Here is a 113,510-nt window from a genome sequence, read left to right as displayed (position 1 = left end):
AATGAAGCTATTGAATGCAGAATGAAGCCCAAAAAGATTATGTATGTTTAAAATAAATGACAAGACAATAGTGGAATAGAGTCTGCAGGTCACAGAACAAAGCCATAGTTGATGAGCATTGTATGTTCTCCAAAGGAAGTGATACCAGGAAAAGGCAACAGAGAGAAATGGAAAGTCATGGTGCCAAGGTTCAAAGCCTATAAGAGAAACCTTGCCATGGGAATTAGCATACAGGGTCAGGGGTGGAAAATAAGACAGGACCACTGTCCCAGAATACCTGGGATACTAGACAAGGAAACAAGAAAGAAATTGGACACAGGGCACAAGACAGTATTCCACATGCTGGAACTTTGGTACGAGGGAGAGGCTTTGCTATAAAAAAGAAAACAAAGTCCTAGAAGTATAAATCCTTCCCCTCAACAATCACATTGCTCAACAGTTGTGTTATTCCCCTACTGCCATACCAAGAAAACTATTTTAAAGCCATTAATATAGAAGAAAAAATTGGGCCAAGCCAAAAGATGCTTAAAATCAATTTGCTCAGTTGGTCTGAGCGTTCAACTCTTGATTTCAGCTCTGGATCATGAAATCAAGCCCCGCATCAGGATCCGTGCCGAGCATGGAGCCTGCTTGGGATTCTCTCTCTCCCTTTCCATCTACCCCTTCCACTCACATGCTCTCTTTCTCAAAAAAAAAAAAAAAAAATCAATTTACAAACAATTGATTCTGTTAGGTAAAAGTATATTTTCATTGTTACAGTAATTTAGTCATTTATTAGAAAAATTTACCTTTTATTAAGGATAGTATATCTAAACCTTGAAACTTTTATTATAAAGGTACATTTTAGAGCACAGAATAACTAAAAACAAAGAAAAAAACCATCATTTTTAATGATGGTTATAATGTTTTATATATTATCTTTACATTCTCTGGAGTTAATGACTATAAATGCTGCCAGTAGACATAATGTAACCTTGATGCAGGTAAGACACTAGCCTATAATGTGAGGTTGGATTGGACTTTGTGTAGGTCTTACTTCATAGAGATAAGACTCCACACTGAAACATAGGGTCATGTGGCGCCAGGCTGAATTTTACTCAATGTTTGCCCAAAGCAGCTGAAAACTCTGTAGCCTTAAAAGAGATGTAGACAAGTTAAGGATCTAAGTTGAAGAGGAAATGCTAAGCCCAGGCAAGAAGGGCCAAGCAAAGCCATATAGGAAAAATAATCATGAAGACAAAAGTTAGGAGAATCTGATTGGAAGAATTGGGCAAGATTCATTCAACAAATTTTATTGAATACCTCTATGTACCTAGCAACTGTGCTGGGCACTAGAGTCAGATGATGGAGTCCAACATGTTTTAAATACACAAACTCTATCCTTATATGAACTTGCTGTCTACTCAGGGAGAGAGATTAGTGAAAGAATTATATATGATGTTAAGACAACATTTAATAGGGCAGTATTTTTTTAATAAATTTATTTTTTATTGGTGTTTCAATTTGCCAACTATAGAATAACACCCAGTGCTCATCCCATCAAGTGCCCCCTCAGTGCCCGTCACCCAGTCACCTCCACCCCCTACCCACCTCCCCTTCCACCACCCCTAGTTCGTTTCCCAGAGTTAGGAGTCTCTCATGTTCTGTCTCCCTTTCTGATATTTCCCACTCATTTTTTCTCCTTTCCCCTTTATTCCCTTTCACTATTTTTTATATTCCCCAAATGAATGAGACCGTATAATGTTTGTCCTTCTCCAATTGACTTATTCACTCAGCATAATACCCTCCAGTTCCATCCACGTTGAAGCAAATGGTGGGTATTTGTCATTCTAACGGCTGAGGAATATTCCATTGTATATATAAACCACATCTTCTTTATCCATTCATCTTTCGATGGACACCGAGGCTCCTTCCACAGTTTGGCTATTGTGGACATTGCTGCTAGAAACATCGGGGTGCAGGTGTCCCGGCGTTTCATTGCATCTGTATCTTTGGGGTAAATCCCCAGCAGTGCAATTGCTGGGTCGTAGGGCAGATCTATTTTTAACTCTTTGAGGAACCTCCACACAGTTTTCCAGAGTGGCTGCACCAATTCACATTCCCAACAGTGCAAGAGGGTTCCCCTTTCTCCACATCCTCTCCAACATTTGTGGTTTCCTGCCTTGTTAATTTTCCCCATTCTCACTGGTGTGAGGTGGTATCTCATTATGGTTTTGATTTGTATTTCCCTGATGGCAAGTGATGCAGAGCATTTTCTCATGTGCTTGTTGGCCATGTCTATGTCTTCCTCTGTGAGATTTCTGTTCATGTCTTTTGCCCAATCCATGATTGGATTGTTTGTTTCTTTGCTGCTGAGTTTAATAAGTTCTTTACAGATCTTGGAAACTAGCCCTTTATCTGATATGTCATTTGCAAATATCTTCTCCCATTCTGTAGGTTGTCTTTTAGTTTTGTTAACGGTATCTTTTGCTGTGCAAAAGCTTCTTATCTTGATGAAGTCCTAGCCTCAGCAATCAGACAACAAAAAGAAATAAAAGGCATTCAAATTGGGAAAGAAGAAGTCAAACTCTCCCTCTTCACCGATGACATGATACTCTACAGAGAAAACCCAAAAGGCTCCAACCCAAGATTGCTAGAACTCATACAGCAATTTGGCAGTGTGGCAGGATACAAAATCAATGCCCAGAAGTCAGTGGCATTTCTATACACTAACAATGAGACTGAAGAAAGAGAAATTAAAGAGTCAATCCCATTTACAATTGCACCCAAAAGCATAAGATACCTAGGAATAAACCTAACCAAAGAGATAAAGGATCTATACCCTAAAAACTACAGAACCCTTCTGAAAGAAATTGAGGAAGACACAAAGAGATGGAAAAATATTCCATGCTCGTGAATTGGAAGAATTAATATTGTGAAAATGTCAATGTTATCCAGGGCAATTTACACGTTTAATGCAATCCCTACCAAAATAGCATGGACTTTCTTCAGAGAGTTGGAACAAATTATTTTAAGATTTGTGTGGAATCAGAAAAGACCCTGAATAGCCAGGGGGAAAAAGAAAACCATAGCTAGGGTCATCACAGTGCCAGATTTTAGGTTGTACTACAAAGCTGTGGTCATCAAGACAGTGTGGGACTGGCACAAAAACAGACACATAGATCAATGGAACAGAATAGAGAATCCCAGAAGTGGACCCTCAACTTTATGGTCAACTAATATTAGACAAAGGAGGAAAGACTATCCACTGGAAAAAAGACAGTCTCTTCAATAAATGGTGCTGGGAAAATTGGACATCCACATGCAGAAGAATGAAACTAGACCACTCTCTTGCACCATACACAAAGATAAACTCAAAATCGATGAAAGATCTAAAAGTGAGACAAGATTCCATCAAAATCCTAGAGGAGAACACAGGCAACACCCTTTTTGAACTTGGCCACAGTAACTTCTTGCAAGATACAACCACGAAGGCAAGAGAAACAAAAGCAAAAATGAACTATTGGGATTTCATCAAGATAATAGGGCAGTATTGATCCAATCAAGGGAACAGGAAGGATTTCTGCAAAGACAAGCTGAGATTTGAAGGAGAAATGGGCATAGGCCAGAAGAAGGGGTGGAGGGAGCAATGGGAGAGCATTCCAGACAGCAGAGGCAGCTCTGCAAAGATCCTATGCTTCAAAATCCAAATCCAAAATCCATTTCAGAAGCTGAATGATCAGTGAGGTAATGCAAAGTTTAGGCCATGGTAAGAACAATGAGAAGCCACTGAAGGGTCTGACACTGGGGATTGATAATACCAGATTTGTTTGCAAAAGTCAGGATACTAAAATATAGAGAATAGTTTCCACTGAAATATGTATGATGGAGCAAAGAATGGATCAAAAGTGGCCAGAGCAGAAGAGGGCAAACCAGAGTGGAGGACATTGCAATCACCCCGCTGGGAGGTGATGGTAAGATTGATTAATTAGAAAAGAGGAGGTGAGTGAGTATTAGGAAGTACAATAGCTAAGTCTTCAATTATACATTGGATATGAAAAGTAAGGCCAAGCAAGCTATCAAAGGTAACTCATAGTACTCTGGATTATACAACAGGTGCCATTCTCTGACACAAGGGATAGACAGAGGTCAGGTGTTACACTGGTATTTTGTTTTGTTGGAGAGGGGCGGGGTTAAAAATTCAGTTGAGACTTAACCAGTTTGAGACTTTAACCAATTCAGTGCCTTTGAGATGAGCAGGTGGAGTTGTTGGATAGGCCTGAAACTCAGGGAAGGACCAGGGATGAGATTTGGGAGTTAACCCCTACACCTTCCTTCCTATAGCCTAATGGGCAGGACAGGAAAGACACACTGGAAATAGGAGGTCAGTGCTATTAATCCATTCATCTTATCTAAATATATATCGATATGATGGAAATCCTGAAGACTCAGTAATTTGTTTGTGGAGGACAAGCCTTGGTAATTATCTCAGAGTGAATCATCAATAATATATCATTCAATCACATATACTCTATTGAATTTTGAAATGCAATGTTCTTTCAGGCTCCTGTTTTTCTCAACATTAAAATTCAAATCTCACAGCCTTTTAAAAAATAAGTGCCTTAATCAATTTTTAAAAATCACTTCTTTTACTTTCATGCATTTATTTTGTGTGAAGATTTTAAAATAAGGGCTACACTTTTCTGGTACTTATTATTGGTTTCCATTAAAATATGTGTAGCAGAACTAAGAAAAAATATGTAGCAGAACCAAGAAAAAAATCTATTTTTTTATTCTTCACAATGGATAAGTTAATATTTTATTGAAACCTACATTTAAGAAAAATTGTATTGACTCTCTCTTATGTAATGACTGATATGTTTTCCTCATTTTAGCAAGCTGTCATTTTTAAATGAAAATTATATATGTCAGGGCTATGGGACTTAAGCCAGGATCAAGCAATTTCCAGGAGGTATGAAAGGTGCTGAGATACGCATCTTTGCCCTTCTAGTCAGCATTCTCCTCCAGCTAATAACCCTCTGACATCTTCCATCCACTCTCATAGATTACTGCTCTTAGGTTTATCTTCTGAAATTCCTCTGGAGAAAGCCTTTTCACTGATTATTCGGGCTGTCTTTCAAGGTATATAGTAGATCATTCGAGATCCAGGAGTTCTGTATCTTACTATATGGTAGGTATAATTTACTATATGGAAATTGTAGCATCTACAAATCAGATTTCAACTAACAGGCACAGGGAATGATAGTAAAGCTATAGAGTAAATTCAAAGTGGAGGCATTATCAAAATCAGCAAGCTAGCAGGTAGATACCGCCTTTTGGAATCAAGCCCAGATGTGAGACTTTTTACTGCCAATGCATTGTTTTACCTAAAGTCAATGAGAATTCTTACTTTCCTCAAGTTAGCACTTGTAACGTGGAAGAGAAAGAGAACCTACTGAGGATGACATTTGTAGAGTAAGAGCTGAAATTCCCTACTGCTCATATTGGACTCCTAATCATGGGTCTAGAATTAAAACTTAAATTTAGGAGCCTCAAGGAAAAAAGTCAGATAATGTTCTTAACCTCTGTTAAACCACAGAGCCTTGGCTCTGTCTAAATGATATTCTAAATTTGGAATGTAATTCCCATTGAATAGTTAACTTTTAATCAAAAAATCCTATCATAAATATTTATATTAAATAAGATCTTAGAAAGCTCATCAGTTTAAAAGTACTACTATTGGGATGCCTGCATGGCTCAGTCAGTTAAGTGTCCAACTCTTGGTCTCTGCTTACATCTTGATTTTAGAGTCTTGAGTTCAAGCCCTGTGTTGGGCTCCAGGCTGGGCATGGAGCCTACCTAAAAAAATAAAAGGTACTACTGTGATTCAACTATTCTTTATCCTTTAATATACTTTTTGCAAAGTGCTACATGATACCATTAAATAAACTTTGATCAAAGCTGACCTCAAGCTAGATTAGAACCCTACTCTCTATTACCATAGCACTCATTTTCTACTTAGAATATAAATTTTTCTGAGAGTAGACACTATTCTTGTCTTAGTCACCATGGTTAATCCTAATTATTCTTCATTTTCAAAATGAAGACTGAATGAAGTAACCATTTATCACTCTGTGTGTGTGTGTGCACGCATGCATGTGCACATGCACGAGTGTGTGTTTATTCCAAAATCTCTAGGATGTGTTCAAAGGGATCTAGCAGAAGAACATAGGATATGGAGTACAGAGGCAGAGACACAGGCAGAGGGAGAGACAGGCTCCCTGCAGGAAGCCCGATGCAGAACTTGATCCCAGGACCCTGGGATCATTACCTAAGCCAAAGGCAGAGGCTCAATGGCTGAGCCACCCAGGTGCCCCCACATATGCTATTTCTGATGAATGTTTCACTCAACAAATTTCAGTCATAATCCAAAGAAGAAATGTATTTTTCACATGAGAACCAGGTCTTGAGAAGAAAGGACCTTTCTTTTAAAGTCTAGTGTTTATTAAGAGTTTCTTTTATATAACTGAAGATTAACTAAGGAGAAAGCTTATAATACACTGGAGAATTTGTGGGCAGAGGAATTTGCACTACATACTCAAGGGCAAATAATCTCTTGGGTATCCCTCCTCATTTCACCCTTTCTTCCACCCAACTCTATCCACCAGCTCGTCCATAGGCCAGAAGTGGAGGCATCAGTACCCTCCACAGCTGTGCACAGAGGGTACGCAATCTATCCTTCTCCTCTTTTTCCTACTCTTCCACATTTTGAAAACATTAGAAGGAAAGTTTTCTCTAATAATAATAATAGCTACCATTTATTAAATATCTACCAAATACCATGCAGAATGTTAAGAAGTGTTTGCATGATCTTTAATTTTCACAACAACTTTCCTTAGAAATGAGATATCCAAGGCTCAGAAAGTAGTTCTTGGATTTACTTGGATCATAAACCTCTAACCTGTGGATTAGTGATTACAGTTGGAGGGAAGAAAGGAGAAACCAGGAGGGATAGTGAAGGTATTAATTTGCCATTAATCGTACAGCAGAATTGAGATTCAAACCCAAATGTTTGGCTCCATAATCTGTGTGGCCACCCAAGTCATTTGGCCCTAAAAAAACAAAAAGAACTAAGAATCCTTGATGTGACACTAAAATTCATTAACCATCTACGCGATATTAAATTTTTATATTATCATAGCCTAATTTCCTGGAATCAATTTTTATTCCATAATTGATTTTTTTCAAGAATAGTATATAAATAATATAAATTTTTTAAAAGATTTTATTTATTCATGCGAGACACAGTGAGAGAGAGAGAGAGAGAGAAGCAGAGACACAGGCAGAGGGAGAAGCAGGCTCCATGCAGGGAGCCCAACGTAGGACTCAATCCCCGGTCTCCAGGATCATGCCCTGGGCTGAAGGTGGCACTAAACCACTGAGCCACCTGGGCTGCCCTAAATAATATAAATTAAATGTATAAATATATAAGAAAATATTATGTTAAAATATTAAAATTCTGATCTCCCTATATTATTATTTTAAGAATTAATAAATTTTATTACTAAAACCCCTTGTAAATATAATATTCCATTAATGGCCATAATCAAAACACTGTGATTAGAAATGGTTATTCTTTTGTTGTTATAAAAATTTTTTAAAGATTTTATTTATTTATTTATTCATGAGAGACACAGAGAAAGAGAGGCAGAGACACAGGCAGAGGCTCCATGCAGGGAGCCTGATAATGGGACTCAATTCCAGGACCCCAGGATCATGCCCTAAGTTGAAGGCAGACATTCAACTGCTGAGCCACCCAGGTATCCCTGTTGTTATAAAATTAACAAGTAAATCATTTATCCCTACTAACAAGGTAAATTGTAAGGATTTTTTCTTATCACTGAATTTATTTAGTTATCAAAGCAGAGATTTATTAGAATAGTTGGCAGTGTTTTTGTTCTGGTGACAGAACAAAACTGCCTACAGAAGTTTTCTTATTCATTCCCAGGAAACATGTCCAGGAAGCAGAAATCAAATCATATTTGAAAGCTTTGTTTCTGGTGCATTATAAAACTGGTTTGGTACTAAAAGCCATTATAATAAAAAAGGACCTAAAGTCAAAAGAAAAAAATGCATTTTTTTAACATAAAATCTGTTTATTTTTTACCAAGAAAAAAAGGGCCAGAGGACAAGGTGAGCAGGGGTCGGGGATGATGCTAGGAGCCACAGACTGAGTCAGGTTCTAGAGGTTCCCCAGCCATCTGCTCTTTACCCCACTCTAAAATTAAAAAAAAGTCTATAATTGGAGCCCTTGGTCAGGTTACACATGCCAGGAGAACTCACTCTACACCATGATGCTGGTGCCTCAGTGCTGGCTAAACTCCAGAGTCAGTGACTGTTCTGACTCTCCTACCGTGAATAAGCGTTTGGTCTGCACCAATCATAGAATAGATGCATCTCTCTCTTCAAGACAAATGAATTTTTAATTTTAATAGTATTTTAGATCTTGTAACTAAATATGTGTCTATTTGTATATTAGAAGTGTTACAACAATATAATTTGCCTGTGGCTACCCAGGCTTAGGTGTGCTTTACACACAAAATAATCACATAGTTTTGGGGGTTTTTTTAGGATTTTTTTAGGGTTTTAAGATATATCCATTGTTTAATTTCACTACCTAAAACATTTTTCTTTTTTCTTTTTTTTTATTTTTTAGGCTAATAATTGTGTGTATTAGTGCAATGATATCATTCAGACATTATGCCACAATCAGTTCAACAAAAATTCATTGACTATCATCTGCAAGGCTCTGCTAAGCCCTAAGGAAGGATAAAATGATGAATAGACTCTGAAAGAGTCATGGTAGCAATTATGAGATAAAACAAGGAAAGTAAGAGCAATACCTAAAAGGTATAAAGTGCTATGGAATCACAGTATGGGAGCAGTTAATTCCCACTAAGTACATGTGTAATGGAAAAGCTAGAAAGGACACCAACTCTGAATCCCTATGTTGAAAACATCCGAAGTCCTTATCCACAGACATTATTTTATTCAGTCCCTGGCAAGTAAACAAGTATGAAATTTAGCTTGGTATTTACAAGTACCCTGGATTATTTCTCTTTCAATAGCAGTGGTATACAAGACCTAAAATTCAAGTAAAAGGTAGAAATCCTGTCCCAAAATAAAAACGTCATAGACTTATAAAAGGCAAGATTCATAGGACATGAACAAAATGATACAAAGCCAAGGCATAGGTGCACCTGCCCCAGCTGCTGATTGCTCCTGCCCTGTATGGGCTCTCCCTCTCAAGTGTCTCTGTGGAGCACACCCAAGATCAGTAGCTTCTCCTGCAGGCATCCGGGCGGAGGACTCCTCCTGAGAAACCACTTAGCGATGCAGCTGCCTCCAAGGCTCTGTACGCGCTCTTTCTGCTGCCTCAAAGTCTTGTATCACCATCCTGTCTCTATTGCTCCTCTGGTGATTACCATTTGTAGGAACAAGCTTGTCTTCTCTGGGACATCTTTCTCCCCGTAGATACATACTCACCCTGGTCTGAATTAAGGGTCTCTCTTCAGGTCTTGGATTACATCCTATACCATCTGCATTGTAGCACATTTGAAACCATTCTCTGTAATGACCTTGCAGGCAGGAATTGTGTTGTACAGCCCCTAGCACAGAAATGTTACATCAGAAGTACTCCTTATGGTTTGGAATGTGTCTCCCCTTTAAAACAATACCTTAAAGTCCTCATCCCCAAGACCTCAGAATGTCTCCTTATTTGGAAATAGAGTCGCTATAGATGGAACTAGTTAAGGTAAGTTATTGCTGGAGGAGGGTGGGGTGTCCTTCTAAGACAGCCACGAAAAGACAGAGACACACAGAGAGAAAGGAATGTGCCTATGCAGGCAGAGTTTGGAGTTACACAGCTGCCAGCAAGGGATGCCACAGATTGCCAGCAACCACCAGAGGCAAAGGAGGGCTCCCCTACACATCTACACATCTCAGTGGGGACCATGGCCCTGCCAACACCTTGATTTTGGACTTCAAGCATCCAGAACTGTGAGACAATACATACCTGTTGTCTTAAGTCAGCCAGTTTATGGTACTTTGTTAGGGCAGCCCCAGGAAAATAGCGTAGTACTTAGTAAACTTGAATGGACGGATGACTTCGAATTTTTACCTGGCTACAACAAATCTGTATCTATGCTCAGTTATCTCTTTCTTCTAGCCTGAGTCTAAACAGAGCTCCTTTCATTTTATTTGGCCACTTGAAGGTACATATTTTATTTGTCTGATTCTCAGGTTTTTCTTTTGTCCTCAAATACTGCAGATGCAATTTTCCTTTTTTTTTAAGGTTTTATTTATTTATTCATGAGAGACACAGAGAGAGAGAGGCAGAGACACAGGCAGAGACAGAAGCAGGCTCCATGCAGGGAGCCTGATGCGGGACTCGATCCCAGGACTCCGGGATCACACCCTGGGCAGACGGCAGACGCTCAACTGCTGAGCCACCCAGGCGTCCCCAGATGTGATTTTCTGCCTGGCTTTCCAAAACTGAAAATAACCAGATTTTATGAAAGAATTTTTGGACCTATTTTTGTCTCTTTTTTTATAGTCTATATCTTGAGATACAGATTTATCAATCTTCATGCCTGCAGTAAATTAGTTTTTTACACTTAGGAAAACTTAACTGAGAGTGTCCATGTCTCAATATCGAAGGCAAGAGAGATGAGAGAATGAGAGTACATGCGTAAGCTATTCAGAGTCGTCCCGTCACGGGTTTGGGTTGTGGCACGCTGTTTGAGTTTGCTGATCTTACCATTTAATGGCAATTTAGTGGGGTGGACAATAGCTGGGGCTTTGTTGTCAAACAGAGCTGGGATCAACGCCAGTTCTGTCATTTCATGGCTTGGGTAAGTTACTTAACCTAGTTACCTCCTTTGTAAAGTGGGGTAATAGTGGTATAATAACTTCTGAGTTATTAAAAGAAAATAATGGCATAATGTACATTAAGTTCTTAGCATGGTTCATGTAGTAATAAAGTCTTAATAAAAGTTTTTATTAGATTTTGGATGGGCACAAGAAAACACCCTTCCACTGAGTATCAAAACCACATTATTTTGTAAACCAGGATTCTCTGGAATACACTGGAAAAGTATGAATCTATCATGGAAAACAAATATTTTTAAATTCTACCAAAGAATACCAGAAGGAAATGCAAAAAAAAAAAAAAATCTACTCTTTACAGACAAAATCTTTATTACTGAGTCAAGAAACTCACCCACTTTTTTTCCCCTTTAAACAGGCTAAAAGGAGAGATGAGATTCTACAACTCTTAAGAAAACAAAGAGAAGAAAGGATCTTGGTAAGACTGAGGAGGCATCCAAATAAATCTATCATTGAGGAGGGAGGGAACTATGGCAAATCCTCAGAGGTTTTATGGATTGTCCCCATAAATCTAAATACTCATGGTCCAGAGCCATCTATCCACTGGTGTGGGGGTAGACATCAGGCACTTTGGTCATCCCTAAGAAATCAAATCTCCAGAGTATGCAGCTCTGCTAGGATAGAAACGAGGTGATGCCAGCAGGTTTGGTGTCCTGTTTGATAAAAACTGTCAGATACTCACATGGGCCACTGCAGTGCTAATCTTTGTTTTACAATGATTGATCTTGTTTACACCATACAAAAACAAATGCTGAATGAAGAGAAACATAATAAAATAGTAAAACAAGAATAGCACCCTATAAACATACAGGTGTACAAACACCTGCTCCCCTGAATGAACCCCAAAAATCTTAATCTGGAATATTTCTAATCCCAGGGTTTCCAGATTTAAGAAGATAGTCTGTGTAAACACTGTGATAATTATACCTCAGTTTTTTTTTTAAGTAAGAAATGTCAGTCCATGCAAGTAAAAATTTTCCTCTTTTGAGTTTTGTTTTATTTTGTTTTTAGAAAGAACTGGTTTCCCTTCCTTATAAGCCAAAAGCCAAAGTACACAAAGCAAAGTAAGTTTATTTTTGTCAAAAATATTCTTACCTTTCAAGATCCCCCCATAGAGAAGCACTTTTTCTCCTATTTCCTTTGCCCCCTCCCCTCAAATCTTCTAAAAACCCACCCACTGTATTTACAGATTTCTTGCCTTGAATAAAACTCCTCATCCACATTAAAGCTTTTGTGCCCACTTGCATAACTGTGCAATAGGCCAGCATAAAATGGTCAAACAGGACAGCAGATGAAGCCTAAATATTTTTTTAAGATTTTATTTATTTATTCATGAGAGACACAGAGAGAAAGGCAGAGACATAGGCAGAGGGAGAAGCAGACTCCCTTCTAAGAGGCTGATGCAGGACTCTACCCCAGGACCTCAGGATCACGACCTGAGCCAAAGGCAGACGCTCAACCTCTGAGCCACCCAGGTGCTCCAAGCCTGAATCTTTGTACACATTCCCTTCCCCTTCTTTCCCATTCTGGGCTACACATTCACCTGCCAGCGTGGTCTCTCAGCCTCCACTCTCCCCACACTCAGTCCCTCACCTGTTGCAATTTAGCAGGCCTTTTAGATTACCAGCTCCAATACCACTAAAGGCATCCCTAAGGTCACTAAATCTAGGTTCATGTAGCAAGAACTTTAGCATCACAGTGAGGGGTTAATTGCCTTATCCCTGGAATAGCACTGGAGCTGGAGGAGGCACTTGGTCCAGAAGAGTTTAAAGGAAACCCGCTATCACAACTTCATCATTAAAGAAGCCCTAATAAAAATCTCTCCATTTTTATTTTTTTAATCTCTCCATTTTTGTATTATGACTGAAAACCAATGTAGCTAACAACCTTAATTTGACAAATAAATATGTGCATGCTGTATTCAGGGAAAAACAGAGAGTAATAGAATTTTTATTCCTATCTCACTGGGTATTGAGGCTGACTCCAGTTAATGTTATCAAAGTAATACTCTTAAAAAACAAATGTGTCCACACAAATTTTAAAAAGTTTTGTAAAGGGCACCTATGTGGCTCAGTCAGTTAAGCTTCCTTCCTTTTATTTAGCTCAGGTCATGATCCCATGATCCCAGGGTCCCAGGAGCCCACGTCAGGCTCCTTGCTCTGAGGGGAGTTTTCTTCTCCCTCTCCCTCTGCCTGCCACTCCTGCTGCTTGTGCTGTCTCTCTCTTTCTCAATCTGTCGAATAAATAAATAAAATCTTTTTAAAAAATAAAAAATAAGTTTTGGAGGAAGTGAAAAGATCATTTAATCACCTGGCTGTGTTGTCTATGTAATTCTCAGCAGTTTAATTTCTTGCTTTTCAGCCAGATGATTTGAATAAGCTTCTAAGGGTAGAGCAAAACTAGTCAATGGAAAGATGCACTTATCTGATTCAAATAATGGGTCAAGATTGGAACTTACATAGCATCAGCGATAAGTCTGGGCACCTTAGGTTTCTGGGCATATTTTTACAGGAATGCTCAGAACATTCCTGCTACCACCCCTGTTGATTCACCTAAGAGTAAAACATTATTTCACAGCTTGACGGATAATTCTTTACATGCTTGTCTTTTGTAATTCCTTTTGTATATTAACTTGCCCATTTTCCCTCCTTTGCCAGGAAGCCTTAGATTTCATTCCATTTCACTGGGACATCTTTCTCCCTTGAGCTTCTTATACCATCTGTACCATTTCTTCAACAAATAATGACACCGGACTTTGCAGCCATATTCTATAATTACCTACTCATTAACTCTTACATTATATTTTTTTGAGAAAGAGAGAGTGGGGGGCCGGCAGAGAGAGAGAGAGCGAGAGAGAAGGAGAGAGAATATTAAGGAGGCTCCATGTTTAGCACAGAGCCTCACCACCCTGAGATCACAACCTGAGCCAAAATCAAGATGAGACACTTAGCCAACTGAGCCACTGAGGCACCCCTCATATATTTTTTACTTGTCTCTCAACTATTTTGCAAGCTCAATGAGAAATTGGGTCACCCAAAGTGCCTAACACACTGACTACATGCAGGAATTCAAAAAATATTGGTAACAAAAAATTTTCATTCAAAAATATCATGTAATTCAGTATTAGCTAATTTAGAAGGTGATGCTTTTATACTGTACATTATAAACATTTTTAAATTTTTGAAATATTTTAGACACAATTATAAAATAATTCAATTTTCCCTCTTTTTCCTCCCTCCATCCTTTGTTCACCCAACACCCCCTATACACAGAGATATACCTTTACCATCCTCCTCTAACAGATCTTCTTAGGATAATCCAGGTCTCCTTTAGTCAGAACTAGAAATAGAAAGTATGTTCATAGTAAGGTTTTAGTATCAATATGTTTAGTGCCCACCACAGGAATACTTGCATTTTAAAGGCAGTGTAACTAGAAGGAACAATGGGTATCCAAAGAAATCAATTATCAGTGATAATCAGAAGTGTGAGCAAAATATATTTAGGGTCCCAAACCCTCAAAACACACTTCCCATCATAATGGCCATTCCTCCCACCTGTAAGTTCATACTTGGTGGCAAAATATAATGCATAGTCAGAATCCAAGACAGTAAATCTTTGCTGGGGAGACTTTCCAAAGTTGTTTCCATGCTATATTGTGTTCACAACTACCAAGTTCCGTGTAGTAAAACTGATTCATGTTACTGCCAACAGGAAAGTGATATTAAAGTCAGATAAGGAAGACCAAGAGGAGGTCAAAGCCTTGGACTAACACGCTTGGCACATGGCAGAGGATGGCTCATGTACATCTTTACTTTTGAAACAACCTTCTCTTATGTCAGGATCACTGGGATCACTTTGTTAAAACTGACAAATAAAGTTCAATATGCAGACTTCTAGGAATCTTACCAATTATTGAACATGCATCTATTTTACTTGATGGATATACTGTATTTGATACGACACAATCATCTCTCACATCTTAAACTCTCAAACTCCTGTTTATCTTTTTTTTCCAAGATTTTATTTATTTATTCATGAGAGACAGAGAGAGGCAGAGACATAGGCATAGAGAGAAGCAGGCTCTCTGAGGGGCCCGATGTGGGAGTCAATCCTGGACCCTGGGATCACACCCTGAGTCAAAGGCAGACACTCAACCACTGAGCCACCCAGGTGTCCCAACTCCTGTTTATCTTGTTTTCATCAGAAGGAGGTGTCCAGAACTGCTAAATTGGATCTCTGTTATAAATATCAGATAAACAGGAAACAGGGGCTATTATGTGCCCCAACTTTACAAAGTCCTGAAAACTTTAAAGCCTTCTTGCTGTGAAAAAATTTATATATATATAATTATATATATAATTATATATATATACTTATTTATATATTTTTATTAATTTTACTATAAATATTTATACTATATTATATATATTTAATATTTCTATATATAGAAATGGATCCATTTTAAAATCCATTATATATATATATGAAATCCACTTTCCAAAATTTGGTTTATTCCATTTCTGGATCATGTCTCTGAAGCCATAAATTATTTCTAGTTCTGTTAATAGCTGGCTTAACATTCCTATATCTTACACACATATGCATAATCTCATTGCCAGCCTACCTCATTTTCAACAGTCATTCCCTTTGGAAAGAGAAGGTGAAGTATTTGTGCCTTCTGTGCTGTGTAACTGGCAGTCTTCCTCAGGGTTGTGCTCTGTTCCAGTGCTCTGCTGAGGCTCCCAGCTCTCTGGAGGACCACCATTCACTTCGCTCTCAGCCCCCATCTGCCACTTCTGGACATAACCCCCATCTGATGCAGCTCCCACCCCACAGCACCCACAGAGGAGTGGGTGAGCCACTGGTCAGAACTTAATCACAGGGACAAACCAAACTGCAAGGGAGGCTGGCAAATAGTCTTTAAATGGAAGATCATCTGCTAGTTAACATTCAGGACTCTTACTAAAAGAAGTGGACAGGGACGCCTGGGTGGCTCAGCAGTTGAGCATTTGCCTTTGGCTCAGGGTGTGATCTCAGATTCCCAGGTTAAAGTCCCACATTGGGCTCCTTGCATGGAGCCTGCCTCTGTGTGTGTGTGTGTGTCATGAATAAAATCTTTAAAAAATAACACAATTTGTTAGAGTCCTTTTTACTTAGCCCCTTTAGAAGAATTGCAAAGTTACACAGGTAAAGGGTGTGAATACAGGACCTGCTCAGAACTGGAGTTGGTATTATAATCTAGCACAATTAAGTTGACCACATACCTTAACAAAGGCACTGTGGGCCAGAGTATCAAAGGGAGAACTCAGGGCACAATTTAATTATTTGGGCCAAGGCAACAGCTTCCCTAAGCTGTAATATGTATTGTGATACTGGAAATACATCATTTTCAAGTGACACTAGGTTACCAGCTATCTGCACACTTACATGTGTATTTGCCCCATCAAACCAGCGCAAAACTCTTCAGGTAACATCAAGAGTTAATTGAAACTCAGACTCAGGAATTGCCAAAGGCTACATAGACTTTAAGTGAAGAAAAGCAGAATATCAGATGCCAACTCAAGTGCTTCCCTTACCATGGCAGTCCTCTCTTTGTTTTGAGAACCAGGAGTTTCTAGAAAGAATGCATGTTGGATATGAGATACTCCAACTCAGACATAAGGACGAACTGTAAATCAGCTTGCCATAAAGGTCAGGCCTCATCCTGCTGATGCTGCTTTATTTCGTGGTTTCAGTAGCAGGACTTGTCTATATTATCAGCTGATACTGAAATCGACTCTCCACCCCCCCCCCTCCCCGCCCCAGCCCTCTTCCTCTAGAAGTGCAGTGGCTCCAGCTGAGACCAAAGCCCAGGAGTCAGAGGCCCCGACCAGGCTTCGGCAGTGCTTCACGGAAGCATGGTGGGGGGAAGAGGCAAGGAAATCAGACCCACCTTCTTCCACTTAATGCTTTAGTTTTGGGGCGGGAGGCTCACTTTATTATTTGAGTATATTTTAAAACATTGTGTTTACCGCAAGAAGCAAATAGCGGTGACCGTCTAGAAGAGGGAACACACCTTGAGGGCTAAGTTGGTGAGGAAGGGATCATTCTTCCCTCGGGAGGCTCCCCTCCCTGCTGCCCGCGGGTCCAGGGCTGGACAATCACCCCCACCTCCCAACAGGTCCCCTGAGAAGAGCAGGATTCTTCCCTTGCCGAGTTCAGAGATGCCCTGTGGCTTCGGCTGGAGCTACTCTCTTGTCAGCCCGAACTCCAACTTAGCCACCTCTCTGGACGCTCGCCACACTGTCCGGTACCCGTCCGGCCAGTGGCACACCGCTCGCTTGAGCATCTCTTCTCGGCATCCACCACTGCCCTCTCAGGGGTGGCCCTGAGCACCTGGCCTGCAGCCTGCCGAGCCCCACGGAGTGTCGGCGCCCGCCACCCCCACGGACCCTGCAGAGCCTAGGGTCCCGGGTGAATTTGGCCATTTCGGCGAGGAGTGGGGTGGAGATGTGGCCCCGGGTTTAGCTGCAGTGCTCTCTTCATCAGATTTCAGAGAAGTCAGACCGGGATGTTCCTACTCGGCCCGCGCCCTGGACAAACCTCAGGATCCCTGTGGAAAGCGCGTGGAGGGGGTGGGGCAGGCCGGGGCGCGCCGGGAACCGGCTCCCCTCCCCGGCTCGCTGCCCGGGCTGGCCGGGTCGGTCGCGCCGGGCGCGCTGGAGGAGGCGGTCGCTGGCGGGCCAGGGCCGGGGCTGCCCTGCCCTCCGTGACGTCCCAGGGGGCGGGGGGCGGTGCGCTGGCTCCGCGCCCTCCCCGCCTCCTCCGGACGCCGGGTCCGGGGCTTCTCGGGAGATGCTGCCGCCGCCTTTGCAGTCGCCGCGCACGCCGCCCCGGGTCGGTCCGCTCCAGCGCCGTGGCGCCGCGCTGTCCGCGGTGTTCGAGGGCGCACCCGAGCCGGGCCATGCAGCCGGGAGCCGCGCTGCAGGCCGTGCTGCTGGCCGCGCTGCTGGCGGGGCCCCGGGGCGCCACCGGCCGCCTGCTGAGCGGTGAGTGAGCGCGCAGGGGCGAGGGCTGGGGCGGGGCCGGTCCCCGGAGGGCCCCGCAGACGCGCCCGCCGCTCCCCAGCCGCTGCGGGCCGCCTTCGAGCCCGCAGCACCGCTTCTCCGGCCCCCTGCAGAGGCGAGGGGCGTCCCCCGCTCCGCTAGTGGACCCAGCCCCCACTCCCCTCCCGCGCGCCTGCTGGTGGGGGAGCGGTCGCCCCGCGGCTGGCTGAGACCGGCGCGGATCCTTGCGGATCCTGGAACCCTCAAAGTCCGCTCCCCGTCCGGAGTTCCGGGCGTTAGGGCACATAGGCCAGGTGCGGCAGTGGGCACACTGTCCCAGGAGGCGTCCCCCGGGCCCGCCCCACCGCGCGTGGCGCAACAGTTGCCGGCACCCCCGCGCGGGGACAGGCTCACCGACCCTCCTCCCGCCCACCCGGGAGGTCTCCTGTTCCGGGAGGAGGCGGGGACGGTGGGGATTCTGGATCGGCTGTGCGGTGGGAGCCCAGCCTGTTGCTCCTGGTCTCTTCTGTGGGGGGAGGATGGCGGGATCCAGCTCTGGAGCAGAGCGCTTAGAGATCCAGAAAGAAGCCGGGTTAGCGCGGGACAAGCCCCGCCTGACTCAGGGGAATGACTCTCTTGCTTCCTTCCTCCTGTCGTGTCAATGCAGCCTCGGACTTGGACCTCAGAGGAGGTACAGTGCTTTGGCTTCTTGCCTCTTCTATTTGTTCTGCATGTCGGGGGGAGGATGTCCGTGCCTCTTTCTCAGGTCTTCGGGGCGAGGACAGACCGCCCACAGAGGATGGAGAATGACAGCCTCCACTCCGTTATCCGTGCTTGCAGAGCTGATAGAAAGGATCTAAAGTGTGTTTCGGAATGGGGGTGGGCTGCGAGGCGGCAGAAGGGGGGGTGCGTCTGAACTAAGCTGCCTAGGTTAGGGCTGCATGGGCTTTGTCCTAGGTCGTGGGGAACAGAAGCCCCCGCCCTTCCCCTTCCTGCAAATGAGAAGAGAAAGACACTTCCTGAAGGCTGGGGAACCAGATGCGCCTCAGGCATCCTTCCAGCTCTGGCTCTCTCTGGCACTCACCGGCTGACTTGCAGAGTGTGGTCAGGCTGGACCATACAGGAAACCCGTTTAAGGTGTTATGTTTTCCCTTGATAAACCAAAGGTAGAAAACTGGGGACTGCCAGTAAATTCAGCTCCACCTTATGTTATGCCCGTGTACCAGGTTGGAGGTACCTGAGGTTCATTTTCACTGGCTGCCCCATTTGGAGCCACCTTGAGGGAATCACAATAGCTGGGCTGGCTGGGTCTTCTCCCTAGGCAGTGTGCCAGCCACAGCCTCTCTGGCCAGGGGCACCCATTCTCTCTGGAACACCCTCTTAGTGAAAATGTCGCACTTTTGAGGCCTCTTCATTTGCTGATGAGCCAGTCCTGTTAGAGTTCTAGCAAGAGCAGATGAATAATAGAGAGAAGATGCAAAACTCTTATAACTTGTTGCTTATTGAGAATTTCCTTACAAAAGTGATAAAAGAAGCAGTAGAAACAAGACTTCTTGGGAGTTTCCTGGATTATCTACATGTGCTGTTCCCCTTCAGCACTGAAAATGCAGTCAACTGTCTGCAGCCTTTGCCCCATATACTGGTCAGTATAGGGATGAATGCTATCTGATTCCCCACAAGGCTGCAAAACAAATTAGGAAAATGAGAACATTCCTTGAGGGCTGGGAAGAGATTCCCAAACCAAAACCCTTCATCCCTTTCTCACACCCACAGCCCACAATCTGGCTCTTACATTGCAAGGGACTTCCTTTGTTGAAATTTAGTTTTCACTTGTACATTTGGGTCCAGGGGCATGTGTTTCTGCAGGCTAGGAACTGGCCTTTGTTTCTTTTATATATATATATATATATATGATTTAATTTATTCATTCATCAGAGACACAGAGGGAAAGGCCGAGACACAGGCAGAGGGAGAAGTAGGCTCCCTGTGGGGAGCCTGATACAGGACTGAATCCTGGGATCCCTGGATCATGCCCTGAGCTGAAGGCAGACACTCAATCACTGAGCCACCCAGGTGTCCCTGGCCTTTGTTTCTATAGTCCCAGCATCTAGCACCGTGCCAGCCACAGAGCCTACACTCAATACACATTGATGGAACGAAGTTTGCTCACAGCAAGGTTTTGCCCAGATGCAAGCTAGGGGCGCATGTACCGGTGAACAATTTGCTCCTCCTCAGTAGAATCCCATCCGTCGGAGATGGTTTTCAGCCTTCCAGGTATCAGTTGGATAAGGCACATTACATAGGCTCCCAATGCAGCCTGAAACTGCAGCAGAGTGGCAACTGGGCAGCACGGTTCAACAGTTACAGGTTTGACTTTGTAATCAGAACCTCGTTCTGACTCTGATATTGCTACCAGTAGCTATGTGACCTTAGCCAAATTACTTACTTTCTCTGAGCCTCAGTTTTCTCCTCTGTAAAATGGGGCATAAGCAATATCTACATCAGGGGATTACTATGAGGTTCAATGAGATAAAGTATAGATGTAAATGTAAAAGCCCTTAGCATAGTTCATGCCATGTGGTAAGAGTTCAGTAAACCTTAACTATGTCTTTCGGTGAGATCATTCAGAGCAGAAAACCCCATCGACTGGATGCTCTTAGCTTCTGCTTACAGGACAGCATGGGCGAAATCTTGGTCCTACTACACAGGCAGAGGGTTCCAGGATAGAGGAGCCCACAGCCAACTTCAGAATACCTCTCTTACCTAAGGAAGCACCAGAGATAACTCACTCTAAACAATACTGTCCCCTGAGACTTCCTGATGACGTGAAAGTGCTATATGTGTGTGACCTTAAGTGAAACCATAAGTCTTCAGCTACCTCTCTTTTATTTTTTTATTTTTTATTTTTTTTAGCTACCTCTCTTTTAAAGCATAGTCAAAAATGTCTGCTCTTGAAGAATCTGTAATGGAGCAAACAAAACATGGAGTCCCTACACAATACAGGCATCAGAGTTGAAATTACTGCATCTCGATGCAGGGAGGGATATTAATTTGCTCTCAAGCACTAAATGACATTATACAGTCCACAGATGAGTAATCAGAATTCCTGCCCAGGGGTAGCTTCATTCACTTGCCCCCGAGCATCCCTGCCCTGGTATACTTTTGGGAGTACTAAAATAGCTTGGCTTCTTTTTTCTCTAGGACAGCCAGTCTGCCGGGAAGGGACACAAAGGCCTTGTTATAAAGTCATTTACTTCCATGATGCTTCTCGAAGACTGAACTTTGAGGAAGCCAATGCAGCCTGCAGGACAGATGGGGGCCAGCTCCTTAGCATCGAGTCTCAGGATGAGCAGAGATTGATAGAAAAGTTCATTGAAAACCTCCTGGCGTCTGATGGTGATTTCTGGATTGGGCTCCGGAGGCGGGAGGAGAGACAAAGCAACAGCACAGCCTGCCAGGACCTTTATGCTTGGACAGATGGCAGCACGTCAGCATTCAGGTAAGTGTGTAGAAACCCACAGAGCTAACTCACTTGACATAACTCAAAAAGGAGGCAGGCTGAATCCACAATGCCTGGTCAGTGGGGAAGAGGTGAAGGTCCAGCCAGGCAGAGCCCTTAGAGGATGGCACTGGCCAAAGCAGTGTGGTGAGGGTGGTGAATCAGCCCGGATCTGTGCCCAACTCATGTCCCAAGAGCTCTGTCCAGGGAGATGTGGCCCAGAAGCATTGTTTTAATAGCACATGATGCTTGAAGTCAGTGGTTCTGGCTGTCCAGCCTTTTGGATTAGAACCCCAATGAGAGATTGAAGATCTGTGGGGCTGAGACTTACTGTAGGGCTCCATACCACAGGGGTGGGCCTGGTTGGGCCAAAAGGGAACTCAAGGAAGCCTGCGTTTTGGAGGATCCTCCTAAACCCACAGCATCAGGACCCACTCATTTCACACCCCACCCTGATACCATGGCCTTGCCATTGTTCCTCCCTAAGAAATGCAGTGACATGGACAAACATCAAAAGGTATCAGAGTGAAAAGGCAGACATAAGACTGGATAAATGAAAAAAGAAAAAAAAAAAGACTGGATAAATGTAACAAATTACAGAGTAAATATCTTTTTTATGATAAAGCGTTTATGTAAGTCATTAAGACACTAAAAATTTATGTAAGTCAATAAACCCCAAAAGATAAAGAGGCAAAAAACCTAAGCAATTGAAAAATAGAAAATCTAACTGGTCAATGATCACATGGGAAAAAAAAGTTTGAATCATTGTCAATCAAAAGAATGCAGATTAAAATATATGTTTTTTACCTGTTATCTTGAAGACAACAGGTCAGCGTCTATCAGAGTCCATCCATTATGCTAATCAGATCCACATGTTCCATCTGGGTGCCACAGGTAGCCCCTCCAGGTTCTCACAGGCCTCTCTTCCTGGAAGAAACTTTAAAAAGGGAAATTTGTGGGGCGCCTGAGGGGCTCAGTTGGCTAAGTATCCCATTCTTAATTTCTCAGGATTGTGAGATCGAGCCCTGTGTCAGGCTCCATGCTGGCCGTGGAGCCTGCTTAGGATTCTCTCCCTCTCCCTCTCCCTCCCCTCTCCCTCTCCTTCTGCACCCCCCCTCTCTAATTAAAACAAAGGGGGAAAAAAGGAAAGTTATTAGTATGACGAACTACACTCCTCACCACAGGAGCTAGTCCCAGGGCCACAGCTGATACTCATTGACCTCCCTCCTCTACCATCCAGTCTAGATTCCCCTCACTCTCTGCTCAGGGAGCCTCAGTGGCTTACCTTGTGGCAGGACCCAGACCCTCAGCCCTGAGGAACGTTAGGCCCCAGTCATCTTGCACTTCTCAGGCTGGAGTCATTTAACACTTCCATTTACCATCGAAATTAGGTATGTGAGTACCCACAGGAATTCAGGTAGATAACCTGGATACCAAATATATTTCTCCCTCCCCAGAATGGGTGACAGGATGGCTACCTCCTCCTGGGATTAGGACCAGTTACCTCCTGCAAAGATAATCATTGTTCTTCTTGGCCTGCTGGTCTCAAGACATAAGGATCCCAGAGCACCCAAGTGGCAGCCATCACTCATAGTTTAATAAGACTTTTCCTGTATCTTCTGGTGGAAGTATTTCACCTTTGGGTACTGGGCCATCTAAAACCTATAGAGCCCAGCACTGCAGAGACAGGAAGCACAAATTCCCCAAGTGGGTCACTACTAGTGGTAGTAAGCAAGGCTACTCCTGTTTCTGCCCACTGGTTCTCACACCCATGTAGTCTTACTCTTGGGGACATGGGATGATATACAGAGGACATTTATTTAAAGTGTGCACTGAGTCTTGGGAGATAATGCTCCCTCCTTGCAAAGTGTTCCCTCTAAGCCAGTGCTTCATCTGTGTTGTCAACAAATTCTTCCACCATTCTGTCCAGCTAGCAACTTCCAGATGGTGCAGGATATGATGTGACCGGTAAATCCCCAGGCGACAAGCCTACTCCCACACCTCCTTTGCTATAAAATAGTTCCCTTGGTCTGATGAGGTGTTATTTGGAATCTCATGTTGGTTGATCAAATATTGCATACTGGTGCTGATTGAGGCCCTGAGGCAGGAAAGGCAAACTCATACCCAGACTGTACATCTATTCCCAACAAAATGAATCATTGCCCCTCTCAGGATGGAAAGAGTCCAACATAGTCAACTTGCTACCAGATGCCAGGTTGGTGTCCTAGGGTTGGTCTTCCTTTAGGGATTTAGCTTTGGCCTCTGCTGCTGGAAGGTTAGATGTTTACAGTAGCTAGATCAGCCTTGGTGAGTGGAAATGGACATGTTGATCCCATGCATGGCCTTCATCCCTGCCACATGGCTAGTAGAGTATGTATCTATTGTGCCAGCAATGGGGTGGCTGATTATAAGCTAGCTGCCATCAACTAACTGAGTCATTTTGTCTCCCTGGCTGTTTAGTGCCTCTTCTATGCTAAGTGCTTTCTGATGGGTTTTAACATGTGATAGATCCTTATACTTTATGCCTATTCCCCTATGTATATTCATATCATGTCATTCTATCTAAGAGTTCCTCATCTCCAATCTTCTCTTCCTCCTTTTCGACTCCTGATCATCTGGCCAAGCTCTTGCCTTACTCCTGAGTCCTTATATATTCTAACCTCCAGTAATGTCTCTGCCCATGCAAGGTAGTTAACTAAGTGCTCCATCTAAGCTGAAGACATTGGGAGGATGTCCCCTTACCACTTGACCTTTCAAGGCCAACTCTGAGTGGTGTCATAGTACAGCTGCTGTCCAGTGGAATCATACTCCCGTATTTGGCTGACCTATCCATGAACCAAACTCAGGCAGCCTCTGAAGCAAGTCATAAAGGATTCCTTTATGCAGGTATAGGTGTAAGCTGAGAGGGGCTTTGGAATGACAGTGGTAGATGCCATGGCAGGTTGCTCTGCCTGCTTATACAGTGAGTGCTCTTTGGTTCTGGATATACCTCTTCCATCTTAGAATGGATTGCTTCTTGGCCTGCCCAGCCCAGGACTAGTTGTGTCTGACAGCACCTCATTCATCATGGGCAGGTTGGACTGCACAGTCTCTTGGTGCTCCTTGCCCAGTAGCCAAGCCAGGAGTTGTTTTCCAAAAGGTGATTGTTTCTCAGCTACAGATGACATGCCCTTGCTATCAAATCTTAGCGATCTACACTGTTATTCTCTCATTGGAGCTTTTCACAAATTCTATACAGCATTATATTTCCCATCACTGATACCTCTACTAATAGAATCTCCTAGATTATATGGCCCAATGGGAAAATATGCTTGCACCACAGCCTAGACCTGCTTCAGGGTCCTTTTTGGCTTCAGACCTCACTCAAAGCTGGCTGTCCTTCATGTTGGCTGGTACATGGGCCAGAGCAATATTCCCAAATGTGGAATATGTTACCTCTAGAACCCAGAGAGGCCAACTAGGTGCTATGCTTCCTCCTTTACATTATTGAAAGATGCTTCAAGATGCAATATTTGTCCTTTAATATGAAAGGGATGTTCAGGCATTCCCTAAATCACTAGAAACCTACACATTTTCATGAAGTGGCAGGCTCTTAAATCTTCATAGAGTTTATCTCTAACCTTCTAGACATATGAGTGTCTTACTAAGTTTATCTGGTTCAGTAGCATGATGTCAGAGATATAGTAGACTACTGTGATTTTCTGCAAAGTCTCCTTATACCAAAGTCTCCTATGGCAGAGGGTGAGAAAATTAACATAGGCCTGAAGTAAGACCATAAATATATGCTGTTGTCTATTCCAAATGAATGCAAACTGTTTCTGATTCTCTTTCTGATGGAAAATATTATGTTCACCGGATCTGCATGCTAAGTACCCTGCATGCATGTTAACCTGCTCTAGCAAAGATACCACATATGGCACAGCAGCTGTAATTGAGACTTCTACTTAGTTGTGTTTATGCTACTCTGGTATCATCCTTTGGGATCTGCCTGGTTTTTGCAGGGTCCAGACTAGTGAACTAACTAGAGATATGATGGAGACTACCCTCCACTCCCACCCCCCACCCCACTGCATTCTCTAGATCTTCAAGGGAAGTACTACTTTCTGTCATCTTCTCCTGGATAAAATATTGATTTTTTTTATTTACTGCTTTGGAGAGGGTGTGGAAGAGTGCAATTTCAGAAGCTTCTGCTTGACCTAGTCCACTATTATAGCTCTTACTTTGTAGGCTAAAGAACCAATGTAGAACTATACCAACTACCAAATACGGCTGTTCAAGTCATATAGGAAATGCCCACTTTATGGGTCCCCCCATGAGCTGGTCCTAGGCCAGAACTCCATTTCATACCTGACCTCAATATGTTCCTGGTAGCCTTGATGACATTTCAAGTCTTCAAATATCAATGTCACTTGCATCCTGTGCCCAACAGTTCTTATAACGTTTGGATATTCCCCTTCCCCAATGCATGGATAACTCTACGAAATAGCCATAGTCCCTTTGGGAGAACAAGAAAAATGATTACCATGTATGCCAACTGTGGCATTGCAGGGTCCCTCCTCCTGAAGAACCTGGCCTCCTCTTCTATCAGTGAGTTCCCAGCCTGAGAGCTGGCTTGAGTCCACAACCTAGGTGCCTGGCATAATATTCCATCTATTCCATCAGCTGTGAAATGAAATAACATAAAGCCATAATGCCAGTGGGAAAAAGAACAGGGTAAGTCAAGGTAAAAGATCTACCAAGTGGGTTAGAATATGGTCTGGTCATTATAACTACTGGGTCAGAGCCCAGCCCAAGTCAGGGCCCCCAGCTGTCCAGATGCAGCATCCAAGCAGTGCTTCAAGTTCAGTTATTATCTAGGCAAATCAACCCAGTGGGTGCAGCAGAGGATCTTCCCTTTGGTGGATAGTAACATAGCACTCAAACAGAGGCATACCTAGGTGCTACAAGGAGACCTATCTCTCAGCTGCCTCCAAGGAGAGGCTCTCAAGATCTATGCAGAGCAGCAGGACTCAGCTAAATAATCTGAGCATCAGGGCAAGACCTGGGCCTTGGAAGGAGGCAAGACAGGTGGATGACCATGCAGACTACAAAGCCCAGCCCTGAGTCAATGCATACAGCGGGTGCTCACAGCATTTAGATTCTCTGTAGAATCCAAGGCCTTAACCTGGCACCCAATATCCAACTGGGTGGCAGCACCATTTAATTCCAAGTAACACTGGGTAGTGAAGCGCAGGCTGCTAATGCACCCCATTCAAGAGGTAGGAAGACAAAGACAAGAAATCTGGCAGCAGAGGCAGAGGGAGGGGCTCGTCTGCCTGATGACGTGGAAACAACTTAAAAACTGAAAAAGACTATGTGGGCCGTCTCCTCTTACCGCCACCCCCTCACCTGCTTTGACAGCCTCTACATTTTGGAAAGTCTTGCTCAGATGCTTGAATTTTCCATTTACATCCCAGGGCTAGAAAGGCAGTTATGACTGTCTATGACTGTCAAAAAGCAGAGAGATGTGAGCAGGTCAAGCTCTGGCTGAGATAAACCATGCCTCTTCTCGATGCATCTGATTTCTAAAACAAGGAGAAACAAAAGCCAGTTAGCAAAGAGCAAGAAAGAAACAAGATCATCCAGATTGGCCCTGCTAACTGCTTTTGCTCATAATTACTTTGCAGATATCATATGGTAATATATTCCTCCCTACAAAGAGGTTGTGGTAAATGTCAGAGGATTGATGGTGATGTCTGTATTAGAAAGCACGTGGTTCTGCTCATTGGCAGCACTTCAATTCCTGCCTCTCTCTCTATTGTCTTCCGAAGTAGAATCCTAAATTCGTGTCTCAACGGCACTTGATGGCAAAACAAAGGTTTTTAAAGTCTTGGAGTTTCCTTCTCCAATGGTGTCCATCGTTGACCTCTTTCCTACAGGAACTGGTATGTGGATGAGCCTTCATGCGGCAGTGAGGTCTGCGTGGTCATGTACCATCAACCATCGGCTCCTGCTGGTGTCGGGGGCCTCTACATGTTCCAGTGGAATGATGACCGATGCAACATGAAGAACAATTTCATTTGCAAATATTCCGATGGTAATGAATCTTTTCCCAAGTTACATGGCTGAATTCTCAGTGTCCTCTCTTAACTTTGTAAGCAGCTGCTATCTCAGAATTGTTACATGGTCTCTGAGACAGCTTGTTGCAAATGCCAGGGGAGTGGAGTGACAATTCCTCATTGAGGGCTATTCTCAGCAGAGGAGAAGAGTAGCTGATGCTAAGGGAAGGGATGAAGGAAAGAAAGGGTTTTGTTTATGTACGACAAATCGAGAATGGTGAGAAGTTCAGGAAGCAAAAAGCCCTCCAAGTGGACAATCACAAATTCTCATTCTTTCCACATGTGAGCTTGGCTGTAGAGAATTTGGGAAAAAGAAAAAATGTGAAAGGAAGCTGGCCACTGTTCCTGCAAGTCTTCTAAGAGCCACATGGCATTATTTTCTGGGGCTTTAAGGAAACAGAATAATGACCAGAGCAAGTAGATGATGGAGTACACTAATTTCACTGGCATTGGACAGATGGCAGTCTCCGTGAGGAGCAGGCTTAAACCACCCTCTCTGCATGCCTTTGCAAATCCAACTGGCCTTTGCCTCTGGATCTGTTGAGTGTTTTGAATTGGCTACAAGCCTGCAGTCTCACTCTGCTGGGGTTTCCCAGACTCCTCCCTCATAACCCACTTAGATCTAGACTTCAAGTGATTTTGATCTGTCCTGAAGTTTCTCAGCTCCCTGAAGCCAACTACCCAGTGACCATCCTGCACCATTTCCTGCCTCGCCAGAACAGAATGGCTTGTTAGTTGCATCTAGTTGAAGACTAAGTAATCCTAAAATTGTTTGAATTTAGGCTTTTGCTGTGATTTTTGCTGCTAAAAGGTGTTTTTTTTCTCCCTCCTTCCCCATCCTTCCCCTGTGAGCTCTGTGAGGTGCATCCCACTCTCCTATGCACTCTGTGAGGTGCCCCCCACTTCCCCATGTGCTCTGTGAGGTGCCCCTCACTCCCCTCTGAGCTCTGTGAAGTTGCCCCAGAGCTCTTAACTGCTGTTCCCGGTACTTGGAACACTCTTACCCTTTCCCAGCAACTCTTTCTCACTTGGGTTCACATTCAACATCATTTTCTCTTATAACAATTAAGTGTAACAGGTGATTGTGGATTGGAACCTGGGTGATGATGATGGTTTTCTATAAAAGGCAGGATTAGGACAATTGGCAGAATTTGAGTAAGGTCTATTAGGCAATAGACTATCAATGTTGATTTCTTGGTTCTGATCACGTTACTGTGGTTACATAAGAGCCTGCCCCCCCCCCCATCTTTTTAAATACATATTGAATTAATTAGAATAAAGAGTAACCATGTCTGCAACTTATTCTCAGTAAAAAAGTTACACATGTATGTCTGTATGTGTTTTTCATACATATGTGGATGTATCGAGACATAAATAAAAATATAGACAAATATAACAGAATAAATAAACAAAATGTGATAAAATCGTAACATTTGGGTAAAGGATATATGGGCATTCTTTGTACTATTTTAGCAAATTTTCATAAATCCAAAATTTTTCAAAATAAGAAATTGAAAAAATTTCCTTTAGGAAACCTTCCAAGGGCCCCTCAAAACCAAGTTTGGTTTTCCTCCTAGGAGGATTTTGGCATCTCACACATACAATGCTTTGCCTATTTATAAGTTTGTCCCCTTCACTACATGGTTGGCATGAGGTCTAGAAATATACCTATTTAACAAGTTAATCCCTGCATTTGATGGGCTAGGGGAAGGTCATCCAGTGCAGTTCCAAGGGATGCACATGATCTATATGCCATGATCTATATGCCAGAGTGGCAAGGGAAGGGCTGAATAATATCTAAAACTGAACTTGACAACATGACCATGTAGAGTAGGGGCACACTAGCCAGATCTGAACCCTCACTTACTTCTGGGGTCTGCTAATACACCTATGTGTATTCAGTGAAAATCAGAGACAAATCAGCTGAGGCAGCACATTGCAGATGCATCGTAAGGATTAATGGAAATGCTGCATTAATCTGCCATGTTTAATACACTTTTGCACACTGGATTGAACCATGGAGGGACAAACAAAATGAATAGGTCATGTAATGTTATTGAATATACTATGTATTATAATGTAATATCACAAAATTAATATTTGTTAATATTATCCTGTGTTTCCATATGTTATGGCCATCCTATAGAGTGTACGAGCCAGAGAAGGTTGGAACTATTCTCATTTGCTATTTTATCTCCACTACCTACCACAGTTTGTCTCCTTGCAATTTTAATTTTTACTTGAATTTATTTGGTTCAAATTCCAGTTCAGCTACTCACTCACTGTGAGATTTAGACAAGTTATTCCTGTACCTTGGATACATGGCGTACAAAATCACCAAAATAATAGCAACTACGTCAATGAAGCTATTACCAGGGTAAATTGTGTTTGTTTTCATAAAACACTTAGAACATGATGATGTTTTTATATGTAGAAGGCACTATATAGGTTGGATGTTTGGAAATAAATGAACAATTTGTATCACCTTTACACGCTTTCACGTGTGTGTATGCATGTGCCTATGCGCGCACACACATACACACACACACACTTATGGGAAAGATGATTAAAAGTTTCCTTCAGAAACTTCAGAATAGATTTGCTATCCTGGCCTTAGGATTGTGAATTCCAAAATCATGCCCTTAAGGACCCTATCCCTATGAATCCCGGAGCATCTGATTAGCATAAGAGATTTCCTACCAGTACCACAGGGGGACATACTCCTAGCCAAAGGTAAAAACATGTAGATGTAGATTCTCTGTGCAGCTTGGTTGTCCTGAGGCTCTTTGAGATATTTAAACTGATTTATGGTCTAGATCACCAGTGTCTGCCTAGGGGCTGGCAGTGGTCTGCTTACCGACCTCCCACCACCGCCACTTCCACTGCTTGGAGGTCAGTGTTTGTTACTCTCTAAAACAACCCCAGTGGAAAATGCTAAGATGTCTTTGGTTGCTTTAAAATAATCCAGGCCTGAGCATAGCTGGGAAGGGGTAGGGGTTACTTTTAAAACAAGATTAGCCATGTTATAAGGGTTGAAGCTAAGTGAGGGTACATAGAGTTTCATTCTACCAGTCTATTTTTTGTGTATATTTGGAAATTCTCATATTTGAAATTTTTAAAATACTTTTTAAAAAAATACTCAAGCAAAGCTGGGGGAAGGCTAGTCTTGCTGCAAAAGTGATTCTTTTGACTTACTAACCCAGATCTTGGCATCTAGTAACACTAAATAAAGTATATCAGGTGATTGAATGTGTAAATAAGTGGATGCCATGATTCGGCCAATTTCATCCAGATGTCATGGAAATTTAGTTACTATTTTCATATTTGTTTCTTTCTGCCACAGAGAAACCAACAGCTCCTTCTATAAAGCCTGGAGGTAAGCCTTTCATTTGAGATTTGGGTTAATTTGGGCTGTTTCCCAGGCTCCCTGTAAGGATTTAGAACCATATGTTCTTTAGACCAGATTTTCCAACAGGAAGGGGGCTGATGTGAAGTCAGACCATTTGGAGAAGTGTATGCCATACCCAGCCATGTCAAGTAGTTCATTAATCTCTCTTCTGGTATTGCCTATTTCTCCCAAAGCTGAAAAGCAACAACCCACAAATTCAATTCGGGATGTGACTTGTCATTATTTACAATATGAAAGGAATAATTCAATCTAATGAGAAAAGAAGTGAGCCACACAGATAATTTATAATCCTAGAAGTGAGTCATTGGCCCTGCCCTTTGGCACCTCTGTATTTTCTGTGCCTTGACACCAGCCGCCTGCTGTCTACTTCAGTACATGATTCTTGGCAGCAAAAATCTTACCAGGAAGATGAAAACAATTAAATCTGTTGGCCAGCAAATTCAACCCTTTTACTTTTCTATATGTGCACCATAGCCTCGGTCAAATTGCTACCTCTTGTTGGCATCCCACCTACAACCTGGTGGGACCTCAGAGACCACCTGGATTGTGAGGCCTTCCTCCTCAAGTCCATGTGTCTGTTTTCAGGTGAAGGAACAGAGCCAGCAACACCCATACTTCCGGGAGACGCAGGGAAAGAAGATGCCAGAGAGACATTTAAAGGAAACAACGGTATGGACAGAACTCTCCAGGGGAAAATAGGTGATGGAACTCTCAATCATAAATTACCCATGGTTACTTTCTCTACTTTGTTCCTGTAACTACTAAAAAAAAAAAGTGAACTAGACAGGGCATCTGAGACGTTGCAGAAAGTGTGTACAGTGTTGGGTTTCATCAGTAAAACACCCCGGGAGAGTAGACTGGCCAGGATGTGAAGTGCCTGTGTGATGATGGGAGTGGGGGACCACCCAGCAGTCATAGGGTAGGGGTTGGGGTACTGCAAGAGCAGTAGAGGAATAAGAGCAGAAATCCCACGCGGGATGCAGGATGCATGATGTCTGTGCTTGATACTCCCTTGTGAAACAGATAGAGGAAATGGGCAAAAATATTTTACAACTCAAATCATAAAGGATCAAAGAAAATGGGGTGATAAATTGGAGTCCTAATGGAATTTCAACTTCGCCTCTCACCTTGAGTTTTAAGAGGGAGATCTGCGCTTATGTCACTGGGCAACATTTAAACCACTTCATTTCTCTGTGCTATGGTGTCATCTTTTGCATAATGGAAGTAATGCTGTGTTTCTCACCTGAGAGCATTACTGTGCCCCTAAAATGAAATAGGATATTTTAATACTGCAGTTCAGTTCTGACCAGCCACCTCAATTTAGGGCAGACCCCACAGATTAAGGACTCCGTCCTCAACAAGACTGCCCTCACTTCAGACACAAGTTTAGGGGTGTAGGCCACTCTCACTTCTGATCAGCTGGCTACAAATCCAGAGGATGCCCACGACCCCCTCAGTTTTGATAACTCACTAGCACAACTCATAGAACTCAGGGAAACAGTATATTTATGACTGCATTTTATTGTAAAGAATCCAAATCAGGAGCAGCCAGCAAAGAAACAGATAGGGTAAGGTCTGGAGAGGTCCCATATGGGGAGTTTCTGTATCCTCTCCCGATGGAATCAGATTGCATAATTACCCTCCTGGCACATCAACGTGTTCACCACTTTATTGAGGTTGGCCATGTAATTGAACTCAATCTCTAGCACCACCCCCAACCATCCTCAGTCCCCCTTCTGAGACACCTCATCAGCATAAACTCTGTTTGGTCTGAGGGGCTCCTGAATAACAAAGTTATTCCTATTACCTGAGAAATTCCAAAGATTTAGAGCCTCTCTTCCAGGAACCAAGGACAAAGGTAGTCAAATTTTCTATTGTATAACAAATAACATGTGTTGAAAATGCTTTGAAAAAAGTACAAAGTTCTAAACAGACGTGGGTGGAGTTCTCATTGCTCATTGTTATCATAGTGGCATGTAAAGTGGGTTTTATTTGGGTCTCTCTGTGTGTGTATGGTGGCCAGGTTTGCAGCCTCACAGGAAAACAAAGCAACAGCTTCTAGAAGGTTAGGAACCTTGGACCAGTAAGAAAGGAGTCAGTCCCCCAGTCCCAGATTCTTCCTAAAATCCCCATGACAGAAAATTTAGACTTTGTTCCAAGTCTTAAAGGACAGGAAAGGTCAGGATAGCAGGCCTCTGAATGCCCTCCACAGTCACTGCTCTTGGCCCCAAATGGATCCAATAGTCTTAGTCAGATTTGTTGGGAAGGTTACAGTCTGATTCATGTGCTTCATGTGATCTTCCCTTTCCTGGTAATAGACCTGAGATTTGCTTCTCTCTCCCTCCCTCCCTCCCTCCCTCTTCCCCACCCCACCTTGGGAACTGCCATTTCTGTCCAAAGACATCACCACTGCCCAAGCAGACTCTACTTTGTTAAGGAAGAGCAAAGACAAGAAAAGAGAGAATCTCTTTCCTCTGGAAAAAAAATATATATAATTCTAACAGTGTGGTTCTGATATTTTGCAAGAAACTCCAACATGTAAACTTCTTTTCTCTATTACTTCGGGTAATACGTAGAAAATGCTCACTTACTGAAACTAGAAGACTTTGCTAACTGGGTAACTGTATATATATTTCCTTCCAGGAATATGCTCTTTGGAATATTCTGTGTTGATTATGCATTTTTAAGCTCATTTTGAAGCTTGTAACAATATCACTAACACTGATAATATATGATTTTCTTTTCAGAAGCTGCCTTGAATCTTGCTTACATTCTAATCCCCAGCATCATCCTTCTCCTTGTGGTCATCACAGTTGTGTGTTGGGTTTGGATCTATAGAAAGAGGCAAGTAAAATCTTCACTGTGTAGACCTTTGTATCTTCTAGACTCTTTGAGATTTGGACATTGCTCTGTTTGCTTCAATTACCATGGCAGATTTGACAGTAAATTCTCTGATGGGCTCAGGGCATTCAGAAGTACTAAGAATTTGTGCTTGGTTGTAATTAAGAAAGTGATCTTGGGCAGCCCTGGTGGCACAGTGGTTTAGTGCCACCTGCAGCCTGGGGTGTGATCCTGGAGATCTGGGATCGAGTCTCACGTCAGGCTTCCGGCATGGAGCCTGCTTCTCCCTCTGCCTGTGTCTCTGCCTCTCTCTTGCTCTCTCTGAATAAATAAATAAATACATCTTTAAAAAAAGAAAAAAAGAAAGTGATCTTATATTCTTTAATTTTTGTGTGTGTGGAAGATTCCAAATGACTCGAGAAGTGAAACTGTTACTCCCCTCCTTTGTTTCCACACATCGCTCAGCAAAGTGCTTTCATGAATGTATGCCCTCACTCCAAAAATGTTGGTTCATTGGGTAAAGGAATAAAGAGTGAGCCATTGAAAAATGACTATTCCAAAGCCTTCTGGCAAACATCTGAAACTGAATCACTCTATTTGAAATGAAATAGTTAAAGCCTTTTAATTGACTTTGCTTTTCATTAGATATATAATTATAGATTGCTACAAAATAGCCGCACTAACTGTCCTAGAGCATCTCTATTTATGGATCGTGTGCCACCATTTTGGAAGGTCCTACAGCTCTTCTCAGTTGCCTTTTTATTCCCCAGCATCACACCATATATAGAAGAAGAAGGCTGGTATGCCCATTTTACAACAGGAAAACTAAAGTCCAGTTTAAGATTCAACTCCCTTTGATAACCATTGGAAGATGAATTAGTAAGATTTTAATGCACAGTTGACCCTGGAATAACAGAGGTTTGAACTGTGTGGATCCACTTATACATGTTTTGAGTATTTTTCAATAAATACTGTACTGTAAATATTTTTACAGTAAATATTTTCTCTTCTTTATGACTTTCTTGATAACATTTTCAAGAAAGAAAAAAAATAAAAAAATAAATAAAAAAAATAAAATAAAAAAAATAAAAAAAAACATTTTCAAGAAAGATAAATATATTTTCTTTATATATATATGTATATATATAATATATATATATAATATATATATAATATTATTTCTTTATACATATAAAGAAAATATATGTAAATATTTTCTCTTCTTTATGACTTTCTTGATAACATTTTCTTTAACTTTTTATTTATAAGGATACAGTATATAAGGCATATAACATGCAAAATATGTATTAGGCTTCTGGTCAGCAGTATGCTATTAATGGCTCAGTCTGGGGTAGGTCAAAAGTTACATGCAGATTTTAAACTGCGTTGGGGGTTGACACCCATAACCCCCTCATTGTTCAAGGGTCAATGGTAGAACCTGCTTCATTTTACAATATCTTCCTTATAGGATTACTAGATTTAAAACAGTTAATGCATGCAGAATGGGCATATAATAAACACTGAAAATAGTTGGCTCTTACTATGATCATTTTTATTAGTTAATTCCTTTTGATCTAAAAATAGAATTCAATTAAAATATTACAAATATATTTTCCAACTGCTTACTCTGCAGTTGGTTTTTTGTTGTTGTTGTTTTAAGTTTCTCTTCCTTAGTCTATTTAGCACCTCAACAGGATTTAGGAATTGTGACTCCGAAGCTAGAGCCTATCTCAGAGGTTTTTAACCTTTTTTTTCTTTTTAATATTTAATTTAATCATGAGAGACCCACAGAGGGAGGCAGAGACATAGGCAGAGGGAGAATCAGGCTCCCTGTGAGGAACCTGATGCGGGACTGATCCCAGGACTCCAGTATCATGAGCTGAGCCAAAGGCAGACACTCAACCACTGAGTCACCCAGGTATCCCAGTTTTTAATCTTTTTGGGCCAGAGACCTCTGTAGCAGTTGGGTAAAGCCTCTGGACCCCTTCCCAGAACAAGATCTTTAAATGTATAAAATAAAATGTATTGGATTGCAAAGAAAGCAATTGTACTGATAAAAACAATTTAGCAAAATATTTCCGAAGACTGAATGTGGTTTGGCAATAGGTGTGTTTCTTTTTTTTTTTTTTTTTTTTTTTTTTTTTTAAATAAATTTTTATTTATTTATTATAGTCACACAGAGAGAGAGAGAAGCAGAGACATAGGCAGAGGGAGAAGCAGGCTCCATGCACCGGGAGCCCGACGTGGGATTCGATCCCGGGTCTCCAGGATCACGCCCCGGGCCAAAGGCAGGCGCTAAACCGCTGCGCCACCCAGGGATCCCTCTTTTTTTTGTTTGTTTGTTTTTTGTTTTTTTTGGTTTTGTTTGTTTGTTTGTTTTTTGGTGTGTTTCTTTATTAATGTGTGGGTGGGTGTTATTTATTTAGTGGTGAGTATAATTAGCATAATTTTGAAGTAGAGAGGAGTGTAAAATATTTTAAGGTATCTATGATAACTGTGATGTGATATGAAAACATCTGTGACTCTGTTGGTATCAAGTCAAAGATATTACTAATTCTACTCTGATTTGTTGCCTACATTCAGAATTGAAGGACAGCTTGGAGAAGAGTTTTTTAAAATGTGATATTTTTCCCATCCAGTTCTATCCATGGATGCTGCAGGAGCTTTGGGGTTCCCCAGATAATCACCTCTGTTCTATGCTTTGGCAGCAGTGAATATAGATACACAAGCACTTTGAATATAACACTACCTTCCTATTTTCATACCCCACCCCACCCCGAAGCCTTGACCTGTGTCTGTGGGTGAGAAATGCCGTGTAGTGATTGCCTGGGATGACTTCCTCCTACTGGAGCAGAAGCCACAGGGCTATTCTCAATCCCCTTGTCTAAAGTACTCAGCTCCAGTTTTCTTTCCTCCTAGGAAACGGGAGCAGCCAGGCCCCAGCACAAAGGAGCAGCACACCATCTGGCCCTCTCCTCGCCAAGGGAACAGCCCAGACCTAGAGGTTTACAACATCATCCGAAAACAAAGTGAAGCCGACTTAGCTGAGACCCGGCCAGACCTGAAGAACATTTCATTCCGAGTGTGCTCTGGAGAAGCCACTCCCGATGACATGTCTTGTGACTATGACAACATGGCTGTGAACCCATCTGAAAGTGGATTCATGACTCTGGCGAGCGTGGAGAGTGGTTTTGTGACCAATGACATTTACGAGTTCTCCCCGGACCGAATGGGGAGGAGCAAGGAGTCTGGATGGGTGGAAAATGAAATATATGGTTATTAGGATACATGAAAAACACTTGAATGAACAGGAGTGGGAAAGAAAGGAGGAGCAAAATTCTCCTGTTTTCTATGAGGAAAAGACTCAGAATGTGTATGAAAATGCTCAGATCAGGTCATGGGGGAGAACATGTGATCTCCATTGAGTTTGGCCATATCCCCTTTCCCAATTTCTTTTCCAGACCAACCTTCTGAGAAATTGCCCTGCCCACCATCAGGCACGTAGTAGAAAATAACTACCAATGGATGGGTTATTTATGACTTTCAAGGGACAACACTTTCCTTGCCAGGGTAAGGTTGTGGCTGCAGGACCTGGGAAACCCACCACTAGGTTCTGTTTTTCCTACTCTATACAGCAGCACATGTAATCACAAAGAGACAGAAATTACAGAATCTTTTCAAACCCCATGTACTCTGGCATTGGGCTGGCCTGTGCATTGGCAATTCTCAGATCGTTTTTTTTCAAAGAATCAAATCAAATCCAATCAAAAGCAGGAAGCAGAATGTTTGTCTGTCTGTGTCTAGAGACTTTCCTCAGCATGTGGCCTCAGGGGACCTCTTTTTCTTTCTCCTCACATCCAAACTTGGAAATATCCAACTTGGAAGTACTTTACAAACTAGAACTGAAATCTGAGTCTTGGCTTCTAGGCTTGTGTGCCCCACCCTGATCGTGTTTGTCGTCCTGCCTTGTGTGTTTGTTTTACAGAAGCATCAACATGATATTGCTGACAATGGTAATTATTCTTCCCTTTTGTTTTAGGGACCTGTGTCAAATACTTTTGGACTTGAATCCACAGAAAATTTTCTTATAAACTTACTTGATGTCAGTTGTTTACACTTGGGAGGTCTGAGAGTTCTTTCTATCACCTGAAAACTCCTTCCATCTTGTTATTTTAAGTTTTCATCATGTATTTTTTCATAGTTTGTCATTTTGCCTCCTGAATGGCGCCCCAAAGTAGACAGAGTTAGCTGGTCTGGGTCAGAGCAGTATCACAGTCAGCGGATGGTAATCACCACCCAATTACCCACCACACTAGGACAGAGAACAGAGTGTAAAACACACGTCACTTATGCCTGTTTCCAGGAAGTGATTTTGTGGATTTAAAGCAACAAGAGTAATGCCGTGGTGAGGACCAATTCATCGCCCCAAAACATCAGAGTTCCCATTTTGCTTTAGATATCCTGGCTCTGTAACCCGTCCTTTTAACCCTCCCCTGTGCTGCCCTCTTCAGGCCCCTGTTAGGCTGTGCCTTCATCATCTGCCCTAGTAATCCTACCTCCTACACCTGAGACAGCACCTGGCACTGAGTAGATGATCAATAATTGTTGAATGGATGAACAATTCATTTTTCGGGTCGTTGTAGAAAAGCCTATGTAGGGCAGCTTAAAAATTTATAGGACCTGTTGGTCACACTCCCCGGAGTGGGGGAGGTAAGTGAGTTGTTTTAGTTTTAAAAGCTTTCCTTTTGCCTAGGAAGAAAGGAAGCTGGTGAGTTGCCTAGGAAGCTGGTGAGTTGCGTTAACAACTTACTTTATGTCACTGAAGCTGGTGACCAAAATGTTAATGGGACTAATAAGCACAGCTGCAACTTTTTACCCAGGCCCTTTTAATTTGGGTTTAAATTTCTCTGACTCTCCTTTGGGGAGGTAGAGTTGAGGCTTGCACCGCTGGGTTCCTGGTCTGGTTGCTTCTCAGATCAGCCCTTTCCTTGCGGCCTGCTCAACATCACAGTGATTATCTTAGCTGTGCATCAGGTGGACAGAATTGGGTTTGGTTACAGATTTGGAAAGGCAGCCAGGAGCTTCTTTCTCAGGGTTCATCAACCCCCAGCCATTAAAGTAAGTCAGTGACCAGCCCAGTGGCTGCCTAGGCTCTGGTCCTAGAGGCAATCACAGGGGACTCACCTCACCTGGATACTGCCAACCTTCTGCACCAAATTTACCTATAATAGCAAGGAACTAGTTTTGGGGCTTGGTTTGAACGGACATCTCTTGGTGAGTACTTCGTGTACAATGACATGTGACCTTGTTTCTTCTGTTTGGTTCATTTGGGTGAAGCTCTGACTTTTGGGGAGGAGCTCATGCTCACAGAGGTACCCTCAGCTTCATTTGGTTTGTTCATTGTTGTAACTTTTTGGTATCTTTGAATAAAACTAGCCGTGTTCTCACTGGGATATGGGAAATGACAATTTCATCCCCACATGCAGTCCTTTAGGCTGTATTCTCTAAAATGACAATCTTTTTTTTTTTTTTTCTGCAACACCATTTGGCCACAATATTCGTTAGACTCCTAAGAAAAATGACCAAATAATGGATCTATAAATTATAATCCCATCTTTCAATGGATTTGTTTTATAAAAAGATACTTGGAAACTGGGCCTTTAAGATTTTGTTTGCATCTTGTTTGTGTATTTGTATATGTGTCCCTGTATATTGTAAATGTAAGATGTTTCCTAAAATGAATTTTTTAAAGTACTCCATTTAGTTGGCTTAAAGGCAAACGCTTATAATAATCAGGCATTCTAAAACTCAGAAAATGGAAACTCAAACATTTTTCAAAGTTATGTGATCTGGGAAAATGTTTGATATTAAAGCTAATTTCAAGTTGTTGGTATTATTACATTGGACCTGTCTTCAGAGTTATCAACATTAGAGGTAGAATTTCTGTTCTACCTGTTTGCTGAAAGGCAGGTTCGTGTTATCTCTATTGCAAAATTTGTCAGAAGAGAAAAACCGCATGGTGTTGGTCTTTCTACCACAGTTCTATGTATTTGAGTTTGTTTCTATTTTGTTTGTTCATTTGTTTTTGTTTCAGAGAGAAACTTTATTACTTTGACTAGTGCAGTTTTGTGGGTAATCTAAGAATAAATAATGTTAATAAATGTAATTAAGACTACTGGAAATAATAAGAACGACTCTTTGCAAGGTAAGTGGGACTGGTTGTTCAAAGAGGGAACACTTAGGGGATCCCTGGGTGGCGCAGCGGTTTGGCGCCTGCCTTTGGCCCAGGGTGCGATCCTGGAGACCCGGGATCGAATCCCACATCAGGCTCCCAGTGCATGGAGCCTGCTTCTCCCTCTGCCTGTGTCTCTGCCTCTCTCTCTCTGTGTGACTATCATAAATAAATAAAAATTAAAATAAAAAAAAAAGGAACACTTAGAACAAAGTCTGATGTAAAAAGGAAAGTTATAGAAGGCTTGTAAGAGGGGATCTTTGGAAAGAAATTTCGTGCACAGTCGGACTGATGAAGATGTTGGAGACTAGTATGTATGTCAAAAAGTGTATTTGGGAGTGATCAACACTTGGGGAAGAGAAGGGAAAGTAAGAGAGCAGATCAAGCAGATGTCAAGCAGTGATAGAGTATCAACAGAAGCTTTCACTGATTCCCTGAGGAGTTCCAAAGTAGGGTTAGTCTTCAGAACCATCCAAAATTAGGGCAAAAGGCCTGGACTTTTATAACAGTCACTGAATGTGACCAGCTGGGAAGAGGGCATGACCTTAGCAAGGCACCTGTCTTCCGTCAAGGCCATGCCTAATGGCCTCTGAGAGTTGAAGGACTGGTGGCACATTCCCACAGCTGAGAGCCCTTCATTCCTGATGGGAGATTCTGGTCAGAACATTGTATATCAACACGGGAGATGACAGGGAGGGAAAGAGACTGCATATACCTTTTAAATTCATCTTGTTGGAATCATGAGTTTTAATATCAGAAGTACACTGACAAAAGATTGGAGTTTGAGTTTTCTTCCTGTTAAAGTGACAGTTTTAGATTATTGGTCCAAGTTGTAAACAAAGGATTTTCTTTATCTTTAATCTGCCTAGAAAAATGAAGTTTCTATTAAAGTTGACTCTTCCCTATTTAAAGAGCTAGCTAGATTTTGTTAACTAACCGTATACATTTGCCTTTAGAATCTTATTGCCACCTTGGCTAAGTAGATAACTGAGTTTTGTAATGATCTATAATCTTATTTGGGCATGTATTTTAAAACCTTCCAATATTTCAGAAATACTTCCCAAAATTCAACCTCAGGACTCCTGAGGACAACCTTCACTCCTTCACTCCTCTTCCAAGTGAAGATCACGGCTGGAGGAATGGAACATTCCTGCCTCCATTCAGATATATTCCTTAGTTCCAGGTTGGAACTCGATACTACACAGTATCAAGATGTGTGAGTTCTTGTGTTCTGTTTTATCTAGGGCCTTTAGGGGAGGTTGGTTGTAACCAAGTAGTTTGTTGACCTTATCAATTTCTTCAGACAAATTCTCCCCTGAAAAGCAGTTTCAGCTGTATCAAGCTTACTGGTCTAAGCAGCATTCTCTTCAATGTTCTCCTTACTAACAGCGTGTAGGCAAGCTGTGGATTCTGATGTGATCTCAGCATCTCACCCATAATGGATGCAGTGGTGAATATGGAGAATCATTTCTTCCATAAGAGGTTCTGGGATAAGGATTCATTATATTTCCAGTTGGCTTTAGGAGCAGTGCAGTGTCCAAATCTCCAATCCTTAGCTCTCCTGAGGTCCTCCCATCCTTCCAGGAATATTGGGGTTGATATTTAGTTAGCAGGTTTTGTCGTCTTTATATGGGCTGCCAACTTGGTGGCTTGATCTGCCCAACTGTTCCCTTGGACAATCAACCAGCAGCAGATAATAGCTAAGGGGTCACCACTGCATCTAGCTCTTCTTGTCCTTGATCCTTAAAAAACTCCCATTAGTGAACATCTCATTTATTACTTCTAGTGGCTGTAACTTCCCTTTCATTTTTAATTTTATTTATTTGGGTCTTTTTTTTTTTTTTCCTCTTGAGTCTGGGTAAGGGTGTCAGTTCTGTTTGTCTTTTCCAAGAACCAGCTCTTGGTTTCATCAATTTTTCCCCCATTACTTTTTTAGTGTCTATTTCACTTATTACTGCTCTGATCTGAATTACCTTTCCTCTACTCACCTTGGGTTTTGTTTGTTCTTCTTTTCCTAGTTCTTTTAGGTATGAGATTGGATTTGTTTGTTTGTTTTTTAATGTTTCTTGAGATACGCCTGTATTGCTATATACTTCACTCTTAAAACTGCTTTCTCTGTGTCCCAGATTGTGGACCATTGTGTTTTCATCTTCATTTGTCCCCATGTATTTTGATTACATCATTGGCCCATTGGTTGTTTAGTCTTCACATGTTTGTGAGCTTTCCAGGTTTTATTTTTCCTGTGATTAATTTCTAGTTTCATACTGGTAGGAAAAGATGTAGAATTACAACCTTAAATTTATTAAGACTTGTTTTATGGCCTAATATGTGATCTATTCTGGAGAATGTTCCATTTGCACTTGCAAAGAATATGTATTCTGTTGTTTTTGGATGGAATGTTCTATATATCAGTGAAGTACATCTGGTACAATGTATCATTCAAAAGCATCATTTCCTTATTAATTGTCTGGATGACCTATCCATTGATGTAAGTGGAGTGTTAAAATCTGCTGCTATTGTATTACCGTCAATTTCTCCTTTTATGTCTGTTACCATTTGCTTTGTGTGTTTAGGTGCACTAGTGGTAGATGTATAGGTATTTATAATCATTATATCTTGGTTTGGGATTTATCCCTTTATCATTATGTAATGTTCTTCTGTCTCCTGTGACGGTCTTTGTTTTAAAGTCTATTTTGTCTCATAAAAGTATTGCTACATGGTAAATGTTTTACCATCTGATCACCTGCAGTCTGTTATGTTTTTAGGTCTGAAGTGCATCTCACATAAGTAGCATATAGATGGGTCTGCCTTTTTTATCCATTCTGCCACTCTGTGTCTTTTTGATCAGAGCATTTAGGCCACTTACATGTAATTATTGATAATATTGTACTTATTGCCATTTAAAAAATTTGTTTTCTGGTTGTTTTTGTGGTTTTCTCTGTTTCTTCTCTTGTTCTCTTTCTTTGTGCTTTCTTTATTTTTTGTGTATCCTAAGTTTTGGGTTTGTGGTTACAATGAGGCTCATACATAACATTGTAAGTAAATAGAAGTCTATATTAATTTGGTCATTTATTTTAAAACACATTCTAAATAAATAAAAAATTCTTTTTTCCCCTTCTCTTCCCTTTTTACTCCCTTCTCTACATTTTATGTATATGATTTCATATTTTACATCTTTTTATTCATAGTTTTCTTAGGTCTAATTATGGCCTTTTACCACCTGAAATCCCCTTAATATTTCTTGTAAGGCTGATTTAGTGGTGATAAACTCCTTTATCTTTGTGTGTGTGTCTGGGAAACTCATTATCTCTCAAATATCAATGATAGGGGTACTTGGATGGCTCCATCATTTAAGCATTTGACTCTTGATTTTTGGCTCAGGTCATGATCTCAGGGTCTTGAGGTCAAGCCCCACTGAGCATGGAGCCTGCTTGAAATTCTTTCTCCCCTCTCTCCCTCTGCTCCTTCCCCTGCTCTCTCAAAGTAATAAAATCTTTAAAAATTAAATAAATACTTTATTTTAAAAAATCTGAATGATAACCTTGCCAAGTAGAGTGTTCTTATAGGTTTTTTTTTTTTCCTTTCAGCATTTTGACTATATCATGCCACTCCCTCCCAAAAGTCAGCTGATAGCCTATAGGTTTTCTCCTGCAGTAACTTTCTTTCTCTCTTGCTGCTTTTAAGACTTCTTTATCTTTAACTTTTGACATTTTTATTATTATGTTCCATCATATGGACCTCCTTGGGCTTATCTTGGTAGGAACTCTGTGCTTCTTAGATTTGGATGTCTATTTCCCTTCCTAGGTTAGACAAGTTTTCAGTTTATATTTCCTTTAGATGAGTTTTCTATACCTTTCTCTCTTCTTCTGGGACTTCTATAATGCAAATGTTTGCTTGATGTTGTCCAAGAGATCTTTTAATCTATCCTTATTTTTTTTAATTCTTTTTTTTTCTTTCCGTTCAGCTGTGTGCTTTCCATTACCCTCTTTTCCAGATGACTAAGTTCTTCTGTATCCACTTGTCTACTGTTGACCTCTTCTAGTGTGTTTTTAGTTTGGTTACTGTATTCAATTTTTAACATTTTCTATTTCTTTATCGAAGCTTTCATTGAGTTCTTCCACTCTTTTCTCCAGCCCAGTGAGTATCTTTAGGATCATTACTTGAAATTTTTTATCAGGCATATTGCTTTTATCTCTGTTCTACTTCTTTTTCTGAGATTTTTTTTCTTATTCTTTCTTTTGGAGCACATTCCTCTATCTCCCCATTTTGCTTGACTTTCTCTTTGTTTCTATGGATGAGACAAACTGGCTACTTTTTCAAAACTTGAAGTAGTGCTGTGCATGGTATCCCCTACTGCACTATTTGTGTTTAGGAGCCTGGTACACTTTTAGTCTAATTGTACTGAGGCAAAGAGACTGTTTCTACTGTAAATTAAAGTGCATTTTCCAGCCATCATATATTTACATCTCCCACTTCCCAAATTCTGGGAAGCAACAGAGCAAACCTCCCAACAGAGGAAGAGGGATTTCATTGAAACCCAGGAAGATACCTGCTAACTGTGAGAATTATAAAGTCTTCATTCCCTCGAGGCTCACACACAGGCTGTGTAATTCCCTGGAGGGGATAGGATTTGGAGCCCCCAGACGTAGTTTTCAGTCACTTGACCACGGTGTTAGTTCTTATCATCAGAGGCAGTCTCCTACTGGTTGGAAGGTTGGATTTAATAACCTGTAACTTCCTTCTTCATCTCAGTGCATGAATTACAGACATTTCCTTTGACCCTAAAGAAGCCACAAAAGGAAAGGGGCCAAAGAAGCTTGGTGGTAATTTGTTTTTTGGTTGTTTTTTTTTTCTAGAATCTCTAACAGCTGATTTTATTTTTATTTTTTTAATTCTCATTTAATTTCTTTTTTTTTTTTAATTTCTATTCTTGATTGTAACTACAGATGGCCACATAGCCCTAACAGCTGATTTTATAAGAGACTAAGATCAGAAGGTAGGATTACAGCTGAGGAACTTTACCTAAACCTATGCCACAGCATCCTCATCATTTCATCCCCAGCCCTACCTGTACTACAATAAACAAGAGTCTTAAATAAATGGAGTTGGACTAGACATCACAGCACATTATTCTATTTGGCAGATAACTCCTCTCAAACCACCTCTTCCCTAGCCTCAATACTACACTGCATTGGGTAGGCTGGAAAGCTAACAACAATTTGGGGGATCTGGAGCTGCCTCTTTTGTGTGGATGGTCAAGAAAACACAGGAGGGACTATTACCCATGAGGGTGGCCCCCAAATGCCCCATATCAGGTCCTCACAACAACTTGCCTCCAGGGCAGACACCAGTCTCAGGTTGGATTAGAATTCAAAGAAATTACAGATGTGGGGACCTTGTTCCATTACTGATATGGACAAACTAATCAGAAAAGACATCTTGAGACAATTGGAAAAATTTGAACATAGAACATTAGATAAAATTAAAGATTTACCTTTAGGGCAGTCCCAGTGGCGCAGCAGTTTAGCGCTGCCTGCAGCCCAGGGCGTGATCCTGGAGACCCGGGATGGAGTCCCACCTCAGGCTCTCTGCATGGAGCCTGCTTCTCCCTCTGCCTGTGTCTCTGCCTCTCTCTCTCTCTCTCTCTCTCTCTGCATCTCTATGAATAAAAAAAAAAATTTACCTTTGCTTTATCCGAAGTGAAGACAGCCAATGGTTTAGTAAAACATAAAAGGCTTTATTGGCTAAAGAGGTTTATACCAAAATGATGATTGGTTTTAAAATGTGCTAGGGAGAAAAAAGGTAGAGAGGATGAATGAAAACAAGATAAGCAAGCTGTTGATTACTTTCTTAGAGTGAATGAGAGACCTATGGATGTTTATTGTATTCTATTTTTCGGTGTGCTTGAAAGTTTCCATTAAAATTTTTAGAAAATAAAAAGCATGGGAAAGAGAAGAATCACAGGTCTCTAGTCCTGATGAGGAAGGGAATTCTTTTGGGGTCATAAAGGAGAGAGGTATAGAAACCACTAAACTTCATTTTACAGGAAATAATAAAACGGCATGAAAAGAAACATTAAAACTGGTTTACCAAACATTTAGCTAGCATCTACTCTCTTCCAGGGGCTGGATTATGATAAAAAAGAAAGGCTGTGAACTCACTGAGCACCCACTCTGTGACAAGTACTTTCACCAACATCCCCTTTAGTCCTCCTAATAACACTGTTAAGCAAGCTAGATATTATGAATCCCCATGCTGATTATCCATCATTTGCCATATCTCACCCTCACCCCTGCTCAACTCCATATTCTATCCTATTATGCCCTGCTCTGTGCCACACCCAACTAACCACCACAGACTGCATCACCTGACTCCCTTGTCAGCTGATTTCCCTTACAATTTGGACAATGGGAAGCTCCAGTGGATCCTCCCCAGGCAAGGTCATTGTATCTCTTCCCCACTCCCTTCCCACTTTGATGTCTTATCAATAGAACTGGTTGTGCCCTCTGGCCCTTCCTCCAGCACTCATTGTGAGCCAACAAATCATTCCTTCTCCATCAACCCTAGGGTAGTAACAGCTTCCCCCTGTGGCTATCTCTTAGTAGCTTCCATTCCATGTTTGCTTTCTTAACCCTATCTATTTATCTGCAAGTAGCACATTTTTTTTGTATTTTTTTTTATTAGAGTTCGATTTGCCAACATATAGTATAGCATCCAGTGCTCATCCCGTTAAGTACCCACCTCAGTGCCCATCACCCAGTCACTTACTCAAGTAGCACTCTCATTTAAGTTTTCTCCACTAACCAATCTGAGGTAAATTCTGTTTCTCATCAAGATCCTTACGGATATAATCACATTCACATTGCTTAATCACATAATCATAATCACATTGCTTATCTCTGTTCTACTTCTTTTTCTGAGATTTTTTTTCTTATTCTTTCTTTTGGAGCACATTCCTCTATCTCCCCATTTTGCTTGACTTTCTCTTTGTTTCTATGGATGAGACAAACTGGCTACTTTTTCAAAACTTGAAGTAGTGCTGTGTATGGTATCCCCTACTGCACTATTTGTGTTTAGGAGCCACACACTGTGTGAGACAGTCAAGGGTTTTAACAGTGGCATCACATGATCAGATGTGTACTTCAGAAAGCTCATCTTTCTGCTAGGAGTGCTCACTGCTCCTAGTTGGGTCTCTGTTTCTAGGCCTTTTCAGGGTACAAAGCTAGGAAATACTTTTTTAATGGACATCATTCTTTTCTCCTGATACTTCCAATTCAAAATCCAAAACTATGGGTATAACCGTTACATTTTGAGAAGCTTAGAAACTCATTGATCCTAACAGAGTTTGTAAAAGCTATCTGGTTAAGCCTTTTTTGAATCTCATTAAATTTACACTTTGGTGGGGGGGTGAAGTTTTACAAAAGTGAAGGACAACTTTGCTGGTAGATGTTCAAAAATAATCCAGAACATTAGAATTAGAGGGAACTTTAGAGATTATATGGTAACTAAAGCTCTCCTTTGCAAATGAGGAAAACGGGGCCTAGCAAAGTTGAGTGAACTTTTTTCTTTTTAAGATTTTATTTATTCACAAGAGACACAGATAGAGGAAGAGGCATAGGCAGAGGGAGGAGAAGCAGGCTCCATTCAGGGAGCCTGATGTGGGATTCCAGGATCACGCCCTGAGCCAAAGGCAGACGCTCAACCACTGAGCCACTGAGGCATCCCAAGTTGAGTGAACTTGATCCAAATTTCATAACTACTTTAGTGCTCAAGGCAGAACTAGGACCAAGCCACCTTTCCCCTGACATTGTTTCTTGTTTTCTGACTCTCCTCCCTACTATCACCACACTCATGTTGCAGACCTGATAAAATAGAGCAGAGGGGAACAGAAGGATGGCACTCACTTGGGATTTCACAGTGCCTCAGTGGAACTGAGAACTCAGAGTACAGATCTGCATGAAGAGAGCACTGCTTACCCACCTAAGACATTAGTTGAGTTGTTTTTCCAAAGCACTATTGGCTTGTGCTGTGCCTTCCACATTCTCTCCTTCGCTTTTGCCAGTGACCAAGCAGTGACACATTAGGTCAGCCAAGGTTCGGTCATCTCAGTAAAACTGAAGAGTTCAATTAACCAGTCTGCTCAGGAACAGAATTAATGAATGAGTCTCATTAGTGCCACATACAAAAATAACCAAGTGCCACATGGTATAATGTTTCACTCCTCTTCAAACGAAGGATTTTTAAAGGGTTCTGTCAAGCCCTCCCTGGGCCTATTAAAAACTTGTCTAAGTCAGATGTTTATTATTTCTCTTAGTGCCTCTTAAACTTTTCCAGTGAAGTCCTGAGAGAAAAGAGTGCCAGCTACACACACACACAGGCACCCAAATGTGTAAATGCACAGCCCTGGGAAAGTGGTCCAACATTCTCCTTAGGAAATAAACACTTCTCTAAAGTCTTGTTTATCTTAAATATTTGTTTAAATCTCATACCTACTCTGTTTTTTATAAATAAAGCTTAAAGGAGAAAATTTGTATTCCAGAAGATGTAATATGTTTAACAAAGACTTTGAGAAGTTCACTCCCCAACCCCTGCCCCATCATGGCACATCTTCTATCCCCCCTTAAGAAACCCCACTTGAGAAACTACTTCTACAATAGATTTTTCTGTTCTGGAGTAAGATTCATACTCTTCAAGATAGCTTAATATTTATTAAATTTGAGCAGCCTGGGTGGCTCAGCGGTTTAGCGCCGCCTTCAGCCCAGGGTATGATCCTGGACACCCAGAATCAAGTCCCACGTTGGGCTCCCTGCATGGAGCCTGCTTCTCCCTCTGCCTGTGTCTCTGCCTCTCTCTCTCTCTCTCTCTCTCTCTCTCTGTGTCTCTCATGAATAAATAAATAAAATCTTTAAAATTTTTTTATTAAATTTGCATTTTATCTTTAATATTTATAGAGTATCTACTATATTTGCTGTTATTTTAACAAAATCACTAAGTAGTGAAAATGAAGATTTTCATACAATTTTTATTTTACCAACAATGAAATAAATACGTATTCAAACTTTGTAAAATGTTACCATATTTTTATCAAAAATGAAAACTAAATGTAAAACTTTAAAATGTAGATTTTTCATATATTGTCAAACAACTTATGTCTCTTCTAAAGTATTCACAAAGCATCCATTGAAATTAAAAGGAAAGAATATAGATACTAAAATAGCAGATAATAAGAAAGATAATGTCAACAGTTTAAACTTTTTAAATTTAATTTTTGAAAATTTAATGTTATTAAATGGCTTATAAAAAGAAGACCATTCCTCATTAAAATATATTGTCCTTGTAGTTGCCAATGTGAAAAATTAGTGAATTGGTATCATGCTTCATTAATGTTTTAATTAGACCTTGATATACACAGTTTAAGAGGGGTATGAATTACTTAACATTGCAAAACATTGCTCAGCCCCCATGTGCAACAGTTGTAAAACCACCCTGAATTTGTGAGCATGAAAGAAGTAAAACAAATGTATTATCAGTACTATCAGAGGACAATAATTGGATACAGAAAAGTCTCTTCATTCTTGTTTAAAGGGAAGATTTTAAGACTTGATTAACTTGTCTTTACGCTTAAAGTACTACAAGTACTTCCATCATTCAAATGTCTGCCCAAACAGTAGTTCTTAGCCAAGTGGGTGTCTAGGCTTATGGCCATGCTATGTCAATGCAGGATGCCCACGTGGGAGAGGGGTCCTATGCTCTTTAGTAATTTGTGAGTGTGAGGTCAGTCAGAAATGCCCAGTGTCTGGATGCATGATGGAGTAAGAAAGAGTGCATGTGACATGTCCCTCTCTACTCTGCTCCAGAGAGAATGCAGAGTGAGAAGAGGACCTACAAACAAAAAAATTATTGACAAAGTGCTTTCCCATACCTAACCTACCTACCCAGTGAAGTTAGCATATAGAGAAGTTAGGATTATTACTACTTTACAAGTGAGGAAACTGAGGCACAAAGTAAATGGAAGTAACTCTCCAGTGACTACTTAGCTACAGTTGGTGGGCCAAGACCAGAACCCAGGACTCCTAGCTTCCTGCTCACGAAAGCTTGCTGCCTCATGTCCAGCTTCTTGATACTCAGAGTTGCTTCTATATTTGTATTAGGATTTTGTGATAAAATGGTACATTAGTTGAAAAGAATAAAAGAGCCATATTGTTTTGCCCTCTTAAGTGTCTAAGGATTTAGACACTTTTGAACAAATACCATACTATGTTTATACTGTAGCTTCAAAGTAAATCCTGTTACCTAGTAAAGAAAATCTTTCCTCCCTATTCTTGTTCTTTAGAAATGTTTGGACTTCTTGGGCCTTGACTCTTCCATATAAATTTTAGAATAAGAGATCAAGGATTTGAAGGTTCAGGGGTAGAGAAAAAGGAAGTTTTTTTAATAGATGTTTTTTGAACTTGACTACTGAACTTCAGCATCTTGGGAAAAACATACCTGAAATGTTTCTGATTAAACAGTGATTATGGGCACAACAGTAAAATCACTGTATTTAGTCTTCTGAGGAGTGGACAGCCTCTTCTTTCATCCTTTTGATTTGGATTTCCTTGGGGTACTGAATGGGATTTTTTCTGCTGTTACGTGGCAATTTGAGACCGGGTAGCTAAGTAGCATAATTGTTATTTACCATGTGGTATGCACTATTTAGGAGTTGGAGGCTGCGTCTGACAGAAAATTAAATGTGATTCCTGCCCTCAGAGGCCTTCATTTTACTCTGACAAATCAATTTGACCTATAAACACAGGAAAGAGGAGAGAACACCAACTTCAGGGGATACGGGGTAGAGATACACCCAAAAGGACAGACATCTATTATAGGAACTAATAGATTTAATTTGATGAGTTGAAGAAAACTAATAGATTCTTTTAGCTGTAAAGCAAAGTCTGCAGAGCCTGCCTCTCAAGCTGATCCCCACACCTCCGATATTCTTCCCCAAAAGTATCTATACAAGTTACGTGGCACCTGCCCACAAACAGGTTCTTGGTGACATTCTGTCTTTTTAAATAAAAATAAAATAAAATTATATATATATATATATATATAAATTTTTTAAATGTATATAATGTGTGTATATATATTTATATAATATTTCTCACTATCAACTCTGCCCTCAAAAGCAAAAAAAAAAAAATTCAGGAAAGTAGAAAAATTATCTAATCTTTTGATAGTCTTGGATGGAGGTCTACTTAGGAAGATACTTACAACAAAATGTGACTGACCAGTAGAGGGGGCATGAGCATCACATTTGGTATTCTTGAAGGAAATAAACCAGAAGAATGAGGTCACAAAGTAGCATAAATTAGACATAAAGCAAACTTAGAGCCACTAAAAACGTTTTGTAAACACTTCTTATCTTTGCATTCTTGAATGGCATATGAAGAAGTAATGTTATAGATACCAGAGGAATGAATCCAACAGTGCATTTCTTACTTGAGCTCTTCCGCATTCCAATTCGTTTTACTTAATGACATGGTATGTGACTTCATTTTAACACCGTTTTTCCATCATGACACAGATGTGCAAAATCTTCAACTTGATGTGGCAAAATACTTGTTGGGTGACCTTTTACCCTCACATATTTAGAGATTGTTCTCTTCAAGCAGAACAACTCCTCTTGGTTGATATCGTAGTGAGTAAACCGGTTTTGGTGACAGGGAGCCTAATACCATCAGCAGTTGGGGACGAGGCCCTAGAGTCAAACAGATGACTCTTCAAAATCTGAATCCACCACTTGCTCGCTTGGTGGCCTTGAGCAGATTGTGTTAACTCGCTAAGATTTGGTCCATTTGTAAAAGGAAGATTGTAGTAGAAACCAAAACTAGAATTGGTGTGTGGGTTAATTATAACCTAATAATAAAACATAGCAGAGGAGTTGGTATCATATTTTCCTTTCCATTCAAGTGCAGAGAATTGAATTATCTTTGATTCATGACACTCTGATTATTGGCCTCAGCATGGCCCTCTTTTGTTTAGATGTGCTATGTAGTTTTTTGTGTATTTGTTTGTTATTAATGATATAAATGTAAACCAGCCACCCAATATAAGAATTAGAACATTAACAATCATTTACACCCACCTCTGGGTTTCTCCCCAATCTATTCTTCTACTGCCCCTTCCTTGAATTTTGAGGTTATTATTATAACTTATTTTTTAAATTACAGCTCTATCACACATTTGTATTTCTAAAGATCATTCCATTTTCTTTTGTTTTAACATGATTAAAAGGGAATTAAACTCTAAGATCTTTGGGAACTTCCTTTTTTAAAAAACTGTATCACTCAGACTATTCATGTTTTTGTTTATAGCTATTTGTTTGGTTACATAATATGACATTGTGTGAAGTTGCCACGTTTATTTATCCATTTCCTATCAATAAATATTTGGGTTGTTTCAAGTATTTATCTCACTAAATGTTTCCAGTGCTCCTGGGAATGTTTTTGTTAACATCACCTATGGTACATGGAGTTTCTCTTATGTGTATACTTAGAAGAAGAATTGCTGAGTTACGGCATATAGAAACATTCAATGTTTAGATAATAACAGACTTCCCAAAGTGGCCATACTCATTTACACTTTCAAGAGTTTATATAAGATACCCTGTCAATTCATATTTGCTGTAATAATTGGCACTGTCATACTCCTTAATTTTGCCCACTGAATGGGTCTAAATTGGTATCTCATTGTGGTTTTAATTTGCCTTTCCCAATCAGTGAAGTTGACCATCTCATAATGATTTTATTGGTCATATGTGTTTTTACTCCGAAATGTCTGTATTTCTTGCCCATATTCTATGGGCTAGTCTTTTCCTTATTAATTTTAAGAAATCTTTATTCTTCCTATTAATCTTTTGTTGGCCTATTAGGTTGTAAAAGCTTTCTTCCTATTGGTACCCTCTCTTTCTGTAAGATTCTTTTTGATGTTCAAATCTTAATTTTAATATAGCCAGATTTATTGATCTTTTTTAAAATTTTTATTTATTTATGATAGTCACACACAGAAAGAGAGAGAGAGAGAGAGAGAGAGAGAGAGAGAGGCAGAGACACAGGCAGAGGGAGAAGCAGGCTCCATGCACTGGGAGCCCGACGTGGGATTTGATCCCGGGACTCTAGGATCGCGCCCTGGGCCAAAGGCAGGCACTAAACTGCTGTGCCACCCAGGGATCCCCAGATTTATTGATCTTTTAAAATGTATCTTTAATAAATGCTTCTCACTCCAAAACCAGAAAGATATTTACCTATATCTTCTAATAGAATTTGTAAAATTTTACTTTTAATATTCAAGTCTTTAATTTATCTAGAGTTCTTTTTTCACAAATGGTATGAAGTAGGGATCAGTATCTGTTTTATATAGATAACCATTTTTTACAAATCCATTTATAAGATAGTCCTTCTATTCCCTATTGATCTGCCACAATACATCTATCATATATTAAAGTTCCATAAATGTATGGCTCTGAGTTTTTCATCTGCCCAAAGGTTTATTTTTCTACTTTTGAACAAATACCATACTATGTTTATACTGTAGCTTCAAAGTAAATCCTGTTACCTAGTAAAGAAAATCTTTCCTCCCTATTCTTGTTCTTTAGAAATGTTTGGACTTCTTGGGCCTTGACTCTTCCATATAAATTTTAGAATAAGAGATCAAGTTCCATTAAAATCCTATTGAAATTTTTGCTGGGATTGTAGTAAGCCTATAAACCAATATGAGAATTGAAATATTTACAATCCTAAAGATTTTTCCCTTAAAGAAATAAATACCCTAGAATTTCACTTCATTTATTTAGAACTTCTTTGTCTAGTAAATCTCAATAGTTTTACACTTTCTTCATAGAAATCCTGCACATCTTTTTAAAACTTTTATCTGACATTTAAAAATATGTCAGAGGTGGTGTCTTTTGTTAAATTTTGTGATTATTTTGGCACGCAGGAATTAGCTAACTTTGCTAAATTCTCCTGTTATTTCTACTTGCCCCAGGAGTCCTTGATTTTCTCTGAAGCAATCATGCCACCAGCAAATAATGACTGTTCTATTTCCTCCTTCCAATTCTTATTCCTCTACCTTCTTTTTCTTGCCTTACCATACCAACAAAAACTGTCGATACAAGATCAAACAGAAGTGATGATACAGGGCACCCTTGTCTCATTCCTGATTTTAAATTGAATGCTACTGTTGTTCACCATTAAGTATGTTTGCCATGGTGTAATTCTCTTTCATCAGATTAAGCAAATTCTTGACTTGGTAAGAATTTTTATCATGAATTTATACTAAATTTCTTTTTAAAAAAAGTTGCATGGTGACATTTTATTTCCTGCTTTAGGGAGGGTATACTTTTTCAGTTATTTTTTTATAAATTTATTTTTTATTGGTGTTCAATTTGCCAACATATAGAATAACACCCAGTGCTCATCCCAAGTGCCCACCTCAGTGCCCGTCATACTAAATTTCTATGAAATATTTATCCGTATCTTTTTTTTAAAAGATTTTATTCATTTGAGAGAGAGCATGAGAAGAGGGAGGGACAGAGAGAGGGGAAGAAGCAGACTCCCCACTGAGCATAGCGCCTGATGCGGAGCTTGATCCCAGGACCCTGAGATCATGATCTGAGCCAAAGGTAGACACAACCGAGACACCCAGGTGCCTCTCTCTATATCTTTTTAAATGATTGTATTATTTTTGCCCTCAAAGCTGTTAATGTTATGAATTACACTTACAGATTTTCTGTAAATCTATTTGCATACTTCAGACAACTCTACATGGCGTATCTTACTTTGTATACTCTGTAGGACTAACTTTGCAAATATTTTTATTTAGGATTTCTACACTGAGATCCCAAAGAAATAATCTGTAATTTTTCTTTCTCAGACTATCCTTGTCTTACCTGGGGATTGGGGATCAAGATTGCATGGCCTCATGTGATGAGATAAGCATTGGGTGTTATATGCAACTGATGAATTAATGAACTCTACATCTGAAACTAGTGATGTGCCATATGTTGGCTAATTGAATTTAAATTTTTTAAAAAATTATGGCCTTATGGCCACTTACTTATGGCCTCATAAGTGAGTTAGGGAATACCCCTCTTTTTCTATTCTCTATTACACTTTGTAATAAGTTTGGTATGTTTTGTAAAAGTTTAGTAGAACTTGCCTACAAAACCACTGGTCTCAGATGATTTTTATATTGCTTTAATGTCTTTAACAGATAGTGTAGCACTACTAAGGACTTCTATTTCTTCTTAATTCTATCAGTAGATTACATTTTTCTATGAATCTGTCCATCTACTTCAAATGTGTTTATGTAGTGTGGAGATATTATGAACAACAAAATGGACACTTTTGCTCTCAGTTTCATTTATGCTTCAGATTCTTGAAATTTTAAAGTTGTGACTAAAAGAAGGAGAATACTAGTTTTTTAATTACTTTTTTTTCCTTGATCATCCTTGCCACAGGATTGTCTTATTTTATTAGTTTCTTCAAAAAAACCAACTTTTGATTCTGTTGATCTTCTGTATTATATTTTTGTTTTCTATTTCATTGATTTTGGCTATTTTTCTCATCTCCTCCTTTCTCCTCCCTTCTACTTCCTATAAATTTATCATTTTATTTATTTTATATTTAAAATGTTTAACTTAAAGATAGCACCTCTTATTGTGTAGAATTTAAGTCTAGGTTATTACAAATTTTCTCATTTTATTTTCCTTGGTCTTTGCTAATTTTTGAAAGAAACACCAAATTTTATTCAAGTATTTGATTATCTTTACTTCCTACACCTCTAGCTACATCTCTTAAATTTGCTTCCTTCTGAGTCTCTTTTCTGATAGTGTTTTCAATATGGGTCCTTGTTTAACCGTTTGAGGCTTTATATGCCTGAAAATATTTTTATTATGCCAAAACAAATGATAATTTGACTGGATATAAATTTAGACTCAAAGCTCTTTTATCTTTTCAATACTTTAAAAATATTATCATTGTCAGAGTGCTCAGTCACTGTCAGGATGGCTCAGTCAGTTAAGAGTCTGCCTTCGGCTCAAGTCATGATCCCAGAGTCATGATCCCAGATTGAGCCCTGGGTAGGGCTCCCTGCTCAGCTGGGAATCTGCTTCTCCCTCTCCCCCTGGCCCTCCTTGCCACTGGTGCTGTCTCTCAAATAAATAAATAAAATCTTTAAAATAAAATCTAAAAATAAAAATATTACCATCGTCTTTCCGTTGCTCATATAAAGCTTAAGATCCTTTTCCATTAGAACTGACCTGTTTTCTCTCTCTAGAAACTCTTAGAATTTTATCTTTGCCTGTAAGATTTTTTATTTTACTATAATTTTACTAAAGGTTTCTCCTTATCACTCTTGTTTGGTGCTGCATATGAGGTTCTACAACTTGAATTCTGGGAAATTTGTTCTCATTACTTCAAATATTTCTTCTCCACTTTTATTTTTCTCTTCTTAAAAGAAGACTTCAGCTACCTCCATTTTGACCTCAAACTTTCCGACTCAGTAAATTCTTTCCCACTTATCTCTTAATTTAGGCAAAAGACACTACAGGCAGAGCATACCCCATAGAAACTGAAACTGCTCCTCAAGCAGTAAGGACTGCCCTGAGCCAGCAAGACCCCATCCATGACTGACCCCAAGACAATGATCCACCTGATTCTTGCTCCCCACCTGCATATACCCACCAACCTTTGTCCCACATTTTCCTTGTGTAAACTTAGAAGTATTTTCAGCACTTTCATTCTTTGTGACACTAGTCCACTGTCTTCCCAGTGTTGGCCTCACTGAAATAAATTCCTTTCTTGTTTTACCACCATTGGGTTTTGTCAGTGGAGAATGACCAAATTTGGTCTTTTTGGTACCCCCAGAGCCCAGTGCTCTTGCACCCCTGCACCCGACAATGTCTTGACACTCTACTTATCTATAAATTGAAGTTTTCATTGCAATTCAGTCTTTATCTGAAATTCAGTCTTTAACTTTTGTTTTATGTATTCTTTTTCTTCTTCCCTGCTTCCTTCTGGAAGAGCTCCTTAATCTGATCTTCCAGCTTGCTCATTTGTTTTTCAGCCATGTCCATTCTATCTCAACTGTTACATGATTTTTGCTCTCACATATTTTTCATGCCTGGTAATTCCTCTTGACTTCAGTGCTTTTCTTCCCAACTATTTATTATGGATATTTTATATTTGTTAAACCTTGGATTTAATATATTTACTTCTAGTGTCATCTTTGATTCAGGCTGTTGTTTTCTTTTGAAGTAGTTGTGCTCCTAATGTGTCATTACTTTGGCCTGTGAGCATATATTTCTCTGATGGTATCAGCTATTCTGAGCATTTGGTGTGGGAAAAGACCAAAGGGTAAATCCCAGTCTATGTCAACCTCCAGTGAGTTTAAGGAGGGGAGAAGGGATAACCCTAGGGTGAGAGCACCAGAGTACCATCATTAATTGCTCTGGCTGGGTATCATGTCATCAAGCAACTCTTGAAGTCAGGGCCCTATTTTCAGACCCACTCCACCCTCCACCCCTGAAGGAGAAGCAGTCTTAAGAGGAGGTACTCTTCGATTATAATTCACCAGCCCTCGGGGCTAGAGGGAGTTGTGGTGGCTTGTTCCATAAATGCTCAAGGGCAGTCATCCCCACCAGCTTTTCACACTCTGGCTTCTGGTTATGAGGCCACTGAAACCAGTAGTCTGAGCCTCTGTTGCTAATTCCACAAAGCCTTGCAGCATTTCTTTTCCTTCAGTGCCTGTGTTTCTTGGTCACATCACTTCAAAGAATGAAGAGAGAGACCAGGCAAAGAGTGGTAGGCAGCAAAGCAAAGTTAATTGGGTGATAGTACAAAGCTCCCCAAGCCAGAGTGCACTCCAGAGGGTTGTCCTGGGAGTTTCTAAATCTAGGGGTTTTTTATGAGATTGTTGTAGGGCTGTTTTAATCTTATTAACCCTCCATGTCCTGTCACCCAATCAGGTTTTTGTACACATGCTCATCTACCTATCAGGTAGTTGTTTATGTGGCAAAGGGTGGAGCGCTCCTTTCAGGGTGGTGTAGTATAACAAGATGGGGTCTTTTTCCTTTTAAGGGTAATTTCCTCTTAGGACAGGAAGGGGTAGGGTTGGAGGAAGGGGAGGGTTGGTAGGGAAGGCTAGCCCCTGCCTGCCTTTCTTCCAACTATCCGCCATTAAAAGTGTCCTGCCCCAGGTTTCAGTTATACACACAGATATGTGTGTGCACGCACACACGCACCCCATGCTTCCCTGTTCCTGGACATTTTTCCTGTCCCCCCACCCCCATCATTTCCTAGTTTCATTTGAAATTTCATTTCATTTCATTTCCTAGTTTGATTTTCCTCTACAATTCTTCCAAGATTGATCTTGGGGCCAGCATCCATCCCCTGGTAATTTCTATCTTGGCTAATTTAGAGCTTTACATAGATTTATACTAGGCAAATTATGAAACGAGTATCCTTTGGGAGCTTGGCTGCATTCAAAATCTCCATTACAATGCTTACCTAACTGAACGTCTTATCCCTATCATCAAGGTCTCTATGCTATTCCTTGCCTTCTTCACATTCCACTAATTGATGCTTATCTTTGCCCTATGGAGATACCTTATTAACCCCATCATGAAACTAATGGGGAAAATTAGAATAGCAGAGAGAAAGGCCTAGAGACTTTTTCTCCATGTAAGCAAAGTGCATTTAAATTGTGATTTTTCTGAAGGCTATTGCATTTGCTTTGTTTAATCCAAAGGAATAAGGCTTTACAGAAGGGAAGTAGCAGGCTGCTGGAGGAGACATTTTAGGCAAATGTGATTTTTTTAGCTTTCAAATTTCAACTGTGTAGAATCACATATCCATATAATAATTCCAATTAATGCTTATAAGCTAACAACAATTATTGTATAAGTCAACTTGTATCTTCTCAAGTCTAATGGATCAAAATCTACTTCATGATTTGATATATAGAATATCATGTAATGTGGTCCTAACCTACACCATCAGCCTATCCTTCTAATATCCTTTGTAACTCTTCAGTCGTGATATTTTCAGCTTCTTCCCACCTCAAGATACAAATCTTTTCACTTTCGCTGGTAAAGTTCTCCCTACATCTCATGCCCTGGCTTACTCCTAAATGCCATTTCCCTAGGGAAACTTCTTGACCTCTACACCCCCAGACCAGATCAGGACCTCATGTTACACAATCTTATAGCAGGCAGTACTTTTCTTTTAGAGCATTTACTGTAATTGAAATTAACCAGTGAAATATATGGAGAAGAGGGAAATTGGTATAACTACTGAGAAGCAGGAAAGAAAGCATTTGAATTTTTTTTTTGTTTTGTTTTTTGTTTTGTTTTTTTTTTTTAATTTTTATTTATTTATGATAGGCACACAGTGAGAGAGAGAGAGGCAGAGACACAGGCAGAGGGAGAAGCAGGCTCCATGCACTGGGAGCCTGACGTGGGATTTGATCCTGGGTCTCCAGGATCGCGCCCTGGGCCAAAGGCAGGCGCTAAACCGCTGCGCCACCCAGGGATCCCTGAATTTTTTTTTTGAGCAAATAAATATCCAACGCTTATTATGTTCCAGGCATTGTATCAAGTAACTTGGAATATAGTGGGGATAGAGGTAGACCACTCCTCTTCACTTTAATCACCCATTCTTGAGGATCTTCCCTGGATCTTACCACCACCTAAAATAATATCTAACTCAAATATACCAGCACAGACATGACTCTTTCTCAGGATCTTCCCTGCCCTCACTCTCATCTCATTTATACTTCACAAATTCTTAAGTCCTCCACTTTCTCATCCATCTCCCTGTCCCTTCTTATCCTCCTGTATTTCTCTCTCCAGACTGCATGGTGCTTGTTTTCAGTGGATTTTTCTTGCCTAATTCTCAACTCCCTTCCCCCTTTAACACTCAGCAAACTCCAGCCCTGTATCCATCTGACATCCAGGATACCAGACATTGCCGGAAAAGTCCCATGAGCATGTGGATTGGTATTCCTACCAATTCATGGTTTTCCCCCCTCACTTGAACTATCTTGGAACTTCCTGTTGCCCAGCAAGTTTGCTATGTGTCCTAGGCAACTTCCTCCCTCATTCTCATTGCAGATTTTTCACACCTCCACAACTCATCTAAAGCTTCCATTCCTCTACTCTCACACTCTGTGGATGGTCTGCTTCCTACTGCACAAAGGGTACTGATGCCAATGGTAAAGATTCTGCATTGTAAAATACCCACTTACCTGCAGACAAAGCAGCCTTGCTTCCTTTCCAACCTACACTTGAGTAAAGGAAGCATCTCACCTCCTCACCAAAGAGTCCTTTGTGTTCTAGATTTCTTTGTCCTTTGCTCTCATCACCTCTACTTCAATCTCTCCTCTGACTCTTTCCAAAAAATTAAGTCTCTACCAATTTAAAAAAAAAAAAAAAGACAGCTTCTCTTGACTCTATGTCCCATCTACCTTCATTCTTTCACAGACAAATTTCTTGAAAAAAAATAAAACTGTCTATACTCCTTTTTTGTCACACTTCCCATTCGATGAATTCTTTCCATCTTTACCTTGCTTGAAATCTTTTTCATGATTGAGAGTATTACTTCCTTTTTGAAATTCTTCTGCCTCTCCTTGGTAGGGAGGGGATGCTTCTCTTATTTTCCCATTCCTGTGAGTGCTGATTCTGTTTTTTCCTTCACTCTTTTATTTGGAAGGAAGGGGTTTAAGGGGAGAGGTAGGTGGGTGACTTGTTTTTGTATTTTATATTAAAAATTTTTTTTTAAGATTTTATTTATTTGAAAGAATGTGTGAGAGGAAGAGCGAGACAGCACAAGCTGAAGGGAGGGCCAGAGGGACAGGGAGAAGCAGACTCCCCACTAAGCAGAGATCCTAAAGCAGGACCAGATCCCAGGACTCTGGGATCATGACCTGAACCGAAGACAGATGCTTAACTGACTGAGTCACCCAGGTGCCTCTGTATTTTTATCTTTAGACTAGTGAACTAAGCAAATAAATTTTAATCCCCAGTTTTGGAGACTAAAAATATATGTAAATTTTTTTTTTTTTTTTAATTTTATTTATTTACGATAGTCACACACACAGAGAGAGAGAGAGGCAGAGACACAGGCAGAGGGAGGAGCAGGCTCCATGCACCGGGAGCCCGACGTGGGATTCGATCCCGGGTCTCCAGGATTGCGCCCTGGGCCAAAGGCAGGCGCCAAACAGCTGCGCCACCCAGGGATCCCATATATGTAAATTTAAAAATAATTTTTGTAGTTACAAACAAGAAATTTAAGTTCAAACATTTAAACCATCTAAATGAATCTGGTAAAATTAGGTCAAAATTAATAGTCACCAAAATTGGATAATTATATTAAAAAACAAGTGTACACAGTTGTGGCTCCCAAAATACACCTACAAAACCAGAAAGAACAAGTCTACTGGTAAATTAGCTAATAAGGTTCCAGTTTTTACAATATAACATATTTTCTAAGACTTCAGATGAGAAAAGAATGACTACTTACTTGTAATGTTTATTCCCTTAAGAGATGAGTCATAATGGTGAAAACTCAAAACCAGGCCCCTCATGAATCTGTGGGTGTATCCCCTGAGCTGTGAGTAACAGGTGGCTGCAATGTCTTCTCCTCAATGCTTGGTATTCCCATTGCATGATACCCTCTGCATCCTTGACTTCACCTAACGGTATAATCAATCTCTAAATTTTCTACCTAGTTCTCTCCACTGAGCTCCAGAATTATGTATCCAGAGCTTATAAACAGCAATAAGAACACATAGCTCCTAGCACAACTCACTCTGTGCCAGCACCCAGTCATAATATATGTTGATATTGGCAAATTATTTGTCTTCACAATATCTTCATATATATTAGAGAAATAAGAACTAAGTGTCTGAATGAAATAGATTGTATGTTCTTTGAGGACTGGGTTCAGATTTTCATCCACCTTTGTATGTTTAGTGTCCAGCAGAGTAAATGGTACATGGTAAGCTCTCAGTAATTGGTTGCACCTGTTACTCCTGTCAAAAGCCTGGTAGCAATCTTCAACATCTCTGTCTTCCTCATCCCTTACATTTCATCACTGCCACAGTTGGAATCCATTGCTCCAGCAGCTTCCTACCAGTTGCAGCTTCAGAATTTCTTTGAAGGGGTTGAAAAGCAGCAGTCTGGCTAAAAGGAGAAGAGAGAGCCCTCCGTGACTGGGTCTCCTATCTTTCCATTTTGTCTGTGAACTCTTTCATCACTGAGTCTCAAAGTCCATAATTGATGGCAGTTATCTGAGCGCATCATGCCTCTTCATACCTTCAGGACCATCATTCATGATGCTTCTTCTTCAGATGCTCATCCAAGCTTTTCCCACCTGGGCAAGTCTTACTACGCCTTCACAATTCAAGTTTCATCTTTTGGAAGCCTTCCTGCAAACCCTTAAATTAAGCTAAATGCTTCTCCTTTAAGCTCCCTGTGCAAACCTCTTCTCTTGGCTCTCACCACATTAAATTACAAGTATTTGTTTATGTGTCTACCCTCCTCACAATAATCTTCTGAAGTAGGCCCTGCTCTTAGCACTATTTAACAGATAACAAACTAAAGCAGAGAAAGGCTACCCAATTTTCCCAAGGTCACCAGCTAAGAAGTAGTAGATCCACGATTCACATTCAAGAACTCAGATTTTAGAGCTCCCACTCAAAAGCATAAGATCCCCAAGAGCAGAGACTAGCTTTTTCACGTTTGCATCCTCAGTGTCATCTATGGTGCCTAGCACATGAATGCAATAAATGTCAAAGTAAACTGCATTTGTGGAGTTCTGCTTAAAAGTTCAAGAATTTCAAAAATGACTAAGATACGATTCTTAAAGAAGTTCACAAACACCCTATTGAGATTAGGGGAGATTAGTAAAATACTCCAATAATAGGAAATAATGAGCTAAATGGAAAGGAACTGAGAATTGAGTAGCTTGTACTTTGAAATGTTGATATTAGAATACTGAGGACCCTCTTTAGAATCTTATCCCAGTGGTGCCTGGGTGGCTCAGTTGGTTGGGTGTCTGCCTTTGACTCAGGTCATGATCCCAGGGTCCTGCTCCATGGGAGCTGGCTTCTCTCTCTCCTCTCTGCCCATGATCTCTGTTGCTATCTCTCTCTCAAACAAATGAATAAAATCTTTAAAAAACAAACAAAATCTAATTATAAAACAAAACAAAGCAAAACAAGAATCTTATCCCAATAGTACAGACATAGAATCTTCCTGGGGGCACCTAGGTGGCTCAGGCAGTTGAGTGTCCAACTCTTGATTTCAGCTCGGGTCATGATCTCAAGGTTGTGGAATTGAGCCCTGTGTCAGTCTCCACACTCAGTTGAAGTCTGCCTGAGATTGTTTCCCCTCTCCTTGCCCTTCCCCCTGCTGGCATTATCTCTTGTCTCTAAAATAAATAAATAAATCTTAAAAAAAATATCTTCCTGGAACTCATGGTTGTATGAAAACCCAACTCCAATGGCTTTTGACCAATAAATTGTTGGACATCAAACTGGAAGACATCAAGTGACAAGCTCTAAAACTCTGGCCCAGGATTTGCCCTGTTTACCAGTTAACCCTACCCGTCATAAGCCATACACTGTGGTAATTATTCTTTATATCACTGTTCTGGTACAATAAAGATATAGAAGGCATGCTGATAGAACTAGCCTATGGCTCCAAGAACAAAGATTAGGTAATTTGATACATGGCCGAGTAAAGAATCAAAATGGTTCTATTACCTCGAACAATGAGCAAAATCAGTAAGATGACATTTTAACTATCAGAATTTCCATTTATATTTATAAAAAATCAACTGCCCAGGAAAATGGTAATAATAATTGTTATTTCTAAAGACCCAGAAATTTTAGTTGGCCTTAATCTTAACCCTGGGCTATAGCTGCCAAAACCAGCACAAACTTTGGCTGACAGAGTATGAGTAGAGGTCTAGATCAAAGGACAGATGGGCCAGTGTTCTGCATTGCTTAGACTACACCTGGGCTACTGTGTTCAGTTTGGGGAACAATATTTGAAGAGACATTGAAAAACCAGAGTCCAGAGAAGCACAAGAAGAAAGGGGAGAGAGCTAGAAACATAATTAGCTAGACTGTGAAGTTGAGAATGTTTTGCCTTGACAATAGAAAAAAAATTACAATAGGTATGTGTCTGTTTATAATGTCTTGCACCAGAGAAAAAGAACTAAAACTGGACAGAAGTCTGAAAAAGCAGCTTTGAATACAATATGAGTGTGTATTTTTTACTGAAATGAACTGTTTCACATAGATTACATGTGAGACGTGTAATGAAGCATGAAGCATGAAGCAGGAAACCACGGCTTGATGCCATCTGTCAAGTGTCTAGAGATTTCTGTATCAGATGGGAAGATGGACTCCTATGATACTCTCTGAGATCCCTTTCAAATTTAGGATCCTAAGAAAATCTGTCATCTGGGAGAAGATACAAAAATTTTGAAATTAATTTCAAAGTTTAGAGAGACTCACATGTTCTTCACTAGAGAAGATCCATTGCAGCTAAAACTACACTTGAAACATTGAAACCTGGGGCATGGTTATCCATCCTTTAAAGGAGCCAAAGAAAGTTTTGCTTAAATAATGTCAATCCTCTAGTTTTATTTCCATAATAGTATCTTCAATATAGTGGCACTCACATTTTCATTAACCTGACAGATTGATGCATATTTTGGGAATACTTCTATTTTATACCCATGAAAAGCTCTTGTAATTGGCACAGGTCAGTGATTTGGATTTTCTGATGTACTTTCTGTCTTGTGAAATATAAAAAGCAAAGTATTCATTTTAGCTTTTTAATCTCTTTTTTCTAAGCAAGGTCCTGCAATAAAGATTCCACCAGTTTTCTGTTTTGAACTAAATCTAAATTCAGTCCTAAGCCTACTGGTAGGTTGACTTTTATTCAGTCCTAAAAGGATAATACAGCAAAAAATGCAGATGTTGTTCATGATCAAGGAAACATGGTACTTGTCTTTTTTTCAAGTTCATGGGCTATCAGCTTCAGCAAAATATGTACAGCACTATGTGAACCATGAAGGTTCTTCCCCCTCATATTTCAAATCACTCTTTCATTAACTCTTTGCTAACTCTTCTCCTCATTCTACATTTTTTTCTAAGTTCAGTATGTTATAGAATTCTTATCTCAGCTTCTCACCAACATTAATTATTTATATATGTATACCCTTTTGGCTTTTGACATGTTATCATTTTTTAATCAACTGAATGGCAAATATAGTGAACTCACATTAGCTGGGCATATTGCATATTAGAGGTCAAGGAGATAGGAAATCTGGTATCCAGAGTACTCTACCTCATTGATACTAAAACTAGAGATGAAGAAGATGGGAATTAAATGAAGCCTCTCTTACCTTCTCTTTCTTCCTTTTATATTCTTTCTCCTGATGTGTGGTGGTGGTATGTGTTTGGTGGGGGGTGGGGGAGGAAAGGAGAGGAGAAGAGACACACAAGATTAAAATTGCAGAGGGAAAAGTAAATCTCTTGGACTGAGGAAACAGAGCTGAATCACAGAGTCCAAGCTTGCAATACTTAGAACCCTGGAGAAATGTATGCGGACTATTTACAGCCTACTAGTAATTTTCAGTGGTGCACCTGCTGCATTTCCAAAGGGGCAAGGCTTATTTTTGGCACAACCCCTCCTACTTACTTCTCCTCTATCTCTGGCTTCTCTTTCTCTGACCTCCAGACACTCAGCATCCTCATACTGATCTCTGGTTTGCCAAAAACCTGTTGGTACTCCCTGCCATCTCTTTCTCCTCTTTCCAGCTCCAAATCAAGTCTTATTCCCAGACTGTGCAAGGAGGTAGTTGGCCTGGTTATCTGATTAAAATAATCAGATAGAAAAGAGTCTGATTTCTGTTTGAAATATGTACTTTAAAGGAGGAGGTGTTAGTTTTAGTTGGGTCTTTATTTGCATTTTCTTGTTTTTTTTAATATATTTTTTTATTGAAGTTCAATTTGCCAACATATAGTATGACACCCAGTGCTCATCCCGTCAAGTGCCCCCCCCCTCAGTGCCAGTCACCCCATCCCCCAACCTGCCTTCCCTTCCACTACTCCTTGTTCATTTTCCAGAGTTAGGAGTCTCTCATGTTTTGCCACCCTCTCTAATTTTTCCCATTCATTTTCCCTTATAATCCCTTTCACTATTTCTTATATTCCCCGTATGAGTGAAACCATATAATGTTTGTCCTTCTCCGATTGACTTACTTCACTCAGCATAATACCCTCCAGTTCCATCCACATTGAAGCAAATGGTGAGTGAGTATTTGTCGTTTCTAATGCCTGAGTAATATTCCATTGTATATATAGAACACATCTTCTTTATCCATTCATCTTTTGATGGACCCCAAGGCTCCCTCCACAGTTTGGCTATTGTGGACATTGCCGCTATAAACATTTGGGGTGCAGGTCCTGCCATTTCACTGCATCTGTATCTTTGGGGTAAATACCCAGTAGTGCAATTGCTGGGTCGTAAGGTAGCCCTATTTTTAACTCTTTGAGAAACCTCCACACAGTTTTCCAGAGTGGCTGTATCAGTTCACATTCCCACCAAAAGTGCAACAGGGTTCCCCTTTCTCCACATCCTCTCCAACAGCATTTTCTGGTTCTTGAGTAAGTAGCTTTTCATCAAATTCCCAAATTTCCACTCTCAGAGCACTTAAACACATTCATCTAACTGGCAAAATGTATATGAAAACTCTTTGAGTTCAGGTATATATATGTGGGCTCCTGGTCTTGTTTGACAAATCCTCATCCTACTCTCCTCAATCCAGAAATCTCCCCCTCTTCACTTTTGCAAACAACGTAATTCACAGCAGAATAAGATATTGCTTGGGGAGAGTGCAAGACAAGCACAGTGAGCAGGTGGGCAGCCCAAGAACCAGCTGATTTTACACAAAGAATATTAAATTAATGAATACATATACACAGATATTTTCATTTAAAAAATTAAAACAGAGGTTGCAAGATCAATGCAATATCTACCATATACTCTTTATCTAGATTTACCAGTGTAACATTTTTCCACATTATCTATCTTTGCTAAACCATCTGAGAGTAAGTTACCTATATCAAAAGCTTTTATCCCTAAATATTTCAGTGTGTCTCTTAATAAGGGTACACTTTTTCATAATAATTACAAAATTCAAGAAGCTAAACATTTAAATAAAACTATTATCTAATATAGAACCTATATTAAAATTTCAACAATTGTCCTGAAAACATTCCTTCATAGCACTTTTCTCCGAATTCGGGATTACATGTTGCCTTTAGTGACAGTCTCTTTAATCCCTTAAATCTATAAGAGATTTCAGCCTTTTCTTTGTCATTCATGACAATGACCTTTCTTTTAAGAGTATAGGCCAGTGGATGAGTAGAACATTTCTCAATCTGAATTTTTCTGATTGTGATTAGATTCAGAATATGGATTCAGAATATATACGGGATCTTGTATCCTATCCTTGTATCTCACATCATAAGGGCACATCATGTCATTTTTTCCCATAACTGGCTACATGATTATTTGGTTAGGGTGGTGCCTGTCCGATTTCTCAACTGTTACTACTTTGTCATGAATAAGAAATCTGAGGATACTTTGGGAGTATGTAAATATCTTGTCTCGGTGATTTTAATAACTATTTTAGGATTTTAAAATCTATTGACTATTCCATATCAGAATCAATTATTACCACAATGGTTGCAAAATGACTTCCTAATTTCATCATTTCCTCCAGTGTAATAGTTGTCAAGAATTATTTCTCCCCTCCTGCCTTTATAGTCAACGTTTTAAGAATAAATATGCCTTTGTGTATTCTTTTTGGAAATTCATTGTGTTATAACCCATTTTGATCCTTACTCACTGGTGATGCTCAAATTGTCCCGGTTTTGGTAAGTGGAGGGGTAGCTTTCAAGCTGGCTCTCGTTTCCTTTTGACATGTGCTCCATTACTCTGAAAATCTTGTCTTCTGGCACAAGAGCTTCGTGGATATTTCATACTTTCCCTCTTTCTGCCCTCAAATCATCCATTTCTCAAGTCTGGTTCCTTTCAGCAGAGCTTGGCATTTAGAAAGCAAGATCTGAAGGCATGTGTAGTCTATTTCAAAATATGAAAATCACTGTGTTCCTGTTTCCTTGGGCCACTGCATGGAAGACTGGTGTGTGGTGGTCTGCAATCCTAGCTCCACCGTCACCTGCACGCCCCTGGCGATGGCCTTCCTTCCTTGGGGTTTGACTTATCACCTGAAAAGAAACTGGATTAGGTGCCTTTGCAGGGTCACCGACACGTTTGTGCATCTGGCAAAAGCTACACTCCCATCTCCCCAGAGACCGTCTCAAAAGAAGCAAAAAATTCGCATACATTTTAGGAGGAGCTGAGGCTCTGACGTCCGTCCCTGGCTCTGGCTCGGGAGCTCTGTGTGTCTTCAGACGCTGACATTCCGTGAGGACGTCCGTGAGCGACCGTGCTGCTGTCAGAATGATTCCTCAGACATCAACGTGTGGAGGGATTTATGTAGAAACAGGATCTCTATGGATCCGAAGAAAGGCCCGCGAGCAACGCGCTGCCTCAGGCGGTCCTCCGCCGCGGCCGCAGCTGCGGGCGCTGGGCAGGCACAGGTGAGAGGTTTTGGCGGGAAGGCCCCCAGGTGGACGGAGAGGGCGGGGGCGGGGGAAGGAAGAGCGCCGAGCCGGTGCGGGCCGCTGCACCCCTCCGTTCCGCCCACCAGGGCCCGCTCTTGCCCTTCGGCTGGGCGGCCGCCCCGCCCCTGGCAGCCGCGAGGCGGCGGAGAAGCCCGGGCGCCCGAGTCCGGAAGGAACGCGCCGTCCAGGCCCCGCCCGTCTCCCCCCGCGCCCGCCCTCCCGGCCGCCGACGTCTGCGGGGCTCCGGTCGCCATGGCGACCAATCGAGGCCCGGGCCCGCCCCCGCCTCCCGGCCCCGGCCCCCTGACGTCGGCGCACGTCAGCGGCGGCGCGCGCCTGGCTGGGCCCAGCCGAGCGGGAGGGAGCGAGCGAGGGAGCGAGCGGAGCGGCGTCGCCGGAGCCCAGCCGCGCCGCCGGCCCGCCAGCCCGCCCGCCCGCCCGCCCGCGCTCCAGTCCGCCGTGTCTAGCAGCGGGGCCCAGCATGGTCATGGCGGATGGCCCGAAGCACTTGCAGCGCGGGCCGGTCCGGGTGGGGTTCTACGACATCGAGGGCACGCTGGGCAAGGGTAACTTCGCTGTGGTGAAGCTGGGGCGGCACCGGATCACCAAGACGGAGGTGCGGCCCGGGGCTCGGCGGGAGTGCGAGGCGGGCGTCCGGGGGAGAGGGGCGGCCGCGGCGGGCGGGTGCGGGCGGACGGCTGGGTCTCTAGCGGCGGCGGGGGGCCTGGGAGGCGCGGGGCCCGGCACGGCACCCGCACCGCACCGCACCCGCACCCGGGGTCGTCCGGTTGGGAACCCGGCCACCCGGCCGCCCGGCCGGGGCTTCGCCTTGTCTGCGCCGCCCGCGGTGGCCGCACGGAATTTCTCCCCGAGCCTCCCACCCGGGCCGTGACCCGGTCTGTGGCCTCCGCTCCGGAGCCCAAGTTCCGCGTCTTCCCTGCTCTCGGCGGGGGGTGGGGTGGGAGGGGAGTGCGGGCGCGGGTGCTCCCGGGCCGCGCGGCGAGGGGCCGGCTGCGCCCGGGCTCCGGGGCTCCCGGGACGGGGCACTGCGGCGCCCCCGTGAGCGCGGCGCCTCTCCCGGGCCCCGCGGGGAAGGGGCCCCGGTGGCCGGGAATGCCCGGACGGCCATTGTCCATCTCCTCTCCTTCCTTTTGCCCGACAGCGTCTCGGAGTGGGTGTCAGGCGGGCTTGATCCCGCGCCTGAGGCTTTTCCATCTAATACTCCAGACAATAGAACGGGTTAGGATGGTCATCTCTGCGTTGGCACAGCGGGCGGCTGGGTCTCGCTCCGCCCGGGTCGCCCCTACCAGGTGCGCGTCCTGGCGGCGCACACGCGCTCCCTAAGCCACCTCGATCCTGCGTCTCTACTCCTAGAGCCCTCAAGCTGCTTCCTGGCGCTGAATCCGGCAGCCCCCACTCCGCGGCACATTCTGATGCACCGTACAGATTTCCTCCCCAGTCTCCCTTCTTACCTAACCCGCCCCCCTTCCTTTCACTGCCTCAAGCTGCTCTCCTCAGGGTCTCTATTTTAAGACGTGCAAATTAAATACTTCAGGAAAACAGTAGAAACAAAACCATTCTTTAGAATAAAACCTTGTGTTTTTGATGTACTCTACCCTGCCTTAGTGTAGTTGTTCTGGAGTTTCGTCCCTTTTCGGGTTGTTGTTTTCTCTCTCTCTCTCTCTCTCTCCTCTTTCTTCCCTTTCCCCCAGTTTTCATCCTACTCAGTTTTTCCCCTTATTCGTGCGAATGTGCTACAGTTTGAATATGCACTAACCTACGAAATGGATTTTCAGAATGGCTGTGGGAGGTGAAGGACATTTGGAAACTTCAGTGATTTTTGCTGCTGTGGTTCTTGAAAGTTTTGCTTAATGTGAAGGAATCCATTTCCAAAAAGCAGGGGCGTAGGTTACTGTGTCATCTTCACTTTTTGCCCGCCCCCCCACCCCCCACGGTGAGGTATTTCAAATCCGACTTCTTTTATATACCATCAGGACCAAGGTCACAAATTTTCTCTCACGAATTTTACCATTCTTACTAATTATACTAAGTTCGTGATGATAAATAATGTGACTGTAGTGAGATCACTGAATCTTGATCCCAGCATTTCTAAAAATGAAGGAATTGATTCCATTTCTCTAAAGAACCATGGCCTAATGCCATGCTATTTCCCCATAAATTACATTCAAAGAAGGCATTTTTAATGTGTATTTTTATGAGTCCTTGCTTAATGATTCTAAAAATCAAGCAAATTGTGCACTAAAGAAAGCTTCTACAGAACTTTGGAACATTTTTATGTCGGTGAATTCCAAACCCATTAGTTCATAATTTTTTTTCCTCATCGGCTTTTATCTGTATTGGTCGCGAGATTTAATTAACTCGGCTGTTCCTTATTAGGTCAAATATAGATAATAAGTTATCTATTTAAAGCTGTTTAGGTGGAGCTGGAAATGAGTGACACTTTCTCTTGAGGTTGACAGTTCAAACCCAGTCCCTTTTAAACTGATATATCTGGTGGAGCTAGGGGGCGCTGCGGAGTAGTGCCGTGGTTTGGCTATCAGATCCTGAGATCAATGCATTTGTAATATTGAAGGCACGGGTCAGATCGTGAAAGATGGCTCAGATCCCGGTATATATGTGTAAAATGATTTACTTTAAAAGCTAAATTTCTAGTCCATAGAACCTGTCTCCCTTTGCTTTTCAAAAGAAAACATGTGAAAGAAATAATGTGAATTTGAGATGGGTGAATGTTTCTGGTAATTTGGTTGTGAATGGAAATTTTAAAGTTTAAATTTTAAAGAGAGGGAATGAGGGAAATAGGGAAACTAATGAAGAGAAAAGTTCTCGTAGATCTCAAGTTTTGCAAAGTTGCCCTGTAAACTTTTGTGGTAATTTGCATTAAGAATTGTTTAGCAATGGCACCGATACATTCGTTTCTTACACTATTAATGAGGATTTTTAAAGCAGTGTTATCTTCACTCATTGACTGGATAAATATTTCTGTCTTCAATAAATACAACTGCCTCAAATACTATATAATTAAGATGGCTAATGGAAACCTTAAAGTTTTATTTACCATTATTTTAGGTTCTCATTGCTGAACGTACTACAGTAATTAGAGTGAAAACAATTCAAGTGGCATGAAGAGCAGTATCAGCCAAATACCATGATTATACTTTTTATAGAAATTTCTTCAATATACTATAGTATGGTTTAAGATCAATATAAGTTTGTGTTTTAAAACTTAGAGGGCTTTTTTTCCCCCTATGTTTGAACCCAACGCAAATTTTAGGGCTTAGTATAAATGTCTGTGTGGTAAACAATTGGACCTTGTTATTTTTACTTGGCTCTCTCTGTCTCTTCTTCCCAATCCCTGAAGAATGATGTATTTTCTACAGAGCTTGGGAGATCCAAGACTGTTTGCCTTTTAGGAAAAGAAAAATCAGTACACAAAAAGAGATCTTCATTTTGGTCTAATCTATCAAATAGCTTAACATTGATTGTTTAAGAAGTATAATTACATCATCATCTGAAGCTGTATTCTCATGTTGGATCTCTATGTAAATTTTGCACACAAAAGGGAAGGCAGGTGGTGGAAGAATCCAGCTTCCTAATATAATACTTCAGAAAAGCTTTGTAGTGTTGGTTTCTGGTTTATGAATTAGAGTAGCTAATTTTATAAAATTAGCATAATGGGAAAAGAATAATAGCATTTAGACTGTTAAACTATTTTAGGCAATAGTGGTTGCTATTTTGCTATGCTGTGAGTGTCCTTGAGTAGTGTTTTATTAAAACAGTGCTAGCAAAGAATTTTTTCCTTCTAATTGTATGGCTAGTTTTTTGTTGGATTTGTCAAATAAAATTCCAAAAAAGCCATTTGTGCCCTTGAGTTGCTTTTGTTTTCTATTAAAGAAATAGTCTTACTGTAGAAAACATAAAGAAGAATATACAGTGCACAAAAAGTACATGTGCAATTCCTCCACCAATCGGAGTAAATCATTCTCATGGCATATTTCCCTCTAGTCTTTTTTTAAAAAATATTTTTTTCCATAGATGAGATCACATACCACATACGCTTATATAAATTGCATGCTTTTTTCCACTTTATAGCATATTTTACATGCTGTATAAAGCAGTTGTATTACATACAACTTTATAAACTTTTTAATAGCTGCATAGTGTTCTACCTTGTAGATGAATTCTGTCTTATTGAACAGTTTTCATATTATTGAACATTTCCAGTTTTCACTTATGGTAAATAATTTGGGTGAATAACATTTGCATATGTAACTCTATGTCTGCAGTTTTTTCTGGGGGAGGGGTCAGAAAGGAGGAGTGGAATTCAGAGGCAAATTCCTAGAAAGGAAATTACCTGGATGCAAAAACTGGTAGCAAGAACATTCTGAAAACTGCTTTTGTTCACTGAAAAGCTTTCTGTGTGTATTTTGGGGCTTTTAATTTTAGGCATAATTCTTTGCTACCTTAAAATGTAAGTATTTTTAAAGCTTTCCAAATAAAGTATCAAAATTGCATTTTAGAGCAAGTGTAGAAACAACAAAAAAAGAATTTATACCCTGATTACAGTGTTTCTTGAAGAAGAGAACTTATTTTTTAATACATTTGAATTTTATATCTTCCTTTAAAATTTTAGGACTCCTCACTAGTCTTGGTATTAATCTTATGCTCTGAAATATTCCATATTTTAAGAAGCAGCTATACTATGTACAACAGAAGGACTGGTTACCAGATAACTTAAGCGCTATTATTTGTATCTGGGTCTGTGTATGGTCTTTATAGTGTGTTGAAGTGAAAATTGTATTTGTCCTGAAATATATGTGCTGTATGAGAAACTGTTGTCTAGTTTCTTGGCACTCCAGACAAGTAATGTTTGTCATATTATTCTGCTAAATATTGCTCAAAAGGATCTGTTCTTTTTGGGGAGTGGTTGGGGACAAACATCCAAAATAAGAGTTGTGTAAATTTTTATATTCTGTAGAAATTTTTAACTTTAACAGAGTTTAATGCGTTCTGATTTTAATTCCACTGGGAAATTCTGAATATCTGGCAATTAAGAAAAACATTTATTTGGAAATAACTGAAACTGGCTTCCATTCCTGGATTCGTATGCTGACATTTGACTTATGGGCCAGTGCTGATGATAGAGTCAACTTCTTGGAGCCAAATGGATTCCACAAATTCATGAATATGCCATTCTTTTCTATATAGTATACCTAGGACCTCTTCTTCTACCTCTGTATTTTTGAAAAAAATGTTTTTAATGTATTAATATGCCTTTATACAGAACACTTATGGGGAATGGTTTCTCAACCTTCAAGGAGAAACAGTCCCTATATCCAGTTTGAGATTATTAGAAGAACGAGAGGCAGCTATATTTGGGGATTTCATCAGAAACTCTTCATTTCAAATATATTTTTAAAATACTTTAAACAGTTAAAGTGATAAATGATGGAGGAATTAGACTGAAAAATGATGCTAAAATTTAAGTCTTCTCTAAGATAAACATAGTATTTATGAGTCGCCCCCCCCAGTTAAAAAAATATTCATGTTCATTGTAGATATTGTTGAAAAACTCAAGAAAATAAATATCCTTAATGCTACCATTCAGACCAAGATATCACCACTATTTAACATTTGGTTCATAGCCTCTTAGTTATTCACATTTATTGTATGTGTCAGTAATGAATTTGATGTCATCTATACTTAATTTTTTTTACTTAATGTGTTAACACTTCCCCGGGTTAAAACAAACAAACAAACAAAAAAAGTCTAGAGCATTGTTAAATAGCATTCTTACATATCATATGATTGTATTTTATTTCATCAGTTTCCTACTATGGAACATTTAGATCGTTTCTCTATTTTGCTGTTTCTCTTTCTAAGGCACTGTTTCAGAGGGTGTTCTTGTGTGTGTGTGTGTGTGTGTGTGTGTGTGTGTGTCTTTGTGCACTTATCTGTAATTCCCTCAGGGTAATCCCCTGGCGATAGAATTCCTGGGTCAAGCAATAAATATGTCCCTACATCTACATCATACTGTCTGAGATGCCAAATTATCCTCTAGAAATGTTGTATCTGTTAATTTTCACCAGGAAGAAATAATTTACCAGGAATATTATTTTTAAAATCTTTCCCAGTTGATAGGGGAAAATAATTTTTATTTTAATTAACATTTCTGATTTAACATTTTTCTTTATTTTGATTGCATGGTTTTATAAGACGACTATTTCTTTTGTGAATTGCTTTTTTTGTCCTTTGGCTCATTTTTTAAATTGGGTTGTCATTAATGATATGCTTAAATAATTTTAAAGATAGAGTTTTTTAAATCATTTCTTTTATAGTCTTAATCCTTGGTTCAATTTCTATGGATCTAAAAATGTAATGACATTAACCTTTTCTTCAGTCTCTTTTCCTTACCCACCATTGGAAAAGTCAGATTAAGTATATAATTTGAGAATTTATTGCATTATATAGATTCTTATATTCAATTTTGAGGTGCCTGGGGAACTCGGTTAAGTGTCTGCCTCTTTAAGATCAGTTCAGGTCATGATCTCAGGGTTCTGAGATTGAGCCCCAAGTTAAACTCTATCCTCAGCAGGGAGTCTGTTTAAGATTCTCTCTCTCCCTCACCTCTGCCTCCTCCCTCCCTTGCTCATGCTGTCTCTCACTCAAATAAATTATTTTTTTAATAAATAATAACAATCCATTTTAAATTGGATTCTAACTTATTTATACTTAGAAGATAACTAGAGAACTCCATGTTAGTTTTACTATTTACTTTCCCTGCTTTCAGAAACCCTTTCTTTGAAGAACCGCTCAGTCACATTGACTTGTCAAAATGTACGTGCTTTGATGTATAAGCTTGTAAAGTACATTTAGTGTTTAATCTTGAAGATCTAATTGTATGATAAGAATAATGCTCTTTGGTACTCTAGAAAGACTGTGTACAATTAGTATTATTACTGGTAAATAGCACTGAAACAACTGTTACCTGAGATGGCAAACATATGTTAATCCCTTCTGATTTTTTTTAATAGAAATATTGTTCTTATTGTGTAACTTCCTTATAAAGTCCCCCAAAGCTACTTTTGTATGTGTGGTTTCTCTAAATGCATAAGATGAATATTTCTTTAATGAGAAGTAAAAAACAACTTTTGTTAAATTATCAAAAAGACGGGATAACATTACCATTAAATTGCATTTTGAAAAGAGAAAAAGTATCTTTTGTCTGTCATCATAAGCTTTCACTTCTGCTCATACAGTTAAACCCTTGTCTTCGGTACAAATTTGCATTTTATATGTTGTTACTTTTACATGTATTGTGTTTTACTTTGTTGGAAACCTTTATAGTAGTCTTTTCATTAATATTTAAATTTTAGAAAATATAGCCATTTTATAGAAAGTTTAGAAAATAAAATGAAAATGACTAATATTTCACAAATAGAGAAGTTAGCATATTTGATAAATATAATAACTTCATTTTTTGTTTTTCCTTTTAGAAAAGTAATTCATGCTTGTTGAAGAAAAATTGCACAGAAACCTATAAAGCAGAAAAGTAAAATAATCTACAGTTTTTTTCACCCACAGATTACATTTTTGTCATAGTTGTATCTAGTTTTTCCTGGTCTTCTTATATACCTACCTCGTGTTGAGACTGCACTTAAACACTGATTTTTTTTAATTTAATATTTTCGTTTAAGCAATCCTCTGTATTATTAAGAAAAACTATTCTAGGGACACCTGGGCGACTCAGTGGTTAAGCGTCTGTCTGCCTTCAGCTCAGGGCATGATCCTGGAGTCCCAGGATTGAGTCCCATATTGGGCTCCCTGCATGGAGCTGCTTCTCTCTCTCCTATGTCTTTGCCCCCCCACCTCATGAATATATAAATAAATAATTTTTTTAAAAAAGGAAAAAACTATTTTTTTGAAAAAACTATTTTAATAGCTGTGTAACAGTCATAACATAAGCTTACTGTAATTCATGTAATTACCACTTGTTTCTATTTTTATATTATAAATAATATTCATTGAATATATTTACAAATAAGTCTTAACCCTCATTTCAGATTTCCTTTAAATAATTTCTCAGGGGAGCCCCTGGGTGGTTCAGTTGGTTAAGTGACTGCCTTCAGCTCGGGTGGTAACACCGGGGTCCTGGGATCGAGCCTCACGGTTGGGCTCCCTGCTCAGCGAGGAGTCTGCTTCTCCCTCTCCTTCTGCCCCTCCCCCACTCATGGGCTCACTCTCTTGGGTAAATAAATAAAATCTAAAAAATAAAATCTTTGTTTAAAAAATATTTTAAATGAGTTGGAAAAATTAGGGTGACAAAACATGAGAGACTCCTAACTCTGGGAAACGAACAAAGGGTAGTGGAAGGGGAGGTGGGTGGGAAGATGAGGTAACTGGGTGATGGGCACGGAGAAGGGCACTTGATGGGATGAGTACTGGGTGTTATATGTGTTGGCAAATCAAATTTCAATTAAAAAAAATTCTCAGAAATAGATTCCTCAGGCTAAGTGAGATGAGTGATGACAGCGTTATATTACTTTAAGTTCTACAATGATTCAACAATTCTATACATTACTCGGTGCTCATCACAGTGTGCTCTATTTTTGTTTTTAATTTTTTTAATTTGAGTATCATTGATACACAATTCTACGTTATTTTCAAGTGTACAACTTAGTGCTTTGCAAAAATTATATATACATTATAAGGTGTTTACCACAAGTGTAGCCATCAGTCCTGTTACATTGTCCCGTGATGTTGCTTTTACTGTATTATTGACTATATTTGTTAAACTGTGCCCTTTATTCTGTGACTTACTCATTCCAGAAATGGACGCCTGTATCTCCTTCTCTACTTCACCCAGTGCCCCACCTCCTTCTCTTCTGGCAACTATCAATTTGTTCTCTGTATTTATAGGTCTGATTCTGTTTTTTGTTTATTCATTTGTGTGTGTGTGTTTTAGATTCCACTTAGGAATGGAGTCATATGGTATTTGTCTTCTCAATTTGATTTATTTCACTTAACATAGTATCTTCTAGGTCCAGCCACGATGTCTGAAATGGCATGATCTCACCCCCTTTTTCCCTTAATCTCACCCTTTTTAATGGCTGCATAATACTCCAGCGTGTGTGTGTGTGTGTGTGTGTGTGTGTGCATGTACATGCATGTGTGTCACACACATATACACAGTATTGATGGACACTTAGGCTGCTTCCATATCTCGGCTATTGTAAATAATGCTGCAATAAACATGACTCCATACATATTTTTTTGAATTAGTGTTTTTGTTTTCTTTCAATGAATGCTCATTAGTGGAATTAATGGATCATATGGTATTTCTATTTTTAATTTTTGAGGAACCTTTATACTATTTTCCACAAGTGGTCTTGCCAGTTTATATTCCCAACAACAGTGCAAGAAGGTTCCTTCTTCTCCAGATCCTCATCAATACTTGTTACTTGTCTTTTTTTTTTTTAATTATTGATTTATGATAGTCACACACACAGAGAGAGAGAGAGAGAGAGAGGCAGAGAGAGGCAGAGAGAGAAGCAGGCTCCATGCACCGGGAGCCCGACGTGGGACTCGATCTTGATCTCGGGTCTCCAGGATTGCGCCCTGGGCCAAAGGCAGGTGCCAAACCGCTGCGCCACCTAGGGATCCCTGTTACATGTCTTTTTGATCTTAGTTGTTAAGACTGGTTTAAGTTGATAACTCATTGTGATTTTGGTTTGCATTTCAGTAATGATGAGTAATGTTGAGCATCTTTTCATGGATCTCTTGGCCATCTGGGTGTCATCTTTGGAACAAGGTCAATTCAGATCCTCTGCCCATTTTTCATTTGATTTGTTTTTTTGTTGTATGAGTTTTTTGTATATTTTGGATATTAACCTCTTCATAGATATATCATGTGCAAATATCTTCTTCTATTCAGTAGATTGCCTTTTTGGTTTTTTGTTGGTTTCCTTTGCTGTGCAAAAAGCTTTTTATTTGGTGTAGTCCTAATAGTTTATTTTTGCTTTTGTTTCCCTTGCTAAAGGAGACTTATCTAGAAAAATGTTGGTATGGCCAGTGTCAGAGAAATTAAATTACTGCCTGTGCTCTGTTCTGATTTTTTTATGGTTTCAGGTCTCACATTTAGGTCTTATATCCATTTTGAGGGTTTTTTTGTTGTATGGTGTTAGAAAGTGATCCAGTTTCATTCCTTTGCATATAGCTGTCCAGTTTTCCCAGCACCATTTGTTGAAAGGACCACCTTTTCACTATTGTACATTCTTGCCTCCTTTGTTGTAGAGTAGTTGACCATACAAGAGTATGATAATTACTCTAAGATCACACTGTTTTGATTACTACAGCTTTTGTAGTATATCTTGAAGTCTGGGATTGTGATATCTCCCGCTTTGTTTTTGTTTGTTTCTTTTTTAAGATTGCTTTGACTATTCAGGGTCTTTTATAGTTCCATACAAATTTTAGTATTTTTTGTTCTAGTTCTGTGGAAAAATATTAGTGGTATTTTGATAGGGATTGCATTAAATCTGTAGATTGCTTTGGGTAGTATAGACATTTTAACAATATTGATTCTTCTAATCTGTGAACATGGAATATCTTCTCATTTGTTTATGTTGTCTTCAGTTTTTCTTTTGTCAGTGTTTTGAAGTTTTTGGAGTATAGATCTTTCACCTCCATGGTTAAATTTATTCCTAGGTACCCTGTTCTTTTTGATATGGTTGTGAATGGGTTTGTTTTCCCAATTTCTCTTTCTGCTATTTTTTAATTAGTGTATAGAAATGCAATTGATTTCTGTATATTAATTTCATATCCTGTAACTTTACTGAACTCATGTATCAGTTCTAATATATATATATATATTTTGTGTGTGAAGTCTTTGTAGTTTTCTTTATAACGTATATCATCTGCAAATAGTAAAGTTTGACTTCTTCCTTACCAATTTGATGCCTTTTATTTCTGTGGCTAGAATTTCTAGTACTATGTTGAATAAAAGTAGTAAGAGTGGACATGCTTGTCCTGTTACTGATCTTGGAAGAAGAGCTCCTAGTTTTTCACCATTGGGTATGGTATTAGTGGTGGGTTTGTCATATATGGCCTTTATTATGTTGAAGTAGTTCCCTCTAAATCTATTTTGTTGAGATTATTTTTTTTTATCACGAATGGATGTTGTACTTCACCAATGCTTTTTCTACATTAGTGAAATGATCATATGGTTTTACCTATTTTTTTTTGTTAATATATCATGTTGATTGGTGAATGTTGAACCACCTTTACATCCCTAGAATAAATCCCACTTGATCATGGTGAATGATTTTTTTAATGTATTGTTTGATTTGGTTTGCTCATATATCGAGTATTTTATATCTATGCTTAGCAGAGATATTGGTAGTTTTTGTAGGGTGTTTTGCTTGTTTTGTTTTGTCTTGTAGTGTCCTTATCTGATATTGGTATCGGGGTAATGCTGGTCTCTGTGAATGAATTTGGAAGTTTTCCTTCCTATTCTATTTTTTGGAATAGTTTGAGAAAGAATAGGTATTAACTCTCTACATGTTTGATAGAATTGGCCTGTGAAACCATCTGGTCCTGGACTTTTGTTTGTTGGGAGGCTTTTGTTTTTGTTTTGTTACTGATTGAATTGCATTAGTAGTAATCACTCTGTTAAATATTCTACTTTTTCTTGATTCAGCTTTGGAAGATTATATGTTTCTAGGAATTTAACCATTTCTTCTAGGTTATTTAATTTGTTGGCATAAAACTTTTTATAGTTATTTCTCCTCCTTCAATTCTGATTTTATTTGAGTCATCTCTTTTTTTTTTTTTTAAGCCTGGCTAAATGTTTATCAGTTTTGTTGATATTTTCAAAGAAGCAGCTCCTAGTTTCATTTATCTATTCTGTTGTTTTTATAGTTTTTATTTCATTTACTTTTTTTTTATTTCATTTACTTATGTTGTAATCTTTACTACTACTACTACTATTATTATTATTATTATTACTACTACTACTATTTTGCTTGTGGCCTCTGCCTTTATTTGTTCTTTTTCTAGCTCCTTTAGGTATAAGGTCAGGTTGTTTGAGATTTTTCATGCTTCTTGTTGTAGGCCTGTATTGCTATAATTTTTCCTTTTAAAATAGTTTTTCCTGCATCTGAAAGATTTTGGACCATTGTTTTATTTTCATTTGTCTCTATTTTTTTTTAATTTCCTCTTTGATGTATTGTTGGACCCACTTATTGTTCAGTAGCATGTTATTTAGCTTCTATGTATTTGTGTTCTTTCCAGATTTTTTTCTTGCATATGATTTCTAGTTTCATACTGCTGTGGTCAGAAAGGATGCATGGTATGATTTCAGTCTTTCTTAATTTGTTGAGACTTGTTTTGTGGCTTAACACGTGATCTCTTCTGGAGAGTGTTCCATATGGAATTGAAAAGAATGTGTATTCCACTGTTTTGGGATGAAATGTTCTGAATGTATCTGTTAGATCCATATGGTCCAAAGTGTCATTTAAAGCCACTGTTCCTTGTTGATTTTGTTTGGATGATCTATCCATTGATGTGTGTGTGAAAATCTCTTAGTATTGTATTACTATTGATTTCTTCCTTTGTGTTTGTTAATGGTTGCTTTATGTATTTGGCTGCTATCATGTTGGGTGCATAAATATTTACTGTTGTATCTTATTGTTGGATTGTTCTCTTTATGTAGTGACCTTCTTTGTCTCTTGTTAATCTGTATTGTAAAGTCTGTTTTGTCCAATATAAGTATTGCTACCCTATCTATCTTTTTGCTTCCATTTGCATATTAAATGTTTTTTCCATCACTCCATTTTCAATCTGATGTGTTTCTAAGTCTGAAGGGAGTCTCTTGTAAGCAGCATATAGATGGGTCTTGCTTTTTTATCCTTTTCAGTCACTCTGTGTCTTTTGATTGGAGTAATAGTCTGTTTACATTTAAAGTAATTATCAATAGGTAGGTACTTACTGCCCTTTGTTACTTGTTTTACGATTGTTTTTATTCTTTTTTCCTTTCTTCTTGTCTTCCCTATAGTTTTTTTTAATATTATGCTTGGATTCCTTTCTACTTATTTCTTGTGTACCCATTATAGGTTTTTGATTTATGGTTACCATTAGATTCATATATAACATCTCCTGCATATAGCAGTCTATAGTAAGTTGATGGTTACTTAAGTTTGAACCCATTCTAGAAGCACTAAATTTTTACCCTTTACCCTCCATGCACACAAAATTTATGTATGTCATGGTCTTCTTTACATCGTTTTATTTTGTGAATTTGATTGATTTTTCTGCTGGTCTTTGGGTTGTTTTCAGAGTTAGTTGCACTAATGTGGCTGTTATCTTGGTATATAAATGGAACAAGGTAAGCTCAGGATCCTTCTACTCTACCATCTTCCCAAACTCCCTCAGGATGGATAACTTTTTGTTTTAACCTAATTTTTTTGGAGATTTTTATTTTTAAGTAATCTCTGCACCCAGTGTGGAGTTCAAACTCACAACCCCGAGATCAAGAGTCACATGTTCTACTGACTAAGCCAGCCAGGCATCCCAGGATGGATGATTTTTAAGGTTCTTGGTAGAAATTGCCAAATTACATTTCAGAAAAATTATAACCTGTTTTATTGTCATACCAGCAGTGTATAAAAGTGGCCATCTTGTTGAACCTTACCTCACAAGGATGTTTACCTTTTAATCTTTGTGAATATCAGTGGAAATGATATTTCTTAATATAACTTAAATGACATTATTAGGTATTTTATTGTTTTTAATTCAACATATTTTTGAATTTTTGAGGTTGAATACTCAATTTTGAGGTGCCTGGGGAACTCGGTTAAGTGTCTGCCTCTTTAAGATCAGTTCAGGTCATGATCTCAGGGTTCTGAGATTGAGATTCCCACCAGCAGTGTCAGAGGGTTCCTCTTTGTCCACATCTTTGCTTCTGACTGGTGCAAGGGTGGTATCTCGTTGTTTTGATTTGTATTTCCCTAATGCCAAGTGATGTGGAGCATTTTTTCATGTGTCTGTTGGCCATTTGTCATCTTTGGATAAATGTCTCTTCGTATCTTCTGCCCATTTCTTGACTGAATTTTTTGTTCTTTAGGTGTTGAGTTTAATAGGTTCTTTATAGATCTTGGATACTAGCCCTCTATCTTTCAAGACACTTGCAAATATCTTCTCCCATTCTGTAGGTTGCCTGTTAGTTTTGTTGAATGTTTCCTTTGCTGTGCAGAAGCTTTTAATCTTGATGAAGTCTCAGTAGTTCATTTTTGCTTTTGTTTCTCTTGCATTTGGAGATGTGTTTAGCAAGGAGTTGCTGTGGCTGAGGTCGAAGAGGTTGCTGCCTGAGTTCTTTAGATTTTGATGGATTCCTGTCTCACATTTAGGTCTTTCATCCATTTTGAATTTATTTTTGTGTATGGTGTAAGAAGGTGGTCCAGTTTAATTCTTCTGTATGTGGCTGTCTAGTTTTCCCAACACCATTTGTTGAAGAGACCGTCTTTTTCCCGTTGGATATTCTTTCCTGCTTTGTCAAAGATTAGTTGACTGTAGAGGCAAGGGTCCATTGCTAGATTCTCTGTTCTGCTCCATTGATCTGTGTGTCTGTTTTTTTGTGCCAGTACCATACTGTCTTAATGACTACAGCTTTGTAATACAGCTTAAAATATGAAATTGCGATGCCTCCAGCTTTGGTTTTCTTTTTCAACATTACTTTGGCTGTTTGGGTTCTCTTACGGTTCATAAAAATTTTAAGATTTTTGGTTCCAGCTCTGTGAAAAATGTTGATGGCATTTTGAATGAACATGGATGCAAAAATTCTCACCAAGACACTAGCTAATAGAACCCAACAGAACATTATAAGGATTATTCACCACAACCAAGTGGGATTTATTCCTGGGCTGCCAGGATGGTTCAGCATCTGCAAATCAGTGTGATACACCACAGTAATAAAAGTCCTATTAAAAAGAACATATTAGGGATCCCTGGGTGGTGCAGCGGTTTAGCGCCTGCCTTTGGCCCAGGGCGCAATCCTGGAGACCCGGGATCGAATCCCACATCGGGCTCCCGGTGCATGGAGCCTGCTTCTCCCTCTGCCTATGTCTCTGCCTCTCTCTCTCTCTCTCTCTCTGTGTGACTATCATAAATAAATAAAAATTTAAAAAAGGAACACATTAACACATGCTCTGCTTTTTCTTTAGTGTGCTTTACTCTTTCATAATCCTTATAAGCAAGGGATAGCAGGGTAAAGAGACAAGTATATGAACTTGTGGTCTGTACATTTAGAAGATAAAATAGAAGAATTAGATTTTGTCATTTCAGATTTTTTTGGTTGAGAAAATTTAAATAATGAGATTTATGGCTTATTATTAAGGCTTATTTAGATAATTTATGTATTTTTCAGTTTTTTATTGTTTGAGGCCAAGGTTTCAAAAGAGTATGGAGTTTTGGTATACCTTGCTTTAATTGGAATTGAGGGGGTGGCTTAGAGGTTTAGTGCCCGCCTTCATGCCAGGGCGTGATCCTGGAGACCTGGGATCGAGTCCCACATCAAGCTCCCTGCGTGGAACCTGCTTCTTCCTCTTCCTGTGGCTCTGCCTCTCTCTCTCTCTCAATCAGTCTCTGATGAATAAATAAATAAAATCTTTAAAAAAAAAATTGGAATCGAGGGTCTAAGTTTTTTCTTTGTAACATTATAATGTTAAAGATATGATAACCAAGATACTCTTTTTCTATTTATTAGCTGGTTCTGACCCATTTCATTATAAAAGTTTTTTTGTTAGTGATGAGATATCTAGACATGCTCCAGCAATTGGAGGGCAAGATATTTTCTTCAAAATAAGCATGTTTGTGAAATTCCATATTACCTTCCTATGGAATATTGGGGAAGTTAAAATATACACGTATCTTTTGTCTGGCAGCTTTTACCTAAAGTAATTGATAATATTGTATCATAAAATTGGGGGGGGTGCTTTAAATCTATTTAAATTTAAATAAATGCTGAGGTAGTCCAGTAATGTCCTTAATATCAAGTACAATATTGATCAGTCTCCTTATCTAGCAAAGTTTAGCACCTTTTACTTTCTAGAATATTTTGATTATGGAATTAAATACCATCAAATGTAATGAAAATATCACAAAACCTATGTATTTTACTGTCTAGAGAAGGACTTACCCCCTTTCTTCTTAGACAATAAATTTAATTTCATGCATTGTGTTTAGTAATCTTATTTCTCCTGGGAATCTTGAGTTCTTGTCTGGGTTACAGTTAATTCAAATAAGAAAATAAGCTGAAATAGAGATTGGTAAGAAATAAACCTTACAGTAGAGCTTTAAGAGGTAACAACAAAGGACAAAGCAGCCATAGGAAAGAAGAAAAAAACTAAATGTATAAACAGGAGTCTGAAGGAATTAAGTGAATTGATAAGCTGAGTCCTGTAGCCTTGGATACCTTTTAGGAGTATTGAACTATTATAGCATATGCAATAATTGATAACTCATTTTTTGTGTAGAGATAATTTTTATTATGTTTGTAATCCTTTTTGGTAGAATGTGAAGTACATTTTAGAGTTTCTTCAGAAATTGTTATAATCAAGTTTGAGTGGTTCCCAATGATCTGAAAATTTTACTTAAATCAGAATGGCTTATTTCCTAACCAAATAGCTACAATTTCTAAAAAATTATTTATTTATTTATTTATTTATTTATTTATTTATTTATTTATTTATTTATTTATGATAGTCACACAGAGAGAGAGAGAGGCAGAGACACAGGCAGAGGGAGAAGCAGGCTCCATGCACCGGGAGCCTGATGTGGGATTCGATCCCGGGTCTCCAGGATCGCGCCCTGGGCCAAAGGCAGGCGCTAAACCGCTGCGCCACCCAGGGATCCCAATTATTTCTTTTTTGATTGCATAGAAAAAGGTACATGATTCTTGATCCCTGACTACCTGGTTATTCACCTTCAAATGCAGTCCCTTCAAGTTATTAACCTTGGAGTGGTTTGGGTTCCTATCTAGTTACTATAGGAAGAGGCCACATTTTTAAATCAGATTCTTTTATGGAAGTCAGAAGCTAGAGTAATTACTAAATTTTATACATATATATTTTTAAATTTTTTTTATTGGAGTTCAATTTGCCAACATATAGCATAACACCCAGTGCTCATCCCGCCAAGTGCCCCCCTCAGTGCCCGTCACCCAGTCACAAATTACCAAATTATTAACAGATGAGTTTTTGCACTTTGATTTTTAAAACAAAGTTTAGGGGCACCTGCGTGGCTCAGGTTATGATGGGGGGGCCCTGGGTTTGAGCCCCACTTTGGGTTCCTGCTTTTCCCTCTCCCTTTGCCCCTCCCCACCCCCATTCGTGTGCATGCACTCTCTCACTCTCTCTCAAATAAAAACTTAAATTTAATCCACTTGCTATTTTTCTTTTTGTTGTTTTTTTTTTTAATTTTTTTTATTTATTTATGATAGTCACAGAGAGAGAGAGAGGCAGAGACACAGGCAGAGGGAGAAGCAGGCTCCATGCACCGGGAGCCCGACGTGGGATTCGATCCCGGGTCTCCAGGATCGCGCCCCGGGCCAAAGGCAGGCGCCAAACCGCTGCGCCACCCAGGGATCCCCTATTTTTCATATAAATTGATTTTAATACTTTATATTTAACTCTCCCCCCCTCCCCTCACCCCCTGCCAAAAGCTATGTCTAGATTCTTTGGAATCTATCACTTGCTTTTCTAGAAAAGCTATATTTCAGTACAGCAGAAACTGCTTTCTACTTGACTGATCATTTGTTTACAGGTACTTTGCAGCAGGAAGATAACTGGTTGGCACTGCTGAGCTTTTATTCATTTTATAAGTGGGGTAAAACATTACAGTTATACTAAAAGAGAAATATGTTTTATTAAAGTAACTCTGCAGGGTTATTCTCTATAGCACACTGAAGATACTCCTAAACAAAATCACCACAGTGCCTCACATGTGATAGATGTTTAAGAAGTACTTGTTGAATGAATGAGCATTGAATTAAAAGTATTGGGATCCCCGGGTGGCGCAGCGGTTTGGCGCCTGCCTTTGGCCCAGGGCGCGATCCTGGAGACCCGGGATCGAATCCCACATCGGGCTCCCAGTGCATGAAGCCTGCTTCTCCCTCTGCCTATGTCTCTGCCTCTCTCTCTCTCTCTCTTTCTCTCTCTCTCTCTCTGTGACTATCATAAATAAAAATTTTTTAAAAAAAAGTATTTTGGGGGGCAGCCCGGTTGGCTCAGCGGTTTAGCGCCGCCTTCAGCTCAGGGCCTGATCCTAGAGACCAGGGATCGAGTCCAACGTCAGTCTCCCTGCATGGAGCCTGCTTCTCCCTCTGCCTACATCTCTGCCTCTCTCTCTCTCTCTCTCTCTCTCTCTCTCTCTCTCTCTCATGAATGAATAAATAATAAAAATTAAAAAAATAGAAGTATTTTTGTTGTCTTAGGAACTTACAGGCAAAGTATCAGGTGCCCTATATACAAAAGATTCTTAACTGGAAAATGTTAACCATCATAATAATTATATTTATTTGTGTCTGGGACACAGGTGGCGATAAAAATAATTGATAAATCTCAGCTGGATGCAGTGAACCTTGAGAAAATCTACCGAGAAGTACAAATAATGAAAATGTTAGACCACCCACACATCATCAAACTTTATCAGGTAAGATGTAACCTTATTCCACTCCATGCTTCTCACTACCTGTTTCTTCATTTGCTTTATTTTTCTCTTTTGTGTTAGTTTTCTTAGTCAATAAAAAAAGAATAATTAATGGTTTTTATTAAGCTGAGCACACACATTTTCTATAAGTAAAAAATTAGGAAATAAAAAACTAGTAGCTTAATTTTAAGTTGTCTCAGACTAAGTTATTTAATTTAAAAAGTTTGTAATTGGGGATCCCTGGGTGGCTCAGCGGTTTAGCGCCTGCCTTTGGCCCAGGGCGCGATCCTGGAGTCCAGTGATCAATTCCCGCGTCGGGCTCCCGGCATTGAGCCTGTTTCTGTCTCTGCCTCTCTCTGTCTATCATGAATAAATAAATAAATCTTAAAAAAATAAAAATAAAAATAAAAAAGTTTGTAATTGTGCATTGATGATGCTCAACCCTGTTGGCTTTTGGTGGTGATGCCATTAATGCGGATATGGCAGTTTTGCTTATTTAAAAAAATACACTGTTTATGTTTTATGAAATACAAAGGTTAAAATAGTATATTACTTAGTGGCATATTTTATAATACTTAGAGCCAAATCTTATCTTGTTTGGATTATTTTGTCAGATAAAGTAAAGGAGTCATTTTTTAAAAAATCATTTTTTAATAAATTATTGAGATACAATTTTTGTAAAATAAATTGTACCCATCTCAAGTGTGAGCTGTGTTTTTTTTTTTTAAAGGAAGATCTTCTCTGGGGTTCCTGGGTGTCACAGTTGGCTAAGTGACTCTTGGTTTCATCTCTGGTCTTGGTATTGAGGGTTGTGGGATCCAGCCTCATGGCTGGCTCCATGCTCAGCACAGAGTCTGCTTGGGATTCATTCTCTTTCTCTCTCCCCCCCTCCCTTTGCCCCCCACCCCCCATCTGCACATGCTCTCTCTCTTTCCGTAAAATAAATTAATAAACCTTAAAAAAAAAAAGGAACATCTCTGATTCTTAAAGAGTAATTCATGTTGAGGAATGATATGTAATACAAAACATTTTTTAAACACTTCTATTCACTAATTAGAATTTTTATACTGGAAAACTATTTTTTTTAGGCGGGGGGGGGAGGCAAGAGAGAGAAAGAGAAGGGGAAGAGAGAGAATCTTAAGCAGCCTCCATGCTCAGTACCAAGCCTATAACCGGCTTCTTGATCTCACAACCCTGAGGTCATGACCAGAGCCAAAATCAAGAGTCCAGTGCTTAACCAACTGAGCCATCCAGATGTCCCTATTGGAAAACTATTTTTAAACTAAAATGTTATAGTATGCTAGCCCAGGACTTGGATCTCCATAGCGTGAGGCATGCACCCAGTGGTATGCTGGACTCAGCCTGTGCTAGCTTGTAAGAACTAATTGGTAGATTTGTAGATGTTCTTCGATTCAGCTCAAAATCAGCCTTGGTGGGAGTATTTACACCATAGAGAGCTACTTACAGGTCAGGGCTTTTTTTTTCCTCACACAGAGCTAATACTGGCACGCCATTCTGTGCACTCACGTGGGTTAGCACAAGTGTCCCTTGGGCATAAGAAGCAAATATTAGAACCCTACGCTTATTTTTTGTATTTATCTTCTTGTGTGCATTCTATAATGTACATAATGTGTTTATACAGTGGCACAAGTATGTAATTTGTGTCTCTGCTCATATTCATATAAACATATGCATATGTGTTTGTATATACACATACATGTATATGTGATACATGTTTAGCTAAACAACTTGTTACTAATAGAGACTTGCAATTAAAAAGGTGTAGAGGGATCCCTGGGTGGCGCAGCGGTTTGGCGCCTGCCTTTGGCCCAGGGCGCGATCCTGGAGACCCAGGATCAAATCCCACGTCGGGCTCCCGGTGCATGGAGCCTGCTTCTCCTTCTGCCTGTGTCTCTGCCTCTCTCTCTCTCTGTGACTATCATAAAAAAAAAAAAAAGGTGTAGAAACCAGGGAATCCCTGGGTGGCTTGGTGGTTTGGTGCCTGCCTTTGGCCCAGAGCGTGATTCTGGAGTCCCGGGATCAAGTCCCATGTCGGGCTCCCGGAGTGGAGCTGCTTCTCCCTCCTCCTGTGTCTCTGCCTCTCTCTCTATGTCTATCATAAATAAATAAATCTTAAAAAAAAAAGGTGTAGAAACCATTGGAGACCATTAATATTACCATTAGAATAAGAGACCATGGTGTGCCACTCAAAACAGTTCCTGAGTTCTAAAACTACAGACTTCTTTGGTCATATTTATATCAGAGTATTTCTCCTTTTAAGCTTTTTTTTTTTTAATTCCTAAAGAGGATAGTTATAAGGAACTAATCCAAATCCTTAGAAGTCTGATGAACTATAAGCCAAACTGAGGTTAAAACTACGGTAATTCATATAATTCCATCTTTATTAGAGCTAAATAAGCAGTTAAATTGACTATTTAGCTTATTCAGACTCCAGTTGTTGGTAGCTCTTAGTTTTCTGGCCTGATTGGGAATAGTCTTAAACCTTCATGTTAAAGCAAAATTAATTTCCACCTTTTCAGTAGACAGCAGTTAAATTTTCATTCTTAGCATGTGCCAGTACATAAAAAGATAATGTTACAAAGAATCTAAAATTCACTCATTTTGAGCTTATAAATTAATTTCCTTTTGATTCAGTATAGTTTGAAATACGAAGTTTGTGACACTGACATGCTTCCTTTCTAAACATAGAAAAACTAATTTGAATAAAACTGTACAGCAGTGGAGTTAGGAAGAAGCTTTTGAACAATGTTTTTAAAATAACAGTACTTTGTAATAATATTACAACAGAATAGGAGGAATATACTATTGTGCCAGATTATCTAGACTACAGGCTAGATAAATTGAGCTCTATTTTATTATTCTTAATCAGTCTACCATATAGCAAAGGGCTAGAAAAGTCCATAAGAAGGTGGTAAAAAGTTGATCTTCCATTTGTTAAAATGGAAATTTTGTGTCAACAGGTCTGGGGAGGGGCCTGAGATTCTCCATTTCTAACAGATGCCAGAGCAGTGCTGCTGTTGTTGCTGGTCCATGGACCATACTTGGAAAAGTGAGGATCTAGATTTCTCACAAAAGTGTTAGCAGAAAGTTATTGTCTTGTAAACTTTGCCACCTTATGAATTATTCATAAATTTGATACTTTTATTAGTTTTATGTAATAACTCCATAGAATGTTGAGCTGCAATATAATAGAACTGCAATCCTTTCCTGTCAGACTAATGTGGAATTATTTATCAATAGGTAATGGAGACCAAAAATATGTTGTACCTTGTGACAGAATATGCCAAAAATGGAGAAATTTTTGGTAAGTATTTACTATTCTTTAAATTTGTTTTTAATTTGAAAATGTCACTAATCTTCATGAATGGAATATTTCCTATTGACTTTCCTGCTTGTTTAAGAGTTGGCAACATGAACTAGAAATTTTTAAGCATTACAATATAATAAAATATTCAGTAAAACAAAGCTGTGGAATATAATTTATTCTCTTGTGTTCATGATGTTTATGGTATTAAAGCTATTGCTTAATTCTGTCATCTGCTATTGCAAGGGGGACTTTCTTTCCTTTTATCCTCATTTTTTACCTTTCCTTCCAGGGGAAAAATCAGTTGACAAATACTGAGTTCCAGCTATGTCCCAGGCATTGTTGTAGGTTTAGGGGACGTAATGGTGACTGAAATAATCCAGTCCCTTCTGTTTTGGCTCATACATTTTAGTAAGCTACTGATTATACTGACTATAGCTGTGAGACCCTGGGCAAGTCATTATACCTTTCTGGGACTTGATTCCTTCATCCCTAATAAGGAAGGGTTTTGATTAATTGGTTTCTATGATCCATTCTAACCCTTAAAAAAATTACAAATATTTTGTTCTAGTTTTCACATATTTTTATTCTTACAGAGCCAGAACACTTAGGTAGTCTAACCACTTTTGGTTTTTAACCTGCACATTTAAATCCAAAATGGTTTTTAAATAGCCTTAGTGAGTAATTATTCATATATAATAAATTTCTTTTATTTAATGTGTACAACTTAATTCACTTTCGCATGCACACACACGTGAAAGAAACCATCACCACGGTCAAGATATCCATAATTCCCAAAATATCCTTTGTCTATCTTGCCCCACCTCACCTCCAAGCAACTACTGCTCTGATTTCTGTTGCTATAGATGAGTTTGTGTCTTGTAGAGTTTTATAAATGTGGTCATACAGCATATACTCTTTTTTTTTGCATGGCATTTTTCAGTATAATTGTTTTAAGATTTATCCATTTTGTTGTATCAATATACCATTTCTTTTCATTGCTAAGTAGTTTTATTGTAAATAGCTTTCTACTGTATGAATATACCCCAGGTTATCCATTCATTTGTTCCTATGAATATTTGGGTTGGTTTTGGATTTTGGCCATTACACATGAATTGCTCTGAACATTCATGTCCAAGTCTTGACTTACAGTCTACCTTCAGGTAATTATTCATCACTTTACATATAGCATGAGTCTTAATATGCCATTATTTTGCAGCTCCTGGCTTTTATGTTCTTGTCAGACATTTTACTTATGCTTATTTTATAAAATACAAAATACAGTGTTGTTGCTTTTGTTTAAAAAGTCAATTATGGGATCCCTGGGTGGCGCAGCGGTTTGGCGCCTGCCTTTGGCCCAGGGCATGATCCTGGAGACCCGGGATCGAATCCCACGTCGGGCTCCCGATGCATGGAGCCTGCTTCTCCCTCTGCCTGTGTCTCTGCCTCTCTCTCTCTCTCTGTATGACTATCATAAATAAATAAAAAATATTTTTTATTAAAAAGTCAATTATGTTTTAAAGATATTGCAGTATTTTTTAAAATCTTACATATTTATTAGTGAAATTATTGCTGTATCCCTATATATAGATGCACATTTTCATTTTCGTTTCTTTGTATAGATACATACCTTCATCTGGTGTCATTTTCCTTCTGTCTGAAGGATTTTCTTTGGCATTTCTTGTAATGCAGGTCTGTTGGTGATGAAATCTTTCAGCTTTTGTGTGTCTAAAATCTTTGTTTTTGAAAGATATTTATACTGGGTATATAATTCTAATTTGGGTTTTTTTTTTCCTCTTTCAGTACTTTAAAGATGTTGCTTCCTGTATTCCCATTTGCATTGTTTCTGAAAAAAAAGTCTGCTGTCCTCTTTTTCTTTATTCCTCTGTATGTAATGTGGCTTGATATCGTGGCTGCTTTTATAGTTTTTTGTTTACTACTGGTTTCAATGATTTCACTATGATATGTATGGTTTTCTTCATGATTCTGTTCTTTGAGCTTCCTGGACCTGTGAATATATAGCTTCCATCAATTCCAGAAAACTCTCAGCCATTAGTTTCTCAACCAGTTTTTCTGGCCCACCCATTTCTCATCTTTAGAGACTCTGATTACACATATATTAGGCTGATTGAAATTGTTCTACAGCTCACTAATGTCTTTTACCATTTAAAAATACTCCTTTGTCTTCCTGTATTTCCTTTTGGATAGTTGATGTTTGTAGGTCTTCAAGTCCTAGCATCTTTTCTTCTGCAATGTCTAGTTTGCCATTAATCTCAATCCATTTGCCATTAATTCCTCGTCTCAGATGTTGCAATTTTCTGCTCTGTAAACTTGATTAGGGCCTTTTTCTTTCTTTTTTTATAACTACTATGTCTTTTTTTTTAAGAATTTATTTATTCATGAGAGATAGAGGCAAAGACATAGGCAGAGGGAGAAGCAGGCTCCTCGAGGGGAGCCCAATGCGGAACTCCATCCCGGGACCCCAGGATAATGCCCTGAACCAAGGGCAGATGCTCAACCACTGAGCCACCCAGGTGTCCCTATCTACTATGTCTTTAGTTAGCTTTTTAAACATCTGGAATACAGTTTTAATAACTTGTAATGTCCACATCCCCTAATTCTGGTATCTCTATCAGTGCTGAATCAGTTTTAAACCATTCATATTTTTCCCCAGTTTTGGTCAGATTTTCCTGCTTATTCACATGCCTGGTAGTCTTTGAGTGGATGTCAGACATTGTCAGTTTTACCTTACTGGTTGCCACATATTTTTGTATTCCTATACCTTCTCCTGACCTTTGATGTGGGACACAGTTGAGTTACTTGGAAGCAGTTTATATCTTTTGAGTCTTCCTTTTATGATTGGAGTAGTGCTCAGTCTAGGTATTATTATTTCCCACTTTGGAGTACTCTACCCAATGCCCTGTGATTTTGGAGCTTTTTTAGCCTGGTCAGTAGAAACAGACAGTGTTCCTGGTACCAGGCACTATTTTTTTTTTTTTTTTAATCCTCATAGATGATTCTTTTTCTAGCCTTGAGTGGTTTTCTCACATATGTGCCAGTACTCTCCTGGATGCTCAAGGGGGACCTTCACATATCAGAGCTTTGCAGTTCTCACCTCTCTCCTTTGGTACGCTCTGTTTTGTTATCTTTATTCAGCTTGTTCTCCTTAGACTCTCAGTTCTGTCTCCTTAACCCGGGGACTCTGCTGGGCTCTGCCTGTGTCTCCTTTTCCTATCCTATGGCCTACATCCTCTCTCTCAAGGCATTAGTTGAGGGTATTCATGAGTCTTACTTCATTTCTTTCCTGCCTGTCAGGGATGACTCTTCTTTGCCTCATGTTCAGTGTGCTATAAACCAGTGTCATATATTTTTGTCTTTTATTTGTTGTGGGGGTTGTTTTGGGCGGGTAAGTCCACTCGCTGTTACTGTATCTTGGTTGAAAGAAGTTTCCAATCCTATCAAAATTATCTTTAATTTTAGCTATTTTTTTAAAAGATTTTATTCATGAGAGAGAGAGAGAGAGGCAGAGACACAGGCAGAAGGAGAAGCAGGCTCCATGCAGGGAGCCCGATGTGGGATTTGATCCCGGGTCTCCAGGATCACGCCCTGGACTGAAGGTGGCACTAAACCGCTGAGCCACCTGGGCTGCCCAAGTTTAGCTATTATAAAAGAAAGAATTATGTATACTTCTGTAGTTTTGAGAAATGTATTATTTAAAGTTGAATTCTAAATAGTTTTTTTTTTTTAAGATTTTATTTATTCAGTATCAGAAAGGGAGACAAAACATAAAGACTCCTAACTGGGAAACGAACTAGGGGTGGTGGAAGGGGAGGAGGGTGGGGGATTGGGAGTGAATGGGTGACAGGCACTGAGGGGGGCACTTGATGTGATGAGCACTGGGTGTTATTCTGTATGTTGGCAAATTGAACACCAATAAAAAATAAATTTATTATAAAAAAAGAACTGTTCATACCTTCAGATAAAGGGCAAATAGATATGTAAAAAAAAAAAAAAGATTTTATTTATTCATGAGAGACAGAGAGAGAGAGGCAGAGACACAGGCAGAGGGAGAAGCAGGCTCCATGCAGGGAGCCTGACCTGGGACTCGATCCCGGGACTCCAGGATCATGCCCTGGGCGGAAGGCGGCGCTAAACTACTGAGTCACCAGGGCTGCCCTAAATAGTTCTATTTAATCATTTTCTAATTGTGTTTCAGGAAAGGTATCTTGCCTTTTTTACTTACAATTTTTCTTTTTCATGCTACTGCTTATTAAACTTATTTAAATTCTTAAGATATTTATTTAGAAGCTTTTTAACTGATGCTACAATCAGAACCGTATGGGCTTTGAAGCCAAACAAATCTAGCTTACCATGTTACTTGTTGCATCACTTGTGGCAGGTATCTCTCCTTTTCTTCTTTCTTTTCCTTCATCCTTTTTTCTGTCTTCTGTTCTTACCCTTTTTCTCTGTTTCCTGTTCTTTCTTATATTTGCTTATTCATTCAGTTTAATCAGTTTCTCAAGAAATCTTTATTGAAAACCAGTTATGTGTTACATACTGTTTATATGGTTAGGACTACCACAATGAAGAAAACAGACAAAAATCCCTGTTACAAACCTTACATTCTGGTGTGGGGATAGACACCATAAAAAATAAGTAAATTATATAGTATATTAGATGGTGATAAGTGTTATGGACATAGTAGAACAAGAAAGGGGGTGATTGGGGAGTAGGGAAGTAATTGCAATGTTAAATAGAGCAGTCAGGGAAGGCCGGACTGACATTTGAGCAAAGACTGGAAAGCACAGTCAGATAGTTATGGAAGAAAGGATCATCCAGGAGAGGGAAGAGTAAATCCAGAGGTTCTGAAGGAGTACTGTGCTTGGTATGTTCAAGGAAGAGCAGGGAAGCCAGTATAGCTGGAAAGAGGCAGCAAGAGTAAGGAGGGAGGAAGAAGAGTAGGAGATGAGGTCAGAAAGGCAAATGGCAAGCAGAAGCAGGGCAGATTTGGGAGCTTTGTAGGCCATTGTAAGGACTTTAGCTCTTACTTTGAATAAAATAAGAACTATAAGAGGGGTTTGAGCAAAGAAGAATGTCACATCTAAATCTAATTTGACATTTTAAAACCACCACTCTGGCTACTGTGTTGAAAATAGATTGTAGTGAGGGAGGGTAGAAACAGAGAAATCAGGTAGGAGGCTGTTGCAATAGTCCTAGTAAGAGATGATGATGGCTCAGCAGAGTAGTAGCAGTGCACATAGTGCTATGTGATCAGACTGACAATATGCCTTGAAAGAAGAATGGAGGGTAGCCCAGGTGGGTCAGCGGTTTAGCCCAGGGCCTGATCCTGGAGACCCTGGATCAAGTCCCACATCAGGCTCCCTGCATGGAGCCTACTTCTCCCTCTGCCTGTGTCTCTGCCTCTCTCTCTCTCTCTCTCTGTCTCTCTCTGTATGTGTCTCTCATGAGTAAATAAATAACATCTTAAAAAGAAGAAGAAGAAGAAGAAGGAATGAATGAATAGAGGGTGCCTTGGCTCAGTTGGTTAAGCATCAGACTCTTGATTTTGGCTCAGGTGATCTCAGGATCATGTGATTGAGCAAAAGTTTGTGACATTAAAAGTTTGGGAAAATAGGAGCCAACAAAGGAGACCACAGAATGCGATGTCCTGGTAACCAAGTGAGGCACATGTTCTTAGGAGGATGGTATTGGGCACCTGGGTGGCTCAGTGGTTGGGTGTCTGCCTTTGGCTCGGGTCGTGATCTCAGGGTCCTGGGATCGAGCCCACATGGGGCTCCCCGCAGGGAGCCTGTTTCTCCCTCTGCCTGTGTCTCTGCCTCTCTATCTCTGTTTCTCTCATGAATAAATAAATAAAATCTTTAAAAAAAAAAAAAAAACGTTCTTAAGAGGGTGGTGTGAATGAACATCTGTATCAAATGGATAGATCAAGAAAGATGAAGAATGAAGGTTTACCATTGTATTTGGCAGTTGGTAAGAACAGTTTTGGTGGAGTGAGTGGGTCAAAAGCTACAGAGAAGAGTTTTAACAGCAAATAAGAGAAGAAAAACGGAGAGCGCAGAATATACCACTCTTACAAGGATTTCTACTGCAAAAAGGGAGACTAGAAATGGGGAAGTAGTTGAGAAGAACAGTGGGGTCAAGAGGTTAAGTCTTTACCCACTGGAATATTTTTAAGGCTTGAAGCTATAGTTTGTTTTTTTTTAAATTTCATTTATTTATTTGAGAGAGATGGCTATTACTTGTGAGATGTCATTTCTGTGAAAATGGAATATTCTAAATTTTCTTTCTTGCCAAGACTTTTGATATTAAGAGTTTGGATCACATTGCGTTATAGAAATTGAAATATAATTTTGGGATTTTTAAATGTATGTAGTTTATTTTTTTAATATAAAATAGGGTGAATACGGAATACAGAGTAAACTGTAGATTCAGATAGGTACAAGCAAGAACAGTCTACTAGCCAGCCAGTTTATGACATGAAGCCCATGAGGAAATAAAACAGAAGTGAAAAAATGCCATCCGTAACATTAATCAAGTAGTGAAAAATATGTATAAGATTTTAAGTGAATTGAGTCAAAAATCTTTTAAGTCAATTGGAGGCTTAGATGAAAAAAAATCACATAAACAGTATAAACTATGTGTTAAGAACTATGCATTAAAATTTACCTTTTATGTTTCTAACTTTGGAATTCTTCTTTATCACACTTTACAAATACTCCTTTAGTGCCTACTTTGTTTTGGAGGGTGTTGTATCCTTTTTTTTTTTAATACCTTAGTTTCATATTTAGTTGGCCAGCAAAGCATACTCTGTGTTCTTGAAAAGTGACTTGAAATTAAATCCTTCTGTTTCCACAGTCATCACCCTGATCTAGGCTTTCATCACCTTATGTCTCAGTTATGAAGATCGCATGTTTTACCACTCCCTGTTTCTTTTCCAATCAAATACATTTCTGAAATAATTCCTGTTTAATCTTACCCAGATATTATTTTTATTACATTACTACTGTGTTCAGTAACCTTCATCTCTCATTGTTTTTTGGATAAAATCCAAATTCTTCCATCTGCAAATAGGGTAGCCTCCACTAAATAAATGCATGTGCCCAACTATTCCTTCCATACGTCTATGGATTATCCTTAGGTATGGACAGCCAAACTGCACATTATGCTATCCACTTAGTAATCAAGTTTGCTTCTTTCTTTGTTCCTTGTTTTGTTTGTTTGTTTGTTTGTTCTTTTGGTCTGTATTTTTCTCTTCCAAGTTTTTATTTTTAAGAAAGTTAAAAATGTACCAATGTAAGAAATAATTCTGCAAGGTTTGTTAGAAACAAGATCAATTTCCCATCCTCCCCAACCCCATTTCCCTTCCTTAGAGGCAACCACTTTCACTTCTCTTAACTGATTAGATTTACCTCCTTTTCGCTAAGTAAAATGGTAAAATGCTGCTGCTCGCTTTTCCATTTTAGGCATAATCTTTTGAATACTCTTGAATTCTTTCCCTAGTCTCATATGTAAGAGATGTCTAACAGAGCTGTATAAAGACCAGTTGTGAGAGACCAAGAGTGTTTGGATGAAGGGTTCAGATTATTTCTTAGAATAAGCATCTGAGAACCAAAACATGGTAATGTGCGTAAGGACTTTTTAGGAAGATAAATCCAGCAGGGATATGTAGTCTGAATTAGAGAAGAAAAGAGGCCATTTAATAGACTGTTTTAATTGTCCAAAGGTAAGAGGCTAAATGCCTAGATTAAGATGTCATTTGTTGGAGTCGAAAAGATTTTAAGCAAAAGTCATTTCTAGTTCTAAATATAACAAGTAATATTTATTGAGCACTCCCTTTTTGTTGGGTACTACTCAAAGTACTTTATATGATTTATTAAACTTTTCAGAAACCTTAGAAATTAGGCACTGAAAGATTCAGTAATTTGTCCAAAGTCACACAACCAATAAGTGACAGAGCCTGAATTTGAACCCTGCAATTCTAGAGCCTGTTTGTTAATAATTTACTCTACTACCTCTCAAAAGGTCTTATTGACTGTCAAGAGGAAAACCACCAGAGTTAGAATTTAAAGCAAACATGATTAAAGACTATTTGTGATGTGGTTGACAGCTATAGAGGGTCTGGTTCTCAACTAGAAAAGTACAAATTAGATTTTAAATGTGGTATTGGAGATAACAGCAGGACATTTAGTTTGATATGACCTGTTGGCAGTTGAAGATATGAATGCAGACACCATTCAAAAAAGAATTTAAATTCAGCAACTAAAAAAATAAAAAAAATAAAATAAAAAAACCTACCACTCAGTTTAACAATGGGCAAAAGACAGGAATTAGGCACTTCACAAAAGAAGAAACATATGTGGCCAAATAAACACATGAAATTGTTCAACATTATTAGTCATCAGAGAAATGTAAATTAAAAACTACAATGAGATAACATTACATTATTAACTAGAATGGTTGAGATTTAAGAGGCTGATAATACTAAATGCTAATGAGGATATGAGCTAGTATTCTTACACATTGCTGGTAGGAGTGTAATATGGTGTATAGCCATTTGAGAGAACTGTTTCTCAGTTTCTTACCAAGTTAAATGGACATCTGCCTATTACCCAGAAATTCAGTGTCTAGGTATTTACACAAGGAAAGAAAACAAATGTCCATGAAACAACTTGTACATTGAATGTTCACAGCAACTTTTTCACAATCGGGAACAACCCAAAGGTCCATCAATAGGAGAATGTATCCCAAACAAACTGTGGTATAGCAATAGATGGGAAGACAACATCAGTAGAAAGGAATGAAGTACTTAGACATGCAAAAATGTGAACAAATCTTACACACATTATGCCCAGTGAAAGAGGCTAGACACAAAAGAGTATATACTCTGTGATTCTGTTTACAGGAAGTTCTAGAAGAGGCAACACAAATACATGGTAATAGAAGTTGGAAAGTCTCTTTTCAATCTTTCTGGGGAGGGAGAGAATTGACTGGTGGCAAGAGAGAACTATCTTGGGTGATGGGAAATGTTTAGAATTATTTTGAGTGGTGGTTGTAAAGAGTATACAATTATCAGATCTCATCTAAGTAACCACCTAAGGATTTGCATTTTATTATAGCTAAATTAAACCTCAGTAAATTCTTTTCTGTAAAAGAAAAGTTTATTAGTAGAAGTATAGAATTTAGAATTATCCACATAGAAGTGATGAGTGAGGTTGTAATTAGTGATGAGATATCAGAGAAAAGAAGGCTTAAAAGTGAGTTTTGATTATGCTTGCTTTAGAAGTGGAGAAGTGGAATTGGTGGAGTAGAATCTTGGGGAGTAAGGACAGTTGCTGTCCTGATTAGACAAAGGAGAGAGAGCTTGGAGTCATGGAGGTGTGTATTTGGTCATCAGTAGATCACCACTGACTTTGAAGAGAGTACTTTTCAAGTAAATGGAGAGATAAAGCCAGATTTCAAGAATAAACCTATGGATAGTTAGGACAGTAAGAAAGATATACGATAAAATTATTTTTGAGGAAAGAGAGAAGGAAAAATTGAGGGATAATTAGGGTCTGTAGAATTCAGTATTGTGTCAAGGTTTGTTTGTGGTGATGTTTTTGGTGTTTGAGGAAGCTGCAAAGAAAAGGAGGATGATTGGTGAAACAAGGTCCCTGGTTAGATGAGATAACAGGATCAAAAGCACAGAGGGAATGGTTTAACTTAGAAGAGAGGAATTCCTCCTTCTCTGAGAACATGATGCGTAAGTGTGGTCCCAGTGAGAATTAGAGCTGGTGCTGAGGACATGGCTGAGGATAGAGCTTTGGGGTAAAATAGAAGCAGGATGAGTTTGTTAATGTAGATTTAATTCATTATGTAATGTAGCAGATGAGACATCAGGGAAAGAGCAGTACATTAGACACTGTAGTGCGGGGAAAGGTTTAGAGCAGCTGGTGGTGCTCATATGATAGTCAAGGGATGAATAAAAGCATCAGTAATTAGCAGTGAGGGAGTTCATGGTAGACTCACAGTCATCAGTGCTTTCTGTCTCAGGAGGAGAGAAAGTAGGACAATAAGAATGACTCAGGTTGAGTACTGGAAGGATAGAAGGTCAAGTGTGTGTAGTAGCTGCTATGGCCAGAGAGGTCAGAGTTGAAATGGCTCCAGGAGATCCAAGTTCAGGAGGGAGATAAGTGAAGCAACAAAGAGGCCGTGTGAGCTGAGAAAATAAGACAGTGGAGCAACTGCAGGTTATAAAGACTGTGATGTTCTTTCGGGGGAAAAAAATGTTCATATACAAAAACCAAACCTCTAACCTTGAGCCAGTACATAACTTCCCAGCAGCTTGCCACTTTCCAGTTCTCTTCTGCTCCTGGCACTGGTTGCCCTAACTGTGCCCTGCTAATTCAGGAAAGGCCTTAGGTCTTTGCACTCTCCTCATCTGCTGTTGCTTTGCATAGAGAGAGGTTTCCTGTGCCATCTGGTTTTCTTGCTCCATCTGACGAGGTTTACACCAAAGAATGATAGAGGTAGCATGCTGGGACTGCATTTACAGTGCATGATTCATGCATGATGAGGTTATGGCATTTATGCCCTTTATTTGGTTAATTAGATTGTACCTCATTCAATGAACAGTTGAAATAGCTTTAAAGGAGAATAATACAAAAACATTAATTCTAAAATGTAAGTAAGAATAAAGAGCTGAATCAAAACGTATGCAAGAGTAGAAAATACTCATGGGAGGTGAGAGAAGGAAACAGATATGCAGGCAGTAGGGCCTAAGAACTTCAGATTTGGCTGTAAGCATTCTGGCTCTCAGGGTGAAAAAGACAGTCATTTACAGAGTTTTGTCTAAGAGAAGGATATCTATTCCTCAAAGCAAAACTTTTCTTGGTAGTAAATTCTACAGTAAATTTTTCCTTTAGGGTTTCTTATAAAAGATACGATGTCACCCATCTATTTACAACAAAAATTCAATTGAAACTGTTAAAACTTTCAGGGGCTTCCATTGTTTTTGGATTAAAGTCCAGGATTCTTATCAAGGCCAACAAGCATGATTACACTTAACATACCCGGGCTTTAAAAACAATAAAGATGATCATTTCTTAAACACTTAGATGTGCTAGACATTGTGCTAAGTTCTGTACACATACTATAGTCATTTTGTCCTCTGAAAAGCCTTATAAGATAGGGACTTACTAATATCTCCATTTTACAGTAGAGGAAACGGAGTTAAGCAGTTTCCCTAAGTCACAGAGCAAGTAAGTGAGTGGCATAACCAAAGCTTGAAGCTGAAATCTGACTTCCGAGCCTGAGCTTTTAACAACTCCACTGTGCTTATGTGTCTTCTTGACATTCTTGAACTTCAGCCTCTTCTCTCCTACTGACTTTACACATTACTGTTTTCTTCTGCTTGAAGGATTCTCTGCCCTCCCTTTATCCCCTTAAGCATGTCTCAGTTAATTGAATTGAACTATGATACATACCATCAAATTTAGTAGTCATTAAAACTCAAAAACCAGGCAAAACATGTAATGCTTTTGTCTACTTTAGTGAAAATGACTATTCTCTTTTATCTTTCATGAAAATTGGAAGCATTTGAGCCGGTCTTCAGTAATTTGGAAACTGGCCAGTGGACGTCTTACCAAATCTAATAACCATAAACCCATAACTAGGCTGATTTCCATATTGGTTCTCCAAATAGAAATGTGTAAATTTCCAGATCTGTGCTCCTGTTGATCTAGAGCCCTGGAAAGCGCTTTGGTCTTTACATATTCAAGTCTTGCTTTTTATTCAAGGCCTAGCTGATGCTCCATTTCTTCAGTGAAGCCTTTCTCGATTACTCTCGTCTACATTGATTTTCTTTTATGATACCATTATAGTTCTTTTTCCTGTACAACTCATCTTAGAATTTATCTACATACCGTGTTTCATTATGGTTTAAGGTCTTCCTGTGTATCTTTTTATCTCTACTAGTTTATAAGCTGCTGAGAATTTAACACCACATACAGCATTTTATAAACACTCATTGAATGAATGTTGAATGTAATAGTCTACTTTGGCCATATATACCTGGTTTACTCGGTGAAGCCAACACAAAAATACTGCTAGGTTAAGCATTCAGGGGGACTTCTTTGTTCAGTTTTTGAAAGGAGTTTTCTGTTGGCTTACTCTTCAGGAGATAAACTTGAATGAGGAAATACTAACTGAATCAAGGGAGAAAATTGGCTTCCTCTAGTGTACTGAGCAATTTTTGAGTACTTACTGATAGTTACCACCCTGTAGTTACATTCTTTCTTCCAACTCCCACACCTCTCTAAAATAACTTTTTCAGAGTGTAATGGTAAATAAGGGCATATAAATTTAATCTGAGTAATTTTGTTATCCAATTCATATGTAGCAGTTGGTGCTCATCTCTGAAGGATGCTGTTTTCTTCACCTGACAGCATGGCGTATATAATGGTCATTGAATTTGCCAAAAAGAGCCATGGATTATTTATAAAAAGATTTTGACCCTTTAAAAATTGTCCTTTGGAATCACAGGTGTAATTAAGGAAGGTTATTCAAGATTCCTACAGTCTTTAGGAGTATTTCGCATATTTGTGTGGTCACATGCAGTAAATGGTGCAAAAATCCTAGGGTGGTCACCTCGTCAGACATTTGGGCACTGTTCAAACAATTAAACCGGTAGTCAGCAGATTCCGGTCTGGTAATTAAATTACCCAGGGCCTTTGTTTTCAGATTTCTGCTCCTTGATATGCTTGCTGTGTCTTTCCAGGCCAAGCATGTGCCTGAGGTTTATTGATTCATTTCCTGTCTTTCCCTTTCAGTGGTAACCTATTAGGATGCTGGCCGGGGGAATTGAAAAGGGGCTTTGTTTTAGGCAGAATACCTTTAGACACTTGGCTACTCAGAGAACCTGAGGGACAATTTTTGCAGCCTTTGATGACTATCTTGACAGCACGAAGGTCATGTTAGAAAAGTTATTCATTTGCCTTTCTTTAGGAGTTTAAATAAGCTTTGAAGGTTTTACCCACTTGATAACACCAGCATCACTCTTAAGTTTTACAATTATTAGCCCACATCCAGTGGCAGTGCTCCTTCACTCGGCCATCACTTCTGCCATCCTATCATGGCTTTAGTTGGATAATTTCTCATTATTTCTCATCATTTCAGCAGCCTCATATCTTTGTCTCAAGATTTGTCTTTCTCTTAACCCATCTTCCATGTGGCTGTCAGAATGATCTCTCTAAATTGCAGATTTAATCCTTGTAGTTTTCTGCTTGAAATATTTCTGTGGCTCCCCAGTGTCTTAATATAAACTCAAAAGTGAGTACAGAATCAGGATGGTGATACGGCCCCACTTGCCTTTCCAGCCACATCCTGGTCACCTGTTTTAGGAGCTTCACTAGGTGAACACAATCTACTGTGTGGGTGTACAGGTGAATGTTGTTTTCACATGTGTGAGGATGGTAGATGTCAACGTAGAAAGATTAAATTGGTGTGTGTTCTTCAGAGGTGGTATGCAAAAATTGAATCATGCAGTAAAAATGAGACTGTTCTTGGATATAAAATTTAGGATCTGTCCTTTTGAATATTTATTAGACATATGTAATGTAGTTACCTTTAAAGAGGTCAGATCTAATTGATTATTTGTAAATCTTTCTAGCTGACATTTAAGGGAAACCAGTAACTATGTGAAAGAGCCAGCATGATTCATGATTCAGAAAGTTATCATTCCTCTCCCCCTCCTCTCTGTTTAAATTGGGTCAGACATTAAAATTCCAGAATAAGGTCTGTTTGTTAGTCCTAGATCTAACTTCTAGTATAAATATCCTAAGCGAGCCATATAGCATTTCTGAACCTCATTGTCTTCTGAAAATGAGAGGGTTTATGGGTATATTGAGTACTGTGTGCTTGATGCTGTGAATGATGCTGGGAATTTATAAGAAAAAATGGAGTGACTCGGCCACTGCACTAGAAAAGTTCACAGCTGATGTCCAGGTCTACAAAGCTGATATTTGTAAATCTTAGCAAACGAAGTTTAGTTTCTGAACATTTGATGAATGAAATGAATTTGTCAGAGATGATTAAATAAATTGTTTTTAGGCTTCTTATGTTTGGAAATAGAAGCATAACAGGCCTTAATTGAATAGACAAGTTTCTGAAAAGCGGTCCAGTTTTCCTGTTAACTTCTATTTAATTTCAGCTATCTCCTGCTGATTACTGGCAGCCTGCCTTTAGTTATGGTTCAAAGCTGCCATTCTGTGCTGTGAGCAGCGAGCTTCTCCCATGTCTGGCAGCTGCAGCTAGGCTACAGAGATGGAAGAGAGAGAAGCATCAGCTATTCTGATCCTGGCCATAACCATACCCAGCTGAATTCTATTAATGTGAGGCTTTTGGCAGTCTGTGTTTTCTGTTTCTTTTAGGATGAATTTCTATTAAGTGAGTCATTCTATTAAGGAATTTCAATAAGATCAAATTAATTCAGAGAAAGCTACTTCTTTGTTTGTGAAAGGAGAGAACCAACCAGAGGTAGATCTTATCTGCTAATTAAGGTGGTAAGAGAGATTCCCTACTTAGAATAAAATGGTAAACCATAGTCCACATCGGGAATGGCTTTGTCTTTCGCTTTTGGGGAATATTCTCTGTTTTCAGAAAGAGATCCTTGAGTGAGACCTCTGAGACCTTTGTAATTCTGAAAATGCCTGCATTTTATCCTCATAAACAAATAGCCTCAATACGCTATGGCTCCATTGTCTATTTTTGTTTAAAAAAAGTTTTTTTTCTATCAAAGCAATGTATTGTTTATTGAGGATCATTTTATATAAGATACAGTTCTAGGTGCTCAGACCACGTCAGTAAACATATAGTCTTTGCCCTTTGGGAATTTATATTTAGTGAGAGTATTTCAGATCGGGAGATTAAACAAATGTACTGTCTGTGTTTTTGAGGACATGAGGAAGATAGGGAAGCCAGGATAGGGTGAAGAGGAGTTCCTTTTCCAAAGACAATTAAGAAAAGCCTCCTTGATACATATTTGAGCAGAAACTTGGGGGAAAAAAAGGATATGGTGGAGTAAATTTTCGAGACCTTCTATGTCTTAAGATCTAGCATGCTACCATAATACTTAATAGTTTGTCTCGGAATAGAATTTTAAGTTGGAAATAATTTCCCTTCAGAATAATGAGGACATTGTTCCATTGTTTTATAGCTTCAGGATTGCTTTTGAAAGGCTTAAAGTGATCAGAATCCTGATCCTTTGTTGTGAATTATTGTTTTCTTTCTGTGAGCTTGTAAGACCTTCTCTTTGTCCCCAGTGTTCTGACTTCATGGTGTTGCGGCTATTATTGGTGGGCCCTTTAATCTAAACAAACTCCTTATCCTTTGGGTTCTAGGAAATTGCTTTGAATTACTTAGCTGATAGTTTTCCTTCCCTAATTTTCTCTAATCTTCTCTTTCATGTGCCTGTTATTCATGATCTTAACTACCCTGGTCTTTACCCCTTGACTTTTGCTTTCTCTCCCTTCCTTTCTCTCGCTCTGTTTGTTTCCTTTATTCCTCCTCTTCTTTTCCAAGTCTTTTATTTTGCTCTGCTTTCTGGGAGATTTCATGAACTTTTTATTCCAGCTTTTCTTTTGCTATCATATTTTTAATACCTGTGAGTTTATTTTGTCCCTTCATTGTTGTTTTTAAATAACACCATTTTTTATTTGATGATTCTACAATGTCTTAGCTCTCTGAGAACAACAATAATTTCATTATATTTCTTTATATAGTCTCTTATAAAAATGATTTTATTTGAGGGAGAGAGCATAAGTGAAGGGGAGAGAAGGGGCAGAGGGAGAGGGAGCAGACTCCTGGCTGAGCAGGGAGCCTGACTTGGGGCTCGATCCCAGGCCCTGAGCCAAAGGCAGATGCCCAACTGACTGAACCACCAGGGGCCCCATATAGTCTCTTTTTTTCCTCCAAGTTGATTTTTTTTTTCTGTTCATGTATGTTTTGATGTTATATGTTTCATGTTACTTTCTTTAGATGCTTAACAGACATACTTGTTTGTGAATTCCTAGTTAGCAATGAGGAACTAAGAGGCTGACCAAACTAAGCCAGTGGGATTTGTTGGCTATATGTTTTACTGTAGGAGTGATCTGATTATGTTCTTTTGTTGGACAGTCCCAATTTTTGTATCTTTATTCTTTTTAAAAATTTTTTTTTAATTTTTATTTATTTATGATAGTCACAGAGAGAGAAAGAGAGAGAGGCAGAGACATAGGCAGAGGGAGAAGCAGGCTCCATGCAGCGGAAGCCCAATGTGGGATTCGATCCCGGGTCTCCAGGATCGCGCCCTGGGCCAAAGGCAGGCGCCAAACTGCTGCGCCACCCAGGGATCCCCTGTATCTTTATTCTTGAATGGATAGAGTCCCAAGAGAATATTCTTCCAATCTTCTACTCAAAAGTTAAAGGCCTGAGTGCCATAGTTTTGGCTTCAGAGGTAAGGAAGACTGAGGCATGTCAGTATCAGGTATACATATGCTTACCTAATCCCGTTTTCAGTGTGGTATCCCTTCCTCAACAGTGCCTTACGTCTAAAAAAACCCTGTATTTCTAGAGAGAGAAACAGAGACTCAAGCCTCCTCAAGAGATTAAGCCTCTAGATTTCTCCTGGAGTAAAAGACAGGGCACTAATCCAGTTACATAGAAGGAGAAGGGAGATATAAGGATTGAATTGCTTCTTAAAACATCTTCAGCTGGGGCTCCTGGGTGGCTCAGTCAGTTAAGCATCCAACTTTTGGTTTGGCTCAGGTTTTGATCTCAAGGTCGTAGAATTGAGCCTGGAATTGGGCTCTGTACTCACTCTGGAATCTGCTTCAGGTTCTCTCTCCTTCTCCCTCCCACTTGCTTTCATGCCCTCTCAAATAAATAAAATCTTAAAACAAAAACAAAAACCTTCATCTGGTCACCCTTATTTTATCTTCACTAACACAGCTTTCAGAATTCCTGTACCATCAGTGCCAAAATCCTTGATGGGTTCTGGGTAAATCATATTAATTCAAAGTGTTTTCCATTGCTGAGGCATCAGGTTTCTCAAGTTAGTTGAGGTTTGTATTTCAACAGTTACATTTTTTTGGTTTCCAGGTTCTCCAACTGATTCTTTTTCACATTTCCTATTTTAAATGTGCTATATTCCCTTATCTCTGGGAAGATATCAAACATATATATTCCTCTCTAGATACTTTTTTCTCATCACCATATTTTTTTTAAATATTGGAACATAATTATAATACATTTTATGTTACTGTCTAGTAATTCCATCATTTCTGAATCTGTTTCTATTGTCTTTTTCTCTCCTGGTTTATGGGTTACATTTTCCTGCTTCTTGGTATGTCTAATACTTTTTTATTTTATGGATGCTGGACATTGAACTTTTAGACCTACAAGTCTGGATTTTGTTTTCATTTCACGAGTGTTGAGCTTTGGTAGACAGTTAAGTTACTTACAGTTGTTTGATCCTTTCAAGTTTTGTTACAGTTGGTGTGAGAATATAACCTTTATACTAGAGATAGGTTAGCCTCACTGCTAAGGTGTGATCCTTCTAAGATCTCTACTGAATACTTTGAATGATCAGTGAGAACTGTACACTTTGGCAGGTGGAAATTTGGATAAATTTCCCATTCTCAGCTCTGGAAGCCTTTCAGCTACAGCACCCCATCATTCTTTGTCCAGCCTTGTAGGACTGTATCCTGTGCCTATGTCTTAATATTTACAAAAGACTTGATGACATCCTACACCAGATCTGTAAGCTTTTCATACTGAATAGTTCCCTTCTCTCCAGAATTTTGCCCCACATCTTCCCGAAATCTCAGTCTTTTAATTCCTTCTCCTTTACTCAACAAAACAGCCAGACTCTGCATGGGATCTCTGTCCCTGCTGTGAAGTCCAGAATGTGTCTCCAGACAGAAGGCCAGATCATAGACCTAACCTCATTAGTTTCCCCTCACTCAGGGATCACAGTCCTATGTGTCTATTGTCCAGTGTCTGAACTATTTTGGCCAGTTTTCTAGTTGTTTTAAGCGAAGGGTACATCTGGTTCCTGTTTCTACATTATGGCTAGAAGCGGAAGTCAACATAGTTGCTTTAAAATCCTATTCTGATTATATTTTAACTCTTTATTTGAGTGTGTTCTTCATTTGTTGAGCCTGTATTATCTTAAATGAGATTTACATTCCTGGAGAGTTTGCTCATTCTGTGATTGGATAAGCATTTTTATCATTGAAATTCCTTGTTAGACTTTCTCCTGCTTCTGTTAATGCTCCCCACTTGAGAAGAAGACTAAAACACCATGGGAGTTTTCACTTGATTTTCAGTGAAAGTAAAGGAGCAAGTAGGAAATATTTCTGAACTAGGTATCCTGGTGGCTAATCTGGGAATGAATGCTTCCCTTTTTTCAGGTGTCACCAGCCACCGAGAACACTGCCCATCCCTTTAAGATCTTGTACACATTACTCCCTCCTGGGGTCATCTGCCCTCTGTCGCTGCCAGAGGTGTTATGTAGAAGATGAACATTGGTTGATTTGATTTGGCTGTACCCACAGTGGTATTCTATCTAATAACACTGTTGATTTTCCCGTGGCCCTTTTCTGTTCCTGTATTCAGCCTTTGGGCATAGAACACTGGTAGCTCTGTTGTCCTTTGTGTTTCTATTACCCCATAAGATCCATGTTGGTCTTAGCCTGGGATTTTCCCCTTTAATTTATTTAGTCTGTTGTACGTCACAGAATTATTCCCAGTGTTTAGCTCTTCAATTCCTTTTGTCTTGTGTGACTGCTAATTAACTTTGTCTTTTCCAGGATTTGATGTAGGGAGGGAAAACCAGCCAGTTCTCAGTCTGCCATCTTGAAATAGGCAGAATAATCTTTGTGACCCTATATTCAGCCATTTTTTCTCTTTTTTTTTTCAACCATTTTGTAATAAGTTTGCTTTTTACTAATTTTTTTTAGTAAGTATCTGGCTTTACTGATGGTAAACATTAAATAGTATATAACATTTTCTCTTTGCTTCTTTATCCTGTTTTGGGTCATTCATTTGATTTTTTATTCAAGAAGTAATTTGGGGTTTCTTCACTAGGTATTTGAGAATTAGAGTACTCCTTCAAGGGAGAATTAAAGATACAACTATGGTATAATATAGTATGTGGTAAGTGCTGTTAGAAAGTACAAGAAGAGTTCTGTAGAAACTCAAAAAAAAAAAACAAGAGGCAATCATTAACAGAGATAATATTTGCAGAGCGTAGAGTTACAAACTCACTGGCAATATAGCATCTGGTAAAGGTCACCAGTGTTCTAATGGCCAGATCTACTTCTTTTAGTCCTCACTCATTGTCTTGACTGCAGCAACTTGACACTTAGCAAGCACTCTATTTTTCTTGGAAATTTTCTTCTGTGACACGTTTCTGTTCCTGCTTTTAGGACTTGCCTGTCTCTCTTGTTTTCCTGTCCCCTAAAAGAGAGTCCTGTGTATTCTCCCACTATGAGCATCCGTAATCCAAAAGTTTTGTGCCTTTAGGAAGATGATTCTCAAATCTTTGACCTGAGCCTTTTCATGCCTGAATTCCAGATTCTTACTTTCTGCCTTAATATCTTGGAAGTAAATTACAAAGCTGAGCATATTACCTTCTCCTCCTCTAAATAAGCTCTTCTTGTGTTCAGAGTAATGTCACCAGTGTTTGACCATGGGTATCACCACTGAATATCTTGGTTCATCCTTCTCTGTATTTACATCTAGTTAGTTGCCTAGTCTTCAACTTTTTTTCTTTGAAATATTTATTTCTGTTCTTTTATTTTTTAGTTCCTCATTAATTCACTTCTAGCTCATGATTAGTATTCCAAGTGCTTTCTTGCCTCCAGTATTCCCCTTAACAGTCTATCCTGTGCACCACTGCCAATTTAATCTAAAGCTAATTCATTCACATTCTCATGGTTTTGTCTGTTGTAAAGTACCATTATCAGCTTATGTATCTTTCTCTACTCCACTATTATTTTCTTGAGGGCAGGATTTGTATCTCATTCATTTTCTCTGTCCTCATTACCTACTAAAGTGCCTGGCACAGAAGAGTCCCACTTAGTAGTTGAGCAGCTAAAACTTGCTTTTTTTTTTTTTTTAAGGTATATTAATTTTATTTTATTTATTTTTTGGTATATTATATTTTAAAATGTAGAGTAGTCAAGCAGTCATTACAAATGTATGAATAGATTTTATTTTTCAGTAACAACTTTTTGATAGTGGACTAGTAATTTTGAATACTGATTTTATCAATTGACAAAAAGTAGACAAGTTCCTTGTGAACCAAAAAAAAACCCCTATCAGCATTATAGTGAGGCATGTATCTAAGACATATATGTCTGCCACAGTGTCAAACAGATATAGAAAATAACTATTTTTCCAAAAGGCACTGAGAAAAAGGGAAACATTTTTCCTAACATATTGGCCACATGGCATGTTTCTCATTTTCTAAGTGACTGCTGTCAGCATTTGTCTTGCTGAGAGCAGTATTATTATCACTGATTTCAGAAAATTCAAATTTGTTTGGAATGAAAAAAGCTCTGCTACACATTCACCTCTTAGTTTATTTCCAAACTTCTATCCTAAGTGTACAATATGTCTCATGCTGAAAAATGTGAAGGAATTTGAAGAAGAGGACAGCAAAAGACTCAAAGTGTCACAAGAAGATTTTGCTTTTTCTATGTAGTATGAGGAATTTGGCTTACAAATCTAACACTGCTTTATTGATTCACACACTTAAAAGCTTTCTGAACCTCTAGTGTTTATTTTAATTGGAATATAGATAGCATGGTTACAGAAAATTAGAAATTCATAAAACCCATTTTCATTTTTTCTTTTCTTTTTTTTTAATTGAAATGTAATATATGTACAAAGAGTGTATAATCTTAAGTTTATAGCTTGATGAACTTGATGAATTTTCTGCATATGTGTCCTCTTAAGTAGCTGTCTCCTAAAAATAGAGAATATTTCCATCACTCTAGATAGTTTCCTCCCAGTCAGAATCCCCACAAGGGTTACTATTTGTCTTTTCTCTGTCACCATAGATTTAGTTTTTGCCTTTTTTTTTTTTTTGAATTTCAGACAAATAGAATAAAGTATTCTTTTATTCAACCTTATGTCTGTGAGATTCATCCATGTTATTGTATACATCAGTAGTTCCTTTTTCATTGATATTATATATTCTTAAGTTTCTTTTTTGTTTTACAAAATTCATATATTTATTGGAGAAATTTTGGAAAATGCATAAAAGGCAGGGGGTAGGGTAGGTGGGGAGAAGGGAGAAAAAGACCCTTTGGTATCCCAAGACAAGTATTCCTAAGTTTTGATTTCTTTCCACATTTATTCTTTGTATCTACACATAGTTTTCTGTTAGACTTATATTCATAATTAAGCAATTGTATATCATTTTTTAGTACATAATATATAAGTATTTTTGGAGTCATTGAGCAATACATCCTTCTGCTTAGCCCTGGCTGAAACTAATTGGCTGGAATTTTCATTTATTCATTAGATAGTTCAACAACTACTAGTTCAACCCCAGTTGTGTGTCAGGCACTGTTCCAGTCACTGTTGTATGTGCTAGGACTAGAGCAGTGAATAAGAAAGGCAAAGTCTCTGCTCTAATGGAAGTGTCTACAGTGGGGGAAGATAGACATTAAAAAAGTAAAAGTAAACAAATGTTCAGGTAGGATTAAGTGCTATAAAGAGAATGCATGGATACGGAGCTATAGGAACTCTCATATACTGTTGGTAGTATGTAAATTATTAAATAAGTGCAAAAATAAGTATCCCCTGTGACCTAGAAATTTCACTCTATTTCATGTACAATACATAGGGATCCACCTAAAAGAATGTTGACAGCAGTATTATTTTTAATGGTCCCAAACTAGAAACACTAAAATGTCTACCAGCAGCAGAATGGATAAATACATTGTGGTATATTCATACAATAGAATACTATTCAGCAATAAAAAAGACTCTGAATGATTCTTTTTTTAAGACTTCATTTATTGGGGAGAGAGAGAGAGTGAGAGAGAGCACAAGTGGGGGGAGGGGCAGAGGGTGAAACAGACTCCCTGCTGTGCAAGGAGCCCCACGTAGGACTTGATCCCAAGACCTTGGGATCATGACCTGAGCCAAAGGCAGACACTTTACTGACTGAGCCACCCTGGTGCCCTGTGAATAACTCTTAAAAACATGTTACTGAAGGAAAGAAAATACACAGAAAAACACATTGTATTTATATAAAACCCCCAAACATGTAAAAACTAAGCTATGTTGTTGGGCAGTACATACTTAGATAGTACAGTTATTCTCTAAAAAAAGAAAAAGAAGAAATGATTATCATAACAGGATAACGTTATCTCTGAGAAGAGGGAGGAAGTTGTGATTTTGCAGGGAAAAGTGGGAGAGGTGCATCTGGGATGCTGAAAATGTTCTAATGTTGTTTCTTGATCTTAGTGGTAGGTATAGGGGTGATTATAATAATTCATTATAATAATTCATGTTTATGTTTTAGGGACTTCTGCATTTGTGTTTTATATTTCAAACAAAGAGAGGGGTGATAACATATGTATAGTTCTTGTGTGTGTTATCTGACAGCTTTATTGAGGTACAGTTGACACACAG

At 39.4% G+C, this 113,510-nt stretch overlaps 2 protein-coding genes and 2 long non-coding RNA genes across 8 annotated transcripts; 3 read left to right on the top strand and 1 right to left on the bottom strand.

Annotated features, from left to right (window-relative positions):
* Nucleotides 1-7,776: 7,776 nt before the first annotated feature.
* On the bottom strand, nt 7,777-68,928 carry LOC119878426. Of its 2 annotated transcripts, none has more exons than XR_005386863.1 (6): nt 68,499-68,928; nt 26,839-27,014; nt 25,973-26,112; nt 22,258-22,387; nt 14,207-14,265; nt 7,777-9,647 (listed from the first exon to the last, which is right to left on the bottom strand). It is a non-coding gene; the product is annotated as an uncharacterized LOC119878426 (long non-coding RNA). The 2 variants fall into 2 exon arrangements; XR_005386862.1 differs by lacking the exon at nt 68,499-68,928 and adding an exon at nt 44,580-44,807.
* On the top strand, nt 7,780-14,822 carry LOC119878425. The gene is made up of 5 exons (XR_005386861.1): nt 7,780-7,799; nt 8,696-8,889; nt 11,285-11,344; nt 11,938-11,990; nt 14,638-14,822. It is a non-coding gene; the product is annotated as an uncharacterized LOC119878425 (long non-coding RNA).
* LOC119878424 (layilin-like) lies at nt 17,853-39,552 on the top strand. 4 transcript variants are annotated; one of them, XM_038589050.1, is made up of 7 exons: nt 17,853-17,954; nt 21,153-21,450; nt 27,369-27,526; nt 30,892-30,924; nt 31,543-31,626; nt 33,705-33,801; nt 36,718-39,552. In XM_038589050.1, exons 1-7 carry the CDS (start codon nt 17,870-17,872, stop codon nt 37,079-37,081), a joined length of 1,119 nt encoding a protein of 372 aa, XP_038444978.1. In that variant the 5' UTR covers nt 17,853-17,869; the 3' UTR covers nt 37,082-39,552. The 4 variants fall into 4 exon arrangements, with proteins under 4 accessions (XP_038444978.1, XP_038444976.1, XP_038444977.1 ...); XM_038589048.1 differs by having other exon boundaries at nt 31,543-31,656; XM_038589049.1 differs by lacking the exon at nt 17,853-17,954 and adding an exon at nt 18,359-18,642 and having other exon boundaries at nt 31,543-31,656.
* A 288-nt stretch (nt 68,929-69,216) lies between the features above and the next one.
* LOC119878423 (serine/threonine-protein kinase SIK2-like) lies at nt 69,217-90,965 on the top strand. Its single transcript, XM_038589047.1, has 3 exons — nt 69,217-69,395; nt 87,383-87,499; nt 90,758-90,965. Exons 1-3 carry the CDS (start codon nt 69,261-69,263, stop codon nt 90,935-90,937), a joined length of 432 nt encoding a protein of 143 aa, XP_038444975.1. The 5' UTR covers nt 69,217-69,260; the 3' UTR covers nt 90,938-90,965.
* Nucleotides 90,966-113,510: the final 22,545 nt, after the last annotated feature.

Source organism: Canis lupus, unplaced genomic scaffold (assembly GCF_011100685.1).
Source record: "Canis lupus familiaris isolate Mischka breed German Shepherd unplaced genomic scaffold, alternate assembly UU_Cfam_GSD_1.0 chrUn_S1601H1791, whole genome shotgun sequence".
NCBI lineage: Eukaryota > Metazoa > Chordata > Mammalia > Carnivora > Canidae > Canis > Canis lupus.
The sequence above is the reverse complement of the archived record's forward strand: the minus strand, read 5'-3'. Positions and strand labels throughout refer to the sequence as shown.

Coding starts and splice junctions, on each gene's coding strand:
- LOC119878424 (XM_038589048.1), top strand. CDS start 17,870: ATGCAGCCGGGAGCCGCGCTGCAGGCCGTGCTGCTGGCCGCGCTGCTG. Junction 27,527..30,891: donor CATTTGCAAATATTCCGATG/GTAATGAATCTT, acceptor TTTCTGCCACAG/AGAAACCAACAGCTCCTTCT. Junction 31,657..33,704: donor AACTCTCCAGGGGAAAATAG/GTGATGGAACTC, acceptor TTTTCTTTTCAG/AAGCTGCCTTGAATCTTGCT.
- LOC119878423 (XM_038589047.1), top strand. CDS start 69,261: ATGGTCATGGCGGATGGCCCGAAGCACTTGCAGCGCGGGCCGGTCCGG. Junction 69,396..87,382: donor ACCGGATCACCAAGACGGAG/GTGCGGCCCGGG, acceptor TCTGGGACACAG/GTGGCGATAAAAATAATTGA. Junction 87,500..90,757: donor ACATCATCAAACTTTATCAG/GTAAGATGTAAC, acceptor ATTTATCAATAG/GTAATGGAGACCAAAAATAT.